The sequence below is a fragment of the Diabrotica undecimpunctata genome, chromosome 3 (genome assembly GCF_040954645.1).
Source record: "Diabrotica undecimpunctata isolate CICGRU chromosome 3, icDiaUnde3, whole genome shotgun sequence".
In the NCBI taxonomy this organism is placed as follows: domain Eukaryota; kingdom Metazoa; phylum Arthropoda; class Insecta; order Coleoptera; family Chrysomelidae; genus Diabrotica; species Diabrotica undecimpunctata.
Genome location: NC_092805.1, coordinates 23,617,156 through 23,761,334, shown reverse-complemented (window position 1 = coordinate 23,761,334; position 144,179 = coordinate 23,617,156). Strand labels below are relative to the sequence as shown.

Sequence of the window (144,179 nt, the reverse complement as noted above, 5' to 3'; positions counted from 1 at the left end):
TCATCCTATTAAACTAACACCATGTTAATAGATTTGATAATTAAATAGGCTTACTAAATCATATTCCATTCAACAAAATGAGAAGAGTTCTATGTACCAGGGATTTAAAGCTGGAACTAAGAGTTAGGTTTGCGAGGTGCTATGTTTTTTCGACTTTATTTTATGGACCTTGAATGCGACATCAATGAAAAAACTGGAATCATTTGAGCTGTGGGTGTACAGAAGAATTCTGAAAATATCATGGACAGAACACGTCACAAACAAAGAGGTTCTGGAAAGGATGAACAAAGAAATGGAAATTTTAAATTCAATAAAAACAAGAAAATTAGAATATCTCGGACATATTATACGTGGAGAGAAATACACCTTGCTCCAACTGATTATGCAGGGAAAATCCAAGGAAAGAGAAGCATAGGGAGGCGTAGAATGTCATGGCTGCGCAACCTGAGAGATTGGTACGGATGTACATCAAATGAACTTTTCAGAGCAGCCGTCTCAAAAGTCCGAATAGCTATGATGATTGCCGACCTCCGCCACGGAGATGGCACTTGAAGAAGAAGACTAAATTATAGTTATCCGGCCATGCCTCCCTACAATAACCAGCTAACTCAGTCCATTCCTGTCTCATCATAGTAACTACTTCCACTTTACTAAGTTCATTTCTACCCAACCACTTTAACCTAATCTGTCTCAACACCGAACATTCTGCCAAAAAATGAATCACATCTTCCCTTTTCTTCGTGTTACACATTACGCAACCTTCTTTTATCATTTCTGCCAGGTCGATCATTTAAATATAGAACTCCACATCTTAATTTGAACAGCGATCGAATGTTCCCAATATTTTCTATTTCCAGAAGATAATGCATGTTTACTTCTTCTTCCCGCAGTTCTTTGTAGTGTTCACAAAAATTTGATTCAGCCTGACGATGTATCTCTTCCTTCTTTTTTTCCATCACACTTTAATCATACTAGGCCAGCTATCCCTCAATTTCCATTTACACCTTACCTTAATACCAGTTTTCTCTTATGCTCATCCAATCTTTCCACCAGCCACACATTACTCTCAACATTTCTTTTAAAAGAAATTTTGGCAACCTATTATTCGAATATCCTAGTATTTTTTTAACATATTATTCATGTAAATTCATCGTATATAGGCTGACTTTAGCAATACCTATCTAAAAATCTAACATAAAGCTAGGACAATACCTTGGATAAGAAAACATTTTTTTTATATAAAATCTGCTGATTATTTCCACCTCGTCGTACTTAAGACCCCATACCTAAGACCCATAAGTCAAAATTGATCTTACGGCTCACTCATACACTGTTACTTTAGCCAAATACGGTATATCAGCCTTAGACACTAAACTACTCCAAGCCGTGTGAATCGTCACTTCTGCCAAACTCTAGCGTTTTTTTTAGATCAGCTCTAAACGACAGGTAAGGTGTTACTATCATTCCCAAGGGCCTGCGTAGCGCAAGCGGTAGGATGCTTGCCTCGTATGCCGGTGGTCCGGAGTTCGAATCCTACCGCCGGCAAGAATAATTAGACATTTTTAAAAATGTCTATAGGCCCCAGGTCGACTCAGCCTGAATAAAATGAGTACCTTGGGTAAAACCAGTGGTAATAATAGGCGGTTGAAGCGTAGCACTGGCCATGTTACCTTCCTTGTATACCGTAGGCCCTAGATATAGCAGACTACCCTGCTATACTCCCAATGCCGCGAACGCGGTATAAAACGGGAGACTATTATTATAATTATAGGTATTTACTACCTGTAATACTAGATCATTCAGTTTCCAAGATTTCCTGATCACACCACCTCCTCTGCTGAATACAAGAATTTTGGATTTATCTGAATTTATTTTTAGATTCCACATCCTGCAGTATTTTTCCAGTTCATTGATCATCCGCCGTAGCACCTTCGGATTAATTTCCATCAAAACCAAATCATCTGCACATAATAAAAGTCTTATTACCAAATCATTTATCTCCAAACCGTCTTCCAATGCTATACCTAGGTCATTCAAGAAACGCGCAAACAGTAGTGGACTTAAAAGACATCCCTTTCTCACTCCTACATTACAGTCAAACCATTCAGATAGACCTTCCTTTGACCAGACTGCCGATATTGTATTCGCGAATATACGTCGTTTTAACAAATTTAGCACTTTAGTAGATAATCAATCCCAAGTGACCCAACTTTTAAAAAAGGACCCGCCTAACAACTGTATCAACTTGCACTAAAGTTCACAAAAAATGATTTTTACTATACTCGTAAGAATAAAATGTTGTCTATAGTTGAATAGCCGTTTCTACATCTTTCCTGGAACTCATTTAAAATGTTATTATTTTGTAACCACGAGGTAAGTCTGGTTAAAGTCAATGCCGCAATGAGTTTGGTTATTGCATTTAAGAAGCTAATACCTCGATAACTTTTTGCACTTTCCACTTTCAATGCTTCCTTTCTTATAAAGAGGAAAAATTATTGCATCATAAAAATCCTAAGGAAAGTCTGGTTTGACAAAAAAATTATTAGCAAGCCCAAGTACAAGCACTTTTCCGTTTTCTGAAAGAAAGTTGTTAAACTCAGCAGAAATTCTATCAACTCCTGGTGCTTTATTTGGTTTTAAAGAATCCAATGCTATTTAAAGTTCTTCCATACTAAACTTCTTCTTCTTACGGTGCCTTCTCCATTACTGAAGATTGGCTATAACTACAGCAAATTACTCTCTATCTTGAGCTGTTCTTAGTATTGAATGTGTGTCCATGCCTGTCCAGTCTCTTACATTCTTCAACCAGGAGCATTTTCTTCTTCCTGGACCTCTTCTTCTTTCCACTTTCCCTTCCATTATAAGTCGTAGGAAGTTGTATTTTTCTCCTCTGTAAATATGTCCTATATAACTCGTTTTTCTTTTTTTTACAATATTTAGGAGTTCTCTCTCAGTACCCATTCTTCTTAGCACCTCGTTGTTGGTCACGTGCTCTGTTCAAGAAATCTTCAGCATCCTTCGAAAAACCCACATCTCAAAGGCTTCTATACGCCTCGTACTTGTAATTCCGGTAGTCCATGTTTCCACTCCGTATATCAATATGGAATAAATAAACGTTTTTACAAATTGGTATCGGATATCGAACGATAACGTAGAGTTTATTAGGAATTTTTTCATTCGTTGAAATGCGGACCTAGCATATTCTATACGAGCACGTATTTCGACCTCGTGGTCAAGATCGTTTTTTATCCAGCAACCAAGATACTGGAATCTTTGTACTGGTTCTATATGTTCGTTATAGATGCAAATATTAATGTTGACATTTGGTGCACGTGTAACAACCACAATTTTTTTTTATTTGTGTTTATATTTAGTCCCAAGCTATCTCCCTCTCTAGTTATGACATTTAAAAGTCGTTGTAAACCCTCAGCATTGTCTGCAATAATGACGGTGTCGTCTGGGTTACTTAAGTTGTTTACGTATTCTCTTTTTGGCATTTTGAAAGATCTTTACGGAATATATATTGAATAACAGTGGAGAAAGTACACAGCCCTCTTTTTATTGGCAATTCTGCTGTGAGGCGATTGTCTATTTTGATTCCAATTTTGTTCATTTGTATTTTGTCCATTTGATCCCAATATAGTTTTTTAATAAGTGCTAAAGTATTATGGTCTATACCATATTGTGTCTATACCATACTAAACAGCCGGTCTAAATGTTCATTGATGAAGATAAACGGTTCTACATACAACACAGGATCCGCTGTTATCTCCATATTCAAATTACTTGCAAAATGTTGCAGTAAGCTGTTTAAGTTAACACCTTCCCAAATGGTTGAACTGCCGAACTTATACAGTCCAACAGCCTCCCAAAATTCTTTTGAATTTTTTATTATATTTCTTATACTCAATGCTGGAAATACTGGAATGTCATCAGGACCTGGTGCTGTACCACTTTTTGAGTTTTTAATTGCCGGTTTCACCCCTTATTTGTATATATTCATTAGTTGGTTATGTTTAATTTATTTCTTTCCTATTAACTGTAAATAAGTCCTTTATGTAATTCTCCCAAGTTTGTTGTTTGTTTTCTTCTAATAATTGTACTTAGATCTCCATTTGAGTTTCTTAACTTGTTCTCTTTTCCACGTAATACCCGTAATTTCTTTCAGTTTCTTATGTATGTTATACGTGTCATGTTTAGTATTAAATTCTTTTATTATTTGCAATTTTTATCCATCCAGCGTTCTTTAGGTTCTTTAATCTGCGTTTCTACTAGTTTCTTTAGTTGCTTGTAGTTTTCTGTATGTGTATTTCCGTATGTAAGTTTTTCTTCAATAATTTTTACAATATTTGGTGTCATCCAATCTTTTTTGGCACTTGGAATATCCTTTCTTTTCTACTCCCAAACGTTTTGCCAGCGTTAAGTATTACCACCCTCATTTCGTTTTAGGTACTGGTAATATCTTTTTTTAATTCTATGGATGCTGGTGCAGTTGCTTCAGTTATTTGTTGTTGACATTTTTCACCCTCAACCTTTAACAAAACTAGTCTCCATTTTACTTTTTTTTTTGTTTTCTACGTAAAATGTTACCGTTGGCAAGAAGTAAATTGTGGTAGGAGTCTGCATCATCACTAGGATATGTGTTTATGCTTTTAATCCCATTTTTAAATCTTTTGTTAACAAGAATATAATCGATTTTTGGTTTCTTATTGGATTATTTTCGTTGTCTCCTGGTGCACTCCATGTATAAAGTCTCTTTGGTGGTAATTGATAAAAGGTGTTTGTGATGACTAGTTATTTCTCATGACAATATTGTACTAATCGGTCTCCTCTTTCGTTTTTTATTCCTTAACCATAATTCCCTACAGTATACTCTACTTTTAACTGTAACATTATTGTTCTTTCATGATAGGGAATAAAGTCAGAGGCATACGGTTGTAGTGTTGTTTTAATCATGATTCCTACACCATTTTTGTAATCATCAATACTGCTACCCGAGTAATAAAGAACAATGTCATTATGATAACATTGTCCGGCACTGGGCCATCTTACGTCGATGATGCCAAGTATTTCTATTTTAAGTTTGCTTATTTCTAGTGAAACTGTTGCGAATTGTCCAGTTTTACATATTGTTAGCACATTCCACGATGCAATACAATTTATATTTACTTTGTTTTTTCCACCCGGAGATTCTTTGTACCCCTGTCATATTTAAGAGACGTCACGCACTTGTGGCCATTTTGTTTTGACTCTTGAATATTGATTTTTCCAGAGATTATCCTTAGTGATCTTTAATGCAGTGGTTTCTTCTTGCCTTCTGCATCTTTACACCGTTAACCATTCATGGTTCATCCGCCTTTGAGACCGATATGTCAATTTTGGGACAAAAAAATGCCCTGGTTGCTCAAGTTACCAGGGTTCACTCGTGTGACCATGATGATACTTCTTGGAGGTGAGGATAGTAATTGGGTAGGAGAGGCTAGAAGTGCTATCTGAAAGCAACACCTTATAATTCCAAAGATACTATGTCAAAACAATTTAAACGAATTTAAGTTTCAAATAAACCATCAGGAACATATCGCTGCTAAGCATACTGTAATAAACTAAGTAAGGCCGAATTGAACCCAGTTAAAAGTCAAAAGAAATTATTCTGAAAAAATGTAGAACAACTACAACACAAATTCAACTAACACTAAAGATAGTGTTAAGAGTATTATATTTAGATGGAAATATAATGACAGAAAAAACAAATTAGACAATTTTTTCAAATATATAGATACTTTTAAAAATACATAAGATTCGTTAAATGAAATTTAATTAACGAAGATTTAATGGCATTAGTCTATTGACTAAATTTATTTTATTGAAAAAATTATACCAAATCAAACGTACTATCACACATACACACAATTGTTTAGGCATTTCCTCGCTAAGAAGTTCTGAAAGATAGAAATATTTTCAAGGATAAACTAGCTAAAAGGACGAAACACCCCAAAAACAATAAACTTAAACTCGGTTCTTTTTATATCCCATCAGTAAAATTTCCTTTTATGCACACTTGATATTTTCCTTCTCATATATTTAAAAATGACAGAAATGATTTGTGGTCCAAAGCGTCTCTGGTCCTTCGCTCGGGGCATTGTGACATTAAGCGTTTTTGCGTCCGGGACTTTTTATTTTGAAATGTGTTTGAATAAATAGTGACGTTTGACTCGGGGGAAGGAAGATGTTGCGGGAAGGTAATCGATGTTGATGCTATACGGGGTAAATTTATGGAACACGGAAAACCTATTATTCCATAATCCTTGTATTTTTTATCAAACTGTAACAATATTGTAATTTTAATTTTAATTTTGTGATAGTACAAATATCTTTGTCTTCTTCTTAAATGCCTTGTCGATGTGGAAATCTAAACGTTAAAATAAATTTATTTTAAAGTAAAATTGTGGCTTATTCCCAATAAAAATAAGAAACATTTTTATTATCAATTAAGAAACATATTGAATCTAAGTAAAAAAGAAATAAGAATAAAACTTACAATCAATTTATTCTACCACTAACGACCGGTTTCGCATACTATAATTTGATATGCATCTTCAGGTCAACGGTACATAGTAAACTAAATGCTGAAAATATAATAACCCGTATTTGGGTACTGTCTGGTTCAGAATATACAGCAATTATGCTCATATTATATTTGTGTGATTATTAAATATGACTTTAAAATTGATTAAATAAAACTTAAGTGAAAAACAATCTAGTTAAATTGAAATTAGATGAATAAATATTACTTACATGCCGATGCAAGGATTATTATTAAATATTTGAGTAAACGTAGTTAAAAAAACTGTTATGGTCAACTCTGGACAGGTGATCATCAGTTTTACTGCAAATATTTAACTAATAAAGGGAAAGTTCTTGAGAGGAAAAAATATTAACAACTAGACAAGGAATGTAGAATTTAGGCGCTCTCAGTTCTTTTTCTATATGTAGATGCGATCTATCTGTGGTCTTTAAAGCAGCCACCGCGAAAAATCCTGTTTCGCAAAGGTAGGATGTTGAAAACGCTATTAGTATACGAAACGCTCTGGTTTTCAGTGCAGAAAACTTAGTATCTCGCACAAGATTTAAAAAGGGATATACTATTAAACTGTTTGTTGATTTCAGCATTTGCCGTGAAGTCTATAAAGGTTTTTCTTCAGCAGTAGATAGCCCTTCGTGTGTAATTTCCTAACCAACTCCTAACTATGTAAGTATTAATTTGTCGTCGGCAAAAAAATATTGTTTTAAATTCTTTGTCAGCATCGCTAAATGATTTTCATTATTTACAAAAACAAATTAATGTTCTTAAAACGTGTATTGTTTTTTAACCTTGTAAGTTTTAATACATTTATCGATATTTGCAAATATTTCTAGGTTTTTTTGCTTTAAATTTCTGCTCCACAATTCCAATGTTCTACAAAAAGCATTAAATTTATCACTGGTATATTCTTGTATTGGCACCTTGAAGCTGAAAGTTCAAAATATTTAATTTTTTGAATATGTCAACCAACTAGCTTAATTTCATCAAAAATTGACTCGAAACATCTCGACTTCCGGTCTATTTTCTTCTTTTAGAAATTGGCGATTTTATTTTTTGATACAAAAACGCATTGTGAAGAAAAATTTCCCACGTGATAACCGTGTTGCCTTACAATAAAATAATATTGCGGAATACAGTGATGAGTGCCTTAAGAACCGGCAAAATAACGCAAAAGATAAAAAACATAATACGTTGTGAAATAAAAAGAGATGAAAGTAGTAGAGGTGGGAAACTATCGATAGAAACCTCTAATTTACATTACATTATATTAGAACTATCGATAGTTTCCCACCTTTAGACGTTAGCTTATGAGCTAGTTGACTTCAGTCATAATATTACAAGTTTGACGTCGAACATTAACATTTTTTAAATTTCGCATAAAGTAAAAACTAATTGAAGGCAATAAAGAAAATGTAAATAAACAGTTTAATTAGTAGTAATTTGATAATTAATTCTGTGTTGACGAATACAGAATAACAAGCTATGATAATTCTGTATTGAGAAGAGTGTATGCGACGTCTCAAATCATAATTTATTATTGATCAATACTTTAATTTTGGATAAAAAAATACTCCTACTTAAACTGTTTTTACTTACATTACGTGATACGTATTACTATGACTGAAGTCAACCAGCTCATAAGCTAAGGTCTAAAAGTAAAAAATTTTCGATAATTCTAATGTAATGTAAAGTAAATTATAGGTTTATATCGATAATTTCTCACCTCTACGAGTTTCATCTCTTTTTATTTCACAAGGTAACTGTGTTTTCTATCTTTTGCGTTATTTTGCCGGTTATTAAGGTACTCATCCCTGTATATTGCACACATGTCTTTACAAAGTGCAGAAAAGATTCTAGTTTTCAAAGATCTTATTTTTATGTAATTACCTACTGTTATAACCATAGTTAGCACAATATTCACGCCAGGAGACATTTCTTTGGAAGCCAGAGCTTCTCTGTGGATAATACAGTGTATATACCACTTTTAACATTACAGCAAAACAAAAATAGACTAAGATGATCAAAATAACACAAAGATTGGACTCAGTCGCAATGGGATTTAATACAATGGGGTGATCGGTCCAGATTTGAAGTGTGTGTTGGAGACAGTAGGAGTCGCGTCATTCGCAGGAAAAATTTCCTGCATCTGTCATATTCTGGTGCAGCATGTCGTCTAAAAGTGTGGGAAAGTTAGATTTTATCGATGGGATTGTAAACACGGACAAATATTTTAGAAGAATCTCTTTTACCGATTATGGAACACCGTTTAATATCAACGGAAGATTTTGTCTTCCAACAGGACGGCGCAGGTTGTCATACCACAAAAAAGAGTTTAAAATGGATTGAAGACTATGGCATGCCACTTCTGGAAAGGGTTTCTAACAGTCCCGACTTGTCTTCGATAGAGACTTTGTGGCGCGAAATTAAAAAAGCTTTGAGAAAACATCCTGCCTGGTCTGTCAACGAATTAAAAGAAAAATTGCAAAAAGAAATATGGGATTCGTCTACATTAGAATTTAGAATTTTGTCAGAACTTGGGAAGAACTATGCCTCGATGTCATTTAAAATAAAGGAGATGTAACTCAGTGGTAAAGTTTCACATTTTTTTTTGTTAATATTATAAATTCTATGCATTTTCCTTTTATTATTATTTTGTTTAATCAAGTTTCATTACGTTATACAATATTTTCTATAATTAAGAAATTCAAAAATGTTGTTCGATGCAATAAAACTTCTAAAATTTACGCTGCTCTTTTATTTTTGTTCTCTAACATTTAATTCTCTTATCAATGTAACGTTGGGCCAACTAATATGGGAAGGGGCTCGTACAAATTGGAGACATAGGACATGGAGACATTGGAGACATGGAAACATAGGGCTTGTTTAACAAGCCCTAGTAGACTTTGAAATTAGTTATTGAAAGTAGTTCTTCTACTACTGAAATACCATTAAAAAATAAAACGTAGGCAATAAAATGAGCAGCTTTATTGCTTTCTGTTGCTTCATCAAGCTTAATCGAAAGTAGCTTTTCGCCTAACTTTCCGAGTAGCTGATTCTGTACATCTTCAGTTATATCACCGATCGATTCTAAGGACAATAGTATCATTTCATAGTATTGCCCGTCAAGGTGGAAGGTATAGACTCCAATTATTTGGCAAAATTATCTCTAAACATAGTTCTTACAATATGAATTGCAGTGTGTGTAGTGTGAGACTTTTTACATGTGGCTATTTTATAGAATGTTCGAAATAAATCACAACCTCTCTCGAAAAGAGACATTGGATCCGGATTAGTGTTGCTATATATTAATAAATTTACGTATTCTCGGTAATGTGGTAATTTAGGTTTTACTGTTAGTTTAGCGTCAAAATACTTAAGGTACCTTGTTATTGCATACATGTATTGTTATTGTACGAGATGTGGTGCGGTGAAAATAATTTTATAGAACATTGGGTCGCAAATGATTACAGGTTGAGAAACGCTGATTTAATGGATTGAGGTAAAATTTTGAGAGTTTGTTAAGTACTACGAGAAAGCCCTTTGGGAATAATTACAAAAGTGTAAGCTATTTTGTACAAAAGCTATAAACAATTTACGATTTTGCCTCATTTTGCTATTTTTGGAACTAAAAATTTTAGAATACCTCATTTTAAAGGTATTCTATCTTTTACATGTTTTATAAATGTTCGTCATGAGTTATCCGCAAAACTCTGCAAAATGGTTTTCATATCTCCGCTTTGTATTCAATTCATTGTTTTTAAATGCAGTTAGTTTTTTTAACCGACGCAAATCTGTTCATCATTTTCTGCTGACAGTATTATTTTTAACATTTTGTACGAATACTTGTTTAAATTAATATAGTAATAAACTGACTAAATATTTAGAAATTTGTTTTATATTAAGCTTTCTGTAAAGGTTATATTGCTTCCATTTGTTTTTACAGCTTCGAGATTATTCTTGATCTCAAAAAATGTTATTTTAAGTAAGCAGGATACCAATTAAATCTAACTAATAAATAATTTTAGAACAATATAATCACACAAGTTTATCAAAATAATATATTTTTTAATTTTTTTAAGAGTTTATCATTTGCAAAAGTATATACTTTTTATCTCCATTTTTACTGGGTTTTGAAATATAATCGAGGAATTATCATTTTCTCTTAAAAAATCCCTATCTATTAAGCCAATCGCTAATCCTTTTATACTTTCTTAGGTCACATCAGCACTTGAAAGGAAATTGATGGCGAGAACTCGGAATCCTCTTAGTCAATAAAGGCCTCTCTGTTATCCTCGTTATCGATGAAATATTGCTATAATTTAGTCAGTTATAATAAATAGCCCGATAACGAGGTTGAGAGCTCTCTTACAGTAGCATTGTAGGAACAGTGGCGTATTTAGCAAAAGCTGATTGTAATACTAAAAAGTGTTAATAGAAAAGGTAGCTGCGTTAATTTTGATTTTCAGGCCTGCAAGATTTAATTTTGAAACGTTTGTTACGTCAATTTTTAATAGTTCCGGCCAAAAACTATTCGATACCATTATTAAAAACCTGGTTTTATCGGCTAAAAATAAAGTAACCCTCGTCTATAGCGTCATAAAATTTTACAGTAGGTTGTCGTTTTTTATTTTATGAAAAATAAAGTGCAATGCGTATCCGGCTTTGTGGCATTGTTCCTTCCAAGAATGTGAGAAAGCCCCATTATCCCTTTTGTGTACAGTTATGTGATCTTGACAGTTGTATGATTTCTCATTTATCAGTGCCATCTTAACAGTCAAATTTTCTGCTTCAGAACAGTCAGTTTAAGAAATTTTCGCTACCATGAAATTGTGTTCGGCTCGTTTTGTTTTTAGATTTTAATTTAGTAATTATCTTTTTATTTTTTAATACGGCAAGTTGTAGTACCAAAAGTAAGGCTTTGCCAATTAAAGATAAAGTGCGTGTTATAAGAGCATTTGGAAGTGGTCGAAAAATGCTAATGCTAATGCTAGTGCTAATGTATGTCGGCAATTTGGACTTGTTAGTCCGACTATCGGCTCGATCGTAAAAAACAAGGACACAATTTTAAAATCCTTTAATGAGGAGGGAGAAAATGTTAAAAATATTAGGAAGTGCATTCGTGGTCATGCAGATTCAGCTCTACTCAAATGGTTCAAGAAGTGTCGCAGTTCTGATATTCCTGTGTCTGGGCCTATTTTAAAGGAGAAAGCTACAGAGTTCGAAAGACTATTTGGTAAAGATTTCACATGCTCCAACGGCTGGCTAAATCGGTTTAAAGCCCGGTACTTAATTTCCTTAGCGAAAATTGTTGGAGACTCAAAATTTGTGGACAAAAACGTGACAGGTAATTGGTTATAAAACAATGACCACAACTAAGACAACCATACAAGGATGAAGATATATTTAATGACAATGAATCTGGTGTCTTTTACAAATTAACGCCAGACAAAACTTTCATAAATTTCAAAAATCAAAAATTTGTCCGTGGAAAGCTTCAAAACAAAGAGTCACTGCTTTTGTTTGTGCAAATATGACAGGTACAGAGAAAAGAAAGCTTTTGGTAATTGGAAAAAGTCTACATCCTAGATATTTCAAAAACATAAAAGAGAATAATTATTCTCTTGAACATGACCTTTAACAACATCGGTAATTTTACATCTTTTATATCCAAAATTAAATAATTAAAAATTTTTTTTAAATCCCAACACCTGGATTGCTGTTATCATTTTTAACATCATCAAAGTTTTGAATCTTTTGGCTGTAGTAATACTATGTATAACTTATATTGTTTCATGGTACATTGACATTTTGTTTTCGACACCGTTCATAGGTATCTTGTCAATCAGTTACCAGCTGAAGTCCGTTTGAAGAGGTTTACTCTCCGGACGCTGGAACTCACTTAAGGCATGGGTGTATGCTACCTAAAGTAAAACTTAATTAAATATTAAACATCAAATATTAATAACAACATTATGTAGAATCTTTGTTAACCTTATGTATTTTAAAGGGTTTTTACCCTAATATTTTGGTGGCTCAAGCATGTTTACCTGTAAGTATAACCATTTTGCTTTTTAACCTTAGTTAAAATTTTAAACCACGTTTGCTTTGATTAAATGGTTTATACTTATTTTAGGCATTTTTAACCTGATGATGGAATTATTATTCCGAAAACGTTCGTGTTATGTGATGTAGCCCTTTTAAGGGTTTTTTACATATACCCATTCACAAAGACTTAACCTCTTTTTTGTGATACGTGGTATACAGCCAGCTGCAGGAATTATTTTCCTTGTGGATTTTAAAAAAGAATTACTCTAGCATGGGCCACATATAAGTTCTATCAGACATCTTCAAGAGAAACATGCCAAATTATTTAAAATAGAAGACGTTAGACCAATGTGTATGTACTTCTTGTCATGACTAACGGCTTACAAGTTCTTTTAATAGTTTATTTTACAACCATATTCCAATTCAAGCATTATATATACATTATATATACTGTTTTCACTTAAACATGCTTTTTGTGTGCGGGATCATCCCATTTTGGGTTTTATTTTACAGTTTCTGGTGGCTGTTTCCATTACTTTTTTCCAATCTTCTTTCTCTTTGATTGTCCTTTCTATATGTCTTATTTTCATATTCCTTATGTCTTCTTCCACTTGTTGTCTCCATCTCAGTTTAGGTCTCGTCTTGTTCTTTTACCTGGTAGTACCCATTCCGTTATAGCTCTTAACGAATTGCTCTTCTCTATTCATATGTGTCCATATCATCTAATTCCTTGTACATTTTTTGCTCTAACCATGTCCTCTTGACCCAACCATTCTTGTATTTCGTAATTCATCCATTCTCTTGCATCCTCTTCGTTTTCTCTCTCTGGTCCCAGTATTTTTCTGGTAATCTTCCTTTCAAAAACTTTTAATTGCTCTTCTTTTCTTGCTGTTAATGTAGGTGTTTCTGCAGCATATACTACTATTGGTATTATAATCGTTTTGTATATTTTTATTTTTGTCTTTCGGATTATCTTCTTATCTCTAAACATTTTTTATTTCTATAAAACGCTGTATTTCCAGCTTGAATTCTTCTTTTCATATCGACGCTTTCACTTCTTCTTTTTTATTCTGTTACTTCCAAATATTTGAATGTTTCAATCTCTTCAAAACTCTGTGCATCTATTGTCAGTTCTATTATTTGAGTCTTCTTTTTTTGCTTACGTTCATGTATTTTGTTTTATTTTCATTTATTTCCAGTACTCTCAGTTTAGCTTTATTTTCTATTTTTTGGAAGATTTTTTTTATGCTCTTTTATCTGTTGCTACTATGGTTATATTCCCCGCATATCCTGTTATTTGTACTACATTATTGTTTATAGTTCCTGCATTTGACAGCTTTTTTATTTTCTTGTCTAGTGATAGAATAAATAGTACAGTTGAGAGCGAGAGAAAAAAATATTTATCTTATTTTTCTGGGACTGAAATTATTTTAAAGTCCGCCTCTGTTCTAAGAACCAATATCGACTGCTGTGTGATATCTCAGGAGATAGCGCTTAATGCAAATGGGTAATGGGTCCATCTCTTGTGGAAGTACAATGGCGCCATTGATGAGAGTCAATAAATCAGGAATATGCAAAATCTTCCCTTTATATTAGGGGGTGGCAATCGTAATAACCATGCCGAACAGTGGGAGTATTATATATTCACGGCATCGCCACTGTGAAAACCTATGAGTAAATATTGAGTAGTTAAAATTGTGTATATCCTGAAAGATTTAGTGCTTTCAAACATTTAAGACTGGACAAAAATACGGATATTTTCAGGTTTTGTAACTTTAATATAGGGTCTTTGATTAAGCGCTTCTTATTTTTAAATTTTAAAAGTGTGTGTAGGATATTATTGAAATGTTTTATTGGTTTAAAAGGCCCCGCGATGCTGCTATATAATGGAATATTACATTGTTTAAATGTCCACTTCGGCTTTGCTGGGTAGCGCACATGCAAAAAGTCCAATTTTCCATTACTATGGCGTATAAATATGAGTGAATTTGACCAATAATACGAGCTAACCTCTAAATTTGACATATAAAAATCATGTGAACAAGCTGAATTTTGCTGAGAATGTCAATTTTGGGACCCCAAAAAATATGTAAAAAAGCTTACCACTCCTTCACTCTGGCTTCTCCCTAAAACCACATCTTGCAGTGGGGTGTAAAATCGATTTAACAAGAATCTATACACCGTAGAAAAAAATGTTTTAAATAAAAAATGTAGCTTAGAAAATTCTAAACAAAAAAGTTTATTACTACTTTTTGTGTAAAGGAAACCGTTCTCTCAGAAACAAACTTGAAGCGACCAACGAATGTTGAAAGTCGATTGAATGTGTTGAATGTACATATCAACTCAACGGTAAAAATTCGATATCTTTTGATCAGAGTATCCTATCGACAAAAATCAAAATGCGTTTTGAAAGTGAAGAGTGCAGATTTTGTATGCAATACCATTTCTATGGAGTTTAATTCGAAGTAATAAAGTGGTAAACACAGAACTGTGTGTCCTATTTTCTCTGCAATTACATCCAGTAGTAAGTTATCAAATTTAGATATTACCTCTGCAACACATTTTAACAAATCTTTTCTGAACATTGTCATAGTTCATTGTCGATTATCCAAGTGATAATTTGTTGTTTGCCAATTTTTTGTGGAAATTTTTTCAATGTTTTTGGTATAGTACGATGCATTATCAAAGACGATAACTGAATTTTGTGGAATGTTGGGCCTAAGGCTATACAAAAAGGTTTTTAATTGGCAGAGATTTTCTTTATATAAAAATATAAATTCATACATTCCTGACAGATTATAAAATAAGGTCATAAGTAGCATAGAACCAAATTTGGATAATAGTAATAATAATATCGTATGACATTTTTGCCGGGCATATCCTTTTGAATTGTTCCTGCTATAAATTACATCTTTAACGCTGTTTCAGGTAAATAGTGTCGATTTATACTAGCCCAGGGGGACCAACTGCTTTACGTGACATCCAATGGCGGCTCATTGTCGTTTTTACTAGTGAAAATTTCGTTTCCAACTATATTGCAGAGGTAACTAACTGATTGGAACAACAAGGAAATAAAGTATATAAAAAGCATCACAGTCCAATAGACTTTTGAATTACACCACTTTCATATTAGACATGAATGATAGTAGTAGTATTTTAAACTTAACTTTCTAAACCGCAAACGGTAGAAAGAACTGCTCGAACGGAACAAAGTATAAAATTTAAATTCAACTGTGACAATTATTAAAGAAACGGTCTTCTTATCATATAGACATGACTCCGTCTGTTTTTGAATGTGCCTCCAGTAAGTTGTCGTTCCATCGTTTTCGTGGTTTTCCTACTGATCATTTTCATATTGGGAAACCGTCTCTTGCCATCTTTACTTGTGTATTTGTTGTCATTCGGCTTATATGATCGTTCCATTCTACTCTTCTATTTCTTACCCAGTTCTTGATGTTCTCCACCTTGCATCTACGTCGTAAATCTGTACTTCTAGCTCTGTCTCATAGTGTCTCACCTTTAATATTTCTAAGCTGCTTTGCTGTTTCTAACATTATTTTTGTCCTCTCTGTGTCGGGTCTTATTTCTGCCGCGTATGCCATTATTGGTCTGATGAATATTTTGTTTGTTTGTCTGGCTGTCTGTAAATTCTGCCTTTCATTTCTTTCCAGATATTTTTATTTCTCCATATTGTTTCATTCAGGCAGCCTGCGGCTCTGTTTGCTCTATTTACTTAATCTTCTGCTTCAGTTTTGAGCTTTCCGTAGCTAGATAATGTGACCTTAGAGCTCCAGTTTACATCTTAGTAAATTTGCTGTTGTAACCATGCATTTTGTCTTTTTTGGGGAAATTAACATGTTGAAGTTTTTGGTGGTTATATTAAATTGGTGCAGCATACGTTGTAAATCATTTTCACTTTGAGAGAGTAGTATTGCGTCGTCTGCATAGCAGATTATTTTAAGTTGTTTTTCTCTCACATGGTATCATTTGTTAGTTCTTACTTTTTTATTATTTCATCTAAAAATCAGGTTGAACAAGAGTACTTAGGGAATCTCCCTGACTTATTCCATTGCCATCTTTAATAGGGTCGGTTGGTTGTTCTTCTACTTTTACTTTTATTGTGTTGTTTTGGTAGATATTTTCGATCATTTAGATTATTCCTAGAGGTATTTCTCTTGCGTAAAGTAAGTGTATAACGTCTTTTAAGTTGACCCGGTCAAATGCCTTCTTAAGGTCCACGAAACATAGATATGCCGGTTTATTGCATTCTAATGATTTCTTTTGCACTTGCCTCATTATAAATATAGCGTCGGTGCATGATCTTATATATATATATATATATATATATATATATATATATATATATATATATATATATATACCCTGTATTATTCTAGACTAAGCAGCAGATTCATTTTAGAATTTTAAACTGCTGCGTTAGCCTTTTTGTTTTCTGCACACCGAGCCGGGGATCGAACTGACATCTCTCGCATTGAAGCGAAGGAGAAGCCAGCCGCCCAGCCCGCTTGGCTAATCCGATCCGTGCATGATCCTTCCCAAAACCTTGTTGTTTTTCTGCTAGTGTTATAATTTTATTCAGTTTACTTTTTATCACTTGTTAATTTTAGTGTTGTGTTTAATAAATTAGTTCCTCTGTAATTTTCCGGGTCCAATTTGTCTCCCTTTTTGATGAGAGGTACTAGGATACTTGATCTCCATTCTTGAGGAGTTCTGTTTTGTTCTATTATTTTTTGGATTAGTTTTATTAATTGTTTGGTCAGATCTGGTCCTCCATACTTTAGGAGTTCGTTCGGTATTCTGTCGTCTCCGGGTGATTTTCTATTTTTTAATTTCCTTAATGCTTCCTTTACCTCTTCCTCCAAAAGATTTATTTCTTTGTTTATCTCTCTCCATCTCTGTAAGTCTTTCTTCTGACAACAGACTTCTCGCATTGTAGGTAGCAATATGCCAAAATGTGTTTTTTGGATTTTGTCGTTTGCGAATTTTTGCTTCCCCCAGAATCCTTTAGGCGGACCTTATGAGGTGTGGGACTTACCACTACTGATCTACCCACCTGGGGTTCACTATTCACGATTCTTTTGAAATTCCCCATGACGGGAGTAAATTTGGCAAATAAAACACAGCACTTGCCTTGCGTGTTGGTGAGTTTCTAAATCAGCTGCCCAATCTGGGTCAGACGCTGTTTGCAGCTGCCCATTCTGAATCAGACGCTGCATGTTTGGTTTGATTCTATAGTAACCCTAAAATTGAGGGTTGGGTTACCACTTCCACCATCGGTACCGTATCGATGCTCCGCTTCTCCGCCGTGGCTGCCGTTGTGGACTTCATCCGTAATCCTGGACAAGGGACCCTAAACAGGTACTAGTTTCCCGGGTCAGGAAACCCCCGGAATCTGCGGAGGGCAGGGATTGATTTAATTTCCCTGATAGGACTATCTTCTTTTGATAGTTAATATTATTTCAGCTTCATTTCCTATTCTTCTAGTAACCTCTGCGTTTGACATTCTTTGAGTGCGTGATATTCGTAGGATTCTTCTGTAACACCAAAATTTAAAGGCTGTCAACTTATTCAGATGCACTTCTTTAAATGTCCATGCTTCCAAGCCATAAAGAAGAGTAGAGAATACGTAACACCGAAGTATTCTTAGGCGTAGTCCTAACCTTATATCTCGACAACAAAGAAACTTTAAGTTTAACTAATGATGCACGTGCTATTTCAATACGTGTCTTAATTTCTTTGGTTTGGTCTACATTTGATGTTATCCAAGTATTTGTAGGTATCCACACTCTCAATTACAGTATCCTCAACAATCAATTAGATGTTTGCATCTGCTGATTTAGTCATGATCATGCATTTAGTTTTCTTTTAAATTCCTCCTTAGTCCGTATTCACGACAGCATTCATTAAGTCGTTACATTGCGTTTTGTAAATCATTGTTGTTACCCTGTCATTATTACTGTATCGTCTGCAAAACGCATTTTATATTAAACCTTATCAAATGTCTTTTCAAAATCTATAAAACATAAGTAAATGCCCTGATTCATATCCATCCATCTCTGGGCCAGTACATTCAAGCCGAACAAAGCATCTCTTTTGCCCATACCTTTTCTAAAGCCAAATTGTGTGTCACTAATTTCATATCCATTATAGTGTTGGTCGTGTGGGTTTTTGGGTGTTTTTCTTGTGTTTGGATGGCTACGCTGTCCTGTTTTAGGCTTTTGCCTCTTCAGGACGTGTTTTCCTTAGTATTGGGTATATGGCACTGGATTTTGGTATGTGTCCACTGGTGTGCTGCGTGGTGTTTGTTGGTGGTTGCTGCTCTCACTAGTCCTGGACAATCGGGGGCGAAAGGGATGCAAGTGAACGGTTCCTTTCAGAATTTTTGGTCTAAAACAAAATTAGTAAGTATATGAAAATGTTTATAAGTTTATTAATTTACTAAATTTATTAAATTATTGTATGAATACCGCGACGCGTGAGGGCAGCTGTGGACTGGTACCTCAAAAAATCGACGGGGTATCGTTGTGCAATGGGATCGGAAAACCACAGAAAACCGATCCCCCCCCAGTCGGTGTCAGTTCGAAGTGAACATTTAGTATTATAATAAGCGACGGTAAAAGAGGGGAGTTGCCTCCTGTATGTCAATGTATTCATCAGGGAGCTCGTTGCTGGCGAGTTCCAGCAGAATAGCGGGTAGGAATGGGAGTTTGGGTTTAGGTTTTCTTCTGAATACATTGCCGAGGGATGAGCAGGTAGTTTTAAGGATGCTTTGGGCTCTGAGGTTTTGGCCCCGGATGGTGCGAATTGTATAACCCCTGCTCAGAGAGGAAAGCCTCTCATTGATGGGCTGGATATTCGACAGGCGATGAATGAGTGCAGAAGGATAGTCGCATCATTTTCTGTTTAGTTTACGTAAGATTCTCCTTTCCAGTGTAAGTAGTCCATTGCTGAGATGTTTGGGCATCACAGCACAAATGCAAGATCTGTACTCGATGACCGGTCTGATAAATGTTTTGTATGTATTGATAAGTGTACGTGAGTGTGTGCGGCCGAATTTGCCACTAAGAGCGTTGAGAAGTCCGAGTCGGTTTCTAACCTTATTACAGGTTCTGTCAGTATCGTCACTCCAGCGTAATGTTTGCGTAAACAGCACGCCGAGATATTCGACCTGGTTTCGGAGACGGAGTCGTTCTCCCCACAAACTCAAATTGTAGCTTTCGGTGATGATAGGTGTGATGTATTGACTGCGATATGGGTGCCTGAAAAGGATCATCTGTGTTTTGTTTGGGTTAGGTGTCACTCTCCATCTCTGACACCATTGTTCAACAAGAAGCAGATGATTTTGAGCTGACCTAAGTGTAAAGTCGATGTGTGGTGTTGTTGTAAGGAGTGCTGTATCGTCTGCGTATAGTAGAGTAGTTGTATTGGTATATCTAGGGTTAGGGAAGTCGCTGTTGTAAATTGTGTAGAGTATTGGTGCCACCACGGAACCCTGAGGAACTCCCGCTGTGGGAGTGAAGGATGTAGAAAATCGATCACGCTCCTTGACTGTGATTTGCCGTTGAGAGACATATGAGTGGATGAGTCTGACGAATGGGGTTGGTAGCCCGATGCTCACTAGTTTCTTGACCAGTCCCACATGCCAGACTTGGTTAAAGGCTTTTTGAACACTGAGGAAGATACCTAGTGACACTTTGCCGTCGTTCAGACTTTGTGTTAGGTGTGTGACGATTTCTGTCAATGCCGTTTTGGTTGAGTACCCTTCTCTAAAGCCGAATTGGTAAGGTGGGATGATATTGAGTTCTGTGGTGAAGTCTACGAGTCTTTCTTTAAGGATTCTCTCGAAGACTTTCGCCAGGACGTTAAGGAGAGATATCGGCCTATAAGAGTGTGGATCGGTACGTGGCTTGCCTTTTTTCAAAAGCATAGTTGTATTGGCTACTTTTCAAGGTTTTGGGAAGTAGCAGAGTTTAAGAGTGGCATTGACTATGTTCGTCAGGTACAGAGTGACGCTCAGCGGGAGGTGTTGAACACAGTTCCTGGCAATATTGTCAGGCCCCGGTGCATTTGATTTGCCAATTTGGCAGAAATGTTTGAAGGTTTGGTGATCCACAGGCGCCATGATTGGATGTTCATGGGGTGCCTGAGGGTCGAAAGGGGTTCTGAGCAGTCGTGTTATGTCTCTCACTGCGTTGGCACAGAAGGCATGATCAAATCTCGGATCGTCTGGGGAGATTAAGGTATTTTGTAAGTGAGTTTTGAAAGCTTCTGCTTTCTGTTGGTTTGAGTTGATAATATGATTGTTCACCACAAGGTGAGAAGGATTATTGGTTTTGTGTTTGGTTAGGCATTTGAATTTATGCCAGAATCTACCGCTGTCACGGTAATCAAGACTGGAGGTCGCTGCAATCCATTGTCTGGACTGCAGATTGTTGACCTGTAGTTTGATCGCCGCAGACAGCCGGTTATACTGTAATTTCTTTGATATTTTTGTGTAAATTTAAGCTATTTTACTTTTTATCCCGATCTTCTATTTCCTTGCATCTGTCGTAGAGCCACCTCTTTTTTGCCTCTCGAATTTTCTTTCTGATGTTTTTCTCAATTTCTTTGCACTAATTCAGGCCTTTTGATTTATGTTTTCTTCGTTCTTCGTTCTTTCATACGTTCAGGTTCATTTATTAGCAACATAAAGCTTTATTTTTAAAATCATATTAGTCATGGATATGAAAACAAAAACGTATATATTAGATTATACTACATACATTATTATAACATTATAAACTGTTTTTTCTTATTAGGTTTGACAAATTGTGAAATTAGTCGATTTATTTTTTTACGAAGACATATTGTTTGTATTTTTTAACACTCAATATACTTCTCTCCTTTGAAAGTGAAAAAAAAATTATCTCATAATTTCAGATTAGGCTGCTAATAAAAACGGAAAATAAAAAGAGAGAAGTCCGCACAGTAATAATCCTTCGTAATACCAATTTCGGTTATGTCCAGCCCTCCCAATAACGTATGTAGGTGAAAATCAAGCAGAGTCCATAAATCCCGTTTACGGCTACACACAACGAAAATAACGAAATGTTCTTTTAATCATTTTTGTTCGAATCCCAGCTAGTAATTAAGGTGACAATACACCGTGGCACTGAACACCGAACGCCATCCTTCATACCACACACGCATGGAGGTGTCATTCCGAAGCAAAAATCAGCCGGATAAATTAATATTAATTCAATCTGTCCCTGCAGAAAAATTCACTAGATTCGTGCTTGATACACAATTAAAAAAAGCGCGTATATTCTTTTTCCCCTGAACATAATCGTCATAATTCTCAATTACTCGCGTAACGTGGAGCCCTTTAAATAAATAAAAAAGTGGCCACAGAAAAATAAATTAATTTTGAAAACAGAGTGTCTTTTGCTTGCAGGGCCACTATGGCGGTCGGTGAGTTATGTCTATGATGAGAGTTTAACTTTTATCTAATTTAAAAGTTAGTTTTGATATAAATAAATCTGCAGACGCTCCGCCGAGGCGGCGACGGACCCAAATTAAAATATATTTCGGTTTTAATCATTGACTAAGTGCAGAAATATCACCATTCCCACAATCTTTTGTTTTACTTTTATATGAATTGTGTTACAATGCGGGATAATCACTAGCAAGGTTCCCAATAAGAGATAATTCAAAATTTAAAATTTAAAATACCGTAAAATAAGGCTACTTTGTGACATTTTTTTAGTTTTTTCATATGGTACATACAATTTCGTACATATACTGTAGTTTTATTATAACTTTTAAAATAAAATCTAAACGCTCAATGTTCCCCCTATCCTCAGTTAAAACTTTAATTCGCAATCTATTACAGAATTCAAGAAAATGTCAAAGAAAGTTGTCACAAAGTCATTTCATCGATAGAGATTTCTTAGTAATACGTAAGTTCTTCTGTTATATTTATAGGAAGCTGCAATAGTGGAATGAACAGTTTAGTGTAGCGTCCTCTAGGTAAGAAGTTGAGTCTAATAGTTGTTTGTCTCATCGCAGATAAGGGATATTACTTTATCATCTACTATGGTCTGTTTTTTAACCAGGAGGAGTAATTCAAATTTTTCGCGCCGTAATGCTTGTTTGTAATTGGTCCAACCGCAAGCAAGTTTACTCCACTAAATTATGACATTTTGACACTAGTGACATTTGTGAAATTTTAAAATTCAAAATTTGTATATATTTATTTATATCGACGATTTTTTGTGTTTTCTGCGTTATTCCTTACATTTTTAGATATTTCGTTTGTATTTATATAAAAACAGTTCTTTTCAGAACTATTTAGCGATATATTAGTGTTATTAAGATACCAATATGGATTCGAAGCCAAGTACTAGTGGTAATTATTCCTCTTTACTTAATAACGCCGTGTAGATTTGGGTCATTTATCTTCAAATGAGAAACCATGCATTGTATAACCATGTATAAACAAATCAAAATTGATAATTCTGGAATGAAAATAACAGCCACGGTAGCAAAAATAAAACAGTATATATAATAAACATGTATAAACAAATCAAAATTGATAATTCTGGAATGAAAATAACAGCCACGGTAGCAAAAATAAAACAGGCAACAGGTTAATTTTGCAGAATAGTTATTGTTAAAATCAAGACTTACTAAAGTAATGTGCTAATTTTATTAGCACATTACTTTAGCTTGTTGTGATGTATCAAAAAAGTATTTTAATACATGATCTTTGTATTAATGTTTGTAAACACTCGGTGTATGGCGTGTTGCCAATATTGATTATTACAATCAATTACAATAAAGTTGAAGTCGTTGCTATCGAACGAAACATGGCGTTTTTTGTTTCAATGTACCCCAGAAAATCCTCACTTCCACTATAATTTTCAAGATAGCTTGTATTAGAATATAAGCAGACTGGAACAGTAATATTGTAAAATTCCATTGGATTTAAGATATCATTTTATCACGAATATATTGCTTTCGTATACGTTCCGGACGATTTTCTTCTACAATATGATAAATAAACTCTAAAAATTCTTCAACTTCTTCATAACAGTCCAACATTTTTTTATTGTAATTAGAAATACTAAATAATATATATTGGAAGTTAATTCGAAAAATTATTATTCAAACATAAACAATTAAAGTTATGTGAGAATCAACGTGTGAAGGTGTCCGATACTGATTACTGGATTACCGCAAGGCCGAGATAATCAACAAAAAAAGAAGATGTATTTGGTAACTTTTCTAGTAACTTTCTTGGGTGTGAATCTGTCTTTTTAGTTTACTCCTCCTGGTTAAAAAACAGAGTATAGTGCATCAAAAAATTCACCTGCTTTACAATTCGCCAACATTGCTACTACCTCTGGTTTCACTCCCGATGGAAGAGAGAAAGAATCTATTGGCTGATAATTTCCAATTCTGGCCTCCATAATAGCTCTTCATTTGATTGTGAAGCTGCTACCGATATTGATGTCAAATTCTGAGATTCTTGCCTCTTAGTTGACATTTCTTGAATGGGCAACACTGGATTTGTTGATATATAAGGTATTAAACTACTTGTTGAAAGTAACACAGATCCAACCTCCTGAATACCTGATTTTACTTGTTTTGTTTTATTTATAAATGTCTGCATATTTTCTACACTTTCTGAATTGGATGACGTTTCTGATTCAGATTCGGATTCTCCTGCATGATTTACAAAGACAAACTATGATAAAAAAAAATTATTAAAAATATATCTTTATCATCATCAATACAGGCCTTTCATTCCTGACGGAATGTTTGCCGCTCTTACTTAGAGCTCTCTAATTCGCTCATTGTGGTTAATCATTCCGCATTCTTCTTGAGTATTCTTATAATTTCTGAATCCCACACCTCAAAGGTCTGCCTCACTGTATCTGGGTGAGGCAATAATTCGCTTTTGACAGATAAAAACAAAAACCCACTAAGACGAGCACAACATAAATTAAAAAAATCCGTCAACCTGTCAATAGGGACATACAATATTATATCAATGTCCACGGATGAAAAAGTACATGAACTGGAAGAAGAATTAACAAACATATAATGGGATATCATAGGCCTATCAGAATTTCGACGAAAAGAAAAAAACCGAATACAGATAAAATCTGGTAATCCACTGTATTATAAAGGAAATGAAAAGAATAGTAAATTTGGAGTAGGATTTATAATAAATAAAGCTATAAGTAAGCATGTCCAAATTATGAAAGGTATATCAGATCGTGTCGCCTATGTCATATTTAAAATAAGAACATCAATTAAAATTATCCAGGCATATGCCCCCACGACAGCTTATAATGACGAAGATACCAAACTATTTTATGAAGATATATCAAAGGCTTTGGAAGAACATAAAAATCGTCTTACACTAGTAAGTGGAGATTTCAATGCCAAACTAGGTAGAAAACTAAACAAAGAAGAAACTAAAATAGGAGATTTCGGGTATGGTGAGAGAAATGATAGAGGTACTACTTTGATGAACTACCTAAAAGAAAAGCATCTATATGCAATGAACTCCTTTTACAAAAAGAAGCCCCAACGAAGATGGACATAAATTAGCCCTAATGGATATACAAAAAATAATGAGATCGACTACATACTGTCGACGGAACGATATATCGTTAAAGATGTAACAGTTCTTAACAGATTAAAAACAGGTAGCGATCACAGGATGGTCAGAGCAAAAATTAGTACTGACGGTAACTATCAAATGAAAAGAAAAATAATTAGAAACTGGGATCTAGTAGATAGAAACAAACTAGGGCAATATAAAGAGATATACAAAGACCTATTAAATGAACAACTTACCCAAAAATTAGACAGTGATGATAAAGATATAGACGAAATAGACAACATACTTACAGCAATGCTGATTACATCAGGAAAAGAAATAGCAAAAAAGGATCTAAAAAAGAACAACTATATATCAACAGAAACAAAGAAGATTATGGATAAAAGAAGGAAGCTGAACGAAGAAGGCAAAAGAAAATCTATAGAGTATGTAGAAATCAATAAAACAATAAGCAGAATGATAAAAGAAAATAAGAGAAAAGAACAAGAAATAAAAGTAAAAATATGAAATGCTTAAGACCGAAATTATGTTAGTGTGAAATAAACAAAATAAAAGATGTAAACGGAGTAGAAATAAACATTAAAGATGACATCATAAATATAATCCACCATTTCTACTCAGAATTATATAAAACAAAAAAGAAACCACCAGAAGGAATTAAAAACCAACTTAAGGGTAAAATAAAAAATGTCAACTCAGAGCTACAGCTAGAAATAACAAATCAGAAATAAAGAAGGCATTGAAAGAAATGAAAAACAACAAATCGCCTGAAAAAGATGGAATAACTGCAGAGATGCTAAAATATGGTGGAAAAGTGGTAATTAATACTCTACACTCCCTTTTTAACAAAATATTAAAAGAAAAAAGAATTTCAAACAACTGGAAGGAATCCGTAACCATTATCCTACACAAGAAAGGGAGATATAAAAGCAGATATAAAAAACCAACGTCCTATAACACTCCTCAATGTAATGTATAAACTCCTAACAAAAATTTTAACCAATAGATTGACGACAAAATTCGACGGATACCAGTCGAAAGAACAAGCTGGTTTTAGAAAGGGATTCAGCACAAGTTACCATTTACTAAGTTTGAAAATACTTATAGAACGAGCAAATGAATACTACATTCTTCTATATATAGCTTTAATAGATTTCGAATAGGCTTTCGACAGTGTCAAATATTGAACAGTGAAAAGTTCTTTGATTAACAGCAGAATTTACCGCACATATATGGAACTAATAGCCAATATATATAAGGAAGCCAAAACAACAATTAAAGTATATGAAGAATCAAAATCAATACAAATAAATAGAGGCGTGAGACAGGGTGACACAATATCACCAAAACTTTTCAATCAGGCTCTGGAAGATATTTTTAAAAGATTAGAATGGGAAGAAAAAGGTATAAAAAATTGTGGACAACGCTTGAACCATCTAAGGTGCGCTAATGACATCGCACTGATAAGCGATAAAAAAATAGAATTATTTGAAATGATGAAAGAACTGGACGTAGAAGCTGGAAAGATTGGCCTTAATATGGATTACAACGAGACCAAAATCATAACACAGATGAAAACATCACAATGAGGATCGGACAAGATGAAATAGAACAAGTTCAGGATTATATATATCTGGGTCAAACTATAAAACTTAATAAAGAAAACCAAAGAGCAGAGATAAAAAGACGAGTTAGACTGGCATGGTCGGCATTTGGCAAATTAAGCTACATTCTTAAAAACAAAAGATATCCACAGCATCTTAAGACCAAAGTATACAATCAATGCATACTCCCTGTTCTCACTTATGGTTTCCAAACGTGGACATTTACAAAAGCAAACATGAACAAAATCATAAAAACCCAAAGAGCAATGAAAAGACAAATGGTGCACATAAGACTAATGGATAAAAAAAGAAACGAGTGGATAAGAGAGAAAACAAAAGTGAGCGATGTTAGACAAGAAGTTGCAAAATTGAAATGGAGATTTGCCTGACACAATATAAGACAAAAAGAAGACCGATGGAATAAAATTGTTATAAGTTGGAGACCGTGGGAATATAAACAAAGCAGAGGAAGGCCCCAAATGAGATGGGCAGATGATATCAAGAAGCACGTGGGCTCTAGGTGGATAACTGTCGCGACAGACAGAGAAGAATGGAAAAGGATTGGGAAGGCCTATGTCCAAAGATGGACCGAAGAAGACTAATTAGATAGATTAGACTATCAATCTTGTTCCGAGTGTTATTGTCAGCTTAAACAGTCAATTATTAGTTCCGACATATTAGGTTAGTTGGCATTTAACTTTCTTACTGTCTGGGTGTAGTAAAACTTGTTCGAGTAGCGACTTATGTTCCCGTTTGGTAATATAACAGCATAGACATACTGCCATACAATTATTACCTTCAAATACGGTTTTATCCATTTAAACTTAACCACTGTTTGGTTCTGAGGCTATTTAGTAAGTACTAAAAAGTAAGTAATAGAAGCTTTGTTTTAAAAACATGGTAAGTAAACTGATATCAATTGAAAACACTATCAAAAAATTGTAACCTATGTGATAAAAATGTTTTCTTTCTTTATTTTCTCTTTACTTAATATTATTGTACAACTAATTTATATACACAATTTAACTAACAGACATTTGTAAACTTATGTTAAAACTGATACCTATACACATTTTCTTAGAAAATACTATCTATCTTATAATATATTAATATAAAATCAACACAAACTCAATTGACTATAAACCCACTGAGACAATGATTACACCAAGAAAGTTGAAAAGAGCTGTCAGCAAAAATCCATTTTGACATAACAGACAATTATTTAAAACTTAGTACCAGTTTTTGACCTAAACATAAGATTAAAAAAAAACTTAAAAGAATTCCAACATGGGAATATGTTGAACTTAATTTTTTCACACATATTAATGATTTTAGTGAGCCCAATTGTCCCGTCGGTTTGTTTATCTATCTGTGAATATTTTCTCAACAACAAACAATTTTTAATATAAAAATTACACCTTGTTTAATACAAAAAATAACAATAAATAGGCCGTTTATTTTAAAAGTGGTCTAATTCCATTTGTCAATTTTTTCAAGTTGCTATGGTTTCAAACTTGTTTTTATTTGTAAAGCATTTCAGGTTGCTCATATTATAGCAAATATGATTATTCTTAACACATAAATTTTCAGTTAGTTAAGTACTTGAACTGTGTAGTTTGAAAGTGGCCAATTCCAATTAGCCTCAATTTACAGCCTCATTCATCCAAAATTTTTCCAAAACGAAGATTTCCATTGTCCGAATGCTTCCACAAAAAATTACGTTCAAGAAGAAAGAAAGAAGTATTTTTGAGAAGTTTAGGGATTTGGGAGATTTAAATAAACAAAATGTATTGCTTTACGAACCTGTCGATCACAAAATTGTAAAACGAAAACAACCAACAAACGAAAATGGTTCGCCAAGAAATTGGAGTTTTAGGTATTTGTTAAATTTTAAAAACGGAAAGATGCCTCTGTAAAAAATTCATCATGGATACTTTTCAAGTGAAGAACGCTTAAAATGAGTATTAAACTCTGCAAATGTGGGCAATGATTTACGTAGGATGATGGTTGGATCATCAAAAAAAAATATCTGGGGAAGTGAAAAAGCACGTTCAAAACCATATTAAGACTTTTCCTAAATTTGAATTCCATTATACTAGATCTTATAATCCTAATAGAAGGTATCTTCATCCCGATGTAACTTTGTGCGAGCTTCATTTCGAGGAAAATAAAATAAAAGCCATTAATGAGTGGACAGAAAAATATTTAAAAAAAAGATTTCGATTTACATTTTTATCAACCACGCAAAGATACAAGTCAAAAATTTGACTTATTAAATTTCAAAATTAAAGCATCGACGGATGATGAAGAAAAGAATAAACTTACAGAAGAACAGGAATGTTCATTTAAGACTAGCAGAATCAGCTATGAATTCACTATTATTTCGCTCTCTCGTTCGACTCGCAAAAAGCATTTAAGCAACAACGATAATGTTTATATGTGTATTTGGGACAAAACGCATGAATCCTAAAACATGTTTTAAAACAGAATTTAAAAAATGAAAGACACATTATAGCTTACAGTGACATATGCGCCTGGCAAAATGGAAACATTAAAGTAGCTTTAATGTGGTTAAAAATTGTTGTGGAGGTCACATATCACACATTTTTAATTTTAGGACATTCATTTTTACCAAATGATATAGAGTGGTACAAATGTCAGTAAAAAATAATTTACTGTTCGTTCCTCAAGATTATTACAAAATTAGAAGAAAATCTCGGAAAGGATAATGAGACAGAGCAAAAATTTAAAAAGACTATAAAAATAGCGATAACACAGACATAAGATTATACCAACATCAGCTTGAAAAAATATAAAAACTTTGACAAGCTGTGTTAGATGAAATAAAAAGAAAACAGCAAAAAAATGGTTCGATGACGAGTGTCTGAAATCCATAAAAGAAAGCAAAATGGCTAGAAGGGACATGCTACAAAATCCCCCTGACAACGACAGTGAAAGGTATAAACAGACAAGAATAGAGACAAGAAATCTAACAAAAAAGAAAAAAAGGAGTACCTGGAATAAATAATCAGAGATATAGAACAAAATCGGAAAAACAACCAAGACAATTTTTAAAAGAGTTTCAGAAATCAAAGCCGCATGAAATAAAAGGACAATGAAAACGGCGATGTAAGTTATACGACTGGGACAAAGAGAAACGACTAGGTAAGATTAAAAACAGTCAAGGATATCACAACAAGAATGATCAAACTTAACTGAAGCTTCATAGGAGACTAGATTAAAAGAAAAAAGTCACAGTAGAATATAAGTTACCTTACAAAGAAAGACCAAGGCCTAACGACCAACAGAAAGACCACAGATGAGATGAGTAGATGACATCAAAAAAATAGCCGTAACAAATTGGAAGTATATTGTTCAGGATATAGATATATAGACGGAGTTGCCTACTCTGTCCAAAAATGGACGATAGAAAGCCAAGAAGAAGAACAGTACAGAAGACAACAATGGTACAAACCAATATCAGAAGCTTAATTGAAATAAAAAGCAAATTAACATTCAGATCAAAAATAAGGCTTATAAACAGCATTATACTGCCTATCTTGACATATCTACGCATGCTAACCGGACTACAAGACAAATAGAAGGAAGATCCAAGCTGCCTACAATGTAGCACTACGAGAAGCAGCGAATAGCATCATAAGGTACGATGTCTTCCACAGATGGAAACATAGAAGACCCAAACAGCAACTGTTTGGCAACGATTAAGAAGAGATAGCATGTCGGTAGCATTGCAATGCTCTAGTAATTCCCAACTTCAGCGGTTCCACGTTACAAACTATTAAAAAAATAATAAAAAACACAAAAAAAAACTAACAAATAAATGGCAGTGCCAAAAAAAATATATTTACTTACAAAACATTAAAAAACCTGGCCAAAGGGGCCCATTTTCCCATTCAAGTCGTAAGACTCTGGAGCTTGGTTAGCTGAAAGGCTCTGGAAGAGTTACAAAAGCTCGATACTCGGACACCTAAAGACAACATGAAAAATAAGACCACGGGACTAAAGCGCCTCATAATTTTCCTGGACTTCACGTAGGGAAGACGTCAAGTGGGAGTCTCGTTTCTAAGGCTCTCACGTGACAAGCAATATTAGGCTAGTAGCCTAAGTGAGTAGGGTTATGGAGAGGTGTCTAAAGAGTATTAGGGCTCAGATGATTCGTCCTTGATCTACTTGACCCCAATCGATTGTATGTCCAACTATTCCTACGAGTATCCAAGTCTCATTGAGGTTGGAAATTACTATTTTCTGTGTCTGAAAAGATTAAAATTATACAAAGAGTTAAGAGAGACATATTTCGTCGTGTTTCGCTGAAGTAGCCTAGTAGCATCAAACATTCTTACAGGAGTGCATTCGTAAACTACTGTGTCCGTTGAGAAATACTCCTTTACGTTCTCCAGAGCTAAGCATATGCAGGATGTGCCTAAAAATAACGTTAATATAATTAAGAAGAACAGTAAACTATAGCGAAATAAAAAATAAACCAGAATAAAGTTAATAATGTAAAAAAATGTAAATTGCGTGATATCTAAATCCGGTACAGTTTACTACAGCATTAAATCCCATTTAAGCACGTAATTCCATAGTAGTATTATTAGAACGTGCAATTTTAATTTTGAGATACAGAAAGGCATTTAAAATTATCTTATATACTAAAATGCTAAGCCCTTTTCTTGTCCACCACTTTACTCAAAAACCATATTAGATAATTAAAATATTTTTTCGGAATATTATTAGTATTACGTATGAGATTGTCAAGATATACTTTTGGTACAAAAATTCACTTCCGGTTTTGAGATGACCGGAAGTTAAAATTTACTTTAAGTTTTAGACCCCACAATGTATATATGGATCGAAAGGTCTCGTCGAGACGAATCTAAATATGTACTTCCGGTTGCGATCCGACACCGGAAGTGACCCGAAACGCGCATCAAACGTCAAGATCCGGCAAATCTGACACCGGATTCGTGATCAGCATGCAAAATTAACTGCTAAATGATATCCATGTCGACATTTGATGAACTAAAAATTGCATTCCGGTTTTGAGGTCGACTTAATCACTTTTTTTTTACTTGTATTATTATTGATGAATGTTATGTATATTCTTGCTTATATTGTTTGTATTGATCTCTTAATTTTTCTCGCAAAATAAAAATTTCATTTAAAAAACTCGATGTCGAGTTGGTCCGCTAGTATATATTATTTTCAGAATCAAATTACATGTAAATGTCTTTTTGACTGTCAACTTTATTTGCCACTGGGATGATATGACTTAAAATAAGTTAATAAAATACATTAATATTTACTGTAGGTTTATTTTGAACATTATGAAAAACTTTGAAACACTTATCAGAGTGCAGGGGTGTCCACACTTCTTACATAAGTAACAAGTACGATTTTCACATAGCTTGCATCCTCGATATTTAGAGCTATCCTTCTCCATGTTATGATTTACTCATTGACTGCCTACTCATTCGCCTATCCTCCACTCATTGATGGCCTGCTTTCAAACGATTTCAAAATATAAGTTGCACACTCCCCTCGAAATTGTAACGTGACATGAAGTGACCAAGTCGCCAATACAATAGCCAAACCTGAGCACAGAAAGCATCTACTGCCCATGAAAAATAAGGTCACCACTACTTTTTTCACCTTATTCGAGTACGATAAGTTGAGACGAATTGGTCAAAAAGGTCTACTCCTCCAATATTACTTTTGTAACTGACAATTGTTCCAGGAACATCTTTTTCTCTGCTCGATTGTATTGTTTAGACGACTTCATGAGTCAAAATTTGTTATAATTGGTGAGCATAGTTACCACATTGTTGTCGTTCCAACGAACCCAATAACATTTCTCCTGTAGATGAAACTTAAATGGTACCTAGAGATTTTTTTTTTAAATCTTTCTGATTTGGTATATTCATTGCAGAACTAAATCTGTTTTTACTAAGAGTTCCAGTACCACCCAGGCCTCTTCTTGTTAGTTCCTGCAATAATGCAACCGATGTGAACAAATTATCCAAATAAATTTTTATATCTTTTTGTAGCTAAAGGTAATCAGTAAATCCGATTACAACTTTTAAGAAGCATCAAATATTTTGGTAGAAGAGTCACAGTATGGTTCAATATAATGAATGTATCCAGACGGATCAGCGGCAACCCATAATTTAAATCCAAAGCGTATTGGTTTTCTTTTATGAATCGTTTGTTATTGTGTCTGCCGTAGTATGGAATAATGCTTTCATCAATACTTATATACGTTCTTATCAAATACTAGGTGTAATCTGCTTAAAAACCGAGTTTAGGAAGTCAAATAATGGTCAAACTCTGTACAGAAAATCTGTATTATTATTATTATTTTTTAATATAAGCTAAATGCAGATACCTCAATATTTCATCAAAACTTGCGGCGAATTGCAACGGACACTAATAGCCACTTAACGTCTGGCTCTCGTGCTCTCGTGCGTAACGTCTGGATGATATCTTGATCATGGCATTACTCCTTCAAAACATTTGTTTTTAAGTTTTGAAATTGTGGCTTTAAGAAATAAGCAATAGAGGCATCAAATGAGGATTTTAAATTTTGATGCAAGAAATCTCTTGCCCATTTCGGTGCACTTACTATTGGAATGTTTGATTTTTTGATTCTTTTCGTAACAATTTCGTTTGAAGTTTTACGTTTACGCTTGGCGATTCCTACATCCCGTTGAAATCGAGATGTGCTTGCTAAATTAGACTCAGATTTCCTATTGACAATTGAATTGTCTATAGTTTGTTCAAAATTAAGATCATTCCCATTAGAGGAATCAGGGGAAAAACAATCATAGTCCACTTTTGGTCCAAATTGAGATGACGAAATTCTCATGATGAATACATATTACTTTCGGATGGTACGGAGTAATAGGGAAAAACATTTACATTTATTACAAATGATAAATGAAACGGTGTACTGGGGAAGAACCATCATAGTCCGCGCGCTGCGAGTGAATAACCGTCAGGGTCCGAAGGACCCCCCCTCTGTCTCAACAGGTGGGTCGGGCAGCATTTCTGTGATTCTCTTTCTTAGTTTAGCGACCTCATTTGTGTGTTCTAGTTATCCAGTTGATTTTATTTAAACAATAGTAAAGTAGTGAGTATATTCTGATTAAAATGGAAAGTAGTGGTAGCGATTGTAGTGATGTAAATGTGGGGACTGCAGTTAAAAAAAAAAAAAGAAAAACAGGTCGTGTTCGTGACGTTATGCAACTTCCGAGAGCCACCACCCATAAATTAGGGCCAGGTTGCAAGTGCAACCGTTTTCTTTGTTTTGGAAACGTCAATGAAGTCGAAAGGCGACGCATTTTGACTCAGTTTAATGAACTTGCTGACTACGACGATCAGAATCGGTATTTAGGTAGTCTGATAACCGTTCTCTCAGTTATGCGTTGAAGAATTTAACGCATAACTGTATAACTGCAACGAATAACTGATGGAGAATTTCGTGATGTGCAAGTATGTTTCAAAGTATTCTTATCCATTCATGGGATGTCTGCTTTCCGAGTGCAAAGAATTCGAGCATCACTGCTCCATTCACCATTCACGCTCCCACTTCGTCGCAAGTCGGAAGTCGGACCTTCAAGTCGTCCTTCTAGATGTTCCGACTTGTACTACTAGTTGTCCAACTAATCCAGCCAGCCCACTCACGGTCCGATTTTAGATCCAACTACGGAAGTCGGACTAAAAATCGGAACGTGAATGGCATGTTTTTTTATTTTCGTCTAGTTCCGTCTTATAGTTTTTTTAATACTATATTGTTCTTGTCTTTTATAAACAAATAACACAAAAGAAGTCTTTTAATATGTCATTATGAATAATTTTATCACAGAATGCATACAAATCCCATTTAATTTTAACAATAATTCAAATTCAACTTTCCAAATACGCCTTGTGCGAACACGACTTCTTTGCACTATGGGAAGATCGTATTTTGTCATCTATAGTGTCATGCTTACAATAATTCATCCACCGCATCTCTAGGATAGTACACGCGCGACAACGGCACAAATAATAACCTTCACTTATTAGGCGCTAAGCATCTTTAAGTATCAATATACGCATAAGAATTCTTAGATGTTACCACATCATGCGTAATAATAAATACCGACTTTTAAAGTTGATTCTACAAGGCAAGAATGAGGGTAAGAGAGGCCCTGGACGTATATCCTGGCTAGCCAATCTTAGGAAGTGGACTGGTCTAACGTCCACCGATCTATTTCGAGCTGCTGTGAATAAAATAAGATGGGCCAATGTGGTCGCCAACATCTTTAGAAGCATCTTGTGTCTTCTGTCAGAGCCTAAAATAACTTCCTCTACACATAGTTTTTGATCTTATATAAGGCTAAGTTAATGTACGAAGTAGGTTTTTAAAGAATAAGAAATAATGTAACTCACCTGCAATATATTTGGCCCCAACTCCTTGTATTAGTCCACAAAATTTAATATAAGCCAAATCCCAGTTTCTTAGTTCAATTTTTATACATTTTTCGAGGGATTTGGGATCCCCTTCAAAATAAAAGGCGGGGACGTATTTTATTCCATCTACCACCACATAAATAACATAAGTGCCACTGATCAAGACAAAACCAGCTCGAACTGAACCTTCTGGAACATTCGTGTAGATCATTTTTAAACACCATTTTATATATTGACTGAATTGCTTTGCGTGGTCCTGTTTGATTAAAATGCCAGGTGGTTTGGGAATGAGAAGTCCTTTAGCGTACTTTTGGTCACAATGGAACGCGTTAATGTTATTAAAATTTTCAATTTCAGCTTTTGTTGCAAAGGTTGTCATACCAACAACATGTTGCACACACCAGAATATTTCATTTCTGTATAACGCCGGACAATTTCCAAATATCACTTTTTCTATTATTAGAAGAGAAAAATAATGTCCATCTGGTCGCATGATATACGGTAAATAAAAGTCTTCTATCAATGCCCACCCAAATCTTCCTTTTATCGATTCAAAATCTATTTGTCTTTCTATATTATCTGGTGTAGTAACCTTTGGTTCTGAAATTGGTTTAGATTGGTCTCTTTTGTTCTGGAATTGACAAGAAAGTACAATCGTAGTTGCTGATTTAACTTCTAAATTAATCATTTCTTTATTTACTTTACTGTCTTCCTTTTCTTCCTTCTTTCTAATGTTTGGATTCTTTATGTCCCCGGATTCGTATTTTTTCCTTATAGGCTCCATTGGAAAAAAAATTAATCTGGACACCTAAAATTTTAAAAATTATAACCATAGTCTATAGGGTAAAACACCCAAACGTTGGCACTCGACTATCGATCAGCACACTAATTTTTAAACTATATTAATAAAGACAAGAAGTCAAATTATCTGAAAAAATTATACATATTTCAAATCTGGCAACATTTCCCTTGGTAGTAAACGACTGCTCGTGCTTGTTGAAATCAGTGTGGCTTGTGTTTTATATGAATGTTGTGGTGACTGTACCAAACAAGGTAAGATTTTAAGTTTTTCGTAAGGATAGTGCAATGTCAAACTGCTTTGTAAATCAGGTTAATTTTTTTAATATACAACACTAATTTTTACATACATTGTCGGACCGTATTGGTTTGATTTTAGCATAATTTTATCTTAATAAAATGTCGATTCGCGCCAGTTTAGAGGGTGCCAACATTTGGAATGCACAATTTAAGATAATCTAATTATTGGCATAGGTGCCGATATATAGAATTGGAGTTACGTTTGTTATTCCTAATATTGGCACACGGCACTTAACGGTAAACTTTAATTACCGCCTCTTTTGAATTCGAGATTGATAATAATTCTGCGTGAAAAAAATAATAAATCATTGACTTCATCATCATTCATCATCCAGCCTCAAGAGTCCACTGCTGAACATAGGCCTCTTCCTCATGTTTCCAACCCCGTCTATCTTGCGCCGCTCTCATCCAGTTTTTATTGAGTCTTCTTAAATCGTCAGTCCATCTTGTAGGTGGTCGACCGACGCTTCTCTTGTCTTCCCTTGGCCTCCATTCCAATAACCTCTTTGTCCATCGCCCATCTGTCATTCTGGCTATGTGTCCTGCCCATCTCCATTTTAGTCTGGCTATCTTCTCGATGATGTCAGTCACTCCGGTTCTTCTCCTGATGTCTTCGTTGGTTATTCTGTCTCGCAGAGTTATTCCTAACATGGACCGCTTCATTCTTTTCTGCGTGACTCTCAGTTTGGTAGCTGCTGCTTTTGTTAAGGTAAGTGTTTCTGCTCCGTACGTCAAGACTGGGAGGACGCACTGATCAAATACCTTTCTCTTTAGGCTTGTGGGCAGCTCACTTTTAAAAGTTTCTCTCAGTTTTCCAAATGCTGCCGACCCAAGGCCGATTCTTCTCTTCAGTTCATGAGTCTGGTTATCCCTGCCAATCATAATTTCATGTCCCAGGTATTTATATCTATCTACGAGTTCTATTTCTTTTCCACCAATACTGATGTTCTGGTTGGGTACCAAATTGGTCATGATTTTTGTTTTTGAGATATTTATATTTAAACCTACACTTTCTGTAGCCACAACGAGTTCCTGTACCATCTCTCTTGCCATACCTAGATCTTCAGCTATTATAAGTATATCATCGGCGAAACGTAAGTTGTTTAGATATTCTCCATCTATTTTTATTCCCTTTGTTATCCAATCCAAATTCTTAAAACCATGTTCTAGCACCGTATTAAAAAGTTTAGGTGACATTGGGTCTCCTTGTCTAACCCCCCGTTCTATTTTTATGCGATTACTGTTAGTATGTAATCTGATACTGGTTGTTGCCTGCAGGTATAGTAGACCTAACCAGGACAGCTGTAGTGTTGTGACAGACATTAACAACAAGTTTCTCAGGGTTAAGGTTTTTCTTGTAATTTACAACTTTGTATATGCATATACCAAGGTTAGTACTTATTACAGTTTTTGTATCAGCTATAAAAGTTAGGTAAATAGTTATTAATTAATTAAATTAGATTCATTGATAGGGAAGGGGTTCATGATTTTTGTATAGCAGGTTTTAAAAGGGAAGGGAAGAAATTTATGTATCAGGTTTTTAAAAAATTATATATATATCTTTCCGAGTCTGTTGGCCATACTCATCACACTTGATCACTTTAGATATCTCCCAGCATCTAAGTGTAAGCATAACACTTACACATAGATCTGGTGTTTAGCTGCTTCGACACATATTAGTCGTATATTTGTTAGGTAAGGTAGTTTCTTTTGTATAACCGTCACGGTTTTTTTAGTATTTATATTCCCTACCTTACCTATCTAGGATTTAACTTTCGTAACTAACCTTAGTGTTAAGATTTCGCTTCTCCCATGGACTTAGATTATATATTTACTAATACACCTTTTTGTTTGTCCCAGTAGTGGGGATCTTTCATTTTGTCGTGGCTTTTTGGTCCTCGCATACCGTAGCCCCACTACTGTAATTATATTTTCTATATATATATATATATATATATATATATATATATATATATATAGGTGAGTTTTGTTAGTTGTTAATATTATAAATATATTTGTTACAAGTAGTTTTGCTTTTATTTCAGTTCCTGCTTACAGTTATAATATAGCAGAACAAGGTCAATAGTGTCTTTTCGGTTTTTAAACATTATTACAGGGTATTAAATCAATAGTACTTTATTCCTTGTTGTTCATAACTTCATTTATTTTTTTCGTTAATTTCCTTCAGAAATTAGCTGGCGCCCATTTCAGTATTTTCCTAGGCATCTCCGTATATTCTCTTATCTTACCCCTTTTATAGTTCCAGGTTTTTCGGTGCATTATTATATTGTATTCTTTTGGTTAAAAGATCTCTTTTCCCCTTATCTCAAAGCCAAATTCTAGTGTAGTGAGGCTAGCCCGAATTCGTGCTTGAGGTTTTGTGTCTCTGTGTTCTTTTGAGCTAAGCCATTCTTTTTATTATAACTTCTTTGCTAGTTCTTCTCTAATTTATTATCTCCTTCTCCATATACCACCCTCTAAATTTTAGTTAGGTTTCAATTGGCATCATTGACTAGTCAAAAAATATTTTTTTTCTTTTACTATTCTAGATGCCAAAAGTAAAGCAACATGCAAAATATACAAAATCATACACCGAAGAATTGCTTCAGAAAGCATTAACTGATGTGAGGAATGGTCAACAGAAAAAGACAGTCGCTATGTAGTATGGCATTCCAAGGCAAACACTTCAATATCGTTTGGGTCCTAAATTTTCAAAACCAGAACTTGAAAGAAATACGTATCTAACAAGAGATGAAGAAAACAAACTGGTTGAATGGATTTTAGATAACCATAAAAAAGGCTTCCCACGAAGAAAGGTAGATATTCAAGCCTCTGTAAAAAGCTTTTTAGATGTAGATAATAGAACCACTCCATTTAAAAACAACATTCTAGGTGAACACTGGTATAAACTATTTTTAAAGAGGAATCCAATACTCACGGAATGGACACCTGAAGGAGTAACTGCGGCTTCAGCAAATATGTCTGAGGAAAATATACGAGGTTGGTTTTCCGAAATAGAAAGCTATCTTAAAGAAAAAATCCTCTTTTCTGTTTTGAATGTCCCAAGCAGAATATACAACGGCGATGAAACGTGTTTCCAGTTTTGTCCCAAAATGTATACGAGGCTGAAAAAAGAGAAACGAAAAAAATCTGACAGTACTATTTACGTTTTCGGCCAAAGGCGATACCACTCCACTTTTATTAATTTATCCAAACAAGCGACTGTCAAAAGCAGTTGTTAGTAGTGTTTCAGACACATGGGGAATCGGATTAAGCGATAACGGCTGTATGAAAACAGAAATTTTTATAGATTATACAAAATATATTTCATCCATATTTAATTAAGAAAAATGTTGAATTTCCTGTCATTCTCTTTGTGGACGGCCATGCAGCTCATCTTAGCTATCAACTTAGTACTCTTTGTACAAAGCTTGGCATTGTTCTTATAGCTCTTTACCCTAACTCTACCAGGATATTACAGCCTGCAGATGTCTCGAACTTTAGACCACTTAAGGCAATGTGAAAAAAATCGCTGTTAGATTGACGTCGTAAAAATACACTTTGTAAATTTTCCAAATAACATTTTGCACAAATCCTCAGAGAAGCTGTATATTCTTTAAAGCCTGAAGTTGCCTCTAGCGGATATAAAACTTGTGGATTATATCCGTGGAATCTAAATTTAAAAATAACCGGTTTCAATGTTGCAAACACTGAGAGGCGTAAGACTGATAATAATAGAGCTGTAACTTATCAAAAGTTTACTGAAATAGTTGGAATAAATAAGTCATTCGAACTTCATGATTTTGGCAGCTTATTCACTGGATGCAATGAAAGGTGTAAAATTTTTTATTATTACAAAAATTGAAAACCTATTTTAAATCTGAAATGGAATCTGACACAGATAATCATACAATAGAGATACAAATAGAAGATCTAAATGATAGCGTGGTACATTACAACGATTATTTTTTAACGATGATATAGAAGATATACCTATTGTTTTATGCACATAAACAACCCGCTGATGACGGCAGTATTAGTACAAAAAAATTGTCGTACTGCAAAATACAATTCTGACAGAGGCTTCTCCTTCGTCAGGTATATGCAAGCCTAAATTAACCCACTTACCTGATACATCGCTAAATTCTCAGCAAAAATTTGAATTTTAAGAAGACGGATCCATAGAAGTTGATGACAGTATGTAAAACAAAACAATTCGATGAGGACACAAGAAGAAGGGACCAATAAAAAGAATAATAAAAACAAAAACAACAATCAAATATCCTCATTAATTAGTAAATTTTTGATCTATCCGAAAACCCCATAAAAAACGGGTAAATGCCAAACTGAGAAAACTTCATTCGTGCTTACGTCAAAGGTTTATAAAAGGCAATTGGAACAAAAGGAAAAAATTAAAGAAAAAAAAAGAGAAGAAGAAAGCAGAGAATAAACAAAGAAGATTAGAGAAGCAACAGATAAAGAAGGATAAAGAGGCATTTCAAAAGAAGAAACCCCTAAAAACCCTAAAAAATAAGGCAAATAGTAAAGAAGTTCACAGCCATGTCTGTCACACCCCAAAAAAGGTTCGGTCTCAATGCCAAATCTGGTTTCAGTCCTTCTAGAAGCTGTGGTACTAGCAATAATAACCATGACTTACAAAATTCAACAGACCTAAATTTTCGCAGATCGCAAGTATCAGACGCTGTTCATCCAAATTTAAAAACTAAAGTCTCCCATATAAAAAATCACGAAAGTCCAGAACGGCCGTCACCACAATCTTTACCAGAAAATAATACGATTGTTCTGCGAGGACTATGTTTTATTTGTACGCAGAATATTTACAGGTCAAACATAGGAATAACAGGTCAGAACTGCATTAGGGCTTACATATCATGTCAGCTGCTTAACTAAATACAAATTATATAAAGAGTATTGGTAGCACATGCTTTTCTAAGAAAAATCCTAAGAATACTTGAATGTAAACACAATATAAGATTTCTTTTAAAGTTGGAAATACTCTTAACCACTTCTTGACAAATATTAAAGATACAATACACTTTATGAACCGTAGTGGACTTTACAGACTGACTTGTTCTGATTGCGATGCCTTCTACATTGGCAGGACTTATAGGTCACTCTCAACTTTATCTGCAAAAATACTCTAAAAGAGGTAATACATCAGCTTTTTCTCATCACCTTAAAGTTAACAATCACCATCTTAACATCACTGACGGTGTCAAATTAATTCACAACATCCAAGATAGGAACACTTTACACTTGGATTTGTATGAGGACCTTGAGATATCTAGACTAGAGACTTGAGGACTAGCCCTAATTGTATCAACTGCCAAACTTTCCTAAATCGACCATTTACTCCCATACACCGACAACTATATCAAAATTTACTCTTAATCAAAATCATTATTCTAATAATTGTTTTTAAATTTCCTTTTTTCTCTTTTTTGCTACTGTTTTCCCTCATTTCCAACCACGGCGGTGGCATCTAACAATTTTACTACTTCCTTATTCATATTCCATATTCTATTTTACAATAAATTTAATTTTCTAAACTCACAGATGGTTACACACTAGGTTCTCTTACCGTCATTAGGCAACCACCAATACCCAATTAATTTTACCTTTAATTGTATTGGATTTCAGCTTAGTATTTTCTTATATATTACTTTTTTATATTATTTCTTACACCATTATGTTTATAGTATAACATCACCATAAGGTGATGATCTGAGCTAGATCGAAAACGTTATGCATCTGTAAATTTTGGACGACACTTTTAACAAGTTTTAATTAAATGTTTGTATACCTATATACAAATTTTAAAGTTTTTTACTTCTGTATAAGCTTTTTAACTATGGTATTACAGTCAACTACTGGGATTTTCCCATTAATTTTCTAAAAATATGTTATTAAACTAAAATAATATCCACTTTTTTATAGCTTTTTAATGTAATGTATTAAATAGTTCGAAATTAATAACCTAACTTAACTTCCAGTAAAATATTTTAAATGCTATGATTTGATTTGCTATTGTAAATACATCTGTCAAATATATTTGAATTTATTTGACATACATGTCAATAAATATAACTAATAGGTATCCATTAGTTTAATCACAGAATTCTGAAGTTTAATGTAAAAAATTCCTAAATATGTGCCTAACATATTTGGTGATTTATTATAATACTATACCAATTAGTGTAAAATAATTTAAATACATTAGGATTTTTTTAGTAATAAGTATATAAATAAAAAATGTAATGCACCAATTTCTTTCAATATTAAAAAATACTTACAGAACAGCTGCTACTTTTTTTATAAACGTTGGAATCCGACTACAATCACTATGCAACAAAATGGACGCTGCTGGTAATCTTGCAATAAATTGCTTAAATGCAATAGTAAGATTAATAAGTATATTCCTTTTGATGCAACTTTCTAAATGTGAATAAACTTTAATTCAAAGTTGTTTACACTATTTAATTCCCGACTTACGAAACCTTACCCCAGACTGACAAAATTATTTAATGCGTACGTCAAACTATAGAAAAAACGCCTACTATAAGTTATGAACTGTTACCGAAAAACAATCTCCTAGTCACGTGATCACAGATGTCTTAGGCTAAAATTATTATTTTATGTTTTACTGTATTAAATACATAACCTCAAACGTCTGTATACGAAAACATAACTTACTGATAAAATCAAGTCAACGTATCTATTCCCAATATAACAATAAATGAATCAATTTTATATTTGGAATATTATGAATGTTATCTTCTTCTTCTTAAAGTTCCATCTCCTATCGGAGGTTGGATATCATAACGGCTATGGTCACTTTGTTATGAATGTTATATAATTTGATTATTCTGTCTGTTTGTTGGTAATGAAAACCGCAGCGCCGGCATTACATCATATCTCCGTTGTTATTGGTTCGATTGGAGCGTGTGATGCGTTAAATGAAAGGGGAGGGGATCACTATTATAATAAAGATAGAAAAATCTAACAAGGCGACTACTAAAAGGACACTGAATCTTATTTTCGTTATTAATGAACGTATAGTGACATACGAAATATCACATAACAGTATGGATGGTAATGGACATACTACAAGGTAAATTTGCTTTATTGACCTGAAGAAGGCCTTTGGCTGAGCACAAAATAAAAAACTCATCGAATTTTGACATGCCATATAGCAAATAAAACGTAATGATGTAATGAATATATTAAGATAGAAAAACAAAACAACGCAACTACGAAAAGGGCACTACACAGTATCTTCATTATTATTGAACGTGTAGCGAAATATGAGATATCATAGGCCACTATGGATAAAAATAGATTTACTATAAGACAAATTTGGATTTATTGACTTAAAGAAGGCCTCTTACTGAGTAGAAAATAAACAACTGACCGAATTGTAACATGTGACATAGCAAATGGAAGGGAAGGAAATAAAGAATATATTAAGATAGAAGAATTAATCAGTGGAGAAATGATGACGACTATTAAACCGAAGTCTGTTTGTTACTAAGATACAAACACGATATTATAGCTTATTTGTAGTAGGTATACCATTTTGTGCCTCTTAAAACGTTTTATTTCAAATCAAAAATGAAGTAATTGACATTTGCGGTGAAATTATTCAACAAAATATCATTGGTGATATAAAGGAAGCTTAATTTTTTACGATTGTCGCTGATGAGACAACTGAAGTTACGTGTATGAAGCAAGTTTCGCTGTGCTTGCGTTATGTTGATTTAAAAGATTTTTAACAGCATAAAGTAAAGATGTTCTTTAGAGTATATTCCAACTTTTGACGCGACATGATCTAAGCTTTTCCCTCTCTGTCTCTAATGACGCTACAGGCAAGTTGGGCCCAATATATATTTAGCATCGGTTCTCACTTTGTTTATCCACCTCGATTTTGGTGTTCCTACTGGTCGACATCCCACCACAGTTCCACTAGGCGTTCTACTAGCTGTTCTATTCTTATCAATTCATATAAGGTGACCTTCCCAGCGCAATCTTTGTATTCTTGCATAATTTACTATAAGGAGTTATTGTAGTATTGATATATCTCGTTGCTGAACCTTCTCCACATACCGTCATCACCGATGGGTCCTAATATCCTTCCTGATACCTGTCTTTCAGAACTAATGTTTATCGTTTTTTCTGTCATGATATTTGTTTCTACGCCAAATGCTGCTAGGAATCGGTGTTGCAAATCTCATAATTGAATGTTCTGAAAAAGCATGGACTTAAATGTTCTCATATGGTTGGTCAAGGTTACGATGGGGCTATAGCTGTGAGTCAATATTTGCACGGTTTTCAAGCGTGTATTCGTCAAGAATGTCCTCTTGTTCTTTATGTACATTGTAATGCTCACTCTCTCAATCTTGCTCTTGCTGACTTATGTTCACAAGCAGATGTGCGAAATTGCCTAGGGATAATGCAGTCTGTTGGTTCCTCATTTAGCTACAAGGATAATGTTATTAATGCTCTACAACTATTAAAGACCGGAGTGATATAGACTGTTGGCTTAGAAAACTGAAACAGGAATACACCGAATGTTAATTTACAAAAAACCGAGTACCTACTTAGCTGCAGGAAAAAAACTAGAAAGCCTACAAATTGAAATAAAAATTTTAAAATCAACTTCAATCTTCAAATATTTGGAAGTCCAAATAACATTAAAAGCACGGAGTAACAAAGAAATACATTTCAGGATTGCCAGCCACTAGACAGTTACATGGACTATTGTGTAATAATAAAATGACAAAAGAAAAAATAAGAATTTTTAGAACAATAATAGTAATATTGGGTCGTAAGGCGCCCAATTCTAGGAAATAAATCAAAGAAATGAGTCAAACATTAAGGCCATAGAAATGGACTATTGGCTCCTATGTTGCAGGCTCACTACACTTAATAGGGTAAGGAACGAAGATATTAGGAGAGAAAAAATTATGCGTATCGTGAAAACTAGAAAGATGACATACTTGGGCGTGTGATGCGCAATGAGAAGTATCAACTAATTTAACTAATTTTACAAGGCAAGATAGAAGGCAAAAGATCTCAAGGGCGCAGAAGGACATCGTGGTTGAAGAACATCAGACTGTGGGCAGGAATGACTACCATACATCTATTTATAGCAGCTGTCAACAAAGTTGTATGGATCAACGTGATTACCAACATCCACAGAGAATAGGCACCAAAAGAAGAAGAATCAACCAATCCAATCTGAGCCAACTTTGACGTCATTTTATGTCAACTACCTACGGTGATAGACAAAGACGTCAGCCTAAATTCTGGTAATTTTTGTTAAGATATTCAGTCAGGTCCTCTTTAAATAAGGGACCAGGATTCTTATAAATGTATGAAGGATAGCGACTATATTCCTTCAGGTAATAAAAGTGTTAATTTAGATACCAGTGAAGGGAACTCTACAGCAGCCAATGAAAAAACAAATTCAAATAAAAATAGTCAAGTAGGACCAAAAAGAAGCCTATGGAACACCTTAATACAATCTGTGTAAAAAAGAAATGTTAAAAAAAGCAAACGAGTTAAAGGAAAACAGTACAAAAGTACCAATGGTAGAATGTAAGCTTCTAAAATTCCAAAAACGGTTGCTTGCTCTAAATGTCGATTTAAGTGCCAGAATAACTTTTCTGAAGAGTACCGGAAGTGGCTATTTGCAGAAAGATTTTATGTTATTGAATGTGATTTCTAATGACGTAAAGAGTCGCAATAACAAAATGCGATCCAACGCAAAATTTTTTCCCAAGTATGGGAAAGAATTTTTTTTTAAAGTTTTTTATTTTCAATATGCCTATAATTAATACTTTTAAAGAGCAGAATAAAAGCTGCGAATATAGTGGAGTAGACAGAAGGGACCCTAAGATTAGGGAATAAGAGCAAAAAAACACATTGAAAGTTAATTATAACGAATTCTTACATATGAAAAAGCTTGCACAATTTACTATTGTTTATAAGAAAGAATATCAAAAAGGCCAAACGGTCAACTGGTTAAAGGTAAAGTGTTTTAAGTATGAGAAACAGTAGACGATATTCTACAGTACAAGTATAATTTTCACGATGAATATAAAAATATTAACGTTAGTTTCGTTCATAGTGCTTCTAACAGAAAAGGCAAAGAGGATAATGATGAAAACTTGGTTATTCCTTAATTACATTCTAAACAGCTTTTAATTTCGGATGCAACGAAAAAAGATTTGATAAAGCTCTGTGAAAAAAAAAACATAGTTCCGCAAGCGCTCCATACCTGTTTCAAAAATCTGCTAAGTTCTTCTTCTGTTCGAGACTAAAACAGGCCATTCACGTTCCGATTTTTAGTCCGACTAGTGGTCCAACTTCCGCAGTTGGATCTGAAATCAGACCGTGAGTGGGCTGGTTGGATTAGTTGGACAACTAGTGGTACGAGTCGGAACATCTAGAGGGACGACTTGAAGGTCCAACTTTCGACTGGCGACGAAGTGGGAGCGTGAATGGTGAAGTTGGAAGTCGTATCATAGGTCGGATTGAAAATTTCATCAGTCAGTTGACCTTTGGCACCTGTTACGTATGAGATTTCTATGAATTACTTTACACAAAGCTCCCTAGTAATCTGTAATCATCCTCATTAATGGATGTGAGTCACAATAGTTCACACGATCAACAAATAATTTCTTTATCCAACATTTTTTCTTCTTTTTTCAAAAAAAAAACTGAAGACAAACTAGAACTGAAGTTTGACCGCTAGTTTGATAGCAAGTCGGAGCGTGAGTCGAAAATAATATCCAACTAGTAGTCCTACTAAGTGGGACCGCAAGCCAGAACGTGAATTCCCAGCTTAAACAGCGGAGCCAGCTGAAAAGGACTCAGGAAGACATTGAAAATTAAAAGCATACATTTTTTTGTTATACACGTTTTGTTTTGTTATACCTATTTTTTGTATTAATGTTCATGTTTTGTGAAAATTTACATGAAAAAAGTAAAGGCAGTATATAAGCAAAAATCCTTGTATTATTTACAATGTGAACGAAGCCTGCAATAATCGTATGACAGTAAGCAAATAAAAAAAATATCCGTAAATCATCTTTCATAGCAAAATTAAACAAGTAAAATACACTAACTTAAATGCTAAATGTAAAAAATATTAAGTCAACGTATTCAAATCAAAAATTAAACAAAAATTAGTAATTTAGTAATATATAATATAGTTCTCCTCATCAGTAATCATTATTAATACTTTATAAAAACTTTCGTATAATTACAAAACAACGAATAAAAGTTTTAGAGTGAAAATTGAGCAAGCTGTTTTTAAAAAAATTTAAAACACGATTATCTCAAAACTGTGTTATTTGAATTAGTGTGTTTCATTTGTAAGCCGACGATATTATATAGTACATTTTCTAGTTTCCCATCATGTATACGATTTGGGGCCAGAACCTTTGAAAAGTGTTCTGATGCACCAAGAGCAATGTCTCACGATGATGGTTGCAACCAAAACTACGTAAAAGAGCAGTTTGATAAGGAGTAGCCTCATCAATTTTAATACCAAGGTGCATCAGGACCGATTTTAATTTATCAACAGAGTTTGAACAAAAAAAATTTAAGACAAGATCTTGCAAAGTCACATACGCATCTTGGTTATTTTGTAGATCTAAACTAATAGCTAACAAAACTTTGTCTCTTATGCTTATTTTTACTATATTAGAACAACCTATATTACTTGTAGGGCTCATAGCTATATTGTTGTCTGCAGTAGTCTGCTGTTCAGCGTGTCTTTGGGAACTGTTTATAGCGTATAAAGGTTGAAGTGGAGGTGGGTTAGTTGCCGTCACAGTTTTAGATGTTTTAATATTAAAGTCATATAAAGAGTTAATGGCCAGATTCGTAGCCGTGCTTTGCTGAAGTAGCATGCAAACATTAACCAATCTTACAGGATTACATTCGTAAATTACTGTGTCTTGGGAAAAATATTCTTTTACTTTATCCAGAGCAAAACAAAAGCAGGATGTGCCTAAAAATAATGTAAAGATAATTAAATATAACGGTAAAATATAGTACAACAAAAATACACTGCGCTTCATATAAACTGGTACAATTTACTACAGCATTTAACATTAACCCTAGAATGGTATTGATATTGTTTAGGTCAATATTGGTAAAGTGATGTCATACACGACACCACAGACATTTTTTATTTATGCTAAGAAATCAAAAATATAGTAATTTTATACTACAATCATGTTATATCATTTAGAATTTACGACGTCAGAATCCCACAGCGTTGCAAAAATATCAGAATACTAAATAAGTAAGGAAATTTCAAAATGTCAACTTCAGTTGAGTCCATAAGTTTGGTTTGGGAACGGTTTGGAAATGACAAAAAGAAAATATTTCATTGAATTTTTTTAGAATATTCCTCGAAAAACTCTTATCTCACAAACACAAGAACTCGTTGTAAATTTAAGAGCGTAAACGCAAAATTTTCTGGCCAATGCTTTTTAAATGCATTCATTTTTTTTTTTTTCGAATCCTAAGAAAACTAATAAATATTTTTGAAAAATTTAAACGCAGAATGAAAGATTACATTATTACTGAGGGCAGAAAGTCCCTTAGAATAAACAAAAAGTTTCTTTTAAATGAGATATTTAAAATTAAAAATCACCCTTAATTTTCTCTTTCTTTTTGCGCCTACACTCTTAATCGAGTACTTGGAATTAGAAAAAAAAATGGGGGACCATTGGAACCGTTGTCATCTGTTCAAGAGGTACAAAATGTACAATTTTCAAAAGTGAACCATTATAAAGCTTTAATAAAAACAAGCATATATATTATTATTATTTATTTGTCAACTTTATTACATAACAAAATATTTAAAATTAGGAATATTTGACTTTTGGTTTTCTTCAATTTCAATTAAAAATATTGATACTATTCTAACTTTATTTTAGAGGGTAGCAGCTGCACTAACAATTGTCGAGAAAAACAGTATACAATATATGAAAAAGAAAAAAAATCAGTTTTATATTCTCCGGGAAAACTCAGACCTCGTTTAAAAACGAAAACTACAATATGTACCAGGATAGTAAGTAAACCACCTGATTATCTTAGCATAGAGAGTTATGAAATGACGACTGAGCAAAAAAATTCTGTGCTCTGCAATCCGGCTAGCAACCGACGCCATATCGATTTCAGGTCAAATAGTGTGAAATGGTCAACCGGGCAGATGATTGTGGACGACCAGGCAATATCTGCGAAATGGGATACTGGAAGATTAAACTTAACATTACGTAAACACCGCATACGCATCGCAACATGAAATGTAAGGGGGCTGCTACAGCCAGGTAAATTGTATATCTTAGAGAATGAACTGATCAAGGAGAAGATATGAGCCACACTAAGAAGGCCAAGGATAGGAGCTAACAAATTAGGACAAAGAAACGTAGCGATATTAACTCATATTATACAAGTATATATGCCAACATACGAAGCGGCAGAAGATACAACAGTAGAAGAAACATACCACCTGATATATGAAACCATCTCTAACATTCTTAAAAGAGAACCAATGATGATAATAGGCGATTGGAATGCAAAAATAGGAAAAACTAAAATAGACGACCATTTGAAAGGAACGACAGGTGAGAATGGCTTAGTCGAGCGAAATGCACGAGGTGAACGGCTCCTTCAATCCTTTCATCGATATGGATCTTAGTATAGTAAACACAATGTTTAAACATCATCCGCGGAGATTAGCAACATGTTCTTCGCCTGGAGGACGGTACAAGAGCCAAATAGATTATATCCTTGTCACTAAACGATGGAGGAGCTCAATAATTAACGTTAAGACAAAACCAACTGCAGACTATGGTTCCGACCACAAAATGTTACAAACAGAACTTCGCAGTAAGTTACACAGTAAAACTGTCACAAATAAAAGACAAAAATTGACTCCAAAACACCCAGAAAAGTTTAGAGAAGCATTAGCAGAAGCTGACCTACCAGTGACTACTGGAGACCTGACAAAAGGGGGAGTACACAAAGAAATGGATCACTGAAGCTATCAACAATGCTAATCCCACAGCCAAAACAGCTGGGAAGAACATTGGATGACTGAAGAGACTTTCAATCTTGTAGAAGAACGACGAAAACTTAGAAACGGCACATCGAATTAAAAAAAAAATAGAGATATGCACCATAAATTTAACTATAAAACACTTGTGCAGAAGGGACAAAAATAAATATATTAAAAATATATGTGTACAACTAGAGGAACATGCTGATCGCTAAGAATCTAGAGAATGTTTCTCAAAAGTCAAGTATCTAGCGAAAGAATTCAAACCGCAGACACAGATCATCAAAGATAATAGTGGAAGTACCATAACAAACCCAGAGGTGTGGAAACAATATTGCCAAATACTATTCTCTAACAAAGACCCAGACAATAATACAGAGAAAATAAATTATAAAAAAGAACCTCAAATATTGAAATCAGAAATTGAGACGGCAATTATAAGCTAAAATTCAGAATAGCGGAAGGAGAAGATGGAATAACAGCTGAAATACTCAAAGAAATGGAAAAATTAGGAACGAAAGTAGTGCTTAGAATTTGCAATGAGATCTGGAATACCGGAAAGTGGCCAACCAGTGGGGTAAACCGGTAAAAGGTTTACCGATAGATTGCAGTAATTACCGTACAGTAGCACTGATATCACACGCAAGCAAAGTCCTTCTAACCATCATCAAGGAAAGACTAAAATCAATTCTCTTACCACAACTTGACCAAGAACAATGCGGATTCGTCCAAGAGAGCATATTCTTAATATTCGTCAAATTATCGAAAAATCTCGAGAGTTTAACATAGAAACATATTTATGCTTTGATGACTATTTCAAGGCATTCGATACCGTAAAATGGGATAAAATGTAGCATATACTTAGAGAAATGGATACGCCACAACATCCAATCTATTTATTACAAAAACTATATGTTAATAATACTACTAATGTAAGAGTTAATAATGTGGTTTCGAAAAACTTTAAAATAAAATTTGGAGTTCGACAGGGATGCATAATATTCCCTAATCTACTCAATATATAGTGAACATAAGATTTTGAGGAATGGCAAGATGGAGCAACGATAGGATGAAAAAAAATCAAAAATCTACGTTATGCTGATGACACTGTTGTATTGGCGTCATCACCAGAAGAACTGGAACAAATAATGAATAGGCTAGGCACGGTGAGTACGGATTATGGTTTGAAAATAAATATGCAGTAAAACAAAGTGATGATCATCGATAGAATTAGAAACAACCAAGTAGAGGTAAGAAACATGGCAGGTTACGAAGTGGTCAGACAATTTATTTACTTAGGCTACGTTATTACTAACAGTAGAGGATGCGAAGACGAGATTCGTCGACGCATCACAATGGCCAGATCGGCAACAAAATAATCCAAACCAAACCGATCTGGCCCCATGGTCAACATACCCTTTCTCCCTTCCTAGATCATCTTAACTCACAACATCCGAGTATAAAATTCACAATGGAAGTAGAAAATAATCGGTCCCTTCCCTTTCTCGATGTGTTAGTCACCACCAAGCCCAATGGCCGATTGGGTCACTCTGTTTATAGAAAAAAGACTCACACGAATCGTTACCTACATGCTTCATCACACCACCATCCTGCCCAAAAGAATTCTGTGATCAACTCTCTCATCCATCGGGCCATTTCGATTTCTGAACCTGACAACCTTAGAGAAGAACTTGGCCATCTGCAAAAAACCCTTCTCGCCAACGGTTACTCCAAGTCCACAATTCAAAATATTACACACCGACATCTACATCCCCCTTTACACCCTAGGACGACAAATTCAGAATCTTCGGGTAATACTCCTGTGGCTTTTCTTCCGTATATTCGAAGTGTCACTGATAGGATTGGCAAAATTCTTCGCAAAGAAGGTATCAGGACTACTTTTCGACCACCCAAGAAAATCTCACAATATCTACCCTCTCCTAAGGACCCATTACCGCCCCTATCTTCCTGTGGTGTCTATTCTATTCCTTGTTCATGTGGACAAGTGTATATTGGCGAAACTGGTCGTTCCGTCAAAACTCGGATTCAAGAGCATCAAAGATGCATTCGATCAGGTCTTTTCTCCCATTCTGCAGTTGCAGAACACTGCCAAGAAACCGGTCATTCCATATTGTTCGAAAAAACCCATATTATTTCTAAGAGCCCCTTCTTTTATTCCAGGAAAATCCGCGAATCTCTAGAGATCCGAAAAAATCCACATAATATCAATCGAGAGGAAGGATACTACTTGTCTCCCATCTGGAATCTCAGTCTAGAGCCGCCGTCCGGTCCCGCTACCACGATGCAGCCACATGATTGGCCAGCGCGCGCTTCTTGACGTTCGCGCCACGGAGTGGACGACGTGAATCCCTGTCCTAGCATTTGGTTTTCACCTTTGGCTGCGTTAAGTAGTTGAGTTACTGTGACCAAATGCCCATCTTGGTAGTTAGTATTCGCCTCTGGTTGCGTTGAGTAACTGAGTTACCGTTGCTAACTACCCATCTTCCTGTCTTTTGTTTTCTTTTTCTTTCTTTGTTCTCCTGAAGAAGCTACATACAATTGTAGCGAAACGTCGAGATGAACCCACTTTTGGGTCACTCACAAATGACACGGTCCAAACCCGGAAGACGAAGAAACTATAATTCTGACTCTGGCCGTGGAAGCCTACGATTTCATTTGATAATAAGTTTGTTTCGCCATAATATAGTGTTATTAACGCATCCTGCCAGTTTATTTACTTTTTGTACTTGATCTCTCACTTCTTTGTCCAGGTCTCCATATCTAGGCAGTGTAATTCCCAAGTATTTTATTTTCATAACTTGTTTAATACTGATGCCATAAATTTCTATTTTACATCTGGTTAGCTTTGCTGACAACTATTTTTTTAGTTTTTTGAGATGAGATTGTCATATTAAATTCTTTTGCTCTATGTTAAATCTGTGGACCAGTCTTTGCAGACTATCTTCATCTTGGGCTATCAATATTGCGTCATCTGCGTAACAGAATATTTTTATTTCTTTGTTTTCCATTCTGTATCCTCTTCCTTTGTAAAAACTTTTGATGATTTGATCAATGATCAAATTGAAAAGCATGGGGCCCAACGAATCCCCTTGTCTTATCCCGCTACCTATTTCTATAGGTTCTGTAAGTTATACATCTATTCTAACTTCCATTTTGTTGTTTTGTTACAACAACAACAACAACAAAATGATGAAGATGAAAAATAAAATAAGTGAGTGGATATCAGACTCGTTCTCTTCATCCTTACTCAAACACTATTACTTCATCACTCTCATCAGCCTCATAAGCACGCCTAATTTCTTCTAACTCAGTCTGAGCCAACGCTTTGCTTATTGAAGCCATTTACTTCTATATTCAGAATTAATAACGGGAATTTTATTGTGGTGTCGTATGTGACACCGAAAAAAATTCTAAAATATCTATTAGCGCCCGATACAGTTGATTTGAAACTAAAAGAGGTAAAGAAAGGTACTTAGTTAATACTTAATTGCATCTAATTGAAACTTCATGGTGTCGCTGGCGACACTAGTGTAACATTCTAGGGTTAAGACATTAAACATTAAAATAATGCATTTACTACACCAGAAACATTTAGCTCCGCCGCTAATATGAAACTATAACTAAATTTCAATAACCGATGCAGGGGACGTAAACATTAGCACGTGTAGGCCTTCTTTTCGTTTGGTCAGAAGTATTGTAAAACACGAAATTTATATTTTAATTTTGCAAAAATGCGAGACAAAAAACCTGATTTTAGTTGATATTCGATAATAGGACCATTTATACAGGACGAAAAAAACCAAAAAATAATTTTTTATCTCAAAAACGGCTAAAAAATTTTATATACAGGGTGTTTTTAAAAAATATAAGTTTTATTCATAATTTTTGTTATAGTGGTGTGTACGATTCCAAAAAGTTTAAATATTGCAAAACTGTTAGTTTCTTGGAATAAAATACAAAGTGATTCATAATTAGTTTGAGTTCGGCGTAAATATATGGCAGATATCGAGATCTCGGCTACTTGTAAACATTATTCTGATGAACTGGATAATAATCACTAAAGCTCGGATTTATAGGCAACAAAAATTGAAGAAAAAGGCGCCTATATAGGCAAAGATTTTTATTAAAAAAGGCAGGAATATTAACATTTAGGCAAAATATACGCATATATTTATATATGCCAATAAAGGAATATAATTTATTATTTATTGTACAAAGTGAATTACCGTAATATTAACTTAAGGCAGGTATATTTACACATCATAATCATAACATTAGTATAAATAAACTAGTAACTAAATAACTGTAAATTAATAATTAAACATTGTAACCACTTAAAATTTTATCATTAATAGAAATAACAAAATGTTTTTCAATATTTTCGGTCTTAAAACTATGTCTTCGATAACTTAAAATTAATTTGTACATTGAAAGCATACGTTCGACATCGACAGATGTAATTGGAGCATATTTCAGAGCGGATAATAAATCTGGCATAATTTAAAATTCCTCGGAAAATGTCCCATTCAAAACTTTAGCAACATTAGATAAAAACGAAAAACCTTCATTCTTGACGAAAACATATTTCATTTTTTTTTTTTTTAATTGACCGTTTTTTCCAGGTGCCGATTTAATTCTCGTCTTTAAATTATCTATTAATTTTACTGACTCACATAAATTTATCTCTTGTGTTTCTAATAAGGTAATTGTGGTAACTATTAATTTATAATTGTCATTAATATAAGCGAATTCCTGTTTCAATTTGGGATTTTTTAATATTTTTTTTTTCTTCTCGAATGGCTTCGGAAATATCATCATCAAATTCTGACATAACTAATTCTATTTCATTGCAGTGTTCAAAGTAAAAAAACTGCTTTGAGCCAGGTTCCCCACCTTGTAATTACTGGTTTAGGTGGCAAAGGGACACCGGGAAGTCTTTCTTTATATATTTGCACCCTCAACGGAGCCTTTACAAAAACTTTTTTCATAAAATGTATAAAATTATTTACCAACGGAAACAGATTTCTTATTTCTTTAGCAATTCTATTTATCCCGTGGGCTACACAAGTGCAATGAATTAAATTGATAAAAAAGCTTTAAATTAACAGCAGCTTTTAACATATATGCCGCAGCATCTGAAAGCATTAAAACTATTTTATTCACTGGTATAGCGTTGGGTAAAAAGAGGTTTGTTAAACTATCTTGTATAAATCGACTTATTGTTAAATTGTTTGTTTTTTCCAATTCTTTAACGGCAACTAAATAAGGTTTTCTCGCAAAGTTTTCGTTCAAAATTCCAATCATTAAATTAGCTATATACCTGCCGCATACATCTGTTGTTTCATCCACGATAATATACAAAAAATTGCCCTCTAACTCCCGCTTAATTTTTGAAATACATTCCACACAACATTTTTCCACAGTATGTTTTCTCAATGTACTCTCGTCCGGTAAGGATTTATTAAGATATTTTTCGAAAAAGCATTTAAAACTAGGGTTATTAACTTTATATAGAGGAATGTTGGATGCAATCATCATCTGGCATAAATCAAATTTAAATGCGTCTTCCTCCTTTTTTTTTGAACTGCTTAAACTATCCCGCAGCGATATTTGGGCTAACTTAGAGCAATTTAATTTTTCCAAATTACGTTTATGAAGTGGGGTTCCACAATGCTGGTCAATAAAGTACTTTTTTCTACTTGAAATCTGAGAATTAAAAAAAAATAATTAGAATGCTAAAACCGCTTTAGAATTTAGTTATGTTGTGGGACGAGAAAAAATAAAACTCACCGATTTGCCACATGGTTTACAAAATGCTCCATCTCCTTCTAGAGAAAGTTTCGAATAAGGTGCGATCCATAGCCTTAATTTAGATGTCATCTTTTCACACAAATATCTAAAACGTTTTAAAACGTGTTTTTTGCTTTTCGGTATACGCAACAAAACTATATATGATATAGCAATTTTTGACTAAACTATGATACAGTAACCCACTGTACAACTGATAATAAACTAATAAAGCTTAGGGATTTCCAAATAGTTAACCCTCAAGTCTTGATCAGATACATTTTCCTAGAAATCTGTTATATAAACAAACCATTGATATTTTATTATTGACCCAAAATTTTATTGTAGAATGGTTTAGTAATAGAATAATATCATGGGTAGTACCATGAAATTTTAAAAAAGGCACAAATGGGCGGAATTTACGAAAAAAGGCAAAAAGTGCAAAAAACAATTATAATAGGCAAAATAGGTAAAAAAGGCATTTTGCCTATAATCCGAGCTTTAATAATCACTATTATCAACGTTTATAACAGGTGGTTTTAAATGTGTTTTAATTATATTTTCCAGCCGCCACATTTCCTTTTCTACTTTTTCTTGAGCATGTAAAAGGCATTTCTTCCATGTGCATTCATTTCTGGTCTAATTGATGAAATTAAATTATAAAATAGATTTATGGCATCCGAGAATTTAAAGATGGTATTTTTTTCCTGTACTATCATTTTTAACATTTGCCCAGATAAGTTCTATGGGGTTTAACCCACAGTGATACGGAGGAAGTCTCAATACCAGTTTATTGTGGTATGGTGTATTTTTTTTATGATGGAAAGAAGCTGTACTTTAAGCGTATGTTGATTAAATTTTATATTTTTGGACCGGAGCCAATTTTGGATATTGCTTTTTTTATATGCACTTGTTGGTATTTTCTCTATTTTACCAAAATAGTACGGTTCGTTGTCAAGAACAATGATAGATTTGTCTTCTAATATTGGTAAGACATGGAACATTTTCACCAATTTCCAAAAGATTGATCTACCTCTGGATCTGATCATCTCTTCATGGTAATCATCAGACTTATTCGAGTCAAATGCACAGAGGGGATTTGAAACAAATTCATTCTTGCTGCTGATGTGACAAATAATCTTTCAAATAATAAGTCGTTCACCTTTTACTAAAAATTTAAAGTATTTGTAAGTTTTGAGATTTGAAATATGTAGAATATAATAAATTACTTGAAAGTTTTTTTAATCCCATGGTTAATCCATCCAAAAAAGCTTGTTTAGGAGATTTGATAATAGTGTCTATAATATTAAATCCATATTTTAGATTTTTTGTGTCCAGCGTTCAACCATGTCTCATCCAGATAATAAATTTTGCGTTTCTCTTCTCTATAAGTTCTTATCTATTAAATATATTCTCGTCGCTACACCACAATGTCGTCTCTGCATAATAAAAGGGCGTTTATTCCCCTGCGTTGATATTAAAAATAATTTTTTTTAATATTTTATAAAATGTGGTTTACGTCAAATTTGGCAAATCAAGATCATCGTTTACCTCCTTTAAAACCCCATCCACGGTGGGTATTTTGTTTCTCATAAAAAAACTTCCTTCATCACCGTAAATACACTTCGACAAACTCCAACTTTACACTCCACTTTTTTTACAATATCTTCAACCACTAACCTGGGATTTCCTATTGTTTCTTATTTAAATACATTTTAAATTATTTCTTTCAGTTTAAAGCTAAGAAAACTTCTTGTAGTTCGTTTTCGAGAACGACTCCATATATTTTCAACTAATTTGTGAGCAGAATCAGTAGATGACATGATGTTTTCAACAACTGTAATCACGTATACAGTTTAAAGTCGTTATACAGAAAAAAAATACCTAAGTATAGTAAAAACCCTCAATTCAGAAGAGTAATTTCATAGTTTAAACGCTGAATATCCTCAAATTTAAATGTACACAGCGGCCCTCGAAATCTGCCTGTTTTCTCGATTGCAATTTTCGTTTCCTCATAAGAAATTACAGAATATATAAAGTAGTATATTTATTTGTGCTTCTCTATAGTAGACTTGACCAGAAGTTGTCGTACAGTGTAGTCAATTCTTGTTCACAAGTAGTAATTATGGTCATACAAAACCTGTATTCTTCCACGCAGCGATTATTCTTCTTCTTCTTAAAAGGCCATACACCAAAGTGCGTAGGCGACTTCTCATTACTAGAATTCTGTTCTTGGCGGCGTGACACAGTGACGGTGACGGCTGTGTCACGCAGCGATTATTACCGTCATAAAAATACAAAAAAAACATGATTTTTTCAATAGTTAAAATTAAGCACAAAATTGTAATGAAATCAATTTTATTTATATGTTCCGTTTCGTTACATATTTAAATTTATAAAATAAAAATCGATATTTTAAAACATTATTTTTCAATCGTTTGGCAATGTTGGAATTAGCGAGGAAATTCCGTTTTACAATTCGGACCCAGACATGCCATAAAACTAGTTTTTATTATTTTTTCGCCGGAGGAATGGTTCTTTTACATTGGCGTTTCTATGGGTAGTGTATTTTGTGAGATATATTTTATGTGATAAGTTTGTAAACTTATTGTTGTCAATACTGTTTTAACAATACTGTATTGTAGTATTGATAAAACGTGTTATTGATAATAAGAGTGTTATAGTTTGTCGTTTTATAGTAAATTTTTAGTTATATTCTTATACAGAATTATTGAAATTATTGTATATATAGTATATACACAGATCATTGAAATACAATGGATGAAAAACCGAGTTGTTCCAAGAGAAGACAGCAAAATTCTGATGTTGATTCCAAAAATGAAAAGCCACAAAAGAGACGGAAAATGTTAACGTCCGAAGAGAAGGTAATGATACGAAACGTTTATGAAGGAATTGTCGGCAGAAAAATGGCATTAAATGTTAGCCAAGCGGTCGACATTTGTAGCAGTTTAACAAAAGTATCCGTTAGCTGTATTTATCGTGTACTTAAAAATACATCGGAAAATAAAAAGCAAGAAAAAGGTAAAACTAGAGGTAGGAAAAGCATTGTTTTCGATGACGAGACAAGGAATATTATACGTCGAAAAATTCATTCATTTTATTTTCGGAGTGAAATTCCAACACTGAAAAAAATTTTTCAAGAGCTCAAAAACGATGACTCTTTAACCAAGATATCTCATAGGGTCTTAATCAGAACCATGCGCGAAATGAACTTTCGATATGTAAAACGCAACAGAAAAAGTATGCTATTAGAAAAAAATGAAATTATTCTGTGGAGAAGAAAATATTTAGAAGAAATACGAAAAATTCGCAGCACTGGATGCAAAATATATTATTTGGATGAAACCTGGATTAACGAAGGTCATAACTACAGTTGGAAAAGTTTGGCAAGATTTAAATGTCAAAACTACACGCGAAGCATTTATAGAAGGCTGGTCTACAGGATTAAAAGCTCCATCAGGAAAGGGACGGCGTTTAATCATCACCCATATAGGAAGTGATACAGGGTTCTTTGATGATGGTTTTCTTCAATTTGAGTCGAAAAAAACAGGTGATTATCATAAAGAAATGACTTCCGAAGTATTTGAGCGCTGGTTTAAGAGAATCTTACCAAAATTGGAATCTGGGTCTGTGGTTGTTATGGACAATGCGCCATATCATAGCCGCAGACTGGAACAATTACCGACGACGGCATGGCGGAAAGGGAGAATTCAAGAATGGCTTACAGAAAAGGGGATTGCATACGAAGAATCAATGCTCAAAATTCAACTACTTGACATTGCACGGTTAAGGAAAAGTGAATATCTTAAATATGTTGTGGATGAAACTGCAAAAGATTATGGTGTCAAAGTTCTACGTCTACCACCTTATCATTGCGAACTTAATCCCATTGAACTTATCTGGGCGCAAGTGAAAGGAAAAGTAGCACGCAATAACAAAACGCTCAAATTAAACGAAGTTAAGGAACTTTTGATTCAAGCAATCCTCCATGTAGCTCCAGAGAAATGGGCTAAATGTATAGGCCACATAATTAAAGAAGAATATCGTATGTGGGAACTTGACACTCATGTCAAAGTTTTACTAGAGCCAATTATAATTACACCAGGTGAAGATAATGACAGCGATAGCAGCACTGCATCTTCAGATTTAGACAGCGAATAATATTTTCTAATAGTTTAGTAGCCATCAGCATAAAAACACCAAAAACAAAAAAAAACGAGAAGAACATAGTAAGTGTGTATAGTGTTTGTGTTTAAATAGAATAGTACAATGTTTTGTTACATCCAAAATTATTTTTATTTTGTTTTTATAGAATTTTATTTTATTTTATAGGATTTTATTTTGTTTTGTTTTATACTGTTTAAGTGTTTTGTTTATTTTATTTAATGGGACAATATGGCTCTTGGCGAACACCCATTTAAAAAAAAAGTGACGCGCCACAAGACATACCTCTCGGGTGGTGTGGAAACTGTCTTAAAATTTGTTTTAAAAAAATTTCATTGTGTAACTCTTTAAGGACGGGTCACGTCAAAAGACGTTTTAGCGTAACTTCCGTGACAGCCTGGTGGCATCAGTAAGCTTTCTGCAAAATTACTTGTTTTTTATAGCTTTTTGTTTGTGGCATTCTGTATTTTTAGGAGACTGTATGGAATAAGCCACAAAATATTTATTTATAGGTTTAATTTACTGATGTTTCGATCCCTGTATAAAGACATCGTTTTCAAATATACAAGTGATAGTAATATTTATTTTTCTATGGCTTTTTGCTTGCCGTTCTGTATATTTAGAAATAATGTTGGGAATAAGTAGCAATATATTTAATTGAAATGTTTAATTTACTGACGTTTCGATCTCTATATAAGAAGATCGTTTTCAAATATACAAATGATAGCAATATTTATTTTTCTGTGGCTTTTTGCTTGTGGCATTTCTTTTTTTTTAGGGAGAATGTTGGAAATAAGCCACAATACATTCATTTACTTGTTTATTTTACTGACGTTTCGATCTCTATTACAGAGACCGTTTTTAAAGTTTAAAGAAAAAAAAAAGAAAATAATATAAGAATATATAAATATATAATAATAAACAAATAAAATAAATATAACTATAATTTATATCTTTGCAAACGGTCTTTGGATATAGAGATGAAAACTTCAGTAAAAACCTGCAGATAAATATATGGTGGCCTATTTTGAACAATAATATTTAAACAATATAATATAATTAACGTTGAAATAAAAGTGAGTGTACTCCACTGGATTTTCATACGCCTTTCCCCACTTCTACGCCTTCAAACGATGACTCACTCTCCCAAATAGTGAAATTATAGTTTAGTTATAAAATGCACAACAAATAATTATTACTGGTTCAATATTCACAGCATAAACATAAATTGTCCTTTAACCATCAAAACGACAAAAACATTACTAACAAATCAATTCAAAATACAATTCAATACCAAAATAGTAAATCTGGTCCGAACCTGTATCAGTTAGTTTTCAACGACCGACGTCGAGTAGCAATTTTACCAGTAAGATAGGGATGGTTATTTTGTTTAGTTTTTAAATATTCTCGGACAATCGGTACTAGAATATTCGTTTAAATTATTAATTAATTTAATTAATATGATTATTTTTCTATAATGTATTCAATGACTACAATGATTTATATACTATGCAATAATAACTAATAATCGAGAAAAGAAAAAAATTCATAAAGTAATCTTAATAATGTACTGATACTGTCGGAACGAGTAGATCAATTTTGAACATATTTAACAATTAAGATACAATTTTATCGTTGTTTACACGCCCTGCATCGCCTATTGAAATTTAATTTAAAGTTTATTTATTTCATAAAACGCTAAATTGACGTCAATAAGTAGGTTTTAAAAGACTAAAAAATGATGTAACTTACCTGCAGTATATTTGGCCGCAACTCCTTGTATTAGACCACAAAATTTAATATAAGCTAAATCCCAGTTTTTTAGTTCAATTTTTTCACATTTTTCAAAGGATTTGGGATCCATTTCAAAATAAAATGTGGGGACGTATTTAAGTCCATCAACCACAACATATGAAACATATGCGCCATTAATCAAGACATAACCAGCTCGAACTGAAGCATCTTGAACATAAGTGTAGATAATTTTAAAACACCATTTAATATATTGTCCAAATTCCTTTACATGATCCTGATGGATTAAAATGCCAGGAGGTGATGCAATGAGCAGTCCTTTAGCATATTGGTGATCACAATGAAATGCGTTAATGTTATTGAAATTTAATATCTCAGCTTTCGTTGCAAATGTCAAATCAAAAATATGTTTTACACAACTCAATATTTCAGTCTCATATAAAACTGTATAATTTCCAAATATCACTTTTGTGATTATTTTAAGACAGAAATAATGTCCATCTCGTCGCATAATATACGGTAAATAAGAATCTTCTATCAATGCCCACCCAAATCTCCCTTTTATTGATTCTATATCGATTTGGTTTTCTATTTCATCTGGTGTAGCAATTTTTGGTTTTGAAATTGGCTTAGACTGTTTGCTTTTGTTTTGGGTTCGACAAGAAACTATACTCGTAGTTGCTGGTTTAACTCTTAAAGTATTAACTTCTTGATTTGCTTGACCATCTTCATTTTCTTCCTCCTTTATATCCATTAAATACTTCAAGTACTCGGTTTCGTATTTTTGCTTTTTAGTCTCCATCGTTAAAAATTCATCTGACACCTAAAATTTTAAAAATTTTAACTACAGGCTATTAAAGTTCAAGACATTCAATGAATTTTTCTAGCTCTAGAATGTTTATTTTAACAAAAAACATGCATCCAAAATATAACAAAAAAAAAGCTGAAGCAATTTGGATTTACAGCAGAGATATATAGCATAAGCATTTAAAATTATTAGTAATTTTTTTTACTTTTTCGTTTAAAATAACCAACAAACTTATTTATTTGAAGGTACTTTAACGTTGAAAATAATTATCTATTTTAAATGCATTAATATAATATATGCTCTTTGTAGAGTATGGTAGGGATCAGATCCAAAAACATTAAAATTAATACAGATCACGACATTGTTTTATTGACCATACAACACAATGGCAATCGCTGTGACATGTTACACGTTTCCACCTATACAGTGTAGGTAAAAGTTTATGGTCGGTATGGACCTTATGTGAGATGGAGTGAGAAACACCTATTTAAAAAGAGAGAGGTATATTAGGTCAGCCCATTATATGGTCGAAATAGCATTAGTGGAACTAAGAAAAGAGGAGAAGTTCAACGTTGCCAAACTTATTGGTTTTATTTGACCTGTTGTCTATTTAGCATTTTAACAACGTTCTAAGATAATCAAATTTGGGCGAATTGATTTAAATGGCAGCTTACTGTTTTTTATTTTAAATTTGCCACAATTTTTCTTTAGAATAAGTTTAATTTAACATTTTGATTTCCACTTCGGAAATCGTTTTATGTAAATAAAATTTAATAATGTTTCATATTTTAAGTACGATTTCCGAATTAAAAATCTAAACATCAAAATAAGCTTATTTTAAAGTCACATTGTGCCTTATTTCCAATAAAAATAATAAAATGCATATAACTCCACAATAAATAGTCGCGTAGTCAAAGCACCGAATCAAAGTAGGAACACACAAATCCTGAGAAAACTAATAAATATTTTTGAAAAATTTAAACGCAGAATGAAAGAATACATTATTACCGAGGGCCGAAAGTCTCTGAAAACTTCTATAATGTTTATTTTAATAAGTTACAGGGGCGAAAAAAGAGAAAATTTAGTGTGATTTTGAATTTTAAGTATCTCATTCAAAATAACTTTTTGTTTATTTCGGCCCTAGGCAATAATGTCACCTTTCATTCTGCGTTTAAATTTTTCAAAAATATTTGTTAGTTTTCTCAGGATTCGAAAAAAATGAATACATTTAAAAAGCATTGGCCTGAAATTTTGCGCCTACGCTCTTAACGCCACTAAACCGATTTTCGTAAACACTAACTATGATTGTTTAACAGTAGTTTCAAGTAAAAGAGTACCTACATAAACAAACATAATGGCTATTATCGTTTATGTGTATATTTATTGAAGTGAAAGAAAATAATGAAGGATATATTTATTATAACTGAAAAATAAACTAAACAATACAAATAGTAAATCGTACTTACATTTACATTTTACGGTATTATTAAATCGCCAATCGTCTAAATTGACATTTAAAGACGTAAGTTTTTCTACTTTATTTCTTGTTAGCCGTGTTCTTTTATTTAAAATTAAACCAGATTTTGAACATGTGTTCACATTTACAATACTTTTTGCTAAACCCGATATTAGTAATTGTACTACGTGGGATACTATGGATGTAAGGTTACCGTTTGCTAAAATTTTATTGCAAGATTCTTGAAGGCAGCTTACCATAACAATCACTGAACTACCCTTCAAGTATTTTTTGCCACTCATTGTAGTTGTTATTTCTTTAAAAGGCCGTAAAATTTGGAAAAATTGAGAACAAATAATCCAGTCTTCATTATTTAGATTTGGTTTAAGTCTAAGTCTGTATTAACTAATACAAAAGTGGAACCGATTGCCTCTTCTAACTCGGTCATTCTTTTTAACATGTAATAGGTGAAGTTGTACCTAGTTTCCACGTCTTGGATTGGCCGTTTGGGAACTTTGTTATGTTGTAATTGATACTTTAAAAGCCTTTCTAAAGATAAGGTACTTTTTTTGAAATGTGTTTTTTTAGAAACTGAAATTTGAAATTGGTGAAATAATTTCACTAATTTCAAAAGCGATCTTTTCTGAATTATGGTTTCTAGAAAAATGGCAGCAGCCTAATAAAATCGTTTTAAATTCTAAATTTTCGGTTAAATATTGTCCTGTTAATGCGATGTAACTCTCAGTTACTCCATATGTCCAAAGGTCAGTAGTAATACAGATATTTTCTACTTCTTTAACAACTTGTGATCTAATAATTTGCTTAGTTTTGGTATAACATTCCTGAAGTAATGAGCCTGACGTAATGAACAAGTTTTTCTTGTTGGTGGTTTATATCCAGGAATCCACCCTGCAAACTTTTTAAAAGCTCGTTTTTCAACTATGGAAAACAGATAAAACAAGTCTTTGCATAGGTTTATTTAATCCATATATATTTGTTTCTTTTGTTCTAAACTAATATTTTTATTAATGGAAGTATCCATCAGCTTTTGACGCTTGGGTGGCGGTGGCAGTATGTCAGTACTTGTAGTAGAAGTAGTCGAAACGGACAGAAATGCGTCAGGAGAAGGTTCAATCATTGCAATATTCAGAAAGTGGACCATAAAAGCTGCATCTTCTACAAATGCGCATTTTTTAAAAATAAAATTATTATTCTTATACTAGGTCAATAATTTTGACTAAGAAAAATAATTCATAATTGAATATTTACAATAAATAAATCCTTTGACGAACTATCAATAAAGATTTGAAATCGAAAATGCAGATCAATCGTAAATCGAAACTCATTTATTAAACAGAATACCTAGTTATAAAAAACAAAAGAAAGAGTTAAGAAGCTGGTTACTTCTATAAAAAAAGAAAAAGAATATTGTACTAGTGAAAATCAACCAGTACAAGAAAAAGAAACTGATAAAGATGACTTAAGTCCATGGTGTATTTTTGATGAATTTATTAGACATGACTCATCTAAACATACACCTGTATCTAGAGATATAAAAGAAGGCGACATGTATTTGTCTGATGATATTAACCACAAAAAATTTCGAAAGGTGATTGGAACTGTCCATTACAGTGGTGGAAAAACCATCGCCATGTATATCCTAACTTAACCACTATATTCATAAAATATTGTAGTATTGTAACAAAATCTGTTCATTGTGAACACATGTTCAAAATCTGGTTTAATTTTAAACAAAAGAAGAAACAACAAGAAAAGTGGAAAAACGTAAAAAAATTTTAACTGTCAATTTAGACGATTCGCTATTTAATAATGTGTCATGTAAATGTAAGTACTATTTGTATTAATTTATTTTTTAAGTTATAATAAATATATCCTTCGTTGGTTTCTTTCAATATAATAGCCAATATGTTTTTTGTGTACTCGCTTATTTGAAACTACTGATAAACAATCAACTAGTTACAGTTTACGAAAAACGGTTCCGATAAAAATGTCAACGACCCACCTCTAGTTTCTTAGGATCGGAACCGGAGATATGTAAAATATCTCTGATCGGAACTAATCGGAACTAATCGAAACTAATCGGAACTAATCGTTATTACTACTGGGCCATGGGCAGCAATAAGAAATATGGAGGGGAGACCAAGGGGAAATATGATTGTTATCTTTGTCTGTTCGCTGAAAATATGATTTTATATCTGCGTTAGATATCCTGGTAAATTTTACCATACCGACCATAAACTTTTACCTACACTGTATATAGAGTTCTGAGAGAATAAACAAATAATTAATAAAATGCCTATTACGTTGTATACCGTCCAAGAAAAAGTGTAACTTGTAACATGGTACTTTCAGGGTCATTCGATACCCGAAGTATTTGATTTATTTATTGTTGCCTTCGAAAATAGAGCCTCACCAATTGTGTTACTACAGTTAAAAATAGCATTAAACATTTTCAAACTTCGGAATGTGAATGTGCGAACAGTTGTAAATAGTGTCATTAAATTAATGAACCACGTGTTAGACCTGTCGATAAGGAGCGTCAAAACAGGGATATTGATATTTGTGCTTTTGTGGAAGCTAGTGAACCCTGCAATAGTGTACAAATTGCTAGTTAACAAGAATGCTCGAACTGTCCAGCGAGTTCTCAAAAAAGGAATGAGTATCACTGTTTTAAGATGCAACCAACACAAGAACTGTTTCCGGAAGATAACTTTAATCAGATGGAGTTTTATGAATTTATGTTAGATAAACAGAATGAAAATATACACTTTTTAAAAAATATTTTATTTTCTGACGAATCTTCATTTTCATTACATAAAAAACAATCCATCCGTTGCAAGGTATTATTCTCGGAAAAATAAGCACCTCAGTGATGCAGTGCGAACGCAGCATCCGCAAAAGTTAAATGTTTGGACTGGGGTGTTAGGCGACCATATTGCCGGTCCATTTTTTATCGATGGAAACCTAAACGGACCCAAATATTTACAACTTTTACAGAACGAGATCATACCGGCAGTTCGACGTCTTCCCGTTAATTTTCAGGAGGTTTATTTCCAACAGGATGGGTGTTCGGCTCACAACTCTAGAGCAATTATTGTCTTCCTCAATAAACGTTTTCTGATCGACTGATAAGTTCACGTGGTATAATTAAATGGCCCGCTAGATCCTGTGACTTAGTGCCTAACGATTTCTTTTTTTGGGGTTTTCTTAAAATAAACATCTATAGGCATCAGTTTGAAAAGGCCACAAACCTAGTCGAATGAAGGGCAAAAATACTTCATTTCTCTGCAAGCATTACACCAGCCCTACTCCAAAATATGAGGAGAAATCTGTATGACAGATTTGGTTACTGTTTAGCACAAGGAGGTGGAATATTTGAGCCCTTGATTCATTAATCTGCTTTCCTAATTTTTATTTTTTGTTGGGTACATTTTACGAAGTTTGTAAATTCTTAACTAGGTAGTATTTTTTATGTTTAAGTTTAAAAAAATTTTATTGTTTTTTGTTTATTTAAAAGTACAAACGATTCTTATTCTGATTTTTTTTCTTCTTTCTTGTCTTATTGTTATAAGCTTTGTCCATAAAATTTGTACAATTTTCAGTGACAATAAAGCATATTACTTATTTACTTACTTATTTATTTGTATTGCTATTAAGGCTAAAAAATAACCAAAAAATTAGTTTTAGAGCATTATAATAAATCTACTCTAGAGCCGGGATTGCAATAAATCTTAATTCCTATGGTCAACAAAACGTGGTCGTTATCTGTATAATGGCTTGATACAATCACAATTAGATTATGGTGGTACTATAATTAATATTTTCTCGTAACAAAATTTTATAAAATTAAACCGAATACAATTCCAAGCTTTAAAAACAACATATTGGATGATAAAATCTATTCCCACTAATGTCATTCTAGCAGAAAGTGCAACTATCGATCTACACGATAGATTTAAATATATTGCTACGAAATACATAGCAAAAATTATCACAACTTCAAATCACTCATTAATAAATATGCTTCTAGCCTTAAAAAATATCATGGTTATCAACAAGGATATTGGAAGGGAAAAAATCCAACATATGTGATTGACGCCATTGACGCCCTAACAGGAGTCAAAAAGTTTTTACCATCAATGAACACAAGTGACATACCAGCCCGCTATTCAAATGAATACAATATCTACATTTATAATATACCAATCATAAAATCATTATTAAAAAAATAGTTCCCATAACCTTTGGGAATATTATAATTTTGTAAATTCGTATTACTATAATTACATACGAATATTTACAGATGCTTCAAAAAAACAAAAAAATCAAAACCTTGAGAAAGCCAAAACAGACATAGGAATACACATACCTAGTATAAATTATTCCGTTTCTGAAAAAATTGCTTTACTTATTAATATCTGTACAGCTGAAATAATAGCTATTCAAAAGGCCTAATGATCTGTGAGGAAAAAAAGCTTTATTTGATAAAGCTTTACCTAATATTTACGGCTTTAAAAAGCGCTATAGAAAAAAATTTATAATAATATGATAACTGAAACAAAGGACTACAATGTCTTGGTAGTTAAAAAGAAACTATGCTATTTAACTAAATATGGGAAAGATATTAGATTATGTTGGATTCCTGGACATAATGATATCGAGGGAAATGAAATAGCTGACCAACTGGCAAAGGTTGGGACTGAATTAAATATTCCTGCTAAAATTAGATTAAGTAACTTGGATATCATGCCATTATTAAAAAAATAAAATATGTTCCATGCATCAAAATAATTGGTTAAATTCTTTTTAATATAAAGTTAAGTGGTATAACAACATACAAATTTTTTTCCTAATAAACCATGGCTTGACACAATCCCAGACCACTCCAATCAGAATGCCCACTCTCAGATGCCTCCTTTGAAGTTTGTCAGCACGAGACCGCCATATTTTAAACGGAAACAGACTCGAATTGAGAAATTTGTGACAACCTATGACAGAACTGTAATTTAAATTTTTAGAGATTAATAATTTAGTACATTTGAAATAATTTAATCTATTTTTCAACTAAAAGCACGAATAAAATAGTGCATATAATGTCTATAGTTGCCGTAAATAAATTAATTTGGTTAATTTTTTATGCACACCAGATAAAATGTCACTGAACAGCACTGGTTCCGTTTAAAACATGACTGATTCCGTCTGCGTAAACGAGATGCGCGTACTTATTTTTTCAAGCAGAGTAGGCATTCTGATTGTTTATTATTCTGTATCCATACATATGTAGGCGGCATCGGCATATTGCTACCATTATTAGAATGAGGACTGGTCATTGCCTGACAGGAGTACATTTATATAAGATCAACATTAGCGATAACCCATACCGTGAATGTGGACAAATGAAAACATTAGAACACATATTTTGGAATGCCCAATAAACAAAATAAAAGATTATGATGTATATAAGGAACTGATCAAAATTAATATTAAAACCACAATTAACATACCAATGCATCTATGCGATAATAACCCTAAAATTATAAAAATTCTTCTCAGATTTCTACAGATCAACCATATAAAATTATAACCTTTATAATAACCTATCCAGTATTAACATTTAAACCACTTATAAGAAAACAGAAAACATAAATAAAATGTAGATATTATTTAGATGAAATATATATATATTCACTGATAATAGGGCATAAGATATAATATTCTCAGACTCACGACAGTGGCCCAAAAATTAACAAATCAAATGTATTGGCTGATTAGTCAGTAGAATAAAATCCAAAAAGAAAAAGAATGAGAATAAGAAGCTTCTTATTTACATCTAGTGCAATTTATGTACCAAGTTTCAAGACTAGTGACTTTTTATTTATGAAAAAACAAAAGATAATAGAAAGACGAGAAGAGACAGGCCTGTTAAATTAAAATTCAGTAAATTCTTTAAGCAAAAGCCAACCTATGTGCGAAGTTTCCAGACTTCAGGGCTTTTTTCAAGGCCAAGAAATGTAGTAATCGGATGAGAAGAAGAACTATTGACTATTTATTCGATTCTTGATTCTTAAAAAAATTTTGCTCTGTGGCAAAAAATACAAAAATATATAATTTATTAAGAACAAAATAATATCCACTTTTTTTATAACCTTTTAAAGTAATGTACATACTAAATAATTTAAACTTCAGGTAAAATATTTTTTCTTCAAACGTCAAATAATGATGACATTACTTATCTAACTTGATCCTGTCAAAGTTTGATGTCTCCGCCGGCAGCAGTTTTTTTTCCCATCTCTTTACGGCGGAGGGAAAAATGTTGTCATGGCAACAATATGAAACATGTCACAAAGCAACAATACAAATGTCATTAACAACAATTAAACATCATTTTTATTTATAGTAATATTAAAGGTACAATTAGTTAATGAGACATTTTCAAAATTGAAACCGTGCAAAAATGTTCCCGACTCTTGATACGCATTGATAATTGTTGATGATACTGATGGTCGAGAACAACTTTCAGCAATCATTCCCGATGTTGGCGAATCATGAGGGTTTAAAATTTTTTGAGCATTATCGTTCTTATTTCTTATTGAATCCTCTATATATCCTTCGGCAACCGTGCTTGATTTCCAGCCCCCATGTCGTTTGAGGCATTCTAGATTTCCGCCTCCATCAATTAAAAGTGTTGCTGAAGTTCGTCGTAAAGAGTGACCCTTGTATGCACTGTTTAAATTTAAATAACTAGCTACTTTTTGAGCTACTGCGCTGATCGAATGTATTCCCATGACGCTTCGGTAACACTTTCCATTTTGGTACTTGATAAAAAATCGTTTTTCTGTGAAATTTTCAGGCTGCAGTGATGCATACTTTTTATACAGTTTAATGTAGTTTTGACCAATTATCGTAAAAGATCTAATTTGTCATGTTTTACTGTCTGGGATTCTGATAATTATTACATTTTCTTTATCCTCAATGTCCACAGTCTTCATTTTGCGACAGGCGCCGGTAACCCCAATTAACAAAACAATGTGAAATATTTTTATAATTTAGTAGAGTATATTACATACTTTGCAATATAATTTTTTTACCTATAATCCTAAATACAACTTATCTGGCGCTTCAAACAAAAATTTATCAAACTCGTCTTTAGTGAAAACTTTAGACTTCTTTGCAGTATATCCTTCGCTTGTTTTTTTTTTTTCAGAAAGGCACGTAACTTTAAAAATTTGCTTATATCCATATTTTTTCTAATAACTAACTCGGATTTTATCATAGAGTATCGTGACCACATTGTAGAAGATTTCCATTTATTTTCATTTTCCATTATATTAAAATATGCCAGTAAAACGTCTTCGGTAACTTGCCGTACTCCTCTTGTATCGCACCACTCTTGGAAGTGCTTGTACGCTAACCGATACTTTATTCCGGACATGGAGGGCCCCAAACGTGTTACTGCATCATTAGCCGCGGACTCAATTTCGTTTAGGTTTTCCATTTTCGCACTAAATTTGCGCTTGCGGTTGCAACAACAATAAGCTTTCTTTAATAATTGCAAACAACTGTCAAACAACTGTAACCAGGGAGACGCAAATCCCACCGACGACTTAATTATTTTAATTTCTAACATCTAGACGACTTTGATAATTATCACAGTTAATTTCGAGTAAAAATAGCGTATGAATTGTACTATTTATGGTTAAAAATTGCTACGTTTGAAGAAAAAATAGTATACTTTATTCGGCAAAGAAGCGACTTTTCTTGACTTGCCCTCTATTACGCGCCTCACTTCGTTCGGCGCGTAATATCGGGCGCGTCAAGAAAAGTCATGCTTCTCCTCCTCATAAAGTAATATACTATTAAAAGTTCGTTATTATTCTTGATTTGCTGTTTTATGTAAATAATATATTTTTCAAATATATTCGAATTAATTTGACATATACGTCAATAAATATAACTAACAGCCATTAGTTTAAAGCAAAAATTCCTAAATATTTGTCTAACGTTTTTGGTAATTTTTTTATTATAAGAATCACTGTAAAATAATTTAAATGCATTATAACTTTTTTACTGATTTATACCTAATTAAAAAATAAAGTGTTAATTTCTTTCAATATTAAAAAATACTTACAGTATAGCTGATACTTTTAGGATACACGTTGTAACTCGACTACTCGTACAACCACTATGTAACAAAAGAGACGCTGGTACTATTATTGCAATAAATCACTAAAATATAATAGTAAGATTTATAAGCAGATTGCTGTTGATATAATTTTATAAATGTTAATAAACTTCAATTCAAAACTATATAGTTATTTAATTCCCATCTTACTAAACCTTACCCCATACTGACAAAACTATTCAATGCGTACGTTAAAACAGAAAAAGCGCATACTAGGTATGTATAAGTTATTTACTAAACTGTTATAAAAGTAGAAACGATATGAATTGGGAAAGAACAATTTTTGGGGTCCGGTCAGTAATTCTACGGCGAATATAGAAATAAAGATAAATCTTTGTAATTCTGTAATTATTGATTACTCCTGGTATTAGTCCACACGGATATTGGCGTGGCTTATTACTTTTTAACGTATCTTATTGGGTAATACTGAAATCTAATTGGTCAAATTTTTCGGGAGTGCACACACTGAAACCAAATCTGGCTTTGCCGTTATCTGGCAAAAATTGCTTATGTTTCAAAGGCGGCAAGCATATAAGAAACACAATAACAGTGTCGTCGTGATAAACTTATAATTATTTTATTTTTATAGTAAAACTATATTCTCATTTTTTAGTTCTCAAATTAATAAGCACATTACGTTTCATTTGCATTATGTATGTATATACTTTTAATCATCAATTTTAAATTTCAATAAAAGTTAAGAATTTTTCAGGTCCAGTCCCAAATAATTCAGAAATATAAACATTATTTGTAATTGATCACTAACGGTATTGTCCACATTGCAGCTGTGGCTTATTACTTTCTACGTATCTTATCGGGCACTACTGAAGTGTAATTAGTCAAATTCTTCGGAAGTTATTACGCTCAAACTTTATCGTTATCTGGTCAAAAATGCCTTCTCAGGTTTCTCATACTAAACGATATATTCAGTATAGTCGTGTACGACAGCAAGTTCACGTATATTTTTAATATTTTTGTGCAAACAGTAGTGTTGTGTTTTAGTTAAGCTTGAGTTAAGACAGTAGAAATAAGTTGTAAATACATTAAAGATGGCTTTTTGGCGACCATTTATATGTGATACCAACGAGAATACTAGCCACAATCCAACGGACGATTTAGGTATGTAAATTCTTATTTAAAACAAGTTTAATAATTAATTGTATAGGGATGCTCGGTCATAATATTCACCCTTAATCTACTTTTTTTAACAATTAAAAGTAAAAATATTTCTTTTAGATCCAACACCAATGAATTGCGAATTTGTAAATAAGGACTTACATATTCAAGCGCAAAGGATTATTCTAAATATATATTCCTGTTTAAGAGGCAAAAATAGTACACTTTCGGAAAATAATATTGTATTAAGGATATGTGAACTTACCAAACTTGCGCGTACGACAGTTTTAAGTGTTACTGCAGCTGGGGATGTAAGTGATCATTCTGTTAAACATCAAAGAGTTGGACAAAACCTTAAAAATATTGATAAGGCCACTAAAGACGTTATTTGTCGCTATGTCTACGAATTTTATCCGGACAACAAAGTTCCAACGTTGGAAATGCTTCAGGACAAGTTGAAAATATATCCCGATTATGCATATAAATCCCTTAATACATTGAGGCTTGTTTTAATAGAATGCGGATTAAGTTATAAAAAATTAGACAAGAGAATGGTAATTATGGAATCTACAAGGATTGTGATACAGAGGCAACATTATTTACGTAAAATAAAGAAATATCGAGATGACAATAGAGACATTGTGTATCTTGATGAAACGTGGTTTGACACCCATGATGTAGTTTAATATGGCTGGATGAATGATAGCAAAAAGTGTTGCTTGAGTACTCCTTGTTCGAAAGGAAAAAGAATTATAATTCTACATGCTGGAACTAAGAGCGGGTTTGTACCTAATGCCTTGTAATTATCGGCCAAAAACATTAAACAATCATCAGCTAATTATCATGAGGATATGACGGCTGAACTTTTCGAAAAATGGGCAACGTAACAGCTTTTACCGAATATTAAAACAAATTCCGTGATAGTAATGGACAATGCGTCATACCATTCTAGACTCTACAATAAAATTCCAAATACTAGCTCCAAGAAGGGAGATATCATAGAATTTTTGGAGAACAAAGGCATGTTAACACCTAGTAAATGTACCAAAAAGGAATTGTTGCAATTAATTAAGCAACAACATTTTCAAAAAGAATATGTAATAGATAAACTCTTTGAACGCCACGGGCATACGGTTTTACGGCTCCCTCCATATCATTGTGTTTTCAACATAATTGAAATGATATGGGCCGATGTAAAAAAGGAATTGCGGAAAATGAATCAATCTCCCCAATTAAGTGACGTTGTTGTCCAAAATATAAGAACAGTGATCGAAGAACTTAACAAAACTGACATTTGGAAAAATTGTGTAGCTCATGTTCAAGTAAAAGAAAAAGAATATCCTACTTTACCACCAATTGAACCGGTAGTTATAAACACAAACGACGACTCAAGTTCTGGACACACGGATAGTGATAGTGTTTAATTGTGTGAATATTTTCACAAAGACTTCCACAACTTGTCAAAAATATGTTCTGTGTACCGTAGTAAATGTGATCTCTCCATTAATCTATAACCTAAGAGACAATTAGACTGGAAGACGAACTGGCCGATTTCATGTAAGTATCTTTCAAAAATAAGCTCTTTAAACCAATGAAACTTACAGATCATATTCATGATTATTTTTTACCAAAAAAAGGGATCAACTTTGTTTTGAGAGTAACTTGCTTACATTTGATGCTAAAAACATTTTTAAAAATAAAAAATAAAGATTTCTTTTCTGTAAACCGTCCAAAAACGTGGTGTTTCTGTTGAAAAATGAATATATTCACTCGCAAATAACTCGAAAACTATTGATTTAGTAAAAACCTCTATAGAACAAAAGTTTAGCCTAGAATTAGTCAGTTTATCCACTTCCGGACTTATTTTGGATGTATATCTTTTCACCCCCGAGAAGGGGCGGTATCCACCCCCAGAGCAAAAATACACATCGGCACAATATCACTTTTTTTCTTTGACACGTTAGCTATATGTGTATGCCAAATTTCATGTCAATCCCAGTGGTTCTTTAAAATTTAGGGGTTTTTAGAATATTTTACCGTTAGTGAATAGACTATGTGTATTAACTTTTAATAATCTTTGGTGTCAAGTTCATAAAGAAATGTAAATAATTAACAATATTATTACTGTTTAAGAAAATATTAGACCTTAATTTAAAAATAAAAGTTTATTAGTTAATTTCTATTGCGCCGCCTATGTTTTACAGAAGTAGCCGACACTTGAGTGTCGAATTTTGTTTTTATACTTGTCCAACTGACATCGTAAGTATTTTACACGAAAGCATAATTTACTGATAAAATCAAGTCAACGTGTCTAAATGCCAAATAATATAATGGTCAATAAATGAGTCATTTGTATAGTCGGATTATCACACTAATTAAAATAATTCAACACAAGTACTATTTGTGTATGGTTTTTATGTAATGTAACTTAATATTTAATATAGTCATGGAAAAAATCGGGTAGGCCTTTATGTAATGCCGCTAGTAGTCCAGTCACTACGCTAAACGACGACAATTATTATGGTTTGAGTTTTAATGACCTTTAATAAGTTTTACATTAAAACTAAAACAAGTAACTCCTGTATATATTACAGAAATAACGAAAAGAATATAAACGCATTTAGACTATTTTATTCTCTTTAAAGTCGTATTTTAAAACAATACCTTATATACAACTTAGTTTATGTTTATGTAACTTATTTAAATTTATTCTGAATTTCTTTTTGGGGATCTATTATATATATATATATATATATATATATATATATATATATATATATATATATGCGACATGACGAAAAATTTTGAACACGTCGATCGAATTTAGATAACTTGTATATAATATTTTTTTCTACGGTCACACAAATATTAGCACTATTTTATGACGGGACATCGAACAGCAAAATATTTAATAATTAACTAGCACGACTGACTAGAACATGGTGTTTTGTCTTAGGATTGACCGCTTCGAAAAAAGTCGTAATTAGAGGAGGCTATGCAATAAATATGTCATCGTTTGAAACACTGTTAATCACTTTTACACAATAATGTTTTGTACAGCTGGTTCCTAATACAAACTGATACGACTCTTAGTAAGATTTGATTGTTTTGAGCATTGTATTTGTTTGGTCTGACATTATATTATATTTATTATGACAGACAAATACTAAAATAAACAACAAAACAACAAACAATTGATTACATACAGTGTGGAAACCACTTAGGAATAAAATTGTTTGTGTCCTTATTATAGAAAATAATAAAAAACTCTGGGACACGTTAACTTGTAAATTTAAATGTGCGCTTTTTAAACATAAATTTAAATGTACAGGGTGATCCACGCAAGTCTGGCATAGTCCATAATCCTTATTTTTAATGAAACACCCTGTATATTTTTATATTTTTTAAAGATTCTTAACAACCTGATTTCAACGAACTATATCATATAGGGTCTACAATGAATAATACAAGGGGAAATTTAGAAATTAATAATTTATCACTTGTTTGGTATTATTTTAAATTAGCTAAATACAGACAATACACTTCTACTCTAAGTGTCAGTATATTGGGGAAAATTTCTGTTTAGTAACCTTCTTAACATTTTTTGTCATGAATAGGTAAAAACTGTCTAGATAGTCTGCTAATTAAAGTAAATAAATAATGTGTATTGTTATCAATCAGTTGTTGGTGTGTTGACATTTTACATTAAAATAATAAATTCCTAATTAAAAGCCAATTTCTTGCAGAAATAAAAATAAAATATTTAACTGAGACCCACCGAATTGAGATTTTAATGATGATCAGTTACGGGGAGAATTGTAGAAGTTAAGTTGAAGTAGCAAACTTATTTAATCAGAGGTATCCTCAGTTGCCTAACATTGCAAAAGGTACTGTGTCTAAAATTTATGCACAATTCAGAGAACTTAGACATGTCAAACCATTAAAAAGAAAACTGAACTTCATTGAAGATGAGGTGAACGTGGATATTTTGTGTCGCAGAGAATCCAACGTCAAGTTCACGTCAAATTGCACGTCAAAATAATGTGAGTCACACAACTGTCCTAAGGAGTCTCCATAAAGAAAAACTTCAGCCATATAAATTGACTTTTGTGCAGGAGCTAACAGAAGACGATCCAGATCCTAGAATGGATTTCTGCGAAAGAATGATGGATAAAATTAACACAAACGAAAAAGCTCTTGGCACAATTCTTTTTTCTGATGAATCAACATTTACATTGAACGGAGAGGTAAACCAACAAAACTGTAGATATTGGTTAGCGGAGAATCCTCATTGGATGCGTGAGACACACACTCAGTATCCTCAAAAGTTGAATGTTTGGGCAAGTATTATAGAAGATCATATTATTGGTCCTATAGTTGTAGATGGTAATCCAATCAATTTCGTTGGGTATTCTATGAATTAATTGTCGCGAAGAAAATTATACTTAATTTCAAAATTTCACCTTGTATTATTCATAATAGACCCTACATGATATAGTTCGTTGAGATCAGGTTGTCAAGGAGCTTTTAAAAACATAAAAATATACAGGGTGTTTCATTTAAAATACAGATTATGGACTATGCCAGACTTGCGTGGATCACCCTGTACATTCAAATTTATGTTTAAAAAGCGCACATTTAAATTTAAAAGTTAAGGTATCTCAACGTTTTTTAATATTTTCTAAAATAAGGACACAAACAATTTTATTCCATAAGTGGTTTCCACACTGAATTCCTGCATTTTATAAAGAGTATATTATAAATGATAGTTTTTACATAAAATAGGGTTGTTGTTATTATTTTTACTACTATTAAGGAATAAAACAAACGACTTAACTTAACAATATATTATAGCAAGAATTGTAACCAAATTAAAAGATAACTGGGCACTATCATAGGCAGCAAAACATTTTAACATAAGCAGAACCACAGTTTTTCTATTAATAAAAAATGGAGGGAACAAGAAACTCTCAGAAGAAAGCGAGGGTCTGGAAGACCAAAACTATACTAAATATAGGTATGTAAAAATAAAATTATTATTTTGTAGTATCTCCATTAGCATTGATAACAGCTTGTATTCTTCGGTCCATCTGCGTGAAAGGGACTATGAAATTGTTTTCTTCAGAGAGCTCTTCCCAAATCTGTTGTGGGCCACAGCTCTTCAGCATTTTGAGGTATAAAATTACGCCGATACAACCGTTTTATAATAACCCCTCACACACTCTCAATTGGGTTTACATCTGGACTATAGCTGGGCCATGGTAAGGTTTCGATGTTGTTATTCTGGAACCACTGGTGTATTATATTTGCAGTGTGAACAGGACAATTACCTTGTTGGAGGATAAAATTATTTTCTAGATATAACTGTTCTTCACTGGGAAACATGAAGTTTTCTATAATATTCAGATAAGTCTGCCCAACAAACCTGCCCTCAATATGCCATACCATTCCCATTCCTCTAGATGAAATCCATCCCCATACACTGGCGCTAAAATGACCAGCTGCTCAATATCTATCAACATAGGATTAAATCTATTATTATCTGGTCTATACACCCCAATTTTGCCGTTTTTAGAAGATTGAAAAATTTTCTCATCTGTAAATATTATATTGTCCAAAAAATCTTGATTTTGTAGCTGATGGTTTAAAGCAAATATAAGTCTTGATTGCTTCTGTTGCAGTGAAGAGCTTGGTTTTTGCCGCAGTTCGGTACCTAAGATGCGATGCTTTAATTCTGCGCCAAGCTGTTGAATTTCTTCTCGGAAACTGTAACATAATTCTTGCAGTTTTCGCATCTTCAAAAGGATTCTTTTTTTTTTTTGTTCTCTCCAAAAGCGTACTATCTTCATGAGCGGTAGATATTTTTGGTCTTCCAGAACCTTGCTTTCTTTCGAGAGTTTCTTGTTCTCTCTATCTTTTATTATTATTAAAAACTGTTGTTCTGCTTACGTCAAAATGATTCGCTACGGCAGTTAGTGACCAACCATCTTCTAATTTCGTTACAATTCTTGCTTTTAGTTCTTTGCTAGCATGTGGAGCCATTTTTTGAGGTTGAACAGAATAACTTATGTGACAAATTTTAAGATTTGGCAGTAGCAGTGACAGTATGTAAATATATATACACAAGGATTTCCACAGTTTTCACTGTATTCCTTCACTCAACCGTTTTCTCCAAATTTTTTTTGTTTAGCCAGTCCCCTTCCTGTAGGTTTCTTCTACTCATTGCTTCGTCCACTTCATCTCTGAAAGATTTTCGGGGTCTGCCTCTCTTTCTTCTTCCTATCGGGCTCCACTCTGTTATTCTATTTATCCACCGATTTTGGTCTGCTCTTCTGACATATCCGTACCAGGTTAACCTCTTCTGTTCGATGTAGTCTATTATGTCGGAGTTCATTCCCATTCTCCTCTTAATCTCCATGTTGTTTATTATATCTCTTCTTGTTACTCTGCAGCTTCTCCTTAAGAATTCCATCTCTGTTGCTCTTATTTTGTTTTTGGTTTTCTTATTTATTGTCCAATTTTCACACCCATAAGTGAGGATACTTCTTGTCATGGTATTATATATTTTTTTCTTTGTTTTCATGCTGATGTTCTTATCCCATAGTACCGGGTTCCATAGTAGTCTATTTTTTATATCTTCCTCCGTTGTTTCTTTGTTTGATATTATGAAACCTAAATACTTATACTTGTCTGTTCCTTTGATTTGTTTACCTTCGTCTATTTCCAGCTGTTTTATTTCTGTATTCTCCTTTGTTAGGTATTCAGTTTTCTTAAGGTTTACTACCATCCCATTCTTTGTATATTCTTGCTCCAGTTTTCTCATCATAAAACTGAGGTCATCCTCGTCTTGTGCGATCACTATTTGGTCGTCGGCAAAACTTAGCGTATATAGATATTCGTTCCTTACTGGTATGCCCATTCCTTCGCACTTTCTTTTCCATGGTTTTAGGGTTTTTTCCAGGAATATTTTAGACAGGGTGGGGGATGTGGAGCAACCCTGTAGTAGTCCCTTTGTCGTCTTAAATGGACTGCATATTCTATTGCCCGTTTTGATAGCTACTTCGTTATTCTTGTAGAGTGCTTTTACCGCGTTTATTAATCTTCGTGGAACTTCGATGTCTTCCATTGCTTCCCATAGCTTAGTTCTAGGTATTGAATCATATGCCTTCTTAAGATCAACAAAAGCCAGATGGACGGATCTATTTTTGGCCATTCTTTTTTCTATTAGTTGTTCGACCGTGTAAATGTGATCTAAGCATGCTTTCTCCGCTGTGAAACCTGCCTGGTCTTCTCCGATTTTATCTTGTATATATATTTCTAATTTTTCCTTTATGGTTTTTCCATGCAGTCTGCCTATAGACGATATAATGCTGATTCCTCGATAGTTTTCGCAGTTTTTTCTATTTCCTTTCTTGTATATTGATGTCATATATGCTTGGGTCCATTCTGCCGGTAAGTCTTCTCCATTCAGTGTTCTCTCAAACATTTTATGTATCATACGGAATAACTTCCGATCCGTTTTTTATCAATTCATTTGGTACTCCGCCGGGACCTTCTGCTTTTTTGTTCTTTAGAGTTTTGATCGTTCTTTTTACCTCAGCTAGGCTTAATTCGATTTCGTCATGTGTGTAGATTTCTATTCCCTCTATTTCTGATTCTTTGAATTCGGGGCGGTCTTCGGTTAGCAATTTTTTATAGTATTCTTGCCATTCGTTTTCTTTAATTTGACCGATCTTGATTTTCTCTGTCTTATTTCTTTGGAGCGACTTTAAGATGCGCCATGACTCTGAATTTCTTGTTCCTCCTATGTGCTGTTCTATCTCTGTGCATGATTTTTCCCATCTTTCATTTTTTTTCATTTGCCACTTTTCTTTTCACTTCTTTATTTTTTTTTCCTGTATAGTTCCAAGTTCTCATAGTTTTTTGTGTTCAGGTGTAATAAAAAGTATTTATTCTTTAAAATACACTGCTCAATTTTCTACAAAATACGCTTTAAGAGTCGTATCAGTTTTTTTTTATAAACCAGCTGTACATAACCTAACTTTTTACAATTTTCAGCGTTCTTTGAGATACAAATTTAATGAAAATTATAATTGTTTTTACCATTTTGGGTTCCTTTTGTAATATTTGCAGCAAATTTCTTTGGCATATTCTCATAAAGAAGGACATTTAAAGTCAAAAACCAAAAAGATATGAAACTTTGAAAACGTAAAACAAGAATCTAGTATAATAGTAGTATAAAATATTGTTGTAATACGGTAATACTAAGTAGTGTTAATGATCTCATAGGTTGATGACCCTGATGAAAGGATCGTGTTGGCAACCGAAATAAAAGTCTTATACTCTATAAACGATTTATAATTCAGTGTTAATGTAAGTGAAACGGATAAAATTAAATTGCGAGAATGAATTTCCAACTAAAAATTTCTGAGTAAATTATTATAATAATTGTAAAAACAGAATTACACGGCACCCCTGAAGATTAAAAACAAATTTTGAGAAAAAGTAGAAAATTACATTTATTCTGTACACCGAAACGCCAAATTAACGAGTTTCGTGAGTTACTCATAACGACATATCTGATAAAAACTTGATAAGCATCTATCTCTATATCGCAGTGCCTTCGAAGGAAACTTTCCAGGATATTCATACGTGCGGAAAGGGTGTTCCATTATACGAACTTAAACGAGCACTAAACTGTTAAATTTCATACACTGTAGTTGGGAGGAAGCGCTCTACCACTTAATTAATCGAATGAATAGTGATTTAAGTTAGTCATGTTCTTAGAAACAATTGGCTGAGAACCAAATTTAAACAATATCAGCAAGTTTGAGAAACAATTTAGACATTATTTCGATTCTATTAAGTCGGAATTTATTTATAAGGGGTGATACATGTAGGGGAAATTATTGTTACGTTATAATCTAAATGTCATCTTGTAATAACTATTGGAACGCCGGTACAATTTAATTTATTTTAATTGTAAACAATTTATTTTGCAATGTATAGGAAGAATATCTGTATCTTTGAAATTGGCCACATACTGGTTTGAAGTAACGAAAATGCACTTCAGAAACTTTTAATATGTGATTTATTAGAGAGATCACGACAAAAAAATTCTAAGCTGACAATTTATCATGTTATTATACAAGGATCCTAGAAGTAAAGGGGTATAAGGACATTTTTGTAGATATTGAGATAACTGAATCGCCGAGCTGGAAATCTTTTATTCTATTTGGAGGCAAAGAAATCTAAGCAATAAGTCTAACAGGTGCTGCGTTCTAGCGGCAAGTTACTTAATCTCCAAGCCAACTACTAGTAGGGCTTGGAAGAGAAGAGATATAAGTGCACTTGTAACCTTGTTTCACTGTATCAGACTGTTAGTTGAGTTTGTTATCATTTCGGATGAGTAGTAATAATATAGCAAAACTAGCATTAAATAACCATGACAATTACAGTGAAGGCTCAACTTTGAACGGCGTTTATTCAAAATTTACTTTTTGTCACTTATACCCCTTTATGTCTAGGGTCCTCTAACCCACAAAAAAACTTGTTTTGGCTTTTTGAATTAAGTTTGATCAGATAACCCTACAATGCAAGAAGAATCAGATTTTGAAGAAGATAATGTTGAGCAGGGGTTTGAAAGTACCGATAGGGTCAGGTGGTGTAAGAGCATTTTTGGGGCAAGTGCGTTATAAGCCTGAATGTATATTAGCCTATTAAATAGAAGGAATCTGAAATAAAAATATTCTACCTGCAAGTATACTGAGCTACTTAACAAGGAGTGGCGCTGACCGACTTACCGGCTGATAGTCGAAAACATTTTTACATGGTCATTATTTGTATCCTTGATGTGTATAGTTGTACTCAGTGGTTTTGCCGTGACAAATTAAGCTGATGTTTTTGTTGTTTTTAATAAAATAATGCCGAATTTAATCAATTTCATGAATTAGTTAGACTACATACTGCTAAATTGTAGATAAAAGTACTTGGAGACAAGAGCGCTAAAATTTATAATGTCGATAGTAAAGAAGACTTTAGAAAATTAACGAAAAAGTTGAGTGAAGTAAATTATCCATGGCATACGTATGAAAATAACCAAAGCCGACCCACTAAAGTTATGGTCAATAAGTTACATTATTCAGCCAGTAAAGATTCGACCATAAACGATTTAAGTAATAAAGGATTCAAGATAATAGATGTCATACCGAAATCAAAATACAAAACAAAGCAACCACTAAATATGTTTATGTTGGTATTCAGAAATGACGAAAATATCAATAGAATCTATAAAATCTCAGATATCATGAGCGTAAAAGTACATATACTTCCGCTAGGAAAATCAAAATTGGTACCTCAATGTAAGAGATGTCAGGCATATGGACACACACAAGGTTACTGTGCGAAAGAACCAAAATGTGTCCGCTGCAAAGGAAAACACCTAACAGCCAAATGTGAGAAACCCAAGGACGCAAAACCTAAATGTGTCCACTGTGGAGAAGGGCATCCGGCTAACTACAGACAAAGGGTTTGTCGTGGCAAGGGAAATACAAAAAATAAAAGATAAATATAACAAGAAACAGAGCTTACCCAGACAACTACAAAGCATGTATCCAAAACCTGTAGAAAATCCAAAATAACAAGAAAACAAAACAAGAACTTATAGCATGGTAGCAGCTGGTAAAAGTAACGAAGAAAATTATAGTAGTCAAAAAGATCTGAAAATAGAATAAACACTACAGAAAATATTGGAGAGATTAACTAACCTGGACGAGCGTTTAACCAGAATGGAATATAGCACCAAAGGAGCTATACCTAAAAGACTTGGTAATGGTTGTTCTCCAATTATTCTCACGCTCAGTGACACTGTTATCAAAAACGAAAGCCTCCTAGACTTGTTAACAAAAATACTGACTGGAAAAGTTTCCAGATAGACCCTGTAGAGAAGATTAACCTCTCAGTTCCATTAAGAACCGTTGATCAATTAGAGGTATAAGTAGAATTACTCAATTAAAATGTACAACAAGCTGCTTGGAACAACAGCATGAACAGTGTCGAAAGAATAAAAGGAAGTAACTACCCGAAAGAAATCAGAGAAATGATAACCGAAAAAAGTTTATGAAACTGAAACTGAAACGTCTGCTGTTTCATTCGAAAACCTTACCTTCATCCGAAAACGAGCAAAAGGATTGTGAAGAAGAAAGAATAGATATTCCTCATAACCAAAAAATAAGCGACTGGGTTGTCGTGACGTTTTGTACAAAGAAAACAATTAAGTTTTTTTTGTTGTGTAGAGCGGCAATTGAACATGACATAAAGATTTGCTCTGTATTCAATCACCGACCTGATAAATGTTTTATACGTGTGTATAAGTGAACGTGGGTGTATCCGTTCGAACTTACCACAGAGGGTATTGAGTAAACCGACTCTTCTCCTCATCGTTTTATAGGTTGCAATCAGATTGGCCCTACAGTTTAGTGTTTCTGTGAACACCACACCTAGATACCCAATCCAAAGTACTACAGTTACAGATTTGGAGTCGGTTGCCCTAGAGTCTGAGGTCGATTCTTCCAGCTACATTGTGTATAGTGTATCCGCTGAGAATACGAGAAAAAGCAAAGAAAAGGTTATTATACATCCTAAATCTTTCATGGACGAAAAAAATACTGCCGAGTAAATGGTCAAATATAATAATTATATCAGTACACAAAATATCGCTTCTTGGCCTCTGGCTAAGATCAAAGTATAGTATCTTGTGTACTGGTACAATTATTATATTTGACCATTCACTTGGCAGTATTTTTTTCCATATTAGATTTAGAATGTATAATAATATTTTCTTTGCCTTTTCTCCTATTTTTCAACATCTCTGGAATAACTTCATCGCTACCAGGAGCTTTCCCAGTCTTTATCTTTCCTACTGCTTCCCCTAGTTCTTGTTCCGTTTCCTTTGTGATTTCCTCTGATCAGCCAATTACGTTGTTTTCATTTTTTGTTGCTTTTTCTTGTTCTCCATTTAACAGTTTCTCGAAATGGTTTCCATCTTTCTATTTTCTTATTCTCATCGCACAAGCGATTATTAATAATTGTAAAATATATTAGAAATATAGGTAACTAATATTCTAATACATAATACATTTGAAAACGCAACTATGATAGTACAACTAGACGAAAATACAAATCGTATCCCCGTTAAAAGAGAAGTTTGATAAGATGACGTAATATCTTCAAAGTTGTTTATTCTAGCCCTAAAAAAGCTAGACAAAAACTACATTGAGATTTTAGCTGAAACATTCTAGGAACTACAAACTATGGTGAAAGAACTAGCAGACAGCTAAGCTCCCTATACGTCGGCCTAAAATTAAATATGAAAAATGCAAAAACAATTAAAAACTCAGACGACCCCAGGCGTGTACCTATAAATGGTAATGAGATTTCTGCGAAATGTATTATATTCCATGTATTTATAATAGCTTTTTATCTAGCTCCATGTTTTTGACCTTCCTGTAGGGCTTCAGTTGTATGATTTTATTTTTATTGAATTTTTTACCCAAAGCCCATTTTTCATGAAATGCATTACACGTATTTTTTCCTCTTTGTACAGTATGGTTCAAAATAATTATCTATTAACGCAGAGCCAGACTTCATTTTAAATTATATTAAACAACTTATATTCATTTTTAAGTTATTAATTTCGATAAACTGCTAATTTAAGGCTTTTGTACACATGTGTACAGAAGTTTTGAGTAATTACTTGTCTTGAAAGTATATATTTAGGATATAGTATATTTAGAATGTCTTCTTGTATTATGTTATATCTGTTATGCCTTCCTACACGATTTTGTTTCTGAATCACGTGGAGATCGTTTTAGAGTCAACGTCAATCAAGCAGAAATATATAGATTAAATCAGTTATACAGAATTAGCACTTACTTAGACCTAATTATAAAATTTTTGTATAAATTGTTGAACAAAAATGTAGCAATTTATTTGTTCTTATAATGAATATACTTTAAATAATATTTATATTATGATATATTTTATTAAAAATACAATAATAAATATTCATATAAAATAATTTCAAATCTTTTAAACACTTGTAAAAATCTCTGTTCCATTCTTTTTTAAACTGATCATGGTTATTCAGTGCACAAAACTTTTTTACAATCAATAACAGACTAATAATTGTGGTGATAATAATGATTCTGGTGTGGGGCAAGCTTTAAATAGTCCATGTTGTCAGATAGCTCTCGTAGGAAAAGTGTTTCTGATTTGGTTTCTTTGCAGATTCTTGTTCAAAAATGTCTCCTTTTCAACAAAAAACCTGAAGGGTGCTGGGCGAAATTTTCAGGCAGAAATTCTTTAAACAATTGTTTTTAACAAAGTCCAAAAATCACTTTTTTTGCTCTGGAAAAACATTTTTTCAACAATTAAAAAATAAGGTCTAAATTGAAATAAGAAATTTAATTGAAACAATTTTTGTGATACATGGTATACAGTCAGCTACAGTAACTTAGTTTCCTAGTGGGTTAATAATTAACATATGAGTTCTCAAGCCTCAGAAATGCGTGTTTAAATCACTCAAAAAAAATTGAAAACTCGAAAACTGTCAACTTTAAAGACAAATGACAACACACTTTTTGTTTAAAAAAGCACAAAAAAATGTTTTTCGGAGCAAAAAAAGCTGATTTTTGGACTTTGTTTAAAAGAATTGTTTATACAATTTCTGCCCACAAATTTCACCCAGCACCCTTTAGACTTGTTTAAAAAGGAAATTTATGAACAAGAATCCTCAAAGAAAACAAATCAGAAACATTTTTCCTAGGGGAGCAGTCTCACAACATGGAATAAAACTTATTATGTCTAGTAAGTATTGGCTTCGTGTTTCTATCGATCTTCGTAAATGTAAACTTATTTTTGATAGAAAAACTGTAACACCATTTAAAATTATATATTATCTTAGACGAAGTGGTAATAAGCCGAAAGCCTTTTTGAAATTATGATATGGGGTTGGTAAAGCTTTTCTATCTGAATCTCTGTGGTAAATATAGATAGAAAAGATTCTGGGTTCTGATTCTAGGATATTAACGTAATCATGTATCAAAGGATATATAGACTGTATAGTTTCGGCTTTCAGAATGCGTTGGGTATGAGAGAGCCTCTCTTTAGCATATAAGTGCATAGACAAGTAATATAGTATATACAGGTAGATAGGCAACTCAATGTAAGAACTATGTACAAGAAAACGAACGTAATAAAAGTGGTTAAAGAAGGTCGAGTTCTTACTGACTTATCGGTCTGTGATAGTATTTATAAATATAATAGAATTATAATAAACTGTACAAATAACGCCAAGTAATTGTTTTATAATATAATTTAAATGACTTTTTAACCGAATTAAAGAATACAATTTACATACTTCAAAGGTGGCGAGATAGCTGGCAGTCAACATCATAGCAACGAATATTATATAAGCTCAAATTCGGTGAAGAACATACCAAGAGACCCAACATAAAAAGAAGAAGAAAAAGAAGAAGCTTTATATAAACTGCTTATCATATTTATACTACAACATTTTAGTCTATTTCATTACTAAACAATTACCCTGTAGATATATGTTAAACATATATACTAGACTATTTGTTCCAAATGGCGGAAGGATGTGAAACTGTTGTATTTAGTGATACAAACCGAAAGTGGGAAATACTCTCTCCCCTTTAACAATTGCTCTACTCCAACATGTTCGCACAAAATGTATTTGTGAAATGAACTTGACATACATCATAGCATTATTTCGTTTTGATTGCATTCGTATTCCTTACGGGATGTTTTTGATATTTTTACACTATCAGAGTTTTTCCGTAATTATATAAGAGCAATCCCTACCAAATAAAATTGATTGTTCTAGAAAAACATTTAATTGAATACAGCATGGTCACCTTAAATAGTAACTACCGCATTTATATATTAAATTATTAAAACGACTGAGCAAGTAATTATAATAGTTACTATAGACAACCAAACTTATATGGAATTACCATGTATTAAAACGAATGTTATTTATTTCTTTGGTAAAAACTTTATTTTGTTGCGAAAAATGGAGATTGCTAAAAACCGATAAAACAAGGAGGTAAGATAGGTTTAATTGTTAATTAAACGAACCTAAATAAACTTGCGTTCAAAAACAAAAATATGCCTTATGTAGAGTTAACGGATGTGCAAATGGGAAAGATTATGGGTATTGTGGAGCAGGGTAGTATATGTTAGAGGGACATAGCTGCAGTGGTAGGCATAGCACATGTGGAAAAAGTGCCAGTTATTAGGAATTTGGAACCCTTAAGAACAGACCAAGACAACTAGTCAGAAGAAAGCCAGCAATTTTTCACCCGCAGATCCAAAGGTAACTTTTGGAAGCTGTAGATGTAAGTGTTTCAGTTAAAATTGCATTCGATAAGTATATGCCTGATTCGGAGAGTCGTATTGCAGTGCTGACATTTTGGTTGTGGAGATGATGTCATCAAGTAGCCATGAGTTAGACGGGTATGTCCTATACGCAATCTCCGTATGATTGCCATATTTTTTCGAGATAAACTGGGATAGGTAAGAAGGTTCACTAAGGGTTTAATTTCATGCAGCGCTGAAGTAACATTATTCCAGTGAGTCTGCCAGGTGGATAGATTCAGCTTCTTCAGTCTAGCTTTGAGATCGTTGCAAATTTGTATATTCATAATGGTGTCCGTGGATGATTCGGCTTTTTTGGCAAGGCAATCAGCTTTTTCGTTACCACTAATACCAACATGGGATGGTACCCATATCAGAGTGATAGTTGTATTTTGGTTTATAAGAAGCTGATATGTGTCATGAATATCTTGGACGATAGGATGGTTGGTGGATATAGCATTAATGGAGTGTATAGCGGAAAGTGAATCAGAGCATATGGCTATGTGTGTATTTGGATATTGTTGGGCATATTTGAAAGCATGTGAGATAGCTAGTAGTTCACCAGTGTGGATGCTACACCAAGGAGAAATTTTAGATAGTTTAATAGGCTGTTGTACCGTGGTTACAGAATATCCAACACCACTTTCAGTCTTTGACGCGTCAGTGTAAAGAACTATGTTATATTTATTTTTGTTTATAAGTTCTAGAAAGAGAATTCTTAATGTACTAATACTGGTATTTTCTTTGTTAAACTTGGTGAGGGAAATATCATGATGTGGGAGTATGTTGGTCCAATAGGGATTGTTGGAAAAAGGTAGAGTTCTCGTTTCAGACAAATTTATATCTTTTAGTAACGGTTGTAGAAGACTAGGAATAGGATTTATAATTAAGTTACATGAAGGGTTGTTATGTGGATGGTGTGATGATGTAATTAAATTATATACTGGATTGGACGGATTGGAAGAAATTTCAGCAGCATAGGAAAGAAGAAGATTTTTTCGCCTAAGCCACAGAGGAGGTTCATTAGCTTCACAGTAAAGACTTTCTGCCGGACTAGAACGGAATGCACCAAGACACAGACGAATAGCTGTGTTGTGTACTGTATTTAGTGAATTTAAGATTGATTTAGTACCAGACATATAGACAAAACATCCATAGTCTAGCTTGGAGCGGATAAGTGATCTATAAACTTTCAGTAACGTGGTTTCTTCCGCGCCCCAATGATAGTGTGAGAGTGTTTTGATTATATTTAACCTTTTTAGGCAAACTCCTTTAAGTTCCTGTATATGTTGTTTCCAGGTTAATCTTGAATCAAATATCAGCCCTAATATTTTGCAATTATCAACAACCGGTAATTTGAAGTTGTTGATAATGATTTCAGGATCAAAAGAACTCATTCTTCTGCTAAATTTAATTACTTTGGATTTAGAGTGGGAGAGGGTAAGTCCTAGAGAAGTGACTTTGTTTTGTAGGTCATTTACTCCTAATTGTAGAATTTTACTAGTAGTTGCGTTGGATTTACCATGACAGTACATTATTAGGTCATCGGCATATAATACGCATTTGATTGGTGGAGCTATACTTTCACTTAACTTGCTAATCGAAAGAATGAATAAGGATGTGCTTAAAACTGAACCTTGGGGAACTCCATCATGTTGGATGTGTGGAGAAGAAAAAAAGTTATTGACAGAAATCCTGAACGATCTAGATGTTAGGAAGTTTTTGATAAATGCGTATATGTTGCCAGTAAGGTTACATTCAAAAAGTTTGTCAAGAATGGCATTTCTAGAGATGGTATCAAATGCGCCTTCTATATCAAAGATAGTTGCTATCAAATCTTGCTTGCAATTTATTGCGTTGGAGATATGGGTTTGGAGTATTACCAGATTATCTCTTGTGGAGCGCTGTCTTTGGTAGCCAGATTGTTCCTTTGGAATAATCTTGTGTTTTTCAAAATACCATAAAAGACGTTTGTTGATCATTTTTTCCATTAGCTTACACATAGTGCATGTGAGAGAGATGGGCCTGTAAGATTGTGGAAAGATAGTTGGCTTATTTGGCTTGAGTATTGGTATAACAATAGATTTGCTCCACTGAGATGGAAATTTATGGGAACTCCAGATTATATTGTATAAATTAAGGAGTTTATTAAGACCATAATTAGACAAGTGCTTTAGGAATGCATAAGGAATATCATCGGGCCCAGCTGCAGTGTTTCTACTATTAGCTAAGGCAGATATTAGTTCATGGATAGTGAAAGGAGAATTAAGGGATCTACTATATTCAGATGATATCAGACGATTTCTGTGTGAATTTAAGTCATGATGAGATAAAGTAATATTATTGGTTTTATTCCTGAACTTTTCTTCGAAATGTTTGGCAAAAGCGTTAGGAATAAGTTCATGTGAAGTGATCTCTATACCATTTGCAATTAAACGAGTAATTTTATTATTAGTTTTGTGACCTTGAATTTGTCGTATTTTTTTCCAAAGTTGGCTAGGATTGGAGTTTTCATTGATAGATGATACGTAATCTTGCCAGGATGATTTTTTACTTTTTTTAACTACGTGTTTGGCTTTGGCTTTGAACTTTTTGTAATTTATTAGATTTTCTGGGCATCTATTTTTTTGGTACTTATTTAAAGCTTTTTTGGATAGACGAATCGCCTCTTCACAAGAAGAGTTCCACCAAGGAACTGCTTTATGATTTGGAGAGAATGATGTTTTGCCAATGTGAGTCTTAGCAGCTGAAAGAATAGTGTCTGTTATTGACGTTAACAAATAGTCTACATCATTGATTATTAGATGATCATGAGCGAGCAAGAGAGTGTCAACAGCTTTTGAATACTCTGGCCAGTTAGCTTTATTTAGGCGCCAATAGCTTTTGGCAGAGGCAGTCCCGTTACAATTGTTGGAAATTATTATCGGATAATGATTGCTATCAAAGAGATCGTCAGCTGTTTGCCAGGTTAAAAAAGGTGCAGATTTAGGGTCACTAATACTAAGATCTATAGCAGAGAACGATCCAGAGGAAATATTAAAATGAGTATTAGATCCTGTGTTAAGAAGACATGAGTTTGTGCAGTTAATAATATTTTCAACTACTTTTCCCCGTCCAAATGTTGATTGAGAACCCCACATACTGTTATGTGCATTGAAGTCGCCTGTGAGTATAAACGGCTGTGGAAGTTGGAATATAAGGTCTAGGAGCTCTTCTTCTTTTAGAGAATGGTTTGGGGGAATATATATGGAACAGATGGTAAGTTTATTTTAGCAATATGTAGTTATGGCAATTGCCTCAAGATTCGTTATTAATGGTAGCATTGTTGAGAAGATTTCGCTGGACGCAAATATTGATGCACCTCCGCTAGCTCTGAAGCAGTTCGTCCTAATGAAGTGGTATCCTTCAAAGGATTTAAGATGAGGAATATTAGTTGTATTAAAATTAGTCTCTTGGAGACAAAGAAAATCTGGATGGTAAATTGATATAAGATATTGAATGTGTTCAAGGCGCGAATAGTATCCGTCGCAGTTCCATTGTAAAATAGTGAATTTAAAAACTTATTTAGTTAGTAGAAAGAATATACCTTGTACTAATAACGTAATTTTAGAAAAAAATCCATATCATTGCAGTTAGAGTCACATGAATTATTGGACGTAAGGCTGATATGTTCGTCAGCTTCTATAGGATTTAATGTGCGTTTTAGCTTTTTTGTTATTCTTGTAATGCGATTTTTAAGTGATCTATCGGATACAGTTTGGTATATTTGTGTAAGATCTTCGAGGAGAGAATGAATGTTTGTGGTGAAATTATGAGCTTCTTTGAGAGGATCACTACTCCCAAAGGAATTTTCTAGGAAGGCAATAATTTGTAATGCTGATAACGAAAATTTTTCTGGATTAGCACAAATTAATTTTTCAATACTTGAATGGGCAGATGGATTAATTTTACCAATTTCTTTGTCATCAGTTTTTGTTTTCTTTTTAGGAGCTGGTTTAGGAGTTGCGAAGGTTGTCGTGTTTGGTGTGTTATTAGAGTTTAAGTTTGGTGGGCTAGCGGTAACCAGTAAAGAAGGTGATTCAAGACTTGTGTCAGTGGAATGAGTTCTTTTTATGCCAGAGTTAGAAGGGACAGATAATGGTGTTATAGACTGTTCATTTGGGTTTGTTATGTCAGTAGGTAGGTTATTTGAATAGATTTCTTTTTTTGAGGAGGGTAAAAGAGGAGATATACTAGAAGGAGGATCAATTGGCATTTGGCTAGAAGTTGTATTTGGAGAGGAATTGCTAGATATTTCTTGAGGGTTAGGGCACGAGTCTGCAGTGTGTCCAGATTGCTTACATAAAAAGCATTCTAGTTTGTCCGAAGTAATAAAGATCCTATAATTTGTATTTTCATATGAAATTACAATTGAAGTATTTAACTCAAAGTATTCTTTATCTGGTATCACAAAGACTGAGCGTCGAAAGCTGAAGATGTGAGCATATTCGTCTTCCGGTGAACTACAACGGATAAGCGAGATAGGGGAAGCAAGTTGTAATCCAAGTTCATTTTTAAGTGCTTGCTCTATGAGTGCATTCGGGATCGAAGGGCACACGTTGGAAAGTAGTAGCCTCTTTGCAGGTGTGATAAGTCTGCGAATAGATATTATTTGATTTCTAACAGAAATAGTCGGATTATTTTTTAGAAGATTATCTACTACGGTTACGGAAGAAAGATAGATGCATATACGTTGGTTAGAAATACGTGAAGCAAAGGTTATTTCTTTAGGGGTAACGATTTCGCCGATTGCCTTTATGTAATCAAAAAGCACTACATCTGGGATAGCGTTCATAACAATGGCTTGAGTTCTACTGGGACATGATGTTGCTGTTATAGATTTTTTCTGTGTGATTTTGGTAACTGCAGCGAAGCTAGGTTGAACTGTTTGTGATGATGATGCCATAATTTGATTTTAATATTTTGGATGCCAAAATATTAAGTATGGCCAGAAACGACTGGCCTAATTTTATTTGTCGAAAGTATTTAAGTGATATCGACTTACCAATATTTACTTGATAAACAATCACATTAAACTAACAAGTTTTTATTAAAAATACTATTAGTAGAAGCCTGATGTTCACTCGTTGGCTTCTGAAATAGGAATGGCTCTGAAGAATTGAAATAGGATAAAATTGATTTTGATGCATGATAATACACCTCCATATACTAGCATAGTGACTACAGACTTCTTTGAAGCAGAAGATATCACTGTTCTGGAGTGGCTTCTTAGCTAACCCGACCTTAACCCTATAGAGCATTTGTATGATATCAAAGAGAGGAGTTCGCCAGAATTGCGTGCTGTCACCACTACTCTTCAATATCTACAGTAAATCGGTATTTAAAGAAGCGCTCTCAGATTCAATAGAAGGTATATCTATCAACGGAGAAGTTTTGAATAACTTGCATTTTACAGACGATACAGTATTAATGACGGATAACAACAATGATTTACAGAATGTGATGCAACGGCTTAATGAATGCTGTCATGAATACGGACTAAGGACGAATTTGAAAAAAAAAACTAAATGCATGATCATGATCGAATCAGCAGATGCAACCATTCAATTAATTAAGATACTATAATTGGGAGTGTGGATACCTACAAATACATGAATAACATCAAATTTAGATCAAACCAAAGGAATTAAGACACTTATTGAAATAGCACGTGCATCATTCGTTAAATTTAAAAAGTTTTTTTGTTATCGGGATATAAGGTAACGACTACGCCTAAGAATGCTTCGTTGTTACGTATTCACTACTCTTATTTATGGCTTGGTAGCATGAACATTAAAACAAATGCATCTGAATAAGTTGGCCGCCTTTGAATTTTGGCGTTACAAAACATCCTACGAATATCATGGACTCAAAGCATATCTAACGCAGAAGTTACTAGAAGAATAGGAAATGAAGCTAAAATAATTTTGAATATGTGATAGGAAGTCAAAGATATTACGGCTTATTACAGCTATTACAAGATTATTACAGCTTATTATGCAAGGTAAAATTAGAGAAAAGCGAAATGTGGGAAGGCGAAGAATATAATGACTTACAAACTCGAGGGAATGGTTTAAATGTAGTAGTGTAGAACTATTAAGAGCCGCTCAAGCTGCTCTTGAAGAGTAGAACAATATACCATAACAAAATGTTGGCAATTTGTTCAGGAGTATGCCCACGCGGATTGAAACTTGCATAAGGGCTAGAGTTGGTAACACTTGTAATAAAAAATAAATAAGTAAAAACAATTTAAACATGATTCCTTTTACATTAAAATTTTTTACGGTATTGACAAATTGACATTAAAATAAATAGTTTCAATTTTTTATTTCAAGAATGTATTGTTTTCTTTAATGTTTATGTATTTAATTTAAATTGTCCTAAAATAAATATTATTTGACATCATATGCTGTTTTTTTTTAAATTCTCTTGAAATAATAAGAAGCATCAGATGATTCCATATAAGTTTGGTTGTGTGTACATATAATATAAACTGAATGCCGTAAATAAAAAACGGAAGAATTATCAATTAGACCTAGAGGTGTAAAAAACATACTTATTAAAAATACTAGAAAATTTCTGAATTATGATATAGAACTTTTTGAAAGTTTTTTTCGTGTCATTCTTTTTATTCTTGTTTTAAGTTGTTTTTGGTATTTTTATAAAAATAGTCTGTGTCTGATCTGTACGCACCAGAGATACCGCCAACATTCAATTGTAATAAGTAGCTTTCATTATCTTTGTAACGACAATACATCTGATTTTACAGCAACAAGTCATTTACTCAATACACATTATTAAAAATGTTAATACCTTAGTAATAGATGCGGTTAAGATTGATCTGCACCCCCCAAAAGACAAACTCCAAATTCAAAAAATTTGAAAAAATTTGAGAAGGTATATGTGATGACTAGAAGTATTTTGACAACTTTTAAGCAAACTTCATGTTTTCGTTTTAAAAAAAAACTCAAAAAACTACTTTCTTCCAAGTATAAAGCGGGAAAACCAAACATAGGATTTTGTTAATTTTTTGACAGCATCAAGATATAATTATAAGAAATACTTATGAATTTTTTGAAAATTTTTAAATTTACAGTTTTGTCCCAACAGGAAAAAATAATATTTTTCTGCTTATAATAAAGTTACCGGTAAGAAACCAAAAAAATTTTTAATAACAACGTATTATATAAAACTGTAAAAGTGGAAAATATGTATTTGCAATAAAACGTTAAATATTTTTTCCTAAACATATAAAAAATCTCGTTAAACAAGAATTACGCTTGAACTGCCGCCTTCAAATTGTAATGTAGGGAGATGGCTCCATCTGAAGCTGCAGTAGAGCCATCTCTAGGATCAGAAACAAATTAATCGAGAGTGAAGATCAACCTTAACTTAAATAAACAACATAGGTATAATAAATTAATGAGTTTAAACCTTTTAATTTCTTATCTCAAAATTTATTTCACAGTCTCAGATAAACAGTTAAAATATAATCGTCGATTAATGCATATTCAGCGCATAGTAATGAATGACTCAACGACTGGACATTTCAGTTGATATTATTTTTATCTGTAGAGAAATTTAAGGTACAGTCTGTCCCAAACCCTTCTTTCAGTGCGTCACTAATTTTGACGTCATATAGGATTTTAAGAATGTCGAGAATTATTGCATGACATTTTAGTTAAATCTGACAGTTGCAGGATTGTAATCGGCTAAATGTGAGAAGATTATTTTTTTAAAATGTGAAGTAAAAACTTTAAGAATTCAATTTTTTTTTACTTTACATATTAGAGGTCCCGTCCTGTATAAAAATTTTTATTGCGCATTATATTGGAACGGCATTTTGTCATAATTGCTATTCTATACATTCCAAAGAAAGTGCTTAATTAGCTAAGATTTATTTATGGATTTATTATTATTTATTATAAACACTATGGAATTGGAATGTTTGTTTATTTAAAATAATGCTTCCTCCTATAGAATCTTTTAACAGTTGACTGCGAGATAAAAAAATTTACTGGCAATTGCAAGGCTTGATGCCTTCAGCAAACATTCCTGTGATAAAACAGCATCGATTGAAATCAGTCATATTCGGATAAGTAATTTTCGGAAAGTGTCTGTGGCAGCCATTAGTTTGAAAATAGTTTAAATAGTGAGTTATTCTACTAGATTGGGTGTGCAAATGAAAGAGTGTTATGAAGTTTAGGTAAAAAAACAATGGACAGTTTAAATAGTAAAGCAGTTGATTTTTGAGTTAATCTACCAGTTTCGGTATGCAGATGAAATAGTGTTAATGGAGTTTAGTTAAAAAACAAGATACCGAATGTAAGTTTATGTAAATAGTTTAAATAGTGAAGCAGTCGATTTTTGAGTTAATCTACCAGTTTCGGTATGCAGATGAAATAGTGTTAATGGAGTTTAGTTAAAAAAACAAGATACCGAATGTAAGTTTACCTTCTTTTTTATGAATAACAAAAATGAATATTATATTTCAAACAATCCACAATCCGATTCAGAACCTAATTCATTAAAATCAATGATTACAGGGGATATGTGGCTGGCATCAATTATATCTTATATTTTAATAAAATGTGGTTCTAAAAAGAACCGTTTTAATACATATGAATATCTTCTAATTGAAAATAATTTAATAATTTTAATATTAGGCTTTGTTCTTTCTCGGCATATTTCGGCATATTTAAAATATTTTTATGACAATAAATCTATTTTTTTTGCTTGTTCCATAACCAATGCGAATTATTCCCAGAATTTATCCTTATTATAAACTGAGTCGTCACCGTTTGTGTCATATAGAATAATTATTATTTTATTTAAATTTTTGCTTGTGTCTTTTATATTAATTAATAGTATTCTTTCTGACCAGCTTCCCAAATAGTTATTTGTTCTGTTGATTTGCTGTGCACTCTGTATCCCACCCCTGCCGCTGCTTTCTTGTTTTCTTTTATTCCACTATATATAAATACATGGTCATTTTCTGTTTTGACCATTCCTTATCCTTTTTTCTTAGTTTCAGTTATTGTCAGTGTATCTAGCTAGCACTGTTTCTTCAAATTCCATCTTCAGTTCTTTTTCTTTGCCTTGTCTACTTCTATTATTCCAGGTTCCAAACCCACATTGTATTTTCTATACTCCTTGATTTGTCATGTTGTTTTCTTTTTTGCACTTCCCTTTCTTGTCCATTATTATTTATTGTACTTGTTTCTTTATCCATTGCCATGTTCGTTGACTTATATTTAAATCTGTCATTTACTTTTAGTTTTTTGTTATTTCTAGTTTTCTTTCATTCCTGTTCTATTTCCATTATTTCTTTATTATAGTTAGTTGGTTGAATTCAACTCTCACTAAATGCCCTTTCATTTTTTGTAAAATTGAATGTTGGGGAAATAAGTATTCTAACCGGTTCCCGATAAATATATGCAATGAGTAAAGACTATACACAACGTTCCAGATTGACCGGGATTTTGATCAGTTTTTATAATTGTTTATATTCAATTCTTCCATTATAACAAAAATATAAAATACTGATGTTTAAAAGTAGTTATCCACTGTGTCGAAGAGAAATTTCTGTTAAATCCGTAATAAAATATAATCTTTTAGTCGACACTTCGACACATTTAGCAAATTGTAGCCCTCTTACATTCAAACAAAATTTCCCCTTTCCCCTTGCCCCATTTCCAACCATCCAACGTGCACATTCACACTTCTACAGCATACATTATTCTCATTACGTCTCGCAGCTCTTAAAGACAATTGCGATTCGTAATAAACGTCTTTATTCTTAATTAAAGCAACACTAGCATTCCAAAGCACACTAACTACTAAAATCATCAGATCCTCCTAATGCGGCACACACATAACACGTAAGGAAAGACACTTTCTACTAATGGCGACTCAGGAATTCTTAAAGAGAATTACTAAACTTTAGGCCTTTTGTGCCATCTAATGGATATGAAGAAGCTGAGGAGTTGTTTTTGGATATCAGCCTGATGTATAATGCTCTCTCTATAAGAATTTATTTCGGCAAGGGTTGAATATTCGTCGAGAAGCTAAGAGGTTACTTTCCTACTGAATATGTTTTCAAGATATACTTAACAGCATATTAACGATGCGTCTTATAGTTGATTTAATAACAGAATTGTATCACGTAAATATTCCATACAGTATCGAAGTAGATCTCTGTCTTTTGGATTTTAAATTGCATAAAAATTGTAATAAAATTACTACTGAATATTTTCAACTATTCAAATGATTGATGTAAGTATGGTACAGTGAAACTTCTACACAACACTGTCCGTGTGTAGAGTTATTGCTTAATCAATCAAAATTAAAAAGAGGTTTCTACTCTAAAATATATTTGCGTAAGCATATACACAAATAAAATAAATAAAATATTAATGTAAAAAGGTAGGTATTACTTCTTAAAAAAAATCATCAATTTTGGTTTGTTTTTCGTTTTGAACATTATTTTTCACAATTTCTGACTCAACATTTAGAATTACATCAGATACTTTTTACTTACTCTTGTATCACCGTATACAAAAAAAGTTTCTTAATTTAAGGAGAATATCATTTAAATTACTTTGTTGTTGTTTACAGTTGTAGTAAGTTCTAGTTCATCGTCACTCTCATTGTCAGAAACATTTGACACCTGTTCGTTTTCTTTAAAATCACTAACACAACTAACTCAGTTTACTTCAGGATTTTTCGTCAAGAGTGCTGCATCAATATCTAGATGGTTCAAAAACTTTTCAACTCCATGACTTTCGCATAAGTTTGACAATGGCAAATCATCTTCCACGTATTTTAGCTCCAGATTTTCCACAATTTCTTCCCCATTACTATCGCTTTTTAAAAAACCGTACCCAATGAAACACTTTTTAATTGTTTTGGTTGAAACATCTCTTCAAGCTGCCACAATCCAAATTTAGAACATTTTATAGATGATAACATTCTTCTCATCAAAAACTGTATATACAGGGATTTTAAGTTTTTAATTATTCTTTGGTCTAACGGTTGACAATGTGTATCCGGTTAAGATAGTGAAAAATTTCCCCAGAGATATTTCAAGAATAAAAATACCATGTTGTTTGTTCTATATTAAAAAGTATCCGGTCAAAAAATTTTTTAGACTCCTAGACCCAAATATGACCTCAAAAAAAATTAAAACATGTTTATGTTGTTTTTCTTCGGTTCTAATCATGGTAGGAACTAATTACTTTTTTTAATTTGTATGATATTTTGTTGTCTACATCATGATATTTTTACAAAATTTTTGCAAGAAATTCAAATTTTTGGAAGTTTTTGAATTTTTTAAAATTCGTTTAAAAAAACTGTCTATTGCGCCACTCTAAAAAATATATAACATTGGTTAAGTACAAGTTATAATTTTTTTTCAGATTTTTATAGGTGGGGCATCATGATCAAAATAACGAAAAATTATTTTTGGTCTAGTCGGTTAAGATAGAAAAATTCACTTCGCAATATGCCAAAAATAAAAATACCATGAAGAATACTAAGAAGTCTTTCATCATTGTTAGATAAGGTCCACTTTTCAGTCCCATCTATCAAAACCGATCTTATTAAGGTCTTGTATATATGTATTAAGTTTTCCTGCACGTTTCATATTTTTATTTTTTAAATGTTTCTGGAGACAGTGAATAGTTCTGTTTGCTATCGCAATGCTTCCTTTTATTTCGTTGCTTGTCATGTTTGTTGCGTTTACTAGCGATTCGAGATATCTAAATTCTTTGACCTGCTCAAAGGTATGGTTGTTATTTTGAATTCTCTGGCTATCTCGAAGGTTTCTAGAAACTAACATTATATTTGGATTTTTCCTCGGTTACCACGAGGTCCTAATTCACTTAGCGTGTCCGAAAGCCTTGTAAAATGTCTCTCCTAGTTCTGCCCACTATAACTATAACAAATGCGAGAATTTTCAGCGTACTTTTAAAAACAGTTCCATTCATTCTAATATTTAATTGTCTGATTGCCTTTTCCAATGCAATATTAAAGAGGAGACACGCCAGCGAGTCCCCCTGTCTTAGACCATTATTATTTTAAAAGAAAGTAAAGTTTTCTCCTTCAATTCTAACGCATGAGCTTACGTTTTGCATTGTTAGTTGGGTCAACTTTACTAACTTAGGTGGGATCCCAAAGTCTATCATTACGTTATATAATGCAGTTCTTTTCACAATATCATAGGCTGCTTTGAAGTTAACGAAGAGATGGTGTGTATCTGTTATATTCGAGTAACTTTTCGAAAATCTGTCTACATGCTTAAATTTTTGTAGTGTGTGTGTAGTTTACTTTCCAGCAGTAAATCCGCATTGATATTGACCAACAATATCCTTTGTAAAATGTTTAAGTCTTTTAAACAATACATTGCCGAAGATTTTATACGCAGATGCTAACAGAGTAATGCCTCTATAGTTCTTACACTCCAGTTAATCACACTTTTTATGCAACGTATATATTATTCCCTTTAGCCACCCTTTTGCTACCAATTCATTTTATCATATAAGTACTATGAGTTTATGAATTGCTGCAAAAAGTTGATCACCACCTTTTTTTTTATACATTTCCGAACAGATTTTATCACTTCCTGGGGTTTTATTGTCTTTGAGTTTTAGGATGGCATTTGACACTTCTTCTCTTGTTGGGTTTTCACTGTGTAGTTGACGTTGTAGATTTTGTTGATTGTCTTTGTTGTAACCTCCTTTAATATCGTTTATATTTAGATGTTCGCTGAAATGTTGTAGCCATCTGTTAAGAACTGAATTTTTATCATGTAGAATTTCACCTTTAGTGTCTACAAATTTTTAATCGTAGTTTAAATTTTCGACGGCTATTATTTAAGTATATGTAGTATTTCCTCCTTTTATTTTTAACGAATAAACTTTGTTTCTGTTCGTATTCCCTCTTTTTACGTCGATGGACTTTTCCTCTCTTCTAAGACGTCTATACTCTTCTTTTTTTCTTCGTGTACAATCTGCGTCGATGGTTTTTTGATATGCTGCATTCTTTCTATTTGTGACTATTTCGCACTCATAATTAAACCAATGATTTATTTTTTCGGACTTGGTTTTGCCCAATATTTTAACCAATTTCTGTAACACATCTCGTATATTTTCTTGTAGTAGGTTAATGTCTTCTTCTTCTTCTTCTAAGTTGTCTGTCCTTATTTGATCTTCTATTTGCTGTCTGTATACATTTCCAATGTCGGGATCTTTTAGTTTATTAATATCGATTTTTTCTCTCCTTTTCCCGATGTTTGCTCCTCTAAAAGACCTAACATCTAATAACTTGGAGCAGTGTCTTGCATCGATGATTATATGATCTATTTGGTTAATCGTTTCATTATCAGGAGATTTCCAAGTTCCTTTAGGTATATTTTTATAGCAAACTCATGTCGCAGCTATTACCATGTTCTTAGCCAACGCAAAGTTTATGATTCTGAAACCGTTAGGATTAGAGTCTACGTGTAGGCTATCTTTTCTGATGGTGGGCGAAAATATATTCTCTCTTCCGACTTTGGCATTAAAGTCTTCTGCTATTATTTTAATGTCATTTTTTAGGCACTCATCGTACTCTTGTTCTAGTGTCTCATAGAACAGGTCTTTTTCATCATCTTTTTTTCCTTCCGTTGGAGCATGGATGCTAATAATGTTAATATTAACAAACTTCCCTTTAAGCTTTATTCGACATATCCTATGATCAATAGCTTTGAAATCAATTACACTATGTTTGACCTTGCTGCTAACAATAAACCCGGTACCAAATTCGTGTCGGGTAGGATGTCCACTGTAGTAAATATTGCAGTTATTTTTTCCACGATGCCTGAGCTAGTCCACCTCTTTTTCTGTAAAGCAATGATATCTGCTTTGGCTTTAGTCATTTCTTGTATGAGCAGAGCCGTGGCTCCAGGTTGATAAAGGCTTCTTACGTTTCACTTACAAATTTTCTAATCATTTTCCTTATTCCGTTTGCGAGTTCGTCGTAAATTAGAGCAGTCCGGTTTCTTTCTTTGTAGCTCTCATAACAACAGTGTCAGATTATTCTGACCAAATTTTAAAGCTTTTTATACTGTTTGATTACGTTGTGTGTGTGTGTGTGTGTGTGTGTGTGTGTGTGTGTGTGTGTGTGTGTGTGTGTGTGTGTGTGTGTGTGTGTGTGTGTGTGTGTGTGTGTGTGTGTGTGTGTGTGTGTGTGTGTGTGTGAGAGAGAGAGATGGCATTAGACAAAAAATCTTTTTGCCACAGAAAATACGTTGTTATTGCTGTTTATATTACGTTGATTAAAGTAAAGTCTGCTTTTTAAAATAATTAAAAATGTATATTTTTAACTATATGTAAATTATTATAAATATCTATCGACACATGCGCAATGGCTTTAAAAACACACACAACTGACACTCGCCATGTGTGTGGCATGTCAATTTCTCTTACATTTAAAATTTCGTTCGGGCTTTAGGCCATTATGAAAGGACAGTTGAATTTTGGTATAGTCAATAGAAATCTTTGGACTTCTACTTTCAAGATTTCTTATAATACTGTTGTGGATAGAACACAAAGAGAAAAGACCAGAAGCTTCATACTATATTAGAAGGCCAGTACTAAGTCTAAGGAACCTCATTAAGAAGATAAGATTACTTTATTTGTGCTGTAAATGTCGAATTTTAAGCACATATCTGCAAAGGTTGCAGTGTAGCAGACAATACCCTGTTTTAGTTTATAGTCTGTCAATTTATACTATATGAAAGCCAGAAATGTATATAAGAAAAAATAAACATGTGTGATTGTGTGATTTACTACATTTAACGCTGTATTGGTTCAGTACTAATTTGTTCTAAAAAAGATACAATTTTTGTCTTTGGTGGGACTCTTATCTATATGAGATATAATATTCGCTAAATATATAAAATAAATAATTTCAAATTCGTAACCTACAATTTTATTTTCACGGAAAAATCTTAAGCCCACTATAAATTATATATCAATAATCGCTCAATAATGGCATAATAAATCAACAAAGATTATGAAATAATATTATTTTTTTCAGATAAGATAGTGTATACATAAAACTGTCTAATGTAGATAATTATCCATAGAGTTGACTAATATTCATTAAATAACAGGTATGAAAAGTACCTACAGCATTGCAGTTAATATTATATCAAAATGAATTCAAATGTTGTGTTAGTAGTTCTGGTTACGTTTTTCTTTACACTATCACGTAAGTATTTGGTATTTTATGTCGGAAGCCGTCTGTTCTTCGCTGGTCCTACTGTGTAGTCAATTGATTTATTGTAACTAAGTATTTATATTAGTATAAAATGTATTTTTCTTTCCTTCATTTCGGTTTTAAGATTTTTTAATGAGCTAATTATAAATCATATCATATATCATAATCATTCAAACTTTTTTAACCCTTCGCAACTAATACGTCTGGTAGCTTAATTAAAAAAACCTCCATGTACTCTAAGTGTATAATAAATATTTAAAATTTAAAATATTATTTTAGTTTCTGACTCATCCAGTGATGATGTGATTTTCAATTTTTACAAAGAACCCGAGAAATCCACAAAAATTATTATTAGCAAGATTGATGACTTAAAGAATGCTGGATTTGATGCAGCTCATGATACTGTTCTTTTGATATATAGTTATGAAGATCCATCCGATTTAGAAACTAAATGGAAATTGTCGAGTTCAATTTTTGGGTTAGTATGTAACAATTATATTTTGCATATAAGAGGCTAAAAGAGGAAATGAACAATTACTGTTCTTGGAGATAGGGTAAGCAAATAAACTTAAACGTTTGCGAACGGTTACTCGTGTTTTGGTTGAAAATCAAGGTCGTGGATATAGTTTCCTTTTTTGGGTGGGACTGGGAGAACAAATACTTACAGAAATGTCCTGGGCAAATACTAAGCAAGAAGATTTCTAAACTGTTTAAAATTAGGACTCCTAGTTTAAGAAACAAATTACATATTTATTTTTATTGTACATAAACAGTTATTACAAAAAAATATCTAAATTTATTAACCAAAATTAAATGAACCTTCATATGTCAAAATGAAATACCAAACTTTACTGAATTATTAATTATCAAAGATTAATTTTATTTAAAAGAAACTAAAATATGACAATTAGCTGATACATAAAACTTATATTTATTTATAAACTTTTTAAAATGACTTGAAAGCAAATCTTTTTGTGTCAACGAGAAATGTTTATTTAGAAAAATTTAACAAAACCATTTGCTTCATTGGCTTTTCTTTCTAACTTATTAAAAAAAAATTTGTGACCTTAGATTTGATTAAAAAAACATTGTCCCACAAATTTTAGACAATCAAAATCTGACCTTTGGAAAACACAAAATGGATGGAGGCTAGACAAATCTTGGGTGAAATCAAATCAAAAACCAAAACTGGACTTCAAGTTATCCTGGATGATAACAATATGTGTTTCTTCAAACTTGGCTACTTGTTTTCCACTTAAAACAATCTCGGCTAACTTAGCCCTCATGACGCTGTTATCAAATCTCTTGTCACAGGACACAGCTTACAACAAAACGGTGATTAACTCACTTTACAAATTGGATTAAGGGATTAATCCCATAATTTCCCTTAATCCCATGGATTAAGGGAAATTTTTGATGTTTTCAAAACTCTACGAAAACGATGTTCACGTTTCCAAACCCTGAATTGTTCTTCTACGGCTGTTAACATCGAAGTCCCAATCACGAAATTCGGACTTCCACAATGCTTTCATTTGTCCGTATTTTACGGTGCTCCATCGCGAAGTAACATCATCCTCAAAAATCATAAACAAGTGGAAAGATTCTTGTGTAAATATCTAGAGGGAACCATAATGAATCGAAAGAGCAATTTGTTTATTATAAACAGACTCCAAAATATGTTTAGATTATCAATCTCGGAGACGCAAAATATTAAGAATCTTGTTCGGTGTTTTATGATATACGGGGTGAAACGAAAATGCTACAGATATTAACAGAAATATTTCCAAAGTGATGTTATTTCTTGGTCACATATATCTTGTCATCTATATCATAAATTACAAAAAATAAATTCTTTAAAAAATTATAAAATTTTACATTAAAATTACAATCAAAAATTTCATTTTAACCAAATTTAGACAATAAAGCTCTAATTATCTTTATATTCTCCACATAAACAACCCTCTTCTTTACGTGCGATATCAAAATTATTTGATGTTGTTTACACTATAACCAAGGGTCCGACATCTTCTTTCTAATGAAGTTGTCCTTCATTTGATCAAATCTTAAAGTTTTTAGAATATTCCCATCTATATGGGTTCTGCGCCTTCGCTATCCAATTGGTCATAATTCTTTTAAGGTCGGCGGTCTTCCCCCTTCCCCGGCTTCGCTTTTCTGTCCGTAGTCTCCACTCAAGCAATGTTTTTGTTTATCTGTCATTTTTCATTCTTGCAACATAAATAAATAAAAGCTTTATTACCCTAAATAAATCCTAAATAAATAAAGTCCTAAATAAATAAATAAAAGCTTTATTACCCAACAGTTTCCCATTTCTAGGGTAAAAATTTAAGATACATTTTTAATTAGTGTACAATCATTAGTAGGTGATACAAAAATATCAAGTAAAAAAAATAAGTGCAAAATATAAGTAGGTGAAAAACAAAATAAAGAGTGAGAACGATATAATTAAACAAATTACTACGTATATAAGAAAAAAAAAATACACAAAAAAAATTAACAATCTAATGTACTCGTACTCCATAAACCAGTGCGGTATCAACCAGATGATTAATTGAGCATGAGAAAATATCACAATGGTTGCATATTTTGTTATAATTATTGCACATAATATAAATGGGTGACTTCAGTAACATATTTGTTCTCGCACGTGGACAAGTAAACACGATAGTCGACCTGGAAGTAATTCTTCTTCAGTGCCTTATCCGGTCCGGATGTTGGCGATCATCAAGGCTATCATGGTTTTGTTGACTGCTCTGCGAAACAGCTCCGCTGAGGTCATCCCAAAATCCATCCAAGGTCATCCAAGTAATTCTTGGCACATTAAATCTAATTTGACCTAATATATCACTGCAGTCAATACAGTTGTGTAACAACTTAACTACAACTTACAATATTAAACCTCTCTCTCTCTTGTCGTTTCCTCATTGCTGAGGATCGTGATTTCCTACAATGCGGGCTGTCAATTCTCTCCATCTCTTGCGATTTTGGGCTGCTCTCATGGACTCGGAAAACGTCTCTCCAGTGGCTTTCTGTACTTGATATATTAAACCTGTTACATAACAAATCGTTATCATAACCATGGACAGGATATACTCCATCAACCTTAAAAGCTAGATATTTTAAAAGTTTCCGTTGTACCTTTTCAATCTGTTGCATATAACATTTATAAATGGGATACCAAATTAAGCTACAATATTCAAGTTTTGTTCGCACCAGCGATAGATACAGCAGTTTAATCGGTCTTATATCGCTTAAATTTCTACAGTTTCTGATGATAAAATCGTACATTTTCATTGCATCGGATACTTTCTGCTCAATATGGTTGTTAAAGGTTAATTTTGAATCAAATATAACTCCTAAATCTTTAATGCTATTACATTTTTCAAGATCTGACCCCTGAATTACATAATTAAAATCAACCTTATTTTCCCTTCTAGAGTAACTTACTACTTTACACTTATTGACATTAAGAACAAGTTTGTTTTTTACACACCAAGTATCTATATAATTTAGATCGTTCTGAAAATCTATACAGTTAGCAATTGTTTTAATTTCACAGTATATTTTATGATCATCCGCAAAACACAATTTTCTGTTATTGATATCTAACAATAAATCATTGATATATAATAGGAACAACAATGGACCTATATTTGATCCCTGTGGAACACCGGATGTAGTAAAGATTAATTCTGATATGAAACCATTATAGGATACAAATTGATTCCTACCTATTAAATAGCTTTCAAGTAACTTTAAAATGTTTCCAACAAATCCCAAATTTGATAATTTAAAGAGAAGGTATTTGTGATCAACCTTATCAAACGCTTTAGAAAAATCAGTATATATCACATCTACTTGACCTTGTACATCCTAAACATCTGAAATATTTTGAGTTATTACAGCTAAGTTTGATACAGTAGAACGTTTATCTATAAAGCCGTGTTGATAAGGTGATATCCATCCCCTAATAGAAGGGTAAATACGATTATATAGAGTTACTTCGAAAACCTTTGAAAAATTAGATAATAAAGATACCGGTCTGTAATTGGATACATCAGATTTCGTTCCGTTTTTGAACACAGGGCATATTTTTGCATTTTTCCATAATTCGGGATAAGTTCCCGTTTTTATTGATAAGTTAAAAATTTTTTGAAGCGGCTTTACAAATACCCGAGAACAATCTTTCACTAAAAATGCTGGAATATTATCCGGTCCGGACGTCATTTTATTTTTAATTCTTTTAAATGCTACTAAAATTTCGTTTTCTTGAAATTCGTTAAAATTAATAGTGGGTAAGTAGATATCACTACATTCTTGATTATTAAATACATTGTTGTCGACAGGTAAATAAACTTTTTCAAAAAACATCTTAAAAGCATGGATTATATCGCGAGGATTATTAAATGTATGGCCGTTGTAACACATTTCACCTGGGATTCTAGAAGTTTTATTCTTTGCATGAACATATGCCCAGAAATTATTAGATTCGTTAGAAATATTATTCTGAATTTTTTCAAGATAAACGTTATATTGAGTTTTAATCATTTGTTTAATTATTTTTCGCAACCTTTTAAATTCATGCATATAAAGTATATTACCTGTTTTCTTATAATTTGTGATATTTTTTTGATTTCAACTTTATCATTCTAATTATTTCCGCATTGTACCATGTAGGATATTGATGTTTATAATTTCTGTATACTGGTACACACATATCAAATAATTCATATATCTTAGCATGAAATAATTCTAGAACTGTATTTACATCATCAGACATATCTAAAAAAATTCCAGTCGCAATTAAGAAATTCTAAGTACAGTAAAGGAAAATTTGCTTTTTTAAAATTATATCTTTTAGTTTTAGAATGAGCCACAAAACTGGTTTCCTTTTTCTGAAAATCATTAATATTTATCATTAATGCTCGATGATGTAAATCTTCTTGAACAAGTGGTGCATTATCGCGACTTACATGACATGTATCTGATGATATAATTAAGTCTAACAATCGATTTAAATTATTTCCCACCTGATTATACTGACTTAAATTAAACAAACACATGAAGACTAGCACAGCATAGATGATATCTTACTCGTTTCTTAGTCTATTCATCAAGCTGAATTCAAGCAGTGATCTCTTTATTTTACTTTGTGGCATTCTCAATGTTTCTGCTGATGTTTTTGTGAAAGTTAAGGTGTCCGCTCTCTGTGTGAGGATTGGTAAAACGCACTGGTTAAAAGCTTTCCTTTTTAAATGTGTTGGGACATTTCTTTTAAACAACGATGCAGGTCAACCTAAACCTACTATTCTAAAGAGCTTACATGTTTAATTGCCTCGTGTTAATCTTATTTGGTGGCCAAAATATACATATCTTTGAATATAGGAGATTTTTTGATTTGTATAACCTCAACATTCTTCTGAATGAAGGACCCAATACCTCCATTTCCATCGTTCTCTACGACATGAGCACAACAAATGTAACAGGATTTTAAAGCGATAGGCCTTCTCCTTTGCTTATCGATAAAAAATCGATCAAATAGTTTTTACACGATAATTTTGCAATAAAACTTTTTTGAAAAAGGTTAACAAGTTTTACTGTGTCGTACAGCTTCGTCGCAAGTATTGTTCTAACATGGTACCGGAAGGTGATTGTGAATATTAATCCAGTCCTCAGATATTTGACCACTAAAAATCATACGAAGAAGCTAAATCTTGCCGAGAATGTCAATTTTGGAACCTCAAAAAGATGAAAATATCTAGTGTTAAATCCTTGTTTTCCGTTTTCCCCACCCCTACGAGGGGGTTTTAGGGGGAAACCCGGGGGAGGGAGTGGCAAAGTTTTTTGCATTTTTTTTGAGTCCCAAAATTGACACTCTCAGCAAAACGTATATGAATATTAGTTTAAGAGTAGAACTTTGAATGTTCACGAAATTTAAAGAAGGGGATAGAAAATATAAACCATGTAAAAACCTAGTAGGTGTATGGAAATGATAGGGAAAATGCAGAAAAAATAAAAGGTAAAAGGTTTTGAGTATCTTGAAGTATTCAAACTTCTAAAACAATAGTGAGACTAACAGTATTATAAAATGTAAAGCTTGAATAAATCAGAAAGACGAAAAAAGTTAAAGATTTTGGAAGAGGAAAATCTTGAAAAAAGTTTTTGTTAGTATAAAAGAGGCTAACGGGGAATTTCGCAGAAGAACAAACCAGGAATTAATGGAAATGTATAAAAGACCAAAAATAATAGAAAATCAGGGCACAGACAGTTAGATTGTTTTTAGAAAGACAGATTTTACGAATTCCAAAATAAAAAAAGGTCCTAAGAGTACTGCAAGCAGGAGAACAAGGGTAGAGAAGAAGATAAGACTTTGAAGGAAGTGGTTTTATGCCATCTGGAATAACATAGAAGAAATGGTAACAAAGAACTGGAGTTAACAAGTAAAGGACCAGAAAAAGTGGAAGAAACTAAATAGGTAAATGTGAGGGAATAGTAAACTAAAGGTACAAAGTATCGGCATAGCTCGCATTATAATATTGTTTTTCTTTTGTTGCGAGCTATGCCGATTCTTTGTACCTTTATATATATATATATATATATATATATATATATATATATATATATATATATATATATATATATATATATAATATATACAGTAAGGTCTCGTTTTATGCGGTGGATATGTTCTACAAAAAAAATTGCATAAAAAAAGACATTACTTGCCTTGAAAAAGTAGGGGTACGTCTCGTAGCCTTCTAAAATTACATAAAAGTAAGACCAAAAGAAAAAAGTTTCCAGGAATTAAAATAAATAGGCCGCATGATAAATTACTTCGAGTATCTGAAACAAATTCGCACAAAAACAAAAACAACTGGTCCATATTTCTATTCGTTTTTGTGACTATTTGTATTTATTCATAGAGAGTCGATAAACAGGAAAACAGGGGAACCTGTTTAGTTTATAGTCTAGGCGGGATCTGTTTTGGATTGGACATTTTCCATAGAAAGCTATTTTTTTGCTGGAATCTATTCAGGATGTGCCCAATATCGATAATCACGATATGCGCCAGTCGCAAACCCTGTGCTAAATTTTTTATTTAACAAAATCTGAAAACAATTGAAAATTTCTCATTTTTTGCTCCTATTTTCGTTTATAATTCTAAAAATATTGATCCTAGAGAAAAAATTATAAGAAGTTAAAAGTTTCGTTATTCACTTTTACACAATATTTCGTTAGCTAGAAATTGAAAATTTAATGTTTATTGTTGAATGAATAGCAATAATTAGAAAAAAAAGTACAAAAAAATGAAGTTAATCCTTTAAATGTTTTCGACTTTCTAAACTTGACTTACAAGCTCCATATTCCGCCTAGAAAAACCTTTTAATATGTTTAAAACGTGTTCTAAATTTTGTTGAGATCGGTTGGATAGGTTTTGCATAATAATTTTGCAACCCAGCCTACTGGAAAAAAAATTTTCGCAAATTTTCAAATTTATAGTAGGCCCTAAATAAGGCCCTCAGATAGTTGTAAATTTTTGTATATATAAAGGAAGGCTCAAACTTTCAAACGCTTTCTGTAAAATTCAAATCGGTTCACTAGGAGAGCCTAGAAATTTTTTTAAAGTTTTAAACATTTTTTATATATATGAGGCTTATAAACAAATTGAATAACTTTACGAGCGTTAAACATATCAATTTCAAAATTTATACACTTAAAGAACATTAAAAGACGCTTCTTTAAAAAAAAAGATAAATTCGGCTTACTGGTTGCCGAGATATTGAAGGTCAAAGTTGGCATACATTTGCCTTGTAACAATAAGTGATAGAGGGCTCGTTTTTAAACAAATACCCTCGTCTTGTCAAGTACTTTTTATATGAAAAGTTTTACGTAATGCGCTTCATGGCAATATCCATAAAAAAGACAAATAAAAAACCGTTTTCGCGTAAAATGTCGCTCGGAATGCATGAGAGGTGGTGGTGGGGGACATTAGGGGGACAGCGAAGGTGTTAGCATTATTAATATTTTAGTCTTATATTAGCTGAAAATAAAGTGATTTAAACTTGTTTATTTAATACAATAATTATTGTAATATATATTAATAAAAAACTGAAAAATTTTGAATTAATTTTTAACTGTAAAAATTCGTAAGTATATTTTTTACGTTTAGATTTCATTATTTGATATTTAAGATTGAGGTTATGAGGTTATTAAAAGGTAAACATTGTATGTAGTAAATAAAATTAATTATTAAATTGCATATTACTAATAATTTGGATGCAATAATAAAAACTGGATTCCAGAAAATAAATAAATAAATAAATAAAATACCTTTTCAACCAACTATAAACCCACTGTAAAATAAAATTAATAATTGCATATCATATCAATATTTTTGAGCGACATTAACGTCCGATTTCATATTAACAACCTAAAGCACACTTTAACTAATGTTCATTTTAGACTAAATTAAACAAATTTGAACCAACATGATTAATATTGAAATTTACACTTGAAAGGTAAACTTTATATTATTGAAATTTACAAAGTTGCAAGAGTTTCTTGTATCCCCTCCAAGTACTTACACACAGCGAATAAAGTATGTAATAATGTTAGTCAATCTTTACTTGCTTTAGGTCACTTGCAGTTTTTTCATCCTTTGCGATATGTGTACGGTTAGGCATTTTTTCCAATACAGTCCCGTTTCATCAGCGTTAAATACTTGATCGGCACAACAGTCGCCATCTTCAATAATTTTCGCTAGCTCCTGTGGACATATTTTTGCTGCTGCTTTATCTGCTGTAGCATTCTCTCCTGTGATCTTGATATTATGAAATGCATTTCTTTTTTTAAACCCTATTAGCCATACTTTGCTAGCTGAAAATTTTTTGAAGTTGGTGGCTCTGACTGTTTCATTAACTCATAACACTGAAGAGCTTTTTCCTGGATTAAATATCCACTGGCAGGAATTCTTCTATGAAATAGTTCCTCAATCCAAATTGCGATGGTTTTTGTTCTTTCTAATAATACATCCCTTGAGTAAGATGAAAATTTGGCGCTTAATTTTGTATCAGAAATTATAGATTTTCTTATAGCAACGTCATTCTTCCTAATTGCTCTTACAGTTGATTCGCCTAAATTAAAATGTTTTCCAATTGCTGTAAATCCTTCTCCTTTTCCTAAGCGATCTAAAATTGCAATTTTCGTTTCCAACGAAACTGTTTGTCTTTTTGTGTTTTCTTTTTATTGGGCCAAATAAATCTTAAAAAAAGACATAAAAAATTAGACTTACGATATTGAGATGCAAAAACCTCTTCTAAGGATAAATAAAACTTTACAACACTCACTTGAAATCTTTCAATCCGAAAACCGTGCTGCTAATTATAGTGCAACTTGGAATCAGCAAAATTTTAAACAACTTATAAAACAGAGCACCGCTAAGAGAAAAATTATTTTAAAACAATAACAGGTTATACCTTTCAATGCGAAACATGCAATGGGGGCATCAAGTAACAAGGGAATCCCCGAATTGTAAAGGCTCACTTTACTGACATCTGGATGTGAGTAGTTAATATTTAATTATAATAGTTAATAATAGATATTTTTGAATGAAATACAAATAGCACAAAACTTTAAAATCGCATAAATATAATGTGCATAAACACACAAAATATATATATTTTTTTATAACAATCTCACATTTCGACATTTTTTTTATATATATTTTAGAGTCGTTGCCGATCTAAATATTTTTGTCGTGGATTGGAGTGCAACAACTTCAAAAGATTACTTTGAATCCCAAAAGGATGTGATAACAGTCGGTGGATATATTACAGAGTTTCTTAACGCACTTGTATCTAAATATAGTTTAAATTTAGATACAGTCACCATCATCGGCTGGGATCTTGGAGCACATATTGCTGGAATAGCTGGAAAGAAAATGGATACCAAGTTTTCTACGATTATAGGTAAGCTACAAATTTTTGGAATCCATATAATCACAAAAATTACTAAATAGGTCTATGGTAGATTTAAAAAAAATATATATTGTTTTTTGTTATAAACAACAAATGTATGGAAAAATACTAACACTAATAATCTGGTTCTCTTCAGTTTTTGTCGGAAAACACTTTAACGTGTCAATTTAGTGTTGAAGTTTCCCATATTTTGATAGACCTCATCAGTTTCTTCAATAAAAGCTATCAAAATATAATCATCAGTATTTTGTAGTATGTGATTCAACGTTTGAAACCTCTTTCTATGGTATATATATATATATATATATATATATATATATATATATATATATATATATATATATATATATATATATATATATATATATATATATATATATATATATTTTGTGGAGCTGGTTAAAAATTGTGGCCTTTAGTTTTGAAAATTAGCTTAAATGCCTCACCCAAAAATTCGAATAAACTCTTTAGTAGATTCCTGGACATTTAACTTCAGAAGATGTCATAATTTCAGTACAATATTTATTATGATGGTGAAAGTGTTTTTATTATTATGACCGAAAAAGATTCTCAGGCATTTGATACCTGAATGGTTTTTCTATCGATGTCATTTTCTGCGCGATTTAGCCAAAACGATTTAGTCAAATTCAATAAAATTCTGTACAGACCAAAGTCAGACAATTTATTATTGTACCACACCACTGAGAGCAGTCTGTTTTTTCCGTTTTATTCCGATATACTCTGTACGAGTACAAGAAACCAATTCGCTAAGAATTTTGCTTAGTTGAGGAGATATGTTATGGAATGCAATTTTTAGATTCCCCATGTCTCTAATAACATCTTTATCAACGTCTGTTTTGCCTTGCAATTCTTAGAAGGCACAGATTAAAGTGAAATTCTGAATTTGGTTTCGAAAATTAGTTTACGGATTTTATTATCAGATGTCGCTATTTGCGTCTATACGAAGCCATGTTAGAGTTGCTTCCTAAGACAGAAAAGATTTATTTTCACGTTCAGAGCGACTGCGAAAGCCGTTCTGATGAGGCCTATTAGGCCGAAATACGTATAAGCGGATGCGCAGGCGCCCTGAAATCAAATCTTAACTGTCTTTTCCGATATATATATATATATATATATATATATATATATATATATATATATATATATATATATATATATCTTATATACTAAAACGCAAGCCCTTTTCTTGTCCACCACTTTACTCAAAAACCATATTAGATAATTAAAATATTTTTTCGGAATATTATTTATCCGGAAGTTAAAATTTACTTTAAGTTTTAGACCCCACAATGTATATATGGATCGAAAGGTCTCGTCGAGACGAATCTAAATATGTACTTCCGGTTGCGATCCGACACCGGAAGTGACCCGAAACGCGCATAAAACGTCAAGATAGAGCAAATCTGACACCGGATTCGTGATCAGCATGCAAAATTAACTGCTAAATGATATCCATGTCGACATTTGATGAAAATAAATAAAATAAAAATTTCATTTAAAAAACTCGATGTCGAGTTGGTCCGCTAGTATATACTATTGCAAGAATTAATATTAAATCTTTCGGGTTGAACCGCATCGATTATCATTGCGCTGAGCTTTCAACATCCTCTTTAATGTCTTCTTCAGGGCTTCCGAAGTCTCAATCTCCCAAGCCCCCAGACACTACCACACTGATCAATAACCAATGCATTACTTATACTGATACAGAATAGAAACCACCAGCCCTGACACATCACCCATTGTTCGCCTTTGACATCTTCAGAATATGGAGTTTCGAAAAAATAAAAACGGCATCTTCTTCAAAGTTTTCTACCAGGCGATCTACATCTGAATCTTGATACTCTACCGCAGAGGCCGAATCTAAAGGTAAAGAACTACTGGATCCCCTTTTACATTTATTTAGTTTTTCTTTGGACACTGACAATTTTTTTTGTTGAACAGGTTTAGTTTTTTTTGTTTATTTATATTTTAATTATTTACCTTTCCTATTTACCATTATTTACCATTATAGTTTCACCAAGTAGGAAATCTTAGGATTTCTAGTATTGTTATTTACCTTTCTTTTAATTCCATAAATTGAAGGTAATTTCCTTTTTTCAATACTGCTCTAATTTACCCTTTATTACCATAATTTATCTGTGTGTGGAGTGTTTGTTACAATTTCAGCTTTACTACTTCAGGCATCAAATCTGTAGGAGTAATCTGTTTTTTAGGGTTTTTTTTTAGTACATTTTTTATAAAATTGCTTGTCTTTTACTGCTTCTCCTTTTAATATTTCTTTATTGACTGTTTCCTCTTCCACTACTTCTTCATTAACTGTTGGTTCTTCTAGTCTTTCTTTAACTGTTTCTTGCATTTATGCGACAAAATCACATTCTTTAAATACGTTTCTGTTAGGGAGAATACCAGTTTTCTTAAACACATAATTGCTGTATCCATTGCTGCATGTAATAAGTTTTAAACGGTGAGATAAATGCCACATCTAATGACTGCATTTTATGTGTTAAATTCGGTGGAAGGTGAATTATCTGGATATGGTTTTCACGCTCTACATTTATTACCTCCAAATTTTGTATATGGGAGTAATGACCAATGAGGATCAAAGCCACTGGATCGTCAGCGGTAGATTTTTTGTGTTAATAAAATGGCGGTACCAATCAACAAAAAATTCTTGTTTAATCCAGCCAGATACATGACACGCATACTTAGATACAAGCGGAGTTATTAGTCATTAGTTTCACAAAACACATAACTCTGATTAATAAAGATACGCGTTCGGTTGAGGTGATTGCGCCAATTTGTTTTTTTTTTCTTTTTTCCCCATAAGTCTCAGATGTTTATGTTGCACAATGGTAAGACTGGTTTCATCACAATTAAAAATCAACCTTGTTGGATTGTAATTTATTTTTTTAAAGTGGCTCATATAAATCAAAATAACTTGCCAAGTTTTCTTTAGTGAATGATTTAATACGCGCATAAGATATTCCTTAGTGGTAAATTCCTGTCCTTGCGAGAAATCCGGAAAACCATTTCTTTTCAGCACTTTCTTTTGCCACGCTCAATAGATTTTTTATATTATTTGCTTTGCATAAGCTATTTGCCAATTTACGCACGTGTTTTTGTGTAATTCCAAAAAATCTTTTTGCATTTCTGGGCAGTGATTAGCGAGCATTGACGACTCCATTTCTTACGAAAATACTATTTTTCGTCCTAAATGAGAATTTACTATATCTTCAGAATTCCCATTCATCTTAACGTACCTTTCTAAGGTTGTTTAAGGTGTATTGTGAATTCGCGCACTTTTCATGTAGCTCATTACTCCTTGCTAAATAGCCAAAATTGCGGAAATCATTTGTTCCTTATTCGACGCTTTCCGTTTTTGAGGCATCTGAAAAAAAAATATTGCACAGAAGACATTGTCTTTCATTTAAATATGGATAAATTAAGAATATTAAAATTGTTTTGGAAAGTCTAAGCTCCTAAAATTTTTCTAAATGTAAACGTATGTATTTTTATTTTATTATGATATGTACTTTTCGAGAAAACTGGAAAGACGAAAATAGTGTGGCATCAGTCAGCCACCGTTTACAAACCGTTTGCTTGTAAATGCATCTAAAAGCAAATAATCCTATCGGTACCCCGCCTAACATGAGGTACACCAAATTAGGCATTGCCAAGTACCCTATATTACAACCCCATATTAGTACGAACACACTAGACTTTTATTCGGTTCGACTTTTTGCAAAAAATATGGTTCTGTTTTAAAAGAACCTAAAATATTTTCATAAACCATGCAAAATTTTGTATATAATAACATTACAATGCTTTAAAAACTCACCTTTAACTTTCCATAAATATCCAAAATGCAGCACGACCAAAAAACTTTTTTTACCACAAAAAACTATTCTAACCTGAAACGTCAAATAAGAGAACAATTTGGACCAAAAAGGGAGAAAGGTGGCAAGGTGGTGGTTAGTAAACAATGCATATTTTTATATTTTCGGAATTAGTACTTGCGCGAAAGCGACCTACCCCATTAGGTACTATCACCATATTAGGAAACTTTGGTCTATACATCTGGTGTATGCAGGACCTTCAAGCTGTAGATACTATTTGATTCATTCAGATTATATTTAGGATATATTTTGCTACTTGCACTTTTTCTTTTACGTTCTTCTCTTGTAACCTGGAAGTAAATGCAGCTTCCATTATTTATTTCACAAACAATTGGTGTGAAGTTAGCTGTCAAACCTGTCATTTTATGCAATGAAATATTTGTGTTTTAATAACACTTATTTTTATAATTATAAGTATAAAAATGACAAACTTTACAAAAATTCTCTATTTTTAGGTCTTGATCCCGCTGGTCCATTATTCGTAAAATCGGACTCTTCCAACCGCCTTATTGCAACAGATGCTAAATTTGTACAAGTGATTCACACAAATGCTCTTATTAATGGATATTTTTATCCATGTGGAACAGCAGATTATTATCCGAATGGTGGAGAAAACCAAACCAGTTGTGGAAACGATATAACTGGAGTATGCTCGCATCAGAGATCTTTGGCTTTTTACGTCGAATCTCTAACTAGTGAAAAGTTTGTGAGTTACAAATGTGACGACTATGACAGTTACCAAAATGGAACGTGTAAACTTGAAGATAAGTCCATAATGGGCCAGTTTACTAACCAGATAGATACAAAGTAAGTAAAGTAAATGGTGTAGTATTTCTAACCAGTACATTACAACTTTACCTATTAGTGACATATAAGTTGTTTATTTTAAAAATACATTTATACTTGTACTCAAAATAAATAAAAGGATGAGTAATATTCCTTTTGTGCATTGCCTTATACAGTCCTTACATGGCGACAATCACGACTGTTATGGTTTTGTTGACCGTTCTTTAAAAGAGTTCAGCGGGAGTCATTCCACACCATTGTCACGGGAGGTTTTTCAGCAACGACGAGATACGACGGTGTCCTGGTTGCCTTTTTTGCTATCTTTCTTCTTTGCCCATTATGTGACTGAAGTACTCAAGCTTATGTTTTATCACTAAGTTAAGTACTTTTTTTTCTTTTCGTATGTACTGTAGGACTGCGACTTTGATGGAAAGGTCCACATAAGATATCTTATGGAAAGAACATAGCACTTCACTATCCACATCTTCGTACCTGAACTCAGGTCACTGTAGCAGAGAAATGATCTCACGTTGGTAAATGCGGACCAGGCAGTTTCAATTTAATTTATTTAGCGTGTTCCCATTTTAAGTTAAGAATAGTTTCAAAGTAGTTAAATCTTCCGTCTTTATATGATTTAGGTGGGTTGCTAATAGCATCCGCTAGATAGACGTATGCGCTCTAGATGAAACAAAAAACAAAGAAAAAAACAATCAAATTTTGGTACATATATATTAATCTACAGTAAAGTAGCAAAAGAAAACATGGACCAAAGAAGATCTAGCTTTACTTATACATCAAAGATACCAAGATCAAATCGAAGAGTGTCAATACGTATAAGAAAGGATTATACCAATTATAGTAAGAATGGAGAAATGGAGAAGGAAGATTTGGATATGATTGGAGTATACGGCCCAAAAAATGTCAAGCCCCAATCAACAAAGAAAATATTTTATGACAAATTACCATAAACAGTAGACCAAGTAAGAGGAAATAGCATGATATTGGAGGATTTTAACACTCGAATAGACAACCAAGAAATACCCGAAATTAAGTAGAAATATAACGAAAATGTTAAAAACCAAAATTAAGAACAGATGATAAACTTCTGCACGAATAACGAACTTACAATAAAAAACACATTTTTTAAACAAAAAGACCAACAAAAGTATACATTTAGTTACAGCCGTGACCAAAAATTTATAATAGATTATGATACAACTAACAGAGATACCGTTAACAACAGACGAAGATACTCTCGATGAATGGAAAATATTTAAACCACCAAGGATACGCAGATACCGTAGTACCAATAGCCAACAGCTGGAAAGAACTGAAGATGATGATCGATGAGCTTCATACAGAATCCTTAAAAAGAGGACTGAAAATGAATTTGTGCAAACCTCAACTAATGTCGAACAAAGATGACCATCCGACGATAACCATTTAAGGAACACAAGTAGAACATGTAGAATAATACATATATCTGGGTCAAAATATCAAGGTAATCAAAGAAAACCAAACTACTGAAATAAATAGCCGAGTAAGAATAAGATGGGCCCCATTCGACAAACTCTCATACATACTGAAAAACAAAAAGATACCACAAAACCTTAGAACCAAAGTGTTCGACTCTAGTATCCTTTCCGTTCTTACGTATGGATCTCAAACCTGGACATTCACAAAAATGAACATGGACAAAATTCAAAAAACTCAGCGAGCCATGGAAGGAGCAAGAAGGAACGCCGGGGAGCAAGCAGCTAAATTAAAGTGAAAATGGGCTAGGCACAACGAACGTCTCGAAGATGAAAGATAAAACAAAGAAGTTGTAAACTGTCAGAGACCAAGAGGAAGACCTCAAATGCGCTGGAGCGACGATATCAAAAGAGTCGCTGAACCAATGTAAAAACGCCTTATCCACAACAGAAATAAATGGCGAGAAAGGAGAAAGGCCTTTATTTGGCAACTCAAAAAAATATCAGAGATATTATGTAAAATAAGAATCATCATAAAATCAATTACACTCAAGCCAGTGCACCAACCCAAGCAAAAATCGGAGTCAAAGGACTAAATACGGATCCCACGGAATACTAATATATCAAAAAATAAAACCCCATGCTCTATAGCAAAAGTGAAGACAAAATGTGAAGAAAAGAGGAAAGCCTTTTTAAAATATAAAACACAACAAACAAAACAGGCATACAACCACTATAAACGAATCCGAAATTAAAAGAATACTTTTAGTCAGAAAACTCAAAACGGAACACTGGAAGAGCTTCTCAAAACAGATGTAATGCGAATTGTATGGAATACAAAGAGAAATATGGAGAAGGATCAGAGGACAAAGAAAAAAAAACGGAAAAACTAATAAAAATAAAACGAGGACATAACATTCAAAAGAAAACATGGGTAGACAACTTTATATCCCTATTTGTTAAAGATGACGACAATGAATCACCAACACCAGAAGTGACGACAAACGAAGAAATAAACATTGAGGTGGAGAGGTAAAGAAAGAAATTAATATCAACCAAGGTGACAAATAAACTGAATGAAGTTGTAACATTAGCAAAAGAACAAGGTTTTAGGTCGGGAAGATCATGCACCGACGTTATATTTATATTTCTTCTTCTTTCAGTGCCTATTCGTTCCGAATATTGGCAATCATTCTGGCTATAATTATTTTATTGACTGATGCTTTAAATAGATTCGTTGTTGTTGTGGAGAACCATTTCCTCAGGTTCTTCAACCATGATATTCTCCTTCTCCCAATTCCTCGCTTTCCGAATACTTTACCCTGTAGGATTACCTTCAGTAATCTGTATTAAGTGCTGTTTCTCATTATATGTCCGAGATATTCCAACTTTCTCCTTTTAATGGTATACATCACCTCTCTTTCTTTGCCCACTCTTCGTAATACGGTCTCGTTGGTTATCTTGTCTGTACATGATATCCTTAGAATTCGCCTGTATAGCCACATCTCGAAGGCTTCAAGTTTTTTCTCCATTGCTTCAGTTAGTGTCCAGGATTCAACTCCGTAATACAATATTGAGAAGATATAACATCGTAGGAGCCTTAATTTTATATCCAGATTAAGATTGTGACTTTTAAAGAGTTTGGCCATGTTATTGAATGCACTCCTAGCCTTCTCTATTCTACATTTTATTTCCTGTGAGTGATCCCATTGTTCATTTACTGTTGTTCCAAGATAGTTATACTGTTTTACTCGGTCCACTGGTGTATTATTGATAAGTAGTTGAGCGTCTCTAACTTTATTTTTGCTGATGATCATAAATTTAGTTTTTGTTATATTTACTTGAAGTCCAAATCTTTCACTTACTTCATTTACTTTGTTTAGCAGTTGCTGTAAACTGTTCAAACTGTCTGCAAAAATAACGGTGTCGTCTGCATAACGGATGTTGTTTAGGCGTTCTCCATTTAGAAGTATTCCATGTTCGCATTTTTCCAAGGCTTCACTAAATATTTCCTCTGAATATAAATTAAATAATATAGGTGAAAGTATACAACCTTGTCTAACGCCTCGTAGAATCTGGATCATTTCCTTTGGTTCACCTCCAAAATTCGTTCTTATTGTGGCTGATTGGTTCCAGTATAAATTTTGTATTATACGCCGATCTTTATCATCCATTTGGGCGTTTGTTAGAATATTTATATTTAAACAAGCACAATTGAAATCATAACAATATAAAAAATAATATTCTATACAAAAGTATTTCCGAAGTGAGAATCAAAACGCCAAGCTTTGTTTAGTTAAAAATGTAATTGTGAAAAGTTTATATACAATTATTTTGTAAAACCACTATCTATGGTCTGCGCAAAGCACTTTTTACATTGTTTTAATAAATATTAATGCGAATAAGTTTATTAAACCTACCAGCTTTACGTATTAACTAATTTATTTTTTTTTGTCTTAGGGCAAGCGGTACCTATTATTTGGATACCAATGATGCACCTCCTTATGCCAAGGGTTAAAATCTGAAAGTGTTTTTATATTAATTATTTATCGGTAGATGACCAGAAATTATAAAGTTTTATCTCATATGTTAAATATAGTTACTAAGTCAATTGACAATTTTATTTAAATTAATATAATAAAAGAAATAAAGTTAAATTTTTAGTTAACGATTTTTAATTTTTCCCACGTTTATTATTTGGGTATGCTCCTCGGTTTCTTGACTGACTTTCTACGTTTAATCCACTAAATATTACATTGAGCCGTCGAAAATAATAATAATACAGTAAAAGCCAAGTACGAATACCGCTTTGTCATTTAATGCTGATAACTTTATTACTAGTAGACCAAAAATAACCGAAGATATTATTATGAAAGTTCTGTAGGCTAGTTTAGTTCAATATAGAATTTATACTGGAGATGCATAACCAATTCGTCAAGCCCCACGGAGCTTACCATTTGCTCGATAAAAAGAAGTTAAAAACATAATACAAGACATAATAAATGCCGATATATTCGAAGAAGCTTCGGGCCTCTGGTATTCACTAGTAGTGTTAATAACTAAGAAAGACGGATCTACTGGCTTTTGTGTAGACTACAGAAGATTAAACCAGGTTACACAAAAAGACAGTTAACCATTGCCACGAATAGATACTTCACTAAGTACTTTATCATGTGCTAAATGGTTTTTGAACCTAGATTTAAAAAGCAGTTGCTGGCAAGTAGAAGTACGTCCTGATGATCGAGACCAAACAGATTTTTCAATTGGCAGTGGTCTCAACAGGTTCAGATTCTACCGTTCGGTCTTTGTAATTCTCCAACTATGTTTGAATATTTAATGAAGATGGTTTTAAGAAGACTTATCTGGAAAACATGTCTGGATTATATTGATGATATAATGATTATATCAAAAACCTTTGATGAACATCTGAAAAACCTAAGCGAGGTATTTGACAGATTAAGAAACGCAAATTTCAAGTTAAATTATAAGATATGTTCACTATTTCAAAGACAGGCATACTATTTAGGATATATCGTTTCAGTAGAAGAAATTAAAACTGGCCCAGAGAAGATTTCGGTTATTAAAGATGGGCCTAAACCAGAAAATAAACAAAATTAGAAGTTTTCTTGGACTCTTGTCATAATACCGAAATTTTATTAAAGATTTTGGACGCATTGCAAAGCATCTTTGGACGCCTGTCCATCCACAATCAGACGGAATAATCGAAAGACATAATAGAACTATTTGTCAATACCTGATATTCATAAATAAAAATAATGAACACCGCCATTAGGGAAAAAAAAATTTTGATCGCCGGGGGCATAAATGCTAAATCTCGACAATGGGGCTCTCCCGCAAATGACGGAAAAGGGGAGATATAGAACGAATGGATGGCTCAAGCTGGCCTCCAGGTACTCGACAATAATAAACCAACTAAAATTAAACAATACAAAAAGAAAAAAAGGAAACGTGGCAGAACCTAATAAATGCTTTAGAAGACGACATATGGGGCAACGCATATAAAATACCAATGAAGTCACTAAAGATGATCGCTATATACAAGTTAGATGTGGACCAGTGGCAAAGCTACTCTTCCCTACCAAGGAGGACCAAACCTTCTTGAAGGTCTCTGCTCCTGTGGCGGAGGAATTCACAGAAGAAGAAATAAAGACCGCTGGTCACGAAATCAAGACAAAGAAAGCTCCCGGCCCTGATGGACTACCATCGGAGGTACTGAAGATAGTAACAACAGAGAAACCAAGTTTGATCAGAAAAATATATAAACGTCTACTGCGGAAACAAGAGTTTCCCAGGGAACTAAAGAAAGCAAATCTGATTTTGGTTCCAAAGCCTGAAAAACCCCCCGATTCAGCATCCTCTTATAGGCCAATATGCCTTCTGGACTGCCTTGTCAAGTGCTATGAGAATCTTGTCAAAAAAGAGGCTGAAAGGCGTGTTGGCAGATAAGAGAGCTCTATCTGACCAACAATATGGATTCAGAAAAGGTCGATCAGCAGTCGACGCTGCGATCTGTATAAGAAACGCGGTGAAAACAAGCAAAAAGAAATGGGTGGTTCTTGTTTTATTGGACACCAAAAAAATCCTTCAATTCAGCGAACTGGGGTTTCATCGTAGACAAGATTGTCGAACCTGGGACCCCAGAATATATGTTTAATATAATAAAGGACTACATATCGCAAAGAAGCGTATGCATATCAAAGAAAATTAAGATGAAATGACTGTTGGAGTATCCCAAGGGTCAGTCCTGGGACTCACACTATGGAATATTTTATACAACGAGGTACTAGAAGTAAACAAAACACAAGGAGTAAGGGCTATTACATACGCAGACGACCTAGCTCTACTCATAGAAGATATGCATTGGGGCATTATAATAAAGTAAATAAAGCAATAGAAAAAACTGCGAGATGGATAGAGAGAAATAACCTAAAACTTGCAGTAGAAAAGACAGAAGTAGGTAATCATGTTGAGGGGACCACGGAAAAAAAAACGTAAATTTTTGGTTCAGAAGCTTCAACCTAAGACCCAAGAAGACCTTAAAATTCTTTGGAATCATACTAGACGACAAAATCGCATTCAGACACCACATACAAGAGGCATGTCGGAAGGCGAAAGAGAGGACCTCGACCCTTAATAAGATAATGACGAATATAAGAGGTCCCGGGTCACACAAAAGATCAATTATTCTATATTCAATCATGTTTATCTTACTATATGTAGCCCCAGTGTGGCATGAGATCCTCAACAAAGCGAAATATAAAGGCATGCTCCTTTGGACACAGAGGAAACCATTGACTAAGGTATGCAGCACGTACAGGACCGTATAAACCATTGTTTTAAAAGTAGTGGCCGGTGCTGTGCCGGTGCATATTCTGGCTAATAAAAGGGTTCGGATGCACCAAAGGGGCGTGCCTGGAAGAGGGCCCTTATTCCAGATGTAGTAAGGTGGTATGAGTGTAAACACAAACGTGTTAACTACTACTTCACTCAATTTATGACGGGGCATGGATCTTTCCGGTCTTATACATATAGAATAAAGAAGACCGAGGACTATCTGTGTTCCGAGTGTGGAGTGGTGCATGACGTGCACCATGTGTTATTCGTGTGCCCTGCATACAATGGGGGCCGAACCTTGATGCAGCTGGGCCTGGGGTCATCTCTAAGCGAGCCACATGAACTAATAAATAAAGCAATTGAAAACAATAGAATTTTTGACTTCATTGGTTTTGTGACAGAAACCATAAAACACAAGAAAGAGAAAGGGAGGGGATGAGAACAAAGATGATTTGTTTATTTTAGTGTGTCGTATCTGTCGGCGTCAGTGGGGTGAGCTACTATTCAGCTTCCACTACTAACGCCGAAACCTTAAATGAATTTTTAAAGAACTTGACTACATTAAAGAAATCAATTTACATAAGTGTTGTTTTGTTTCTACTTGTATCTAGTGTACGGTGTGTGTTTCCTTTTAAAGCAGCCTATTACTAAGTAATGGGCTAGTGTAAATAGAGCGATGAATGGAACTCCCAGCGGTCGCTCCTTCCTGCTCATCGCTTTGCACAAGGATGGTTCCCTTACAAACCAAGTCCGATGCAGACGTGAATTTGGTGGCGCGACTGATATGATATGACAATCAAGGAGCGCAGACGGAGAGCCACAGGTGGGAGTGATGAGTAAAGCTGATGGGTCAGATGTTAATGCTCGCTAAGAGCGGTCCCAGGCGTCGGTTGGAGAAAGAGGAGGTGAGTTTAGTTGGTGGGCGGTCAACTATGGTGAGGCGTAGTCGTCCGAATCCAACACACCTGGGATACCTTTCCAGAGGTCTTTTGAAGATTCTCACCTGCCAAAAAAATCATTGATAGTCCAGTTATTCGAGGCAAATTTATATTTTAATTATATAATACAAGGAATAAAAACATTGATATTGAAAATAAGAAAATCAAAAAATAAAAACTAACAACAATACAAAAACGTAATAAAACAAATAAACAAAAAATCAAGGGAGCAAAGGAATTGTCGATATTAATGTGCAGAAATAGAAAGATGAGAGAAAAACAGATGATAGAAAAACAACATGACATATTTAAAATTACAGGCATAACTAAACATTCTTTTCGAAATAACCATAGCTTTTATTTTGAAAATGTACAAATTTTAGTGAAATAACCAAATTATGATAAGAATATATTATTGGAAATGATTTATATTAAGGACTACTTAAGCTATGTAAGCTGAGTCAGGCACCTGCTCGATAGATTATATTACAATAAAATTTAAAATGTAATCCCTAGATAATCTTGCCACAATAATTCTCTATCTCTAGTTTTTTATTATTGTTTTGTTTTTTGAAAAAATGTTAAATTATATTCTCTAAGAACGAAAAATAGTTCATAGTATCAATTTAGTATTTTTATAATTCAAGTATTTTGTGAATTTTATTAGGCTCCTATAGTGGACGAAGTAATAAGGTATATAAATAAGATTGAAGAAAATACGTATTTTTTATTGATTTATTTAATGTCGTCCGAACCACTGAGGTTATGGACGACAACAATAAAAAATACATATTAGAACAAAGAAAGGTAAATATTAATTACATACTAACATGGAAGAAGATTGATATATGTAATTTGTGATACAGACTAGACTTTAATTTAAATATCTTTTATGCCTATATCCGTTAAAAACTTTATAATATTGTTTAGATGACTTTTGTCTCTAAGAAGCTCGCCTATGTCGCTGGAAGGTTGAGTTTACTTCTCGTTTCCTGAAAAATTTGACATTCGGTTAATATATGTTTTACTGTACTGTTGGTTTGACACTGGTTGCAGTATGGAGGATTGTCTCTTGTAATTCGGTAAAGATGTGTATGGCGGGTGTGACCAAGTCGAAGTCGAGAAAAGATGACTTGTTTTTTTCTAGGTAACACAAAGGCTTGTTTTTGACTGCCCAAAAACTTACGTCGGTCAAACTGGTAGAAATTTTAATAAACGAATAGCAGAACATAAAAGGGCTTTCAATAATAGAAAAACAGATTCTACATACGCACTTTACTTTCTAGATCATAATCATTCTTTTAATGACGAATTTAAAATTCTTCACATTCAAAATAAAGGCCTTAAGCTATCTTTGTTAGAATCTATTGAAATCAACAAATTAAAAAACACAGATATAATTCTGAATGACCAACTTGAGACAAACAATTCTCCCCTCCTCCACCTATTTCATTATAGACTATAAAGTGTAAACGCATACCAAAAATAGATCACTTAAGAAAGGCAATTAGCCGAAACAGCTGTAGTGATAAGAGTTTAAAATAAATTTTGTGGAAGTTTTGAAAACAAAGTTTTTAGTGTTTTATTGTTACAAATATTTAGATCTTCTTTTTCGTCATTTTTAGCGTCGTATGCACAGGCTCTGATAATACCTAATAAGGTTGAAATACGTATAAGCGGATGGCAGATACCCTGCATTGAAATTAAATCTAAAACCGTCTTTGTGTTTTATTTTGCTTTAGTTTTTTGGCTTTATTAATTTTTGTTGTCCACCTTTTGGTGAGACGTGTAGAAATCACATGGAAATTCCTGATCCTCGTTAAGAGTTTTCGCAGTACATGGTCGACCCTGCAATAAGAACTGCAGCTGCTGTTCAGAATTCAATGATCACCTGAAGATACAAACATGAAAGTATCTAGATTCAGCTACATCAGTAACTAACCGCTAGATTCTGCAATCCTGTCTGACTACTTAAAGACAACATCAGAAGCCATAAGTGTCATTTAAAAATGTCATTCTTTTTTTTGTAAAGCTATAGGCAAGATTTGCTCTGTTGATTTTAATTTAATATTAAAATTTCAATTTTTATATTTTTTTATGTATAATAAATATGATTATTTAATATCTTGATTTATTTATCCCAGCCAAACCCATTTTTCAGATTTACATCTAAGATAAGATGCTCTGACACCTAAGAGACTGAGCTAGACGAGGTCTCTTGTTGTGAGGTTGTGAGTTTTATTGTTCTACATTGCCATACCACTTTCGGAGGTAGTTATATTGTTATGTATTGGCACCCACCGTTTCTGATGGGTCGTTCAATGGTTACTGTTGTATATGTACGTGTAATGTTATGAAAATGATGTGGAATGTATTTTATGTTCCTTTATTTAACTAATTAAAAACATGTATGTGGTAACCTACATAACGTAACTCCGTAAGTAATGAAGTGCGTAACATCTCATGGCATCTGTGAACGTCCAAGTGTCATGTCATAGAACTACCAAAATGTCAAGTACATGACAACTCTCCTCCTCGCAAGGAAATGCTAAACTTGCAAGGTTAATAAATTAAAAACAAAAACATAATACTTACAAGTCCAGCCTTACAGGCTTTTTTATCACCCGTTGGTACCCTCATAGTACAGGGGCGTCATCTGAGCTAGCTGCAGTATTTGTAGTATCTAGTATGTATTTGTGGTAAGCAAGTTGAAGTATTATTTGAATTATTTACATCTGTATCTTAAACTGAACTAGACCATGATGCTGCTTCATTTGACACAAAAGTATTGTAACAATTGGATTATTACCCAGATCAAAATGTATCGGTTGTATATTAATGTATACAGATGTATTTTCCCCTATAGATCTGATTTGATCTATATGTCTCGTCCATATTCTTGTATCGTCTAACTGTATAAGGTAGTGTAATTTCCCTAGCTTACGTTTGTCTCTACCAAATTCCCATTTATCAGCATGTATGTAATCACGAGTCTCTACTCTCTCTCTTCTTCTTCTTATGGTGCCGTGCACCTATAGTGCGTTGGCGAATTATCTTAAGGTCAGACGTCTGTCTTTTGCGGCATGCAAAAGTTCGCCAGTGTTAGTTACGCCTGTCCAGTTCTTTATATTTCGCAGCCACGACATTTGTTTGCGACCTACTCCTCTCTTGCCCTCAATCTTTCCTTGGATAATTAGTTGAGGGATTGCGTATTTTTCCCCTCTTAGGATGTGGCCCAGGTACTCTCTCTCACACCTCTAAATTTCCTGCCTTGAGATGGTTTTCATTTTGTACAGGTGTTTTGTAAAACGGTTTCAATAAATCTAATGGTGTTCGGATCTCTCTTCCAAACATCAAATTTAAAGGACTTCCACCAGTTGTACTATGTTGGGTTCTTCTGTAATTTAGTAAGAATTTGTTGAGCTGTAGCTCCCTTTCATTATTATCTCCTTTTTGTGCACGTAGCGCTTGTTTAAATATTTGTAGGTGCTTTTGCTTTCTGTATAGCTTCCATCTCATCTTTGGTTTTATGTATACCATTTTTGTCAATTTTATATCCACAGTATTCAATTTGATTTACTAAAAGTTGTACTATTAATCTTGTACTTCAATACAATCCTCTGGCTGTACTAAGTGTTAAGTATTTCGTATCTTCTGAGCGTACTTCCATTTGTAGGTATGCTTATTGTAAGTCAAGCTTTATAAACTTATCTTCACCAGCCATGGTAGAAAATAGAGCTTCAATTGTAGGCAATGGGTATTCGTCTACCACTAAATTCTTGTTAAGTGTACTTTTAAAATCTCCAGAAATCCGTACTTGACCATAACTTTTAATAACTGGTACTATAGGTGTAGCATATTCAGAACTATTTACATTTTCTAAAATACCTTCCTTTTGTATCTTCGGTTTTGGTAGTAACCCATATGGTATTTTCCTAGCTTTTACAATAAAAGATGAAGTGTTTAACTTTTAATGTAGCTTGTAAATCTTGAATTTTTACAATACTTTCATGGAAAACTAATGAATATTTTGTAAGTAAACTTGTAAGTTTGTTATTTGTAACTTCAGATACTTCTAAAATGTTATTGAACATTATATCTAACTGGTGTATACCTTCACGACCTATTAATGGTGGTTTATCTGACTCGCTTGTTATATATGTAATTTTTAATTAGGAAAATATGTTTTGAAATCATTGAAATTTAATAATGTAACAGCTGAACCTGAATTTATTTCAAAGGATAGCCTTGTTGACTTTACTTAAGCCTTATAGCCTTTACTGAAATTGTAAATTTTTTCCCTGTAGTATGAATGATCTGAATGAATGATATATATTTCTTCTACTTGATCTACCTGATTCGAACTTTCACTTTTCATGCATACTTTGCTCAGATGGCCTCCTCATTTACATTTGCTACAGACTAAATATGTTTTATTACATTTGTTCGCAATATGTTGTGAAGATCCGCATCTATAACAAAATATATTTTTAGTTTGGTTATGATGAATTCATTTCATCATTTCTTTTCACATTTGTAGCTTGCATGTGTCCTTGTTTATTCTTGTCACTAAAAACTTTATTTTTATTAGCACTTGTATTTGACTTCTGTAATCAAGCTGCATCTCGGGTTAATGTCTCAATGCTGACGGCAACTTCTAATGCTTTCTGCATTGTAAGATCCTTGTATTCTAGGAGTCTGCTTTGAATATTTTGGTTTCGAAGACCAAATACGAATTGATTCCTCAGGGTTATTTAAATAATTTACCAAATTTGCAAGTTATAGCTGATCTACGTTAAGCTGTAATATATTCATTGGCACTTTCCCCTTCATGTTGTTTTCTTTGTGGAAATCTGCAATTTTCCACTATTTCCAATGGTTTAGGATTGTAATGTAGTTTCATTGTATTTATCGGTTCATCATATGATTTCTAGTCTGGTTTTTCTGGCAAAATCTTATCACAAAGAATATCATATGCATCTGGACCCATGTAGTGTAGAAGGTATGCGGCTTTCTTGTTTTCTGGTACTGCAAAGACATTGAATGCACTCTGAAGGCGTTGTAACCACCGGTCAAATTTCTTGGATATATCGTAAGTTTCAATGCTAAATACGGTGTAAACTGAATGGATTGTAGTCTCAGTCGTCTTATAAATGTATATGTAATTGTAAATTAGACAGAATTTGAATTATGCATGTAAATTATTTGTAAATTTTCACTGTGGATCTTCAGGCTGCAGTTAGGTTATGTATATATACTGGCCTTAATATTTATTCGACCGTCCTCTTTGCCAAGTTGTTTGATATGTACGTGTAATGTAATGAAAATGGTGTTGAATGTATTTTATATTCCTTTATTTCACTAATTAAAAACATGTGTGTGGTAACCTACATAACGTAACTCCGTAAGTAATGAAGTGCGTAACGTCCCATGACATCTGTGAACGTTCAAGTGTCATGTCATAGAATCACTAAAATGTCAAGTATATGACAGTTACACTGTAGTACTATCTCTCCCTGCTAACTTATTATTCTTCATTTCTCTAGTTGCGTTTTTTATTTCTAACATACTAATCTCTAGTTATAGCTAAGAGATTATCACGCTTTGAAAGCTAACACAGAAAAGTTTAACCTGAATATATCAGCATAAAAAAATGTTCCTCGTTATTGCTAGGGATCCAGTGAGATGCAAAATTGAAATAAAGGAAGAAATAATAGAACAAGTAGGTATCGAAATTCAACTATATGAGAACGCAAATATCGTAATATGAAAAGATCTTCGAAGAAACATACATACAAGCTAATAAAGATTTGTGTACGACCGATATTAATATGTGCTATATAAACAAGAGCAGAAACAAACAATTACAAAGAAAATCATAAGAACAACAGAGACGCAAACACTGAGGAAGATAACAGGTAAAACTTTAAGAGACAGAATCCCTAATAAACATATTAGATACATGTGTAAAGTCCATGATATCAAATGAGACGCCAAAGAAGACGAGAAAGGAATCTACACATTAACATAATGGAAAGAGAGAAACTTGCCCGAATAGTAACAGATGGAAAACCAGAAGCTAAAAAACCACAAGGCAGACCCCCAAAAAGATGAAGAGATAGAGGACAGTTAACATCGCAAATACTGCTAGTTTCATCTTTTTTTTTCTTGATAGTGTTGTTTATCTCCAAATATTGTATTGTCAGTTTTTTGTTTTATAGAACAGGTGTTCCTCGCTATTGAAACTATTGAACAAGCAATAAAGATATTCGGAACAAGTTAGTGCTGTTTGGATAAAGTATGATATACCCTAAGGTACATGGTATCAAAGAAAAGAATATCAAATAAAATATGTGATACTCTCCAAAATATGTAATTAAAATATATTCAATACAACTGAAAACGAAAAATGGGATGAAAAACAAACCACTTATTATGTGTATAAAAATAGTAAAATTTTTGAAATATTACACAGCTGTTAAATACCAAAGATAAGATCTGCTGATAGAATGACAAATATGTTAATGATACATCATATAGATACTTCCTATTATAACACAAAGCAAAATCTAAGGGAAAAGGAATCTAGCCAAAATAACAGTAAGTATATTGGTAAATTAGATAACAGCGGTCTTGATGATTTTCAATCTCTCATAGGAAAGAAACAACAAAAAGAACAACAATTAAGAACACCTTAATATTCATTTTAAAACATTTTTAAAACTAAGTTTGATTTATTGCCACCTATTTCTTTGATAATTTGCGACGCGACATATTAGGTAATAATTTGAAGAAAACACGCCACCATTCAACAACCACTTTAATACACGGGATATTGTGGATTATCAAATAATTTGCATTGAGCCTGTTCATTGAAAAGATAATCTAATAATGATCGTTAACATTTTTGATCACTACTTACGTAGATTTGTATTTAGTAAACACATTTTTAGAAGAACAATAGGATTAGTTTTATGATAAAAATCATATATAAACCACTGTCGATGTTTTGCAAACATCACTACCGATCAAAATGAAGTATTGCAAGATTTATATCAGTTTATTGCTGCTGGGAGCGTGCCATTTATGTAAGTTATTATTTTTATTTCTTATTCATTTAATATTTTTATATGGAAACTGTAAGGTTATTTTCAAATGATCAAAACTATGATGTTCTTCATTAGTTGGTTATCTCCAAATGTGTTATCAGTCATCTTTCTTCGTTTTTTATTATCAATAAAAATTATTTTGTTCTTACTGTACGGTTTCTTAACCTATTTTGGTCTAGGTGCCAGCTAGATCACCGTGGCCTTTTCAATTATGATGAGTCGACTCGAAGTTTTTTTTGTATTTTTGGCCGCTGGTTACGAATTTAGAGGGTGGATTTCAATCCGAGTGGTCAAAAAATTGTTATAAACAATATAATTTACAAGGCTTCAGCTCGTAAACTAAAATAAACAAAAAAAAAAGATTTCTTAATAAAATTTATTCATTGAAAAAAAAAAAGAAAATGGCGTTTACTAAACTTAAACTCAATAATTAGAACTCAAATTATTTTAAAATTAGTGCCAAATCAGTATGTTTTGGAGCTTTTTCGGTCGTAACTCGTATTTTCCACATGGAAATGAGCGTTACAAAGTTTCATTTTAAAGCTTAATTTAAATACTTTCAAACAAAATTTGTTAAATGACTTTATCTTTATTTGTAATAAAGTTATAACCGTTTGAAAAAAAAATTTGTTTAAAAGTATCATATAAATTAAGCTTTAAAGCGAGACTTTGTAAAGCTCATTTGCATGTGTAGAAGCCGAGCTACAATGCAAAAAGCTTCAAAAAATACTTATTGTGTACATTTTGCACTAATTTTACAATATTTTGAGTTCTAATTATTATAGTAAAATTTGGTAAACTCCATTTTCTTTGTTTTTTTTTTCAAAAAAACAAATTTTATTTGAATTTTTTTTATTTTACAAGCTAAAGCCTTATAAACAATTAAATTGTTTATAACAATTGTTTGGATCGAAATCCACTCTCGAATTTCATAATCAGCAGCCAAAAATACAGTAAAAAAACTTGGGCATACCCAACAGAATTGAAAAGCCTACGGCGACCTAGACTATCTGATTTTTATTTAAATAAAACAATATACTTATATAAAAAAATATTACTTGAACCATTTTTACAGTAACTGGTGACGATGAACACTCCGAAGATCTAGAGTACTTCTTATACGAGGATAAGAACGGCCATCTTCAAGTAGAGCGTCTCCTTAACACCCGACCAAACCTCACGTCGTCTTCCTCCGATGTAAAATACTATTTCTTCAGCAAATCCAACCCTGAAGAAGGAGTGGAGATTCACAGCAACAACATCGAGAAATTGGAAACGACATCATTTACAACAAACAGAGAAACTATTTTTGTCGTGCATGGATGGAAGGATAGCCATGAGGCAGATGTTAATTCTCATGTCAGAGAATATATACTCAGGGACCACGATGTCAATATCTTTGTCGTCGATTGGAGTCCAATTGCTGGAAAAGGATACATAACGGCACAGGTAAAACAAAAATAAATAATTAAAAATGTCATAACTTTTCAACGTTTGGCTTAACCCCGAACTGACGTAATCAAATAATGACAACGGAATATTTATAAATATATTTTTAATTGATACCCCACAAAAAAAGAATTAGAGTAGTGATAAAAAAGTTAAAAAAAAGTACCTAAAGCTTATCTAGGTGATGTGTAATTTTGGTATCTTACATTTGTTCGTCACTTTTAATCGCATTCATATAAACATTCAGAAATGGAATATATTATCGTATAATTATAACTTAATAATGATACATATATTTCTCAATTTTTCCTTGTGGATAACTCTATCCTCCATCGTTGATTTTTTTTGTCGTCTTTATAGAGGGGTAGTCTGGAATCTTCAAAAGACATCTCAGTCCAGGTCGCTGCCTGACTGACCTTAGTGCAGGATTCGTTCTTCGGACTCCCGGCGATAGTTCCCGAGGTACTTTAAAATGCCCTCTCGTCGCCGAGTCTAAGCCGAACGTCTACATGATAAACCAGACCCTCTTCTGTCATCCAGCGATCCGGAAGCGGAATGGCCGCTGTAAGGCCGGCATCGCTTCCAAAGCATTACCTTCATTAATTAATTCTCCATTCATCCACATCCACACTCCATTCATCAGCAAGGAGGCTCCCTGTCTCGTTCCAGGTAGCGCTTAGAAGACCCTCATCGCTCCTAATACGGCATCATTCTCAGATGGGCATTTCCTCCTTCCCTATAGTCTGACTCACGCATTCTAACTCATACAGTCTGACTTACTTTTCTAGCTTCAACTTCCAGCATCTTTCATTCTTACCTTTGCCGTTGGTCCAGCTGTCTTTCTTCCTCTTCTTTTTTCTTGATCACTTCATGGATATAGTTGTGTATGTTGGTCCAACCTGATTTCTTTTCAATCATTCTCTCAATCATTTCTCTTACTGTAATAAAATTCACATCTGTCTCTCTCTCCATTCTGTTTCTTTCTACTACCCATCTGCTGCAATCTAACAACGTATGTGTCATAGTGTCTGAGTGTTCACAGTATAGACATTCATCTGTGTAAGCCTTTCCTAACCTAGAGAGGTAGGCCATAAAACACCCGTGTCCTGTGAGCACATGCATCAGGAAATAATCCAATCGCCTGTTGCCACAGTCTATCCAATCTCTTATGTTCGGGATTAGCATTTTCGTCCACTGTGCCACATCCTCCGTGTTGTTCCATTCTTTTTGCCATCTTTCAATTGACCTTTTCCTTTCCTGTCTTCTCTCGGCCACAGTAAGGTTTGGGCCTCTTCTCTCATAGAGCTCTTTTCTTTCTACCGCCAAAACATGCAACAGAACACATCCAGTGATGGTCCACAAGGCTGCCGCAGACACAGTCCTGTAGGCGCATGCCACTCGCAACAGACTTGTTCTGTTCACTTGTCTCATGAGCCTCCTATATGCCGTTATCTCTACTTCCTTGCTCCAGACTGGTGCCGCGTAGATGACGATCAACTGTACCACACCGTGTAAGACCCTTCTTCTTTCGGATTTGGGTTCCCCAATGTTGGGCATCACACTTCCCAACGCAGCCACACTATTCGCAGCCTTCCGAACTACCTCTCGCTCGTGCTCCCCCCATTTTCCATTCTGGTGCAATGCCATTCCTAGGTACTTTACTTGTTTCTTGGGTGTTAGACATGCCTCCGCACATTGTAATTCAACACTTTGCCTGTTTCTTTTCCCTTTCAGAATGATGGCTTCGGTTTTCTCTGCCGCAAGTTTCAGTCCGTGCTGCGTCATCCATTTCTTTACGACGCGGCCTGCGTTCCGAACTTGGTATTTGAGATCTGGCTCATCGTTGAATTTACTCCTCTGATCTATGTTACCTTTTTTTTTAAAAAAATTCATCATTATTAGCTTTTTTCGACCATTTATCATCCTCATTCCCTTTATTTGCAGATACCATATTATATGCCTTGTTTCTATCCTTTTTAATGTTGAATGAATCCCGTTTGTGCGTGTTATAATTTATTTTATTAGGTATATGTTTTATTATTTATAGTTTATATATATATTTATTATTTATAGTATATTTATTTGTAGTTTTATCACATACAATTTGAAACCAATGAAATAGTACAATGACTATTAGACAGTTTTAATAATAGACTCGAAAAATAAAATATTTCATTTATAAAATGTTAGAAATTTTTAAAAATGTTTAAATATTGTTGTTGAAATTGTTTTGATAATAACATAAATTTATAAACATCTTAATTTTGTTTAGGGATCTATGCAAAAAGTTGGAGGATATGTAGCAGATTTCGCTAGATCTTTGAACGAAGAATACAATCTACGACTTGATAAGTTGAAATTTGTAGGTCATTCTCTAGGTGCTCATATCTGTGGAACAGCTGGAGCTGCTTTGAATGGCCAGGTCGACAGAATTGTTGGTAAGAATCAATTATTTTTAGACATTATTCTCATATTTTCTACCATTCTCTAGACATACTAAGACACTGTTTTTTATTTTATTTTCGCGAGGCTTTTTTTAAAAATGGCAGACAGGTGTCATTTGGTAAAATTATTTCAAACATGATCATATTGCACGTAACACATTTTATAGTTCTTTTTAAATTAGTATCTTACTACATTTTTATAGAATTTTGTAGTACAGTTTTAAAATTGTAATTCTTCCATGTTCAATGGTGACAGTGTGGAAAAAGTATGGATTATCTTGAATACTATATGTTTTCAGCTTTTATGGAATGCTCCTGAACGAGTCTATTTATTTTTCCAGTTTTATACTTTATAATAATTGTAGATTGTATATAACGAAGTATTTTATCTTCCTAAAGAATAATTTTATATACAGCACATCTATATGGCCCGGCGTTTTTGGATCTAGGCTTTGCTTCGAGGTACTACCTAACATAACCTAAACTAACATTTGTATGGTACATAAATATGGTCATCTTTAGTCCTTGTTGAGGTTAATACACTTTTTTCTTATTAATTTCAATAGTTGTTTTCGGACTTCAGAAGTAGAACCTACACTAGAATAAACTTTCATAGTTTGCAAATAATTTGGCACACGTTATTCCTTTTCTTGACTTGTTTTATTACTTCTACTACCTACTTTTTCCTGATTTTCGTCTTTGATTGGAATGTCCAATACTGCAGGGTTTTCTTCTCCACACTCAGAACGCCTCATTCAAATATATTTTGAAGAGTGTATCTGCTATTCTGCAGCCTTGCTTGAGACCCTTACTAATAGGAATTTCTCTAGTTAATTTAAAATTAATGGGTAAATCCCAGTAGTTGGCTGTATACCATGTTAAAAAACTAATACAGAAGTGAAAAACTTCAAAATTTGTATATTTTTATAAAAACATGTAACTGTTATTGTAATAAAACTTGTTAAAAGTGTGGTCCAAAAATTAGAGACGCATAACGTTTTCGATCTAGCTCAAATCATCCTCAGTGCATTATTTTGGTACTTGTAGTAACCACTAAAATTGCAGTGGAGACATCAATATTTGGTTTACATATTTAATTTAAAATATAATGCGACCCTAGGTCGATCACAATGGTTGTAAATGTTAATACTTAAAGAGCAACATGCTTCCTTGCTCGACTTGGTTGCTCGACGTGGTTCTTCAAGTTCCATTTTCCGACAGGTCAGTTCAATTTTAGTGTTAGCTACAGGTACCAAAATAATGCACTGAAGATAATCTAAGCTAGATCGAAAACTTTATGTATCTCTGATTTTTGGACGACACTTTTAATTAAATGTTTTAATACCAATATACAAATTTTGAAGTTTTTTGCTTCTGTGTTAGTTTTCTAGTTAATTTGTTCTCAGTTTTAATGTTTACCGTCATATTTTTGTAAAGCTGTTGTACTGCTTTTATATTTCTTTTATTTATTCCTTGTTTTTCCATTGCTACTCAGAGCATTGAAAGTAGTAACCTATCGAATACCTTTGTCAGATCTATAAAACTACATGAGTTAAAAGGTTATGGACTAATCTTTTTCCAAAAACCTGCTTTAGAGAAAATATACTGTCTATACAGGATCTGCCTGTCAGAAACCATTTTGTTCTTCTACATCTGTCATCTCTTTTTCAATTTTATTTTTTATTATTTTTCCATTTCATTATTCCATAAAATTTTATTTAAACTTTAATAGCATTCACGTTACAAATTATTTAAAAGTGTCCGGGTTTTTTTGTAAAGCAATATAATAAAGAAAATTGAACCAAAACAAAAATTAGCTTAATAATATCTTTTTTCAGGTTTAGATCCAGCTGGTCCCCTATTCAAAGACTACAACACAGACAACCGTTTAGATGCTGATGATGCAAAACATGTTCAAATTATTCACACGAATGGAGGAAAGATGGGATATTATGCTCCATGTGGAGATTCTGACTTTTATCCTAATGGAGGAAAATCACAACCAGGTTGTGGACTTGATATAGGTGGCAATTGTGCTCACTCAAGGTCATACCAAATATACGCCGAATCATTGACTAGCAAAGACTTTGTTGGGCAGCAATGCAATAGCTATTCGGATTATGAGAAGGGTAAATGTACCGGACCTACAGCTAGCATGGGAATGTTCAAAATTGATAAAAAGTGAGTATCTGTATTGTCTAATATCAATTGATTAGAATTGAAATACATAAAAATGAAAAGGAAACAAAAGGAAAACTCAATACATTAACGTTAAATGAATGTCGATAATTAAGATTAAAAAAGCTTCAAAGATAAAAATAAATAGTGCCTAATAAGAATTCTGACCAAGAATTCATTACTGGTAGTAGATTACATTGGAAGATACACAGGAAAAACCAAGAATGCATTGAATATCTGGAATAAGAAAAAAAAAATAAAGGAGAAGGGGAAAAGCATTAAAAAAATTAAATAGAACGGACAAATTCCGAAGCTAAATATGTGAGAAGTAGAAAGGAAAATAAACAGATGGATATGATAAAAATAATTCGTTGGTTTGGATACTTATAAGTCTGCTAAAAACTGTAAAGAGAATGTTAGTACTACAGAAAACGATCATATATAAATATTATCTTTTAATAAACAGGTGTTCCAGAGAGGATAACAAGTGGTATAGCAAAAAAAAGTGAAGAAAATTATTAAAATCTTTCAAGCCATGCATTCTTCAGACCTGTATATAAGTTTTAAAATACATAGAAGTATTTTATAACTTAATAAGGCAAACTATACATATATTGTAATCAAATAGTTGCTGCTGTGAACCCATATTACTTTTCTAACACACCAAATATCTCTAATTGCCTTCTTGATGTTAGTTCCCAGCTTGTTTTTTGTCTTTTACGTTTCCTCCTCTCGGTTGGTTTCCAATTCCACATTACTTTTAAAAGTAGCAACTTGTTGTCCTTGTATATGTTTTCCACTGTTTTATTGATGTCTACTGGTATAATTTTTATATATTAGATGTATTGTATATTGTTTTTGTACTTTTTACGTGTTTACCATATAAGGTATACCACCATAGTTAGCGTTTTTATGATCTCTTTCTCTAAAAAAATTAACATTATTGCTGTTTTCCATACGTCCTGTGCCCTATTTTGTGTAATGATACTTAGACAGACCTTGAATTTATTTAATAAGTAAATTTTCTAAATATAACTTTACGATTTAGTCTTCACCTGGTTATTTTCGGTTTTTAAGTATTCTGTGTGTTTCTTCAACGTGTTGATCTATAAATGTAATTTCATTTGTAGTTATATTTGATGTATTATGCAAAATGTTTTCGGGCTCTTTTCTTGAAGATATTTGTAAGGTATGAAATCAAATTCACAATACTTTGTTAATAATATGCCTATACAATAAACCTCCATATTTTGTTTTTGTTTGTTACAGAAGTCTGACTCTAATATAACTGCCTACAAGTGGTCTGTTTTTATTACATCTTTTTGGGATTCCTTTCTTATATTTCTCGTACGGTTCTGTGTTTTCAATAGTTCGCGTCTCATAAAAGCTTTATTCTTCTAGCGGAGCTTTTTTTTAACGTTTTGATCTGCCGCTTTTTGTATTTTTTCTACTTCTTGCATTTTTACTTTATCTTTATCAGGATTGTTTCCTTGACATTTAAATCCTTAATTAGATTGAAGTTAATATTATCTTCTAGTCATATTTGGTATACTAATTTTATCGGTATTCTCTGTAAATTCTCTAATTTTAGTTCAGTTTTCAACTTTATTGTCCTACATCAATTTTATTTTATATGATCCCGGGTAGAGAGCAAGCCTATTTCAGGAGAAAGACTCCGTACTTGCGAGCCACGCTTGTCTCTCAATTCCTTACTGAGACGAATTATATCCCGTTTTTTATCCTTCCAAAATCCCGGTACCTATTTGCTATTTCTCGCTGGTGAAGGGCATTAGCGATCATCAGTACTGAATATTTACTGAAGTCCCATATATACTGAAGTTAGCTCCAGAGGCTCCCTGCTAATCTTAACTGGAAAGAAATGAGAGAAACTACGTCCAAAAATAGATCGAACAAAACATGGCAATGGCGAATAATGAAACTGCCCTATGTTTTTAAAAATGTCCGACGGTTAATATCAATTTGCTATAAATTAGATTTAAGGAAGTTACATTAGCTTATATCTGTTTGTACTTACTTTTTAAATGATACAAAATTTATTATTTATTTGTTTTTATTTGTTTTAGTGCCGCTGGTTCCTACTACCTTAAAACCAACAAGCAATCCCCATTTGCTCAAGGTTAAAAGTGTTTATTGTAATAAATAATTATTCAATATAATTTAAAATAAATGCCTGATTTTTATTTTAATCGTGATGCAACTATAAACGTAAATAGAAATAGATTTAGTACACTAATGCAATTTTTCATTTCAAACTACTAATATATCTGAAGGATAATTTGATATAACAAAAATATTTAGTGCTATAAGTAGCAGATTAGTAGATCTGCCGAAAAGATAGAATTATCATGTGAACGGCTTGCGCTAGTTACGTGTTGATTTCCCCAAGTTTAATTTGAACCAGTCAAGAAAAGAGACACAATTCTTGCTGTGGGTGCGGTAAACCATATGAATATTGAAAACTGTAATTCTATTTGTCATTGTGATAATAAACTAATAGGTAAGTTGGAGGTTTGAAATTATAAATATAAAGTGTCTGGAAAAAGCTGATCAAAGTTGATAATAAACAGCTTTTCGTGCAGAATACTTATTGAATTGAGCACGTTGCTCAAGTCAGTAGGCTTTATTGGGGGTGGGTAACGGTATAGACGGTAAAAAAATGCAGATCAAAAACAAATAGATAATAAATAGATAACAAAATATCACAGCTTAAGAAAGAAAAACAAGAAACACGGAGTACAGCAAAACTGTAGAACAAAATGGGCGTCAATAAGTTTTAACCTGAAACTTATGAAGAAATAAAAAAAATAAACTAAACAAACATTTCTCTCAAAAACATCGGACAAACATACATCAGAGAACATAGCAAATTATCAACAAAGATCATGAAAATTGACGATATAAATAATTTATATCTTCTCTGCTCACAAATAAAATAATACGTCACAATAAAAAAAATGTTTATTAAACTTTCAAACAGACATCAATTGTAAAAAAAATAAACATAAACATTGTTTATTAATACTCAAAATACTCAACATTTTTATTATTAAACACATAAAAATGAAAAACAGATAATAACACATATTGTCATCAATAATCTTATACTTTAAAATAAATCGCAGTCATTTATATAATTTAAATAATAAACAATACGGAAATTCTTCTAATAAAAACTTTAATATCTCACAACAAAAAAATTGAAAATGAAATAAACTTTTGATTGCAATCTAAACGAATATTATTAGCTATTGTTCCGTTTTACTTAAATTAACGTCACAAAATAATTATAATGTTACATTTAATAACATACTCAAAAAAAAATAAAAATAAATTCTCAAAAAAATGATAAAAGTTACTGTTCCTAACAAAAAAAAAACATTATCAATATAGAACAGAACCATAGGCCTGGAGAAAAACAGGTGACCCTATAGATTTAGAAATACAATATCTTTGCCTCTTGAAAAGAACAGGTCAAGGTACAAAGTATATACAACAGAAGTAATACCCAAAGATTCGTTGGTGTCCACGTTTGTAACACTGCCAAAGTCAGGACAGAATGCTCCCAGTACACAACAATATCCTTAATAGGCCACACACTTCAGATATTATTCACAAAGTAATACATGAAAGGCTATATAAAAAAATAGAAGAAGATAATAGATGACACCCAGTTTGGATTCAGAAGAGAACTAGGAACTATAGAGACTCTGTTCGCTTTTAACGTTCTCGTGCAAAGACGACTAGATATGAACCAGAACCTCTATATCTTGCTTTATAGATTTTCAAAAGGCTTTTGATAGAGTACGAGATCAGAAACTCGTAAAACTGTTAAAAGAAGAGAATATGGATAGTCGAAATATACGGGTTATTGTCAATCTGTACTGGAATCAAAAAGCAACGGTTAGAATCGAA

General features: G+C 33.0%; 4 protein-coding genes across 4 annotated transcripts; 2 read left to right on the top strand and 2 right to left on the bottom strand.

Moving 5' to 3' along the window:
• Positions 1 to 30,622: 30,622 nt before the first annotated feature.
• LOC140435522 (uncharacterized) lies at positions 30,623 to 42,980 on the bottom strand. The gene is made up of 3 exons (XM_072524261.1): positions 42,748 to 42,980; positions 35,315 to 36,143; positions 30,623 to 31,307 (listed from the first exon to the last, which is right to left on the bottom strand). Exons 2-3 carry the CDS (start codon positions 36,117 to 36,119, stop codon positions 31,126 to 31,128), a joined length of 987 nt encoding a protein of 328 aa, XP_072380362.1. The 5' UTR covers positions 36,120 to 36,143; positions 42,748 to 42,980; the 3' UTR covers positions 30,623 to 31,125.
• Positions 42,981 to 47,765: 4,785 nt separating this feature from the next.
• LOC140435521 (uncharacterized) lies at positions 47,766 to 72,825 on the bottom strand. The gene is made up of 3 exons (XM_072524260.1): positions 72,693 to 72,825; positions 62,280 to 63,102; positions 47,766 to 48,473 (listed from the first exon to the last, which is right to left on the bottom strand). The coding sequence occupies exons 2-3, from the start codon at positions 63,079 to 63,081 to the stop codon at positions 47,863 to 47,865; spliced, it is 1,413 nt and encodes a 470-aa protein (XP_072380361.1). The 5' UTR covers positions 63,082 to 63,102; positions 72,693 to 72,825; the 3' UTR covers positions 47,766 to 47,862.
• Positions 72,826 to 104,434: 31,609 nt separating this feature from the next.
• LOC140435520 (lipoprotein lipase-like) lies at positions 104,435 to 123,441 on the top strand. Its single transcript, XM_072524259.1, has 5 exons — positions 104,435 to 104,594; positions 104,883 to 105,081; positions 114,351 to 114,589; positions 118,971 to 119,322; positions 123,234 to 123,441. Exons 1-5 carry the CDS (start codon positions 104,540 to 104,542, stop codon positions 123,289 to 123,291), a joined length of 903 nt encoding a protein of 300 aa, XP_072380360.1. The 5' UTR covers positions 104,435 to 104,539; the 3' UTR covers positions 123,292 to 123,441.
• A 10,566-nt stretch (positions 123,442 to 134,007) lies between these two features.
• Positions 134,008 to 142,434, top strand: LOC140436592 (endothelial lipase-like). Its single transcript, XM_072525536.1, has 5 exons — positions 134,008 to 134,154; positions 135,251 to 135,624; positions 137,897 to 138,062; positions 139,907 to 140,249; positions 142,331 to 142,434. The coding sequence occupies exons 1-5, from the start codon at positions 134,100 to 134,102 to the stop codon at positions 142,386 to 142,388; spliced, it is 996 nt and encodes a 331-aa protein (XP_072381637.1). The 5' UTR covers positions 134,008 to 134,099; the 3' UTR covers positions 142,389 to 142,434.
• Positions 142,435 to 144,179: the final 1,745 nt, after the last annotated feature.

Bases quoted from the DNA above. Each gene is read 5' to 3' on its own strand.
- LOC140435520 (XM_072524259.1), top strand. From the start codon at position 104,540: ATGAATTCAAATGTTGTGTTAGTAGTTCTGGTTACGTTTTTCTTTACA. The intron at 105,082-114,350 runs GTTAGTATGTAA...TATATATTTTAG, and splicing joins TTGTCGAGTTCAATTTTTGG to AGTCGTTGCCGATCTAAATA. The intron at 119,323-123,233 runs GTAAGTAAAGTA...TTTTTGTCTTAG, and splicing joins ACTAACCAGATAGATACAAA to GGCAAGCGGTACCTATTATT.
- LOC140435521 (XM_072524260.1), bottom strand. From the start codon at position 63,081: ATGGAGACTAAAAAGCAAAAATACGAAACCGAGTACTTGAAGTATTTA. The intron at 48,474-62,279 runs GTAAGTTACATC...CATTATTTTTAG, and splicing joins TGCGGCCAAATATACTGCAG to GCACATCCTGCTTTTGTTTT.
- LOC140436592 (XM_072525536.1), top strand. From the start codon at position 134,100: ATGAAGTATTGCAAGATTTATATCAGTTTATTGCTGCTGGGAGCGTGC. The intron at 135,625-137,896 runs GTAAAACAAAAA...AATTTTGTTTAG, and splicing joins AAGGATACATAACGGCACAG to GGATCTATGCAAAAAGTTGG. The intron at 140,250-142,330 runs GTGAGTATCTGT...TATTTGTTTTAG, and splicing joins ATGTTCAAAATTGATAAAAA to TGCCGCTGGTTCCTACTACC.
- LOC140435522 (XM_072524261.1), bottom strand. From the start codon at position 36,119: ATGGAGCCTATAAGGAAAAAATACGAATCCGGGGACATAAAGAATCCA. The intron at 31,308-35,314 runs GTGAGTTACATT...CGTTATTTTTAG, and splicing joins TGGGGCCAAATATATTGCAG to GCACATCCTGCATATGCTTA.